The sequence below is a fragment of the Alligator mississippiensis genome, chromosome 2 (genome assembly GCF_030867095.1).
Source record: "Alligator mississippiensis isolate rAllMis1 chromosome 2, rAllMis1, whole genome shotgun sequence".
In the NCBI taxonomy this organism is placed as follows: domain Eukaryota; kingdom Metazoa; phylum Chordata; order Crocodylia; family Alligatoridae; genus Alligator; species Alligator mississippiensis.
Window position 1 is genome coordinate 247,859,520 of NC_081825.1, and position 144,179 is coordinate 248,003,698.

A 144,179-nucleotide genomic window follows, 5' to 3' on the forward strand; every position below is an offset into this window, starting at 1 on the left:
CCTTTATCGGAAGTGCTCCTACAGTCATCCTATTCTAACAGAAATGGTAGTTATTTCTCTGCCAGATATTATATAGTCTGAATAGCCTATATTATATACTCAGAGGGCATGTCTACACGTACATTAATGCACTGTGGTTACTGCACATTACGTTTAGTACCTATAATAGGTACTAACTAAATGTGTAGTAATTGGTGCTAATGCACAGTAAACTAATTCTACTGTGCATTAGCACAATAGCACAGCTTTCGCTATGATGCGCTAATCCTCAGTACATTTAGTATCTTGTGTAGACACATCCATAGAGAATTACAAATATTAGAGTTAAATTAATTGATTGTACAAATATTAAATAAATGTGCTATAGCATCTCGTGTAGACATGCCCTGTGTGTTCTTTTCACTTTGGGCCTAATGCAAACTCCACATATGTTAATGGGACTTCAGACCTCAAGTTGGGACCCCTGTTCTAATGCTTAATTACTAGGGGTGCACCAATAAAGATTTTTTGGGCCGATACCAATGGCCAATTATTAATGAGTCATATTAGCCAATACCGATCTGATATGCAAGCCCGGCAGCTTGAAGAGCAGCATCTGGCCAGTAAGTCTGTTGGGGAGAAGGGACAGAGGGGAGGGAAGAGGTGTGGTGGAGGGGCCAATTGAGGCCTCCACGGTGAAGAAGGTAGTGGGGCTGGGGCAGGGACTTGGGAGGGAGCCACAGGTGGCTTGTGTGGGGGCTGCAGGTAGGGATGGCAACTCCTGCAGCTGTGTGTACCTCTGGTGGGGGGGGGGTGCCCAGGCTGTAGCACTGGGAGGAGGGGTTTTGTGGGGGCTACAGCAAATTCTGCGGTGGCTGTAGCCCACCCCATAGCCCCCTCTCCCAGCTCCACTGCCTGCCATGAGTACAGCCCTGCCAGGAAGAGCCCGCCCCGCGCAGAGATCCAGAGGGCACATGCCCCCATGCCTCGCCTGGGGATGTGTGCAGCAGTGGGAGTTGTCCCCCCTCCCTGCACCTCCCCAGATGAGCCGTGGCTCCGTCTCACTCCCACCCCACCCCAACTGGGCAGCGCCAGCCCCAGCCCCAGCCCCACTCCCTTCTGTTACGTCTCAGCTCTGTGTTCTCAGACAACCCTGGCACAGGATGCAGTCTGTCTGACTCACAAAGGACTCACCCCCCCTCCCTCCCCTCCTATACATAAACGAAACTGATTAAGATGCAGTGAGAGACACACCTAAGACCCTCCAGATAAGGGTGACAAGAGTGAAACAACTGCCCTAGGTCTCATTTGCATCTGAGATGGAACCAGATGACCATTCATTTACATGGGAGATGGAGAACAGAAAGCCTGAAGCAGAGACTGCAGTGAATTCTGGGACCAGAGAAGCAGGGGAGCACTGCATGATGGGGAATCTGTGCTCCAAATGTTAATCAACCCATGTTCACACACACCCAGCTCAGCATTTATCAGACCAGTTCTAATCTGGATTTACAAAGGACATTTCCCCACCCCCAGACACACACACACACACACACACACACACAGTTTAATAGGCATCTCGGGCCATACATTCCCTGGTCCCACTATGGAAGGTCTATTTAAACTTGATTGACTAAAACTCGGTTGCCGGGTTAGGGAATGCTGAGGCAAGAGACCGAGTCAGAGGGGGTACGAGCAACATTTGAACAATGGTTAAGGGTTCATCACAGCGTCCAGCCCGTTGGAGACTTAATCACAGGTGTTGCCATACTTTTCCCAAGACGACTGATGGAAGTCCTCTCCACAAAAGGTTATGAGCACCCCAATAATTGTCTTAAGTCTGTTAAAAGACTATAGTAAGATCTGGAAAAGTCATGCTAAGTTGAGGCTTATTCACAACAAGTGAAAATCCGAAATCCTGATGCTGCAGGCTATTGTTTCTGAAGAAACCATGGGATATCCCATCAATATATCTGCTATCCATAGGAATTTCAAGCTGGCTCCCAAGTGTCTGGGTACTCCCTAACCTTATGTGTTTCCTGATTATCAATCAATTTCTTGAGATGTTCCAAACCAGATAACCCCTTGTCAAGAGAAAAGACAATGATTTACACTATTGAGAATGCTTCGAAGCAGCTGAACTGAGGGTATAAAAATCTGTAAAAAGCAGCAGTGTGTGTGCTTCAAGAAGGAAAAATTGTGTGCTGACACCATCCCCTGTTGTTCTTGGGATGCTGGAAGAACAGATCTTCTCCCTTCAAGGACTGTGATAGGAATTTTACCTGTCAGCTTTGAGACTCGAGTACCTTGGACTGGTGAGATCCTAGCTCTGTCTCTCTCTTTTCTCTCTAGGCATAAATTTCTGAACCTGAACTGTATTAGTTAAGCTTGAGCTAAGTTTCCCCAAAGACTTAGTGAAACCAGGGTAGTATTGTAATTGCTTGTGTTTGTTTTTTCTTTGCATGTCTATTACTACTAGTACCATTATATATTTCATATGCTTAGCAATAAATAACTTTTATAGTCAAACTGGTAGTAACTGGGTATATTTTTCCTTCTCTGCTTCTCTTTCCTCCCGTGCTCTGCAGCAACGCTTCTTTTACCTAAGATAAAGATCCTTGTGAAGCCCAAAAATACTGTGGGGTCAGCTCATCAAGAGGCCAAAGATTGGGATGTGCTGAGTTTGAAACACATAAGGGGATCAGCTTGTACAGGCTGATTGACCCCGTTTGACTCAGACGTGCCCTAATGAACTGAATGCTGGCCCATGAGGGTGTCAGCTGGACACCCAGCCAGATTCAGAGGGATTCTGTTTACCCGTGTGCTTGTGTCTGACTGTAGTTTATTGTTGCTCTGATGAACTGATTCTTGGCATATGAGGGTGTCAGCCTGTCCATGCTGTTCAACCCGGCCGGGTCAGGCGTGTCACATTAATTTGTGTGTGTTTGTGTGTATGACTGATTTGGTGACTGGAGGAACCCAGCCCCATTGAAACTGAATCCTGCAAGATAGCTCCATTGGGGGTGAGGACTTGCAGAAGGGAAATATACAGCTCCGTATAGAAACACAAGTAACACGAGCAGCACATTGACAGAATTACCAAGACCCTAGAAACCTATCCCTAATAAATGAGCACACCCCAAAGTAATGGGCAAATCTGGTAACACTTCCTCACTGTGGGGGGTCTCGATCTGCCTCCCATGGCCTTCGCCACCTCTCCCCCCAGACTTACCAGCCGGATGCTGCTCTCCAAGCTGCTGGGCTGCTCTCTTGGATGCGTGCATACTGTGGCTGCTCACATGCATGCGGCATTTATTGGCAACATTATCGGTCACATCAGTCAAAAAAAACGCCAATTGCCAATAATATCAATTATCTTTTTATTGGTGCCAATATGATATGGATCAATGTATCGGTGACCCTCTCTTAATTACCTTTGTTTCTTTCTACTGTGCATGTAAACTTCTGTAAACCGTAATCCTGAAAGCCTTGATAACTTCGCTAATACTTAATAAAATACAATGGGATTACTCTTACTGGTACAAATTGCAAGATTGGTCCTTGTAATGGTTGCTTATAGAAATGTTTCCAGAGGCCCCTTCTACACATTACATGTATTACACAATTAATTGATTAATTGTGCAGTTAATTTAGAGCAGCCACACAAGCAAAGTACTTATGACACCATAAAAATGACTAAGGGTCAGTCAACCAGCTACAAAGTTTCTGCTTGAAAATGGGTAACAACTCTGCAGCTGGTTTCTACCGAGTTTTAATTTGAATGTATGGCGGGGCCCAGAATGTTCAAAATGCTTGGCCATCCTAAATACTGGTGTGATGGGCTAGCTGGCAGTGACTTAGACCAGGGGTTTTGAAAGGGCAAAAGATGATTGGAGGACTTGGGATTCCCTTTCCTCACCAATCTGGTAATGATTTGGTCCAGGGATTTTGAAGGGGTAAAAGATGATTGAAGGACTGGGGATTCCCTTTCCTCACCAATCAGGTCCCAGAGACTCACCCTCCATATCCCCTGATTGGCCCCTTGGGTCACCTGGAGGGGGATAAAAGGGGCAGCACAGCTGACTCAGGGAGGAGACCAGCAAGGGACCACAAAGAAGGAGCTGACGAGAGCTGAGCTAGCGGGGCGGGAGCAGTTGCCCCAGAAGAGCCTGAAGGAGTAGGACCTGCAGGCAGCACTGGGGTCCTCAGCATCGTAGGGTGCGGCTGGCAGGAGAGGCTCCCCACTGGGCTCCAGGATCCTCTATGCGAGGCTGTGGCCAGCAGGAGAGGCTCCCCAGCTCCAGCAAGATCTGAGCAGTGACCTGAGAGGTTCCCAGTTCTGCTTCCAGCTCCTCCAATCAGAAGCCAGGCAGCTTGACATGAGGTTGGGGCTGCAGGAAGATCAAAACCTCTAGTAGCTTAAAGCAGTATCAGCATTGGTAGCTGTGTGGCAAGTTTCTGCCTGCCACATAGGAGATCTGATTTCAAGTCCCAGCTTTGATGAGGTGGGGTGAGTGAGCTAACAAGGAGAAATTCCTCTTGCAATGGAAAGGGGCTATTGTGTTTTTCCCCTTTCTCCCCCTCCAGGTACCTAGGCCCTATATTCCTTGTAATTTGACAATTCCTATTTTGTGCCTTTTGTATTTCCAGTAATACCAACCAGTATTGTTTGTTCTGCTGTTTGTGTTTTACATTTTGGTTAACCCTGTCTTTTGTCAACTGGATGAATATGCTTATGATTGTAAGTGTCTAACCTTTGTTGAATCCTGCCCCTTTGGGGCATTGTAGTGTCCCCTATACCCCCCTGGTTTATACTGGTTATGTTCCCAGTATTGTTGCCTCATCAAAAGGTATATGGTTAAGTCCCCATTGGTGGTCTGGCTCTGCTCTATTGGGGGAAGAGAGTCCCTACACCTTCCACAGCGCATCTGCACCTGCTTTGATCCCTTCAGTTGGAGAGGGGGTACCTCTTGGAGTACTGCCTGGGTTACACTGGTAACTGAAAAGGTTGATATTTATATTAGTGGCAGACAGGTCTGGCATTAAAATTCAAAAGACTGGTTTTATGCTTTGGTGACCATTGGTAAAGTATGTCTGAGAGGCAGTGATTATAAGGAGAATTGAAATTACCAATTAACTTGTTTCTTACTACTAGATACATTATTTTCTCCAGTCTGAGCAAATGGATATATGATATCTATATAATAATTTTTTCTAGAAGCTTTTGAATAGCACATTTGCTTTTTCTGGTAATATTTAAACTGCTGGTGCTTATAAAAATGAAGAATTAATAGTGCTGTAGTGTCTTGAGTCAAGAAAATTGAATGCAGGCAGAGTGAACATTTTGTTCCTCATATAGTTCAGCCCTGACTTGATCTTGTCATTATGTCAGTACTAAATCTCTCTTGTGCTATTTAATTCTGACCTGGACACTCCATCATTGCATTTCTGTTCCCCAAGATTGTTCTTAATGTTTTTCTTTCCATTTTTACATCCTATAGTCTTTGCTCTGTCACAAGGCTAAAATGTTGGGGGACAGCATTTTTGTTTCCTGGTGATTTTACAGTGCAAATCAAGGAAATACTCCTTATGGTGGAATAGGCTTTGATAATTTTAGTTTTAGATAAGACACCAACATTTTGGGCAAAAATTTATTTTGTGTAGGTTTACAGACTGACATTACAACTGAATGTTTTGCTTGCTATTGTGACTCATTCCATTATAATCTAGTTTGCAGGATTGGGTTGTATGAGGGTCAAAATCTACTAAACCAGAGGTTCTCAAACTGTGGTCCATGGACCACCACTGGTCTGTGAGCTCCATTCAGGTGGTTTGCAGAAAGGTGACCTAAAGCTAAAGCTGACAAACATTACACCGAACTTCCCAGAACTTTGCTCCAAAAATAACCAGGCACATCCATCGCATTAGAAAGGTAAGATAGTAAAATATGAGTTATGTGCTTTGATTTGTAGAACAAAAAAAGTTTATTAAGTGGTCTGCTGAGACTCTCAGCAATTTTCAAGTGGTCCATGAAAAAAAAGTTTGAGAACCACTGTACTAAACCATCTAGCCCTCAAAAGCATGGATTAATTTTGGAGGGTGCTTTTAGCACAGGGGTGGGCAAAATACGGCCTGTGGGCCAGATCCAGCCCACCAAGCACTGCCCTCCAGCCCGTGGAGTCCCTTCAAAACCCAAATAATGGCGGCTGCCTCTCTAAAAGCCTCCAGCAACAGCCGGAGGCACCAGCTGCACCAGCACGCAACCTTGATTTGGCCCCTTTGGTTGCATCCAGACAAGCATGGCCATACAGTATGTGGTACCATAAACACATCTGTAGCACCATATACTGCACATTCAGCTGTTCTCTGCACTGCAAGGGAGCAGTGCAAGGTTTTTTTTATCCAGGGATAAAAAAAACTAGCACAAAAAAGTGGAGTGGTGCACGCGAAAGCAGTGTGCACCACTCAAAACTAGAGCCTAGCTTGCCGAATTCACAGTGTTGCTGCTGGCCAGGCTTCAAGCAGCAGGATCACTGCTGCTTCAGCCCCAGGAGGCCCCCAGGACCCTAGGTTAGGTTGCTGGGGCCAGCCCAGTGCTGGCCCCAGCCTCCCCTACCCCACCCGGGGTAACCTGCCATATGCCAAAGGGCATGTGGCACAGGCATAGGGACAACTAGCAGTGGCACAAGGTGTGCTACTGCTAGTTTTCCCTGAGGAATCAAATGCCCACACTTGTGTGGACATGACCTTTGTATGTATGCATTATTTTTCAGCAATTACAATAATGAATTTACGCAATACATTCCTTTAATTAACAATAATGCATTTAAAGAATTATTTAATGATCACATGCTGCCTCCAACTCCTCTCAGCTTCTGTTAACAAGAAAAGTCCCCAGGCATGAGGGAACAACAGTTGCCTCTGCTTTCTCTTTATCAGGTTTAACAATCACTACTCTGGCATATCTGAAGATGTTGCTTGCTGTAGTAGCCATATACTTCTCCATCACTGAAGAAAAAATAATTGCCATTTAAGTTTTTTTCTGCAAAAAAACCGAAGGGCAGAACATTGCCCAGAATGTGTGTTAAATAAATATTTATACAACAAACCAGAACATCACGGAAGGCTTCATTACACTTTAAAGTTCTAAATATTTTAAGAAGCATCTGTTACTAAACTGAGGAATCATGTTTGAAATTTCCCAAATTTCCTATTTAATTAGATGAATAAAAAGATAAACTATTGAAAATAGAAGAATATCCACATATACATTAGTAGAAGCAATATGACACGCAATTAAGTTCAAAGTCATTATTGTTTTTTTTGGACTAGCTACCAGCATATAGACATATTTTATCCTGCAGGGAGCTGGAAGTAAATCCTATATTTAGAATGTCTAACACTTTCCCTTGTAAAAGATTCTTTTGATCTAGTTTCAGAAGCCCCAACATTTTGCCTCCTTGTAAGCGGGGTGATTCAGCTTACTTACTCACCGTCTTTCTTATTAAGACTGCTAATAAGTCCCTTCCCTAGTGTAATTGTTGATTTTTGAATATAATTTAAATATGGCCCTCTTGCTGCAAGCCCACCACTTCCTCATCTGTTTCCATACTCTTTAATATTTGTCCAAATGCTAGTTTCTCTAGTTTCTCTTTAGACAATATAAATCTTCCAGAAAAAAAATTCATGTGCGTATTTTGCATGTGTGGTGATGGACCTGAACTTTATCACATTAGGGAGTTTTTTCTTATACTGCAGAGCTTCTCAGAGGGATGCCCCATGAATAATTCTGCTCATGTGTAAACATGAACAAGATAAGACCTAGAGGTCATCTGTCCTAGGGGTCAGCAAACTGACCTGAGGCCTGGATCCAACCCATGGAGCCATTTGATCTGGCTTATGGACATGGGAGTTCAGTGCCATTTGGAAGTAGGGTGCATTGTCAGGATTCACTCTCCTCTGCCTGTGGAAGGGAATGCATCAGCTGAGGGTACTTCCCCCATGCCACAATAGGGAAAAGCAATGGTGGTGACTGGGTCCTCATGCCCTCCTTCCTGCCTCTGACGCAAAATGAGTCATTCTTCACCCCCCATCCCCTCCTGCCCCCTTTCCTCTGCCTTTCCTTCTTCTGCAGGGACCTGCCAAGCAGTCACTGGGGGTGGGGGGGGAAGGGGGGGTGACAGTTTAGCAGGCAGGCATGGGACTCAGCAGGGACACATGAGCTGGAGGGAGCTGAGAAGCAGACAGGGAGGGGAAGCCCCCCTGCCCTTCTGCCACTATCACTGCTGCTCCCTGGCTGATCTTAGCCTCCTACTCCCCTGCAGGTGAGTGGGGAGCTAAGAGCTGAAGGACAGTGTAAAGGGTTGGGGGAGACAGGTGAGTATCCTGTGGGGGCCCCAATCTGAGCTGGAGAGGGGTGGCAGGGCTCTATCTAGATAGGTGTGGGTGGCTTGGCCCAGTCCAGAAGCCTATACAGCCATATAGACATGAACAATGTGTGCCCCTGGAGCCTGGGGGGCATGGTGACTGCCCGCAGGTGGCAGTGGTGGTGGGGGCATGGCGGCAGTGAGTAGGGAGCACTCACAGGTGGCCACAGCAGTGTTGGCAGCGGGGGTAGGGTGGGGGCAGTGAGTGCTGACTAGTAGCGGCAGCATTGGCGGTGCTTTCTGCAGGGGGTGCACCGCCTATCTCAGGGTGTGCACGTGCACTCGCGTGCACCCCCTACACATTGCCAATGACTATAGCTCTAGCCAGCTGGGCAGGCAAGGAACAGATTTGGCAAGTTGGGAGCTGTTAGCCACACCCCTGATCATCAGTCCTCTAGAGGCAAATCAGAGCAGTGCATGTTACAGAGGACATTAATCTTTGATGTGAAACTGCTCCTAGTACGTGCTAACTTAAACACCATTTATAACATTCCTCAGAGGTAGCACATGCTAATTTCAATGTCTAACTACACATTAGGTGATCTGGACTGATCTTGCATGAATGATACCTAATTTGATCCTAACTGTTGCCAGTTAGGGTGACTATTGGCATACTCCCCAAAGGAGCGGGATGTGCCTCCTCCAAGCTGCCCTCAACCCCTGATGCAGAATAGCCCAGGAAGGACTATTAATGAGTGAACATACCTGCAGGGTCCAGAGTGGAGACACAAGAGTGGCATGCTTTGTTCCCATGCTATTTTAAAAGTACATACTCCCTGCACCTTGGAGAAAGTGCAGGGAGTGACATCATCAGGAAGCACCTGGAGACAGAGAAAAGCGGGGTGCCTGAGGTGGCAAATGGCTGTTGGGAACCAGAGTGGGACAGAGGCAGCCAGGAGAGCTCCCATGCTCTGACCCAGACCCGAGCCCGGGGAGCTGATCAGGGACAGAAGGGTGGAGAGAACTCTGAGCTCCAGTAAGCTGAAGAATTAGAGGCTCTGGAGTTCAATTGCAGAAGAACCCATAGGAAGAAGACCTAGAGAAGCCTTCACTCCCCGAGAAGCAAGCCAGGAATGCTGTGTACCAATGGATGAATGACAGGATCAGGGGTAGTCACTAAGCTGGTGTGGCAGTGAGGCACCACCACAGGCTCCCGAAGGGGAAAGGGTAAACCCCGCGGGCCCCATACCCCGGGAACAGACCCCTGGCAGGGATAACTTACCTCCCGCAGGGCAGCCGGAGCAGGAGCTGTGACCGCGGCCGCAGCCGCACGAACCGGCATTACGCCAGCTGTTTAATCAGCTGTTTTCGGTGCAGGAGACAGCCAGACCAATCCCAGCAGCCGTACTGGCCACTGTGGGAAAGTTTAAAAGCCCCACCGGAACTAGGGTGGGTGGAGAGCCGGAGAGAGAGAGCGTGGGCCGGCAGCACTCTAGACAGGCTGTGGCTCCAGCTCGGGAAGGGAGCGACACAGCCTGCGCAGCTCCCGCAGGCAGCACCAGGGAAACCTTTAAGCTCCCTGCTGGAGGCAAAGCAGAGGAAGCCCTCCAGCTCCCCGCAGAAGTGGAGATTGAGGAGGCACGGGAGTTCCCTGCAGGCAGGAGGGGGAAGGAGGCATTTGAGCCCCCTAGAGGAGGCAGGGGTAAAGGGGCAGCTCTGCAGCCCTCTCCTCCTCCAGGGAATATTTCTTCTGAGCTAAGAAAACCCCGAGAAGGAGGAAAAGCAACAGAGACAAGGAAGGCAGGCCCCGGGCCATCCTACAGGGCTGAAGATCATCGTTAACAGATATCCACCCAGTTGGTGAGTGGACGGGGTGTAGGGGAGGTGGAGCCCCATGTAACATCGCGCCAAACAACTGTGAGTACTGCCATCTATCGGGAGGGCCTCCTGGGAAGATCTTCACTGAAAACCCCCTCTCATGGTAGTTTGACATCATGGCAGGTGAGTCAAGGGGAGGGGATACACCCTGACAGGCCGGGCAGCATGCAAGGCGCAAGATGTCACAGTCATTTACATGAGTCTGATCCTTGAACAGTGTTCGATATAGTGTGCTGTGAGGCGACAATTATATTTTCTTTCCTTCCTTCTTATTTAATAAATTTTTCTCCAAAATTAAGAAGCATTCAAGTCAGGATTGTTGCAGCATATGTTATTTATTATTTGGACATAATCTAAGTCATGAGTGATATAGGACTGTAGATTTTGCCTATAAATTGATCACTTTAGATGTATTGGCCTTAAAGTAACAGCTTAAGAAAGTTACGGACATTGCAAGAAATTAACTATTGTAATCCCACACTGGGATGATACCACTGGTTCACCATCACAGTTGGTGTGTAGAAGGGGTGTTGTGGAGGTGGAGCCCCAAGAAACAAGCCAAGAGGTAACCCTCTTCTTGAAAAGGGTGGGAAACCATATAATTCATAGGTTTCATAGGCATTAGGGCTGGAAGGGACCTCGGAAGATCATCGAGTCCAGCCCCCCGCCCAAAGGGCAGGACGTCAGCTGGGGTCATAGGATCCCAGCAAGATAAGCATCCAGTTTCATCTTGAAGGTGTTCAATGAAGGCGCTTGAACAACCTCCGGTGGCAAGCTGTTCCAGACCTTGGGGGCTCGGACAGTAAAGAAATTCTTCCTTATGTCCAGCCTGAAATGATCTTGTAGTAGTTTGTGACCATTCGTCCTCGTCATCCCTTGGGGCGCTCTGGTGAACAAACGTTCCCCTAGATACTGGTGGTCACCCCTGATAAACTTGTAGGTGGCCATCAGATCACCCCTGAGCCTGCGCTTTTCCAGGCTAAAGAGCCCCAGGGCTCTCAGCCTGTCCTCGTAGGGTCTGCTTCCCTGACCTCTGATCATGCGCATGGCTCTTCTCTGGACTCTCTCAAGCTTCTCCACATCCTTTTTGAATTGTGGAGCCCAAAACTGGACGCAGTACTCCAGCTGCGGCCTCACTAAGGCCGAGTACAGGGGGAGAATGACGTCCCGGGATTTGCTTGAGAAGCATCTATGGATGCAAGCCAGCGTTTTGGTCGCTTTACTAGCCGCAGCATTGCATTGCAGGCTCATGTTCATCTTGTGGTCAATGATGACCCCCAAGTCTCTTTCTTCCATAGTGCTAACCAACATAGCACTGCCGAGCCTATAAGGATGCTGCGGGTTTTTCTTCCCAAGGTGGAGAACCTTGCATTTATCGGCGTTGAACACCATCAGATTCTCATCCGCCCACTTGCTGAGCCTGTCCAGGTCAGCCTGGATCATCCACCTGTCTTCTGGTGTGGATGCTTTGCCCCAAAGTTTGGTGTCATCGGCGAACTTGGCCAGTCCGCTTCTGACTCCAGTGTCCACATCATTAATGAAGATGTTAAACAGTATGGGTCCAAGGACAGAGCCCTGGGGGACCCCACTGGTCACAGGACACCACGATGAGTGACTTCCATCAATTACTACCCTCTGGGTCCGACCCCGGAGCCAATTTTCCAGCCAGTGGATCGTGGGGGACCCAAGGCGACAATTGGCCAGTTTCTCCAAGAGACGATCATGAGACACCAGATCGAAGGCTTTTTTGAAGTCAAGATATATGACATCAATCTCATCTCCCTTGTCCAGGTGATAGGTCACCTGGTCGTAGAAGGAAATGAGATTGGTCAAGCAAGACCTACCCGCAACAAACCCGTGCTGGCTATCCCTTAAGATGTTGGCGTCGGCCAGTCCATTAAGGATGGCCTCCTTAATAAACTTTTCTAAGATCTTCCCTGGGATAGAAGTCAGGCTGATGGGCCTATAGTTAGCCGGATCCACTTTCCTCCCTTTCTTGAAGATAGGCACCACGTTGGCCTTCTTCCAGTCTTCGGGCACTACACCAGAGTGCCAAGAGTTTTCAAAGATCCGCGCTAGAGGCTGGGCTATGATGCTCGCCAGCTCCTTGAGTACCCTGGGGTGAAGATTGTCAGGGCCGGCTGACTTGAAGGTATCCAGCTTCTCAAGACGTTCCTTCACAAAGTCAGCATTAATGGAGGGCAGGGGATCACCCTCACCTGGACTTCCCGGCCCTGTAGCAGGCACGGGCGTCCTATGGGGCTGATGAAAGACCGACGCAAAGTACCTATTTAATAGGTTGGGTTTTTCCTGGGCGTCAGTTGTCAGTTGCCCCATCTGGTTCAGCAGGGGTCCAATGTTGCCCCTGCTTTTCCTCCGGCTCCCCACATATCTGAAAAAGGACTTTTTATTGTCCTTGATGCTCAAAGCTAGCTGGAGTTCAGTTGCAGCCTTGACTTTCCTGGTCTGCTCCCTACAGGACCGGACCAGTGCAGAATAATCCTCCTTGGAGGTGACTCCCATCCTCCATCCTTTGTAGGCCTTTCTTTTTAGCCTCAGGAGGTCTGCTAGGTCCCTGGGGAGCCAGGGGGGCTGCTGTGCCCTCTTGCTGCCTTTCCTCCGAGATGGAATAAACTTAGTTTGTGCATTGAGGATCGCTCCCTTGAGGAGCAACCACTCTTCTTGAACTCCCCTCTCCCTGTGGTCACAGTCCCTTAGGGCCTCACTGACAAGCCTCCTGAGCTTGTCAAAGTTGGCTTTCCTGAAGTCAAGGACTTGCGTGTTGCTGACTGACTTGCCAGCTTTTTGGCAGATGGTGAAGGTGATCAGCTCGTGGTCGCTGTCACCCAGCTTCCCATCGATCACTAGGTCGCCGACTAGGTCCTCCCCAGTAGCCAGCACCAGGTCGAGCAGCGCTTTGCCTCTCATTGGCCCATAGACTTCTTGAGTTAGGTAGAGGTCATCCACGCATAATGTAGGTGCTTCCTTTCTTTTGCAATATGTAATTGAGTAATCAAGTCATGGCAGATGAATACAGAAGGACTTTGTACTCCCCCACTTCCTTTTATTTGTGGGCAAGACCCCAGGGGGCAACACTAACAATAAAGAACATGCTGGCATCTGAATATTGGCAAACAACTCGGGTAAAAAGCTGTACAGAAGATATTTTGTCTGTTTCTGTTTCTTTCTTGGAAATACAATCCTTCTTTAATTACTCTTCTTGTATTTTATATTGAAGGGACTGAAACCACATCATTGTTAAAATGGCTTCAGAAGAAATGAATTATTTAAATGAATATGAGTTCTAATGCAAGACAGTATTTTTTGCCCACAAGATGGGAAAATATGTTCCAGGAAAAGGTAACTTTATAAAATTATGTTCCATGTAAAAGTAATGAGTTGCTGAAAAACATGTCAACACTGTGAATTGCAGGACTCTTAATTCACATGATTGTTGATACTACCCCTGGCACTTTTTACCCAAGGCTTCTGGCAGATATTACAATTTAAATGTGGTTAACCTGTTAATTGTGCTGTAGATAGTAAACCTGACACACGTTCAGAAGATTAATGGCATGACAAAATAGGAAACCAACCACAAAAATGTTCCACAATTGTTAGGATCAGAGATAAAATCCCATTATGCCATTAAATGAATGTGTGCCAGGGACCCAGGAGAAAGGTTTTACCAGTTTCTTTATACTTCTGATACAACTTTACTGCTATGTTACATCAAGTAATAGTGTGCCATGTGGAATAACATGGAGGCAATTCCATTTATCTGCTTCACCTTCCCCTTTCTTTTGATGAAGTTTGGGTGCCTGAAAGAGGTAGATACTTTGTAGGTATCTATGGTCGTAGTACTACTATGCCTTATATCTATATTTGTATCTCAATGCATCCAAGTTCTTTAACTCACATACCTAATTACTGCTATTATTTGCCTCTTAAATATCCTAATGTTTTTTATTTGGTTAGCATAACTTTTTATTGTATGCAATATATTTTGTGGTGATTGTGTGCTTGATATTTCCCTCTGATAATGTGTTACTCTGAAGTTAATTGAAAATACTCATGTTGTTTAACAATTTTAACAATACTATATTATATTTCCATTATATGTGTATTGTTCAGGACTTTTTTTCCTACTGGAAATGAATTAAGAATAATACTTAGCCGTTGCATAGTTTGCAGTGTGATTTGAATATCAAACTGGATATCTAATCCTTCCAACACCTCTGGGTTTTTGGTATTGTCTGTTTTATGGATCAGTATGCTAAGTAAAAGTTAAATTATGTCACCAAGGTCACTTATGTGTTAGTGTCAAAGCAAAGACTTACAAGCATAGGCTTGTGATCAAAACACTAAATCTCACTTCAATTATAATGCATTTTTCAGGATCCATAGTGTCAGCATTTCACCCTAGACCACGCCAATATATTGACTCATAATTTTTGTTTCTCAAGACAGGATCTGGAATGCTGATGATGGTCATTACCAGGTAAAATCATATTAGAGTGCTCCATCTCCTCTCCTGTGTTTAGGAGTACATTTAGAAATGCAACAGATATGACACTTTAGAAGCACAGACACTTCAGAAAACTATTATTGAGGCATTAAATATAATATTAAAAAAGGACTGTAGCATAAATTATATAACTGTTATGCATACTTGGATTCTTGGCTCACTGAGGGTAATTAATGCAACAGGTAAAAAAGTCTGGGAAAAGACTCATCTGAGGGAAATGACATACAATGGTTTGTTCTGGTTTCTAAGGCTAGAAGAGACAGAACTGAATTGGGGTGAGAGTCACACATACAGAGAAACACAGATGGGAACAATTGATATCTATATCCAATAAGGGTAGTAAGTAGGAAGCTTAACATGCATGTAAACTGTTGTTTTATTGTATCTTTTCTCTGTAAAACTTTTGCCCTGAGATAAATAATAGTGTGCTTGTGAAAACTGGCTGGTCACTGTTCTTGAAAGAGAAAAGGTTAATAGGTACTTTTCTAAAAGGTCAGTCCTGCTAGGGATAATTACAGTGTACTGCAAGGGGACAGCAGCCTCAAACTCTATGTTTTCAAAGAATGGAGTACGGGTCCCCAGAAAAGAAGAGTAATGACTTGAGGCACAGGGAGGAGGAGGACAAGAGGATGTCAAATACGTGGTTGCCCCAGAACAGTGACAGGTTTCTGAAAAAAAATACACGCAGCTTTGCATAATTTTTAAAAAAAGGACTATGGACTCAAAAATAGTGCATATTTAAATGTGGAACTCTTAATTATATATGTCTTCATGAATGAATGAACAGATTTTCAAAGAAATAGAATACAGTATTTAATCTACCTGAAGGATTAACTGAATGTCCACAGAATGCTATAGAGGTTCAGAGTACAGAGGGCTTTGGGAAGGATTCAGAAGTGAGTCTCATATATTTTTTCTTTAATAAAGCAGAGGTCCATTTCTCAGATCCCCTTCACTTCAAAGCTGCTGTGGGTGGAGAGTAACAGATATAAAGTCTTGCCATGAGCTTCCTGCAAATATGGCACGGGGATTGAGGGTTGAAGTTATGATGCAGTGCTGAGGTGTTGCTTAATGCTGTTATCATTGAAACAAATATTTACCAGTAGTTTCTCCAGGCTGCTCAGTCACTGAAAAACAACTTCTTATTGGGAAATATTCCATAAATAGCTTAAGTGGAAGAAACTTCTTATACCTTCTTTGGTATTGTTATATACTGGTACTAAACTATTAAGTAGCTGAAAAAGGTTTAGATGCGATGTGGAATAGGGCACTTTGTACCTGAAAGCTTTCCAACATCTTGCCCAATTACACAGATGGTCCAATAAAAAACCCTTGCCTCTTGATGCAGAATGGACATTTACATTGAAGTACAATCTCTCTTATGCTTCTGGTACAGGTTCATTTAAAAGTGCTATGACATCTGATCTCTGATCCCAATGGGCATTTTTACATGAGCTCCAGGGATGTGGGGAAGAGGCACTTTAATTAGAATAGCTCTGAGAGCCACTCTAATAAAGTGCCCAGAGGGTCTTATGCCTTAGCATCCCCATGCTTCAAAATGGTGGTGGGGGTGCTTTATCTAAAGCTTGTTAAATGAGCTTTAAAGCACCTCCACTGCCATTTTGAAGCACAAGGACACATACACAAGATGTGGAGGCTGGCCGGAGCATGGTAATTACCACGCTCCAGCAGACTTGATTTAACCACACTCTAGCAGGCCCTGATTTGCCACATGTTCAATGTAACGTGACATACAAATCATCCATAAAAGTCTCCTATGTTATATGTAGAACATTTTTATGGCTGGTTTCCCATTTATGGCAGCTTAAATTGGGTGCATGTTAACATGTTAATTGTGACATACACATAACATGTAGAGGTGGGCCTCGATGATACTCCTATGCCTGATTTACCACAATACATTAGAAACAGTAAGGTTCAGCTGCTCAAGAGCAGGAGGATAGGGTCATAGGCATGCCACAGGAATGGGTTAAGGTGTTCTTACAAAGCTGCCACAAAAATTTACCAGTTCTGCTTCTTTTTTGTCTTGACAACAGCTGATGATTAAGAATAAGGATATTGTAGTTGTCTGTCAAATTGGAGCAGACGGAATTTTGCAAGTCCCAAATCTAAATGTAACCACTAACCATAAACCTGTCCTGTTGTGTAGCCATAAATGTGTAGGGTCCTCCAAAATATTATACTTCCTGAACCACATTATAGGAATGTGGGGGACAGGTCAGGAAGGAACCTCTTGAATCATTCTTATGACAGGCAAATACATCATGCAAACCCTTTCATAACCTTATCACATTCTATATTTAAACCATTTATTTTTCTTGCCCCCCTCCATGCCTACTGAAAAGCTTTTCCAGAATTTTACTTTCTGATACTTGGAAGCCTTCTAACTTCCAGCCTAAATTTATCTGTGGTCAGGGGGGGTATCTACATGAGATGCTTACTATGGAGTTGCCTAATTAGCTTTGCAGTAAAGCATCACTATCTACACGTACGGAGATATTAGGCTGAAGTAAACTAATTAACTCTGCCCTGTAGTGTCCCTCCTGGTGGGAATGCCTCTCCCAGGCATGTGGGGATCAGGACCCTCTCAGTCCCCATGTGGCTGCCAGGCAGTGTCCCTACCAGGCAGGGACATTTCTCCCAGCCATGTGGGGATCAGACCCTCCCAAGCACCACATGGCTGCCAGACAACAGGGACACTTCTCCTAGGCTCATGGGGATTGGCACCTTCCTGGTTTCCATGTGGCTGCCAGGCAGCATCCTCAGGTGAGGCACCTCTCCCGGCCATGTGGGATCGGGACCCTCTCAGTCCCCACATGGCTGCCCAGTAGTGTCCCCACTGGGCAGGAACTCCTCTCCCAGTCACACGGGAGGTTTCCACTGCTGGTCTCCACTTGGCTGCAAGGCAGCATCCCCACCACGTTGGGACAGTTCTCCCAGTCATATGGGGATTGGGTCCCAATCCTCCCAGCCCCAGGCTGGGACCTGGGGGAGCCTGCAGCTCTCCCTGGCTGCTAGAGCAGGGCAGGGAGGCAGGAACATCCCCAGTCTCAAGTGCTCATTACTGCACATTACTGCGCATTAATTGCACATGTACACCTGCCCAATGTCACTTTTACTCTCAGTTTGGCACTTATTGATCACTAGAAGGATACAAAATGTATAAACATGTATATAGTTTAATAAGCATTTGCTCAGATGCTTAATTTTTTATGCTATCATTTTATGATAGCATAAAAATGGACTAGAAAATGGTCAGTGATGCATTTTGGTTTTCAAAATGCAGATTCATTTTTCTCACAATTTGTATCAATCTGTATTTTGCTGGAAATACCAATAATGTGCACAAAAATAACATTTAATATTTTTAAGTAGTTAACTAAAACTACCCAATATGTGCAGAATACATAACCTTGTCTCTTTCTTTGTTTTCAAAATGTGTTTTGCATTGAAAACTAATTTATTAAACTTAAGACCTTTCTATAATTAGCTAACTGAACTGATCGTGTCCTTCAACATTTTAGACTAGGGGTATTAAGCATATGGCCTGAGGGGCAGATATTGGTATGTTTCCACCAGCCTGTGGGGCTCTTTGTGGGCCCAGGAATTCAGGAGTGGGTCAAGGAGGAGGGCATGGAGTCTGCTGCAGAATTCAGGGTTATAGAGTCCCACTGGGGGGGAGGGTTCCTCTGCTGGCAGCAACAGCTGTGCTGCCACTATGCCACTTTTACCACCACTGTTTGCTCTGATGTTGTTAGCCTCACTGCCACTGGACCCAGAGATATAGTAGATCTCATCTTCTTACACCTTGCTTTTATTTGTAGATAACAGGGAAAGAATCTTTTTCTGCTTTGTCATCTCTTAGTATATTTCTAATTTTGAATGAGCTATGTGTTGAATGGAACTAGTTGACATGAAGTGAAATGAATACTATATTTTCTCTGCCCCTACAAAACGGGTTACTGTTTAATTTGGAACCATATTTTTATTTGCTCTTTGTATTTATGTTAAAGTTTTTAGTAAATTACAGAGATACCGAATTTGGTGTCTAGATTGTATCATTCTACAGATATTGCTTTAATAATTTTAATGTGAATGTCATAATTTCTCATTTAATTTTAAGTTTTATTTTAAAAACATTTTAAAATTGTTTGTTTTAAATTTTAAAATGAATTTATTTATAGTATACATTTTTAAAACCTTAAATTTGCATCTATTCAGAACTGAATTCTGTGTTTCTTATGTGAGTGACTGTTACCAAGAGGTAGGTGTCCCCTGGCTGGAACAGGTGGTCTCAGGGTTGCCCTTATTTATTTACCTGACTTCAGTTCAGGGGGCTCAGCTTCCCCATGCAACTTTTACTTGGGAGGAAAAAAAAGGAGTAGGGCTTTCCTTGCCCTACTCCACTGAAGTCACACTGACTTCAATGAGACTGCTCCCATGATGCCTGATTGTAGCCCTATATATGACAAGCATAGTTGGATAATAATAAATTGGTATAGCATTGCTGGACAGTTCTCCTTACGGGTTCCTCCCCTTTCCTTTAGCTACTACTGTTGCCAGCCCTAAAGCAAGTGAAAGGTAGTGGTGAGAGAACCAACTGTTGGATTTAATTTGTCTTTGTGTAGCTCCACTGGAATCCCTGGGGTTACTTAGGTAAACAAGTAGCAGAATCAAGCCCTTGTCCCCTGTATGCTCATGTGACATAATCACTAAACTTCAATGGTTTGAGAATTATTTTGATCTTCAGAACGATTATATATGCTTTCATTTTTCAGTTCAAAGAAAACTTGACAGTTTTGGTTGGAAGTCAGATCCCTCTTGGAGGGCTCTAATCACTAGAGAGCACTAGTGCCTGGTGTTTATTATCCATAGACTCTGGAACTTTTCAAATGTTACTACTTCCACATGACAAATTTTCCGTATCTGGTGGGGGAAAAAAGCAGTATTTGTTGCATGCAGCCATTGTTCGATCTTGTTCAAAGTGTAGTATCTTCCCACGCAACTCTACATCCTAATGTAACTTCAGAAAGAATATTTAGTTTAACCTTTGTTTGAAGAAATGAATTGGAGATCACCTTGATATCAAAACAAAGGAGGTCATATTCAAACAGAATTCAATTATATCTGATTGGAAGTTTAAAGTATTCAAGTGGCAAGAGCTGGATAATGAGCATAGGAACAAAATATTGTGAATTCTCAAGGGAGTTAAATCATTCCCCTCATAATGATTTTATTTACTAAAGAGAGTAAGTTAATTTCTAACAATTCTAAATTGTTACTAAATTATTGGCTTTGATATTTAAGTGCCTTTCCATCTTCTCATCTCTTGCCCTTTTCCATCCCACTGATTCTTTTTCTGCCTCAGATACAGTTGTCAAAAGAACATGTGGCTGTGTACCAAGGTCATGCATGGGGTATGTTTGGTAGTCAGAAGAGAAGGTCTTTCTGCTTCCATTTCCTTATATTGTATTTGCACTGAGATGTATAATACTCTGCCAGAAGTCACATTGGCTTCAATGAGACTGCTCCCATGATGCCAGATTGTAACCTTATATATATGTTCCACTGTACAGAAGGAGACATAAGAGCACAGCTATTTCCTTTGTAGGTTGTGTCATTAGTTGGGATCCTGGTTTTCTCTGTTTTAAAATTACAAATCCTCTGATTTAAAAAAAATAAAATCACCAAATTCTATAACTAAAACCCCGCAAATCTGCGTTTTTTAACCATTAAAATGAAACACCACTATATGTATGTATGTATTTGTTGAACATGTTTTATATATTTACAATTTTAAGGCAATTTGGAAGCCCACCAGTGCCTCAATCTTTAGGATAAAATACAGTCTAAATACCTATATATTTTGGTATTTGATTTTGGTTTTTTATCATAGAAAATCAGAGCTCCCCCTGCCCCCTTTGCTCACCAGGATGCAGGTCCCTCTGTGACTATCTGCCTTGCTGCTTTGTGACACTGAGCAGCCCAGATATGCTAGTGCCCTTCCCCTGCCCCTCACTCCCAAGCCACAGCTGCACCAGCCTTGCTAGTGCCCTTCATTCCTGACATGCAGCCCCTGTCTCTGCCATTGCCCCTAACTCCTGACTCACAGCTTTCTACCCACTCCAGCCAGAGGGGCCCCAAGCTGGCCCCATTTAGACTCACAGGACTACAGTGGGGGAAAGGGCCAGAGGTGGGTCCCTTTGGGGATAGCGGGGAGCTGCATAGTTGGGCTGCCGGGATCAGTTCTTGCGCTCCCAGGGGCAGCTGTGTGCTGCCTGGGTGGGAGGACCATGGCCAGACTGCCTGGTGCAGTGTGGAAGCCCCAGGTCAGGACAAAGTGTTGCTAGTGGTGTTGCCCTCCTCTTCCCACCAGCCTGCGCCTGGGTTGGACTTACTCCACTGCTGGCCACAGCATGACGCAGGCCAAAGCCACACTTCCGGTCCTCCCTGCTGCAGTCCTAGACCCAGCCCCAGTTCCAGCCGGCAGTGCAGGATGGTTTGTGATGCCCCAGCTGCTGCCTGTGCTTCCAGCCACGAAGCTCTGGACACACCTCCCCTCTTCCTCTGCTGGAGGGGCAGGCGCTTCTGGGTGGGCCCTGCTGGCAACAGCGTGAAGCTGGATTCATCAGCAGCACCAGGCACTGGCTTACACCACACTGCAGCCTCAGAAGCCAGACTCCTTCCCCCAGCGCCGGCAGACACCAGCAGACACAGACTCCTACGTGCACACACACCCTTCACACCCCCATCACAACAGGACCTAGAGAAACTGGAAAAGATCTGGAGATGAACAACAAAGATGGTAAGCAGGTTAGAATGAAAAATGTACAAGGAAAGGTTGAGAAAACTAAACAGCTAGTTATATTTAGTTTGGGAGGAAAAACAAGAGATTAAGGGGAAGACTTGAAAGACAGCCATAGCGAAGAGGGGAAACAACTGTTCTGCCTTGCTGTAGAGAACAGGACACAAAGCAACAGGTTCAAACTACAATAAAGTGGATTTAATCTCAGGGGAAAACATCTTTTATTACTAGGACAACTTCTACAGCAGGGGTGGGCAATTATTTGGACCTGTGGGCCACAAAGGGAGTTGCAGGCCAGGTCAGTTCCCCGCTCTCCCCCCTGCACAATGGCTCACCAGAACTGGTGATGATAGTGTGGGGGCAGGACCCAGGGCAAAGCAATGATCTGCTGCCCACACACTCCTGTGATGGGTGCTGGTTTTGCAGGCAGGGACATGCAGGGAACAGATTGTGGCCCTGTCCCAGGCCCCAACCCTGTGCTGTCACGACCCAGTGATCCTGGGGTCTCCACGGAGACCGGCCAGGACTTGCGTGGGCAGGGCGTGTGGCTAGGCAGACAGCATGGGGCCACAGGCAGGCAGGGAGCTGTATCCAGGGCCTGGTCTGGGATCTTCGGGTGGTGACAGCGCAGGGCTGCCCCCTGAGCTTGGGCTGGGTGGGACCAAGGGACCGGTTGCTGGTGGACAATATCTGTCAGCTGACCAGATCTGGCTGTGGGACATATTTTGCTCACTCCTGCCTGAGTTACTCCATGCTTTCTGTGAGGCAACTTTACCCTGGAGTGCCGTGTAGATCAGTCTGCAGCAAATAACTCTTGCATCTGCACCCTAACCTTATCTACACTGCAGCAACAGCAGTAGTGATGGCAGCATAGTGTAGGTGGTTGATCGAGCGTTAAATAAGGTATCTCAGGTGACAAACAGCCTCAGACTTGTCTCCGGATAAGCCATTTTCCCTTTGACATTAAGGGTCATGTCCAGACGAGTACAGTCATGCAGTATGTGGCACTGCTGGATTTAGGCTTAAACTACAGTTTAGGGACTCACAATATGAGGGGCCTCTGAGTAACAAAAAAACCCTGGACATTTTCATTCTAATATAACAAAGATATACATATATATGGCTCCACAGTTGATATTCATAGTGAGTCTATAACTTTGTGCAGAAATAACAATAATTCATCTTCAAATGTCATGAAAATCTATTTTCGTGGATTACTTTTATCGCTTGCAGCCTCTTAAACTGGACATAGTTTAGGGCCTCAGCATGTCATAATCCAGCACTGCTCTGCGGCACCACACGCTGCACCTCGAGGCCTTCCCCGCGCTGCCATCTCGTAGCACTGGGGGGAAGGGTTGACTCCGGGGGATCCCGGGGGCACCCCCCGAAACTGCCCCGGCCGGAGCCACGCTTCCGTTGCCAGCTGCTTTTTAGACTAGTAGGAAAATGCAGCAGGGGCCTCAGTGCATGGCCTTGATGAGGTTGCTGCTACGGCCTCCTTCCTCTCTCCTGCCGTGCCGTGCCGTGCCGCCCCGCCTCGCGGGACCAGCTCGGGGCCGAGCCGGCCGCGCCTACCCCCCACTGGCTGCAGTTCCGCAGCACGGGCAGCAAACGGCGCCACCCACTGGCCTGCTCACCGCCGCTCTGGCATCCCGACTATCAGCTCTATGACCCGGAAGCGTTGCAGAATGCAGCCCTAGAGACTCTATGGCCCAGTTGCTAATTCCACTTCCGCTTTTCAGTCCCGCCGACTTCCGGTGGCCTGTGCTTAGCCGGGCCGAGGTTGGGGAGCGGGCGAGCGTGCGGCGTCCGAGTGAGTGGGCGCGATCATCGGCCGGGAGCAACCAAGTGCGGCGGGGCGAGGGAACCCTGCCGGCAGTCCGGCGGCCGCAGCGGAGCGGGTGACGCACCATGGCGGCGGCGGCGGCGGCCGCATCCTCGGCCCCGCCCAAGAAGATCGTGGCTCCCACCGTGTCCCAGATCAACGCCGAGTTCGTCACGCAGGTTGGAGTTGGGTTAGGGGGGAGCGGCGGGGACCGGGGCTGGGGCTGGGCCATAGGGCACGGGGCCCGCGACGCTGTCTCAGCGGGATGTCCCTCTCCCTTGCAGCTGGCGCACCGGTACTGGGCCCCGCACGTGCAGAAGAGACTGTGCTTTGATGCCAAGGTGAGTACCGCGCATGGCGCCAGGGCAGCACTGCGTTGCCCAGCAGTATGGCTGTAACCTGCTGCGCTGGGAGCCGGCCTGGCACCTTGTCCCGTGCTTGGTTGTGTTCCTATCTCTTCCTTTTCTCCCCGCTCAAGGATAAAGGCGTGTGGCCGATTGTGTGAGCCCCATGTCACACAGTGTCAGCGTTGAGAGCTAACCGCAGCTTTTGGTGTTTGTAGAAACAAGCGTAAAGCACATGTGTCGGAGGGAGCCCACAGGCTGGACCCGCTCCATGGAGCTCCAGGATCTGATCCTGGCCCCGGCACCGCGTGTGGCACCTGCACCAGGCTGGCCCTGCTGTGGTCTCGCTCTAGGGCTACAGAACCCCCATGCAGCCCAGAGCCAGCATGGAGGGCTGGACCGGTGTGGGCCCCACATGTGTGCTGTGCCACTCCCGTGCGCCTTGTGCCCATGGGCCAAGACGTGCCATGGGGCGCGCCCTGATGCACACATTGCATGCTGCCCACGAGTGAGTGGGGTTCGGGGCAGGTGCAGGTGCTGCCCAGCTGGGGTGGGGTGCAGGATGGAGCTGGTGGCTTGTCTAGGGGGACGGGGGCAGCTCCCCCCAACTGTGTGCACCCCTGGGGAGGCATGGGGGGCATGTGCCCCCCTTTCCCCCCAGATCTGTGCATGGGGCAAGGGCGGGCTGTGTGCTAGGGGCTGGGGCTGTCAGGGTCTTCCCAGCAGCTGCACTTGGCTGGGGCAGGTGTTAGTGGTGCTGGGAAGGGGGGCCATTGCAAATTTTGGGGTGGTTTAGCCCCCCGTGCCACTATCACCTGCCCTGGCCTGAGCATATCTGCCAGGAAGAGGCTGGAGCCATCCCCAGCCCCGACAGTGCAGCAGCAGCTCGCCTTCACCCTGTGCATAGATCTGGTGGGCACATGCCTTCCTGACCTCCCCTGTGGGAGCATGCAGTGGCAGGAGCTGCCTGCCCCCTGGACAAGCTGCTGCCTCTGTCCTGTGCCCCACCCTGACTGAGCAGCGCCTGCCCCTTCCCCAGTCTCACTCGTTTCCTCACCTCAGGGGGCCTCAATCTGCCCCCCACTTCCCCCTAACAGACTTACAAGCTGGACGCTGCTCTCCAAGCTGCTAGGCTGTATATCAGCAATCAGATTGGTATCAACTGGTACGGCTAGTCGATAACCAGCCTTCTTTATCTGCCCAAAAATCTTTATCAGTGCATGCCTATTATGAGTGTTTAAATTCTTTGGGACTCTTGCTCTTCCTCTCAGGGCTGAGATATTCCCGACAAGAGCTCACCAAGTGATAGTAATAACCCTAGAGCATATAGTTAATAACATTTTTGATTTTGAAAACCATAGAGTTAAAAATGAATCAAACTACAAGTGTCAGTGTTTAATCGAGATCATTTTTTTAAATAGGTTATTGAAGATGTATATGTGAAAGAAATCGTTAAGTCAAAGTAAGTACAATATTTCTAATGTTTGTTTATGGATTCTGTTGTAGATACTTACGTATACTATAGACATTTATATTAACATGAAGGCCACTTAAAATTTTATTGAGCTAAATATGTAGGAAAGTCAAAAAGTTTGGTAAACCCTTATAGTCAGTGGTAGGTCATCTCTGTGATTTAAATATGAGTTTTCTTTGTGCTGTATTATTAGATGTATGACATAACAAAGGTCTGATACAGTGAATAAATCAAGTTTTGCATTCCTGTTCTTTGTCATGGTCTGAGCCAGTCTTTGTACTGATTGCTAATTTTGGTGGGGTAGGGATTCCTCTCTGCTTCCCAGTCCATGGGTGTGGAGTTCTTCTTCCCTTCACTTTCTACCTCCGTTCTATTTGAGCTGAGCAAAGGATCTACCACCTAGAGGGAATTCTTGGTATGCCTGCTGGTTCTCCTGTCTTTTCACTTGTTTGTTTTATTTTCTGTTTCACTTTATGTTTTTTTTTTCCTCCTTAGATTTGCCATTAGAAAGATAATGCTGCTTGAGTTTAGGTAAGTTTTTGAAGAAATATAACATTTATTTTTTGTAATAATTAATTTTCTCTACTCAGTGTTTTGATTTATGTAGGTGTTAGTTGTTTGAGTACTTAATTTGAGATCAGCCTATTTGAGAAAAGCCTATGGAAATAAAGGTGAGAAACAAATGCAGGACAGTAAATCACTTTTAGAGGTGTAGTATAACTCATTACTTCTACCCTAGTTAAGTCCATGATGAGGCACATAAGAAAATATATTATATTACACTCTGTGGAATACAAGATTAATTCCATAAACACAAATAGTGCTTTCCAAGAGGTCTCTTTTCATGCTGCTAAATTTCTAATGCAGATACATTTACAGTACAAATGGAGTACCAAATATGCATGGAACAGTGATAAATTTGGTTCTAAAAGTTAGGATGCCTCCTTAGACCTGGTTTCAAAATCCACTGAAGTCAGTGGAAGTCTTTGCATCAAAGTGTGAGGAAATTTGTAGCAATGCTGTAATTTTAAGAACAGCAACATGACTTTCCAATTTTCATTGCCTGACAGGAATTGGAACTCTTGTGTTTAAAAATGATTTTAAAAAATGTCAGATTATAGTGGCATGCATATAAAAATGTGTGTTAAGTACCAATATTAATTGGACTTAAAAATAATAACCAAAGATTAAATACCACCTTTTTGGGGAGGTAGATTGAGATTGAAAGGTCTCTTGGTGAAATGCACTTCTGCATCAACTATAAACTCCTGCTGGAGAGAGACTGTGGGAAGAATTATGATATGCTAGGGGGACTGCTGATTAGAGAAATAGGATAATTTGAGGGGGAAAATATTCATTTCTAAAATTTTGGATTTTTCTTCTTTTTTGTTTGTTTAAGAAGATAAGTTGAATGAGACTTGTTCAAGTCAAAATTGCAATTTAAGTTCCTGTTAATTTTATTTTCCCTTGGCATTCATTCACATCACTGTAAAGCAAGGTTATCAAAACTCACCACAGCCCCCTGTGCTGGGTCTGGATCCTGACATTCTAGCGGCAGGGCAAATGGCATCAGAGAGCTGTGGGGGTTAGTGCCACCGTTGCTTGCCTCTTGTGTCAATACATGTCCTCAACAAGGACTTGTATTCTGGATTTTGCTGGTTGGTCCTGTCCCTGCTTGACCTTTCCCAGAATTCCCAGCCCCTCTAGGAACCATGCGGGCTGTATGTTTGACACCCTTGCTGTAAAGAAATGCTGCCTAGTTGCACCATTTTAATTTTTCTAGTGAACCCCTTTAACTTAGCATGAATAATTTATAGAATTTCTCAGGATATGCTGTTTACTTTCATAAGACCCATATCCTTCATCTTGCCCCCCTACCAGAGCCTCAGGTTACCCTATCTTGACTCAGTTTACTGCTTCCCTATCTTTGAGGTCTCATCACAGCTACCACTTTCGTAGTTGAGGATAATTGGACCTCCAATTATTTGGATGCAGAGGGTAATTGGACCCCCAAATATTATGTGGATGCAGAGGTATATTAAAGTGTACAGTAGAGTCCCTGATGTCTGTTAGGCTTTTTTTTCTCTCCCTGTGGGCAGATCAGTCTCCATAATCTGGGTCCAGTTCTGCAAGCTTGTATGTACAACTTGCAAGGTATTATCTGTAAGGCAAAAGCTGTGCAGAGATCCTCTGAACTATCTCTTTTAATTGTTTTGTAACTTTATTTTTCAAAAGAAGCAAGATTTACTCAGAAGATTTTCTGTCTTATGTTTCTCTACTTCATAGTGTTTTGAGTTATGTAGGTGTTAGTTGTTTAAGTAGTTAATTTGAGATCAGCCTATTTGAGAAAAGCCTATGTAAAAGGGCAGAATAGCATGGAGGCCTGTAAAATTTCCTTGCATGCGACCTTTAGTGTGGAAGGGTTTACAGAGTTTAGTAAAAGCGCTAAAATAACTTCTCTGCACTGCTCCAGGAGGGTAGAGTAAGGGCACGACTTACTCTTTGTCTGAATTGGAACCACTTGGTTTCCAAGGAAAGGAAAAGCCTGCTGGTCACAAAAAGAAAAGTATCTCCCTGTTTAGGATGTTACAGGAAAATTAAGCTTTACCTTCCCTGCATAATTACCTTAAGTCTAGGCCTGTAAAGCAGTAGCTTGAATGGAGTCTTAAAAGTGGGGAGGATATGACTAGGTGTGTCTTTATTTTGCACAGTCAACAGGGAAGCAAATGGTCATATTAAAGAGATGCGTTGTTGGAAAATATTGATGTAATAGAATATATATAATAATTGATGAAGTATTTGTGTTATGCCATCGTACTTTACATAAGAAAGTTGGCATTTGCATCTGAGAAATACAGGAAGTGTTTGAAGTTTATGGCACGTGCAGTAAATTTGTTTATTCCCTTCCCCCTGGAAAATCGGCATTAATTAGTGTCCGGGCTTGTTACAGTGTGGCTGGTGCATGAGTAATTTATTTTTTCCCTCTATATGTAATGCCTCCCTAAGCTTGATATTAATAAGTTTAGTGAGAGTGACCTTGACTAGAGGTAACTTCGAGAACTACTTGCAAATCAGCGATGATTTTTAACCCTCCCCCAAGTCTATGGATAACTCTGCTGTTTTTTGAGATGAGTGGCAGATTATGTGGGTAGTAGGAACTAATGACATATTCTTTGTCTCTTCACAGCCAGTATCTTGAAAATTACCTGTGGATTAATTATTCCTCAGAGGTGTCCAGTAAAGCATATTTAATGTCAATCTGCTGCATGGTAAACGAGAAGTTCAGAGAAAATGTCCCTGCATGGGAGGTAACCATTTGCAGTTATGTCTACAGTTGACTTTGATCCACAAGTTGCAGCCCACTTGTATTGATAGAAAACAGCTGAACTTTCTATGTTAAAAGTAAATGCTGCCTTGTCTTAGGTTGTCTGCTACTTTAAACAATAGGATGTTTCTTTTTTAGAGAAGCAATGGACAGATGAAGTCTATCTGTACACCCTGACTTTTTTTGTGTGTGAACTCATTTGTCCTATTGTGTAATGATTTCACACTTCAAAAATAAGATTTTCTTGAGCAAGTTTGGCACTGGTTTGAAGAGGGGCTTTTTTGGTATTAAAATAAAATTTGTTGTGAGGAATTTATATTTGTGTATGAAGGAAGGTGTCATGGGCAGTAAGAAAACTATTTTGTCTGTCAGTTTCTTGTTTGAAGTCTTTGAGTTCATTTTTATAGTTTTAATTTGTATGAAGTTTTATTGACAAACATACTTGTTAGTATGTGGTTTAGAATAGCTTAGCTTTTCTGTAGAAAACCTCTTATTTTAAAAAATTTGAGAGCCAGTATTAACAGTGTTAGCTGGCTGAAATTATGTATACTTTCCGTTATTTGATTTGCCAATTAAAAAAAAATTAAATTCAAAAGACAAGCCTGTCTTTACTGTTGTTGAAATATAGTGGTCTCCATTAGATGTGTCAGCTGTTGATCCTCCTGGATCATGGTGTATGTACGAGGGCCACCCAGACCTTCAACGTATATGCCCGGGCAGGAATTTTTTGGAGAAGTGGAGGCTGCCCGGACCTTTCATCCTCCATTTAGGATACTGAGACAGAATCCAAAGACCACTCTGAGTCCAGATGTTTGGTGCCTCCATGGCTGTAGTTGTATAAGTGTCTGGGAATCAAACTCAGGTCTATTCTGTGGTAGACAAGGATTCTACCACTGAACCACAGGTGACTCCCCATTTGATGTGATTTAATAAAAAAAAATAAATAAATAAAACAGACCTGCCATAATTAGTTAGTTGTACATCAGTGCACCACACTTGATCAGAAGTACTGACCTTTAGTCAGTATTGTAAGATTTTATTTTTAATAGTGCTTCTTCTATTAGTTTTATAAGAAAAGAGGAAAGAATTATGTCACTACTAGTGAAATGTATCAAAATTAATAGCTTGGAGGAGTGACTCTACCAAGATCTGTGCAGCTTTGTACCAGAATAGGTACAAATAGGCATTGAAAATGACAGGTGCAAAGTTCTCTACACCTTCCCTCCAGTGTGTTTTAGTCTTGTTCTGAAGGGGCAACCTCTGACCAAGAGTAGGTTTTGTTTTGTCTGCTGAGTTTGCTGATAAGTGATGGCTTGTTCACCTGCTTCTAGGAACCTCTACTCAACTTCTTGCAGGCCACTAAACAGCTGTCACTTCCTTCACAAAAATCAGCCAGGCTTTTTTGCCTCTGAGGGAATGTTCTAATCTGTTCCAAAAAGCAGCAGAATCAGGAAATCCCCTTTTAACTTACAGCTAAGACATCATGAACTACACAGTGGCCTACAGCATGGCAATCTTTAGCCAGAAGGATGTGGCTAGTTTTGCTTTGTTTTGGCTGCTTTAACAGCATGGAAGGAACATAAGAGTAGAGAATCAGCTCTATCATCTTCTGTGTGTGGATTTTACTAAAAACTTTAAGAATGTGTGAATCCTTAAACAGTATCAGACAGCAAGTAATTTAGACCCAGCCTAACAAACTAACTTTCCCTTCCACATCTAGACATTCAAGAAGAAGCCAGAGCACTTTCCCTACTTTTTCAAATGTATATTGAAAGCATCATTGGCTGAAAAGGAGAGTGAATTCTCTCTTCATGAACAGACAGTCCTCCTACTCTTCCTTGATCATTGCTTTAACAGCTTGGTAAGTCAAAATTTAGCAGGTTTGAATGTTTCCATTATGGCTAGGTTGTTTCAGATGAGAGGAGGGTTTTATTTTTAATCCATGAGCTAAATGAGGCATTCATTGAAATTCACATCGATAAAGTTGAGAGGCATATGGTGGAGAGCTATACTTTGGTACACTTCTCTCCTCTGTAATTGTTTCTTTCTGCTATGGAGAAGGAAATGCAGGGGATGGAGAAAGTGTTCACAAAGCTGAGGAAGGGGAATGTATTACTGAAATAAGGATTATAAAAGATTTAAACGTGCATAAGATGATTGTTTAGATTCAAAATTAAAATTACACAAAGTATAATTGCTATTCAGTTTCAGATTACACTGTACAATAAAATTATTTTTTTTTAAATTTTGTAACATTTCCGTCTAAATAAAACTTTCATTGCATATGGTATTTTAAAAAAAGATTTTATTTTTTTTAATTTTTTTTTGCTAATCTGTTCTAGTTAATGCTGCAGCACTAATTGTTTAAATAAAACAAATACAAGAGTTATGTTTTAGCCTGCAGTGGAAGTTATATAAGGATATTGATTATAGATGGGTTCAGTGAGCATGATGTGTATCTTGAATCTGCGATGCTACCAGAATAGCATAGTGTACCTATAAATATATTTAATATATTATTCCTTTGCTTTTTGTGACATTTGTTGTTTTTCTTTATTTATATTATGTGGCATGTAGAATACTTTAGCGTGTTGTGCATTAGATTATTATACACAACAGATGTGAGTAATTACCAATCAGAAGGAAGAAGAAAAGAGTATTGAGGGAAATGGTAAAAAAAAAAAAAAAAGGCTTATTTACATACAATTATGATCAGATAGTTTGATGTATTTTTTTAAATATAAAATCTTTTCACTGGTCTTTATTTAGTCCCATTATTTATTGATATTTTTCCATAATTAAGTGGATTTGAAAGAGGAAATAGTAGTGGCTTTTGGTCTAATGTAGCCTGGTATTGCAGGAAATGTGAAGGTCCTTTTGAAAGTAAGCAAGTTACTGAGACCTGAAGTCTTTGGAAAAGGGATCAAATTATGATAGCTATTAAGTAGGTTGAAGATGGAGCTGAGCCTCTCAGACCTGTGCAGGAGAGCACAGGGAGAGTTGTTTCAGTGGAGTGAAAAGGGTAGACACTGGTTTTCTGGAGATTTAGCACCTGAAGCAGTATTAGTAGACAGTTCAGTTAGAGAAGGAGTTACTGCCACATGTTTCTTTCATGTGTTATGGGAAACCAGCTTGCTTGAAAGAAACAAAATGAACAAGAGGGAGAAAAACAATGAGGCATATGAGGAAGAATAGAGATAAAGAAAAATCAGTGTCAGCCAGATGAATAATTGGCAGGGATGTCTAGTCAAATGTTTTCAGTGTTTACTTTGGAACAATTAGATGGAGGAGGTCTTATGGATTAAAAGAGAAACTACAATTTTGGATACTGACGGAAGTTTAATTAAAGGAAACCAAAGAAAACTAAAGCCACTAGTTTGTTTAGTGGTGTTTGGGTAGTGCCACTGTGTAGAGACTAGTGTTTTCTTGCCTTCTTTGTAGCCTGCTACATCTCAAAATAGCATTTGCGTATTTTATGTTAAAGGTAGTATACCTAAAGCAATTGTATAAGAATATATATTTGCAAGATAATATCTAACTAGTTCATAAATGATATACGGTGCCTTTTCTCTTAATGCTTTATAACAGGAAGTGGATTTGATCAGGGGACAGGTGCAGCAACTCATCTCCTTGCCAATGTGGATGGGATTACAGCCTGTAAGTACATCATTGTAAAAATGATAAAATTCCCTTTCCATCAGCATACCAGGCCAGGTGGGGAGCTGCTCAAGCATGCAAGCCCCTGTGATGAGTACAGGTTCTTCAGGCAGGGCATACAGGTAGTGAATCGTGGCTTTGTCCCAGCTTCACCCCATGCTGTCACCGCCGCAAGATCTCGGCACCGAAGCAGCTCCCCACCTGGTGATGGGTTCAGCCTGCACTGCTCCTGGCCGGTCTCCATGGGGACCCCAGGATCATGGGGGTTGGGCCGGCCTGGCGCACAGCCCCAGATCTGTAGCCACACACTGTCATGGCCCTGTGCTGTCACACATCTGCATTCCTGGCGTCTCCATGGAGACGGGCTGGGAGCCGGGGCTGCTCTCAAATGGAGTCGGGCTGCTGGCCATATGCACCATTTTGCCCACTTCTGTTGTAGGAGGTCTCATATATTTAAGGTTGCTCAGAACTTTCCATTTTTTAGACCCAATTTTCAGTTGTTTATAACCTTTATATTCTAACCATTTGGGATAAATTGTTCTTTGCTGGTTGTCTGCAGATGCCTCATACTGATTTTTGTTTGTTTGTTTGTTTGATTCGGCAAAACATTTAATGGTTTGTCAGAACAGGTTTGGTTTCTAATTACATTTCACTGAAAAGCTATAGTATTTCCATACTTCGAAACAGAAACTTGAAATTTAGCAATGTTGGGGCCATTACATGGGTGATATGCTTTTTTCTATTTCTGTGACAAGTCTACCAAATCTGACAAAGTTCAAAATGGAAAATCCCAGTTGACATATACTCAATGTGGCTTCTAAGGAGGCAGCTAAATTCTGTGAAGACTATCTATAATACATGTTCCAGACTTGCATTATAGGTGTTGAACAGGACTTCCCTGCAGTTGAGGGGATTTCTGTGGCATAGGAACAGGGAGCAAATTGCTTCTCTCCTGGTGCTAATTTGAATGTAGAGGGTGTCTTGAATGTCTTGGGCCTCTAGCATACACTTTAGGATGCAATTAACATGTGAATTGCATCATAAATAGTACCTGTGGTATGTGTTGATTTATGGCGCCATGCAATGGCAAACCACTACAAAGATGTTCTGTAAAAGATGAGGAACATCTGTGTAGCTCATTTGTATGGCACTCCAGTTTGAATGTGTGGCATGCTCCTATTCATACTGACAGTAAGTCCTAAGATCCACTGGTGAAGTGTGTTCTCTGTTTCCCTAGCGTGGTCTTCACAAAGAAGACAACCATCTGCTGTTAACACATGGTAAATCAATTGGTACCTCAAGTGCCAGAGGTCTTTTTGTAGACCATATTACCCAGATGTTGACTCTTTTCAAAGCCATTATGTTTTCATGTGACGGAATTTGGATTTTTAAAAGTTAGCTTTTTAAAACCTAGGAAATTACATGAAAAAATGTGAGTTTGCCAAATTGAGTTTTCTGAAGTCAGGCAACGCCAAGACTAAGGGTACCCATGCAATTTAATTCAGCCTCTGGGGGGCGGTGCGTGCATGCATAGTATGCTTAGGGGATCACTTTTTTTTAAATAGGGTTTTTTATTGGTTTTAGTTATTCATATGTAATATTTTGTAACTTTTACATGCATATTGAGCTTATATGTGTATTGCAAGCTGGTGTTTTATACAAAATGTGGCATTACATATCTAGTTTACCTGGTGTATGTGTTATTTCTAATTATTATTGTTAAGGTTAATGTTATCAATAATTTGTTTTTATAAATTCTCTATATGCTGCTTTTCCCAGAATCTGTGCATTGATTAATTTACCTTAATGATGTTTTACTATTATAATTTTGCTTGTAATGAGTGATCTATCCTGGCTTCCATTTGATTGTTTTTTCATGGTTTCCAGGAAAAACTGGTTTGCTTCAATTGCCTATTTTGAATATTTTTTTAACATAAGCCATTTTTGTTGGAGAGTAAGAAAATATAATGGGAAGGATTTTTTTCTTAATGAAATTAAAGATCACTGTAAAAAAAGGAAAATCACTTAAATGCAGCTCTTTGATATTTAATTCAGAAACTAAGGAATTTGTGGATTTCACTGCTGTCAATGGAGGGAATGAATGAAGGGTGTTTTTTCCTTTCATTTTCCAGTTTTTTTTTTAACAAATGAGGTTTTTTTTTACTTTTTTATCAATACTGCTACGTCCTACGTGCTACACAAAGATGTTAATATGGTTGTCTTAAAGGGACCTAGAGGTCGTTAATTGGTGTTGCATGTCTAGGCAAGAACTATTACAACTTCTCTTGCAAGTGATATTTGTGAGTAGTCTTAGAGTCCAGTCATGTTGGCCGCTGCTCTAGGGGTTTTTGCTTTTCTTTACTTTTATTGTGTATTTTTACATACTTTTTTCTTTACAGAAAGATTTAATTAGATTTTTATTCCATGCAGTAGAAGTGAGTTCAGTATTGTTCTTTGTGGCTGAATACTATTTTACCTTTTCAGGCACGCCTGGAACAGGAATTGAAAAAGACACCAAAACTTAGAAAATTTTGGAATCTTATCAAGAAGAATGATGAGAAAATGGATGAACAGACACGAATACAGTATGTTATGGAAATGTTTCATATTAACTTGAAAGCATACAGTCTATTGGTTTTTGTCTAGCTTTGAAGGTGAACCTGTTTGAATAGGATAGAAATAAAAGTAACAAATCAACATTTGATAGTGTGCTGTTTCTGGGCATAGCAGTCCAGCAGATACTAGTATTTGGCTTAATTATCATGTTGCAACAAGAAGTTAAACCATTTGGTTTAAAAAGTCCTCAAGATAAAAGACAAAAAAGTCCCTTTTTATTGTTCCATATGATTTACCTGAAAGTTGTTGGTTGTAGCCATTTTGGTCTAAGGACATAGGCAGACAAGGTTCTTTGTATAGGTGCGATGGTCCAATAAAAGACATCCCATCTACCCAAAGAACCTTGTCTGCCTATGTGATTTACCTGTAATTTTTGTTCACGTGCTTTAAAATATAAAATATAGTGGTTACAAATAATAATTTATTTAGACAAACATGTACATCTTGTCAGTATTGTTTATTCTTCTAAATACTTTTATATTGCTATGTGATGACTTGTAAGAAGCAGTATACAAGTGAGCAGTTATCTCCTGTCAGTCTTGTGATTACTTACTGTAGACTACCAAGGATGTCAGAGGTTGAGAGAGAGACCCGTTCTAATAATCAGCCATCAGCATTGCCCAGTGCTGCTGAATCCTGTCACTACTGGGACATGGCAACATTGAATTTGGTAGCACCTACCCCCACAATTGTCAAGAGGCCAAACCCTTGAGCCAGCACTAACTGCTTCTCCAATCCCTGCCACCCTGACTTATGTCATTGGTACCCATTTAATTGAGCATCCAGGGCTCCTGGTTTGCTTGTGGCACATATACTGTCTGTTAGCCACCACTACTGTAGAGCTTCTAAAAGTTTAAATTCTCTATCAGTTTCTGCAGTGTCTAGGCCTTTTAGTAGGCCCTAGGTTGCTTTCTAAGAGCAAGTTAGCATGAGTCAGGCTAACAAGCAGGGTGGATTTGATTTAAATCAAAACAATTTAAATCACTGGCCAGGAAGTTTCAATTTAATCATTGTTTTCTTTAAAAAGTGCCTTCTTGTTGTTTATCTTTTTTTTTTTCATTTAAATTCTTGAAACTGTACTTTTAGAGGAAGGTAAGGGTTTGACTCTGCATACACAAAATTGCAGAGAGACAATTGAGCTAATGGGTAGGTAGTCAGCAGGGATTTTGGTTTTCCCTGATTTAAAAAAAAAAATCACAAATCCGTTAATTTAAAAACCCAGAGTCTGTGATTAAAATTAAAAGCCCCCCCAGCCCTACTGGTGCCTCTCACTCCCCCCAGTCCCCTTGGCCCTGCTTGTGCCTCTCCCTCCCCCTCTCTGCCCCCCCCCCCCCCCCCCCCCCCGGGCTGCCTTGTTGGTGCCTCTTGCCTCCCCCCCAACATTCCCTGCTCCCCCAGTCCTGCCGGAGGGGGACCCCCATTTGCCATGACTGTGAACCTGGGTCCTCAGCCCCCAGTCCCCCCTGCTGCCTGCTCGAGCTAGGTAGCTTCCTGCCACTGTGCACACACCTGGGGGTAGGGGGGCCTGTGCCATGCAGATCTGTGTGCAGGGTGGGTGCAGCCTGTGGGCTTAGGCTCCTGCCCTGCTTCCCTCCCCTGGAGCCTCTGCAGCCCAACGGTCATGACCTGGCGTGACAGGGAACAGCAGGGCTGTGTGGGGGTCTCCTCACCTATGCAAGCTCTGCACTGCCCTGGCAACGTGCCTCCTGTGCGTGCCACTGCTTTGAGGGGAGCAAACCCATGCTGCTGCTCTCACTACAGCCCAGCGCCAGGGCAGCGTAGAGCTTGCAGCAGTGAGCAGCTTCTCCATGTGGCTCTGCTGCTCCCTGCTACACTGGGTCGTGGCTGCCAGGTTGTAGAGGCCCTGGGGGAGGGAAGCAGTGCAGAGTTTGCAGCAGCGAGCAGCTTCTGTGTCCAGGCCCGTTGTTCCCTGACTCCCTGCATCCCTCCCCCAGGGCCTCCGCAGCCCATTGGGCACAACTCAACATGGCAGGGAGCAGCAGAGCTGCACAGAGAAGCTGCTGGTTGCTGTGAGTTCCACGCTGCCCTGGCGATGCACCTCCTGAGTGCAGGGCTGCGGTGAGAGCAGCAGTGCGGGGTTGCACCCCTCAAAGCAGTGGCATGCGCAGGTGGCTCGTCGCCAGGGCAGTGTGGAGCTCTCAGCGGTGAGGAGATCCCTGGTAGCCCCGCTGTGTCCTGCAGCACCGTGTTGTGCCCACTGCACTGTGGAGGTCCCAGGGAAGCAGGGCCAGGGGCCCAATCTTGCAGCCTTCTCCTGCCCCGTGTACAGAGCTGTGGGGCACAGATACCCCCACCCCTGGGAGTGCGCATGGCAGCAGGGAGCCGGCCCTCCCCCTTCCCTGGATGAGGCACCCATGACCCCATTCTGCTCCCTGCTGAGGCTTTGCAGCCGTGCATTGTGGTCCTGCGCCCCAAGCACCGCCCGGCTGGGCAGCATCCCCAGCCCTGCCCAGCTCCCTCCCTCCCTCCCTATAGGGGCCTCAGTCCCCCTCTCCCTCCCCCACTTACCTGCTTGAGCTTCTCTGCAGGCTGCCAGGGGCCATGTGCATGTTTATGCACATGGTGCCCCCTGTCTCACCACCTTCCTCCTCTCTGCCAGCCTGCAGGGGAGCTCATTGCAAAACTGCAAAATCTGAGGGCCGGGCTGTTGGGGGGGGGGGGGGGGGTGGCGGTGCAGCAGTTGGGGCAAATGTCCCGGGCCCCGCTCTTTGTGGGGCCGGGTGTAGTGGCCATGGCAAATCTACGCCGCCAGTGGACAAGCTGATTTACCCTGGGCCCTGCACCTTGCTCAGTTCAACTCTGTCCATGGGTTTCTCTGATAAATCAAGAAATCCACGTTTGCCTCTGGTAAAAGGCAAAATCTGTGGTTTACTCTGTTTTTCCAGGAAACAGAAAACCTGGATCCCTGATAATCAGGTGTCTCATCTCTATATACTGCTGTTAACAAGAATGTTATCTCTGGAGACAACAAACTCTCCGTATGCCTGAAGAGAAGGGTGTTTGTGCCCGAAAGCTGCAAAGAACAATTTTTCCGACTATTTAGTTGCTCTAATAAAAGATACCACATCTACCTTTGTCTGCCTGTGATCCTTGTCTGCCTATGATCTCTGGAGACACAAATCCACAGTTTGAGAACTGAAACTAGACATCACAGAGATGCTTAGTAGCATCTTCTAGAATCTAGATGAGCACTGAGTCTCATTGGGTAGAGTGGGTTTCATTAATCTTTACTAATCTATAGAGGAGCCTCTGGGAAGCCCATAAGATTGAGTCCCTAATATAGTCCATGGCCTGTTGTGACCTATTTATAAAACTTTTCTGAAAAGGTTACATGAATATATTGTCTCAAATAGTATATAATTAGAAGTCATAATCCCTATTCCATGATGGGGCTGGCAAGGTTCTTTGAGTAGATGAGATATCGTTTATTAGACCAGCTGAATATTCCATGATGATGTCTTTGAGGTTTAACATATTTTGAATTAAAACTATCTTTATACATTTATTTTTTTTTAAAAAGCATCTTAACAAAAAATCAAAACATACAATTAAATAAAAAAAAACTGATTTAAATAAATCAGTTTTTTTTATTTAAAAAATCATTGATTTTTTTTTTTTTTATTCACTCTACTAACAAGCAAGATTAATGGAAGCAGCATTAAATGAAGTTATAAGTGAAAGGGAAAGGTCAAGTCTAAGTTAGTTAGGTCAGCTCTTTGCCACCTATATCAGCGTTAGGTCAGTGGGCTTCATCTTGACTGCAGGGTGACTTAGGTGCATCCTTTTTACCATATTTGTGTTGTAATTCTTTATTTTGGAGCTTCATATGGTTTATGTTGTGTGGAGGGGATAAAATTGGGTACTGCTTTAAGACAAGCTTCCTCCTGAAGTGAACTCATGTTTAGGCTGAGGTTCCCTTCAGCTGATGTAAAAAGCTCCTTATTTCTTTGGAACTTAGTCTCAAACTTGGGTACAGCTGTCCCTAACACTGGCCATCCATTAGTGGCTTTTAATATTTTAGAACTTAAAAATTTAGGTTTTAAAATTCTTTTTATTTAGGCTAAGTATTTTATTGGACTGTATAGATAGATACATGCATACAGATACATTCCTGCTGTAAATTATTTGCGTTGTCAGTATTCAGTTTTTTAAAACTTCTAAAGTTTTTCTTGCATTTGTTCCTTTTGGGGGACCTTGTTTCATTGGGGCAGGCTTTTTAAACTTCCTTCGATACCTGGGTCACCACCTGGCTAGAGGTGGGGTGGGGCAGGGAGGTACAGGCGATATATCAACACATTCTATAACTCCTCATTACTAGTCTGGTAATTGGTGAGTCATTTATATGCAGTGAGCATACAAATGTTGCTTTTGCTACCATGTTAGTCAGTGGCAATAAAGAAAAATGATTTTTTGCTGTGTGTTTTAAAAGATATATTATTGCTAACATAAATCACAAAGCTTTGGGAAACTTTTACAAAAATGTTGACCATAATAAATTGCTCAGCACTGGTCCCAGCACAAATTGGTCACACTGGTGGCTGTGTGGTAGAGTTTCTGCCTACTATGTGGGAGATCAGAGTTCAAGTCCCAGCTGGGTCAGGTAAGAGTGAGTGAAGTGATAGGTGGATAAATTATGGATAGGCATCTGACTGGGGACATCTGACCCCAGCACTCTCCTGCCTAGGCAGGGTGTTGGACTTGATGATATGTTGAGAGGTCCCTTCCAACCCTAGCATCTATGAATCTCTGAAATTAAACTTATGAATTGAGTTAATATCCTGTTATACTGATAGTAGATGTAATATTCTTTGGTTTGAATTTTTGTAATACTAATTTTAGGGTATACCAAGAAAGAAGATTCCTTTCACAGCTCATCCAGAAATTTCTCTCTGTGCTAAAATCAATACGTGTCTCAGGTATGTAAGTGTGTATGTGATTGTATGTTTTTGTGTGTGTATCATTTAGAGACTCTAAGGATGTTGAGCCAACTCTTCCTTTGGGATATGATCCAGTAGGTGAGGCAGACTGTTGTCACTGTAGAGCCCCATTTATGTCAGTAAGATTGTATGTGTACCTTGGTGTCCACCTTTATGAATCCATATAATTTAATTTTAAAAAACATGTTACTTTGCAAAAGTTTCTTTCCTCCTTTAATTACCCAATTAAGCAAAACATTTGAGTTCATTGTCTTGGAACTTAATGATGCACTTCAGCATGTGCTTAGGTCTCATCCCTGACTAAACCATTCAGCCAAGTGTCTGTCCAATCTACTCTTAAGAATTTCCAGGGATGGAGATCCCACAGCTTTTCTAGGTAGCCTGTTCTAATGCTTGACCACCATCATAGTCAGCAAGTTCCTCCTAATTTCCAACCTAAATTTCATCTGCTCCAGGTTGAGTCTCTTGCACCTAGTCCTGCCAAAGAGAAAATCTTCAGTAATAATCAGTAGATCATTAATAGCCCTACATTGTATATCCTTCAGGGCGCATCTTTTTTTCTTTGCTTTAAAACAAAATAAAAGCATGCAAATGCCTCAAGGCTAGTTTTTTTTTGTGGGGGGGGGGGAAGAGGGAGGACTTTTTTTGTTTTATTTTAGTTTTTTTTTAACTATTCTGGGCCACTATTTATTTTAATTTGTCCTCTTGTCCCTTTTTACTTTGATAGGTTTTATTTGTTTAGATTTATAGTAAGTTATACTTTCAATCTGTTTGAATGATGTTTTTCTTGTCCACCCGTTGGCACTTCATCAAGGGATATTTATTTAAGTAAACCATGATTCCTTCCTGTATTAGCTTTGTGACGTAACTTTGGACATGTCATTTAAGGCAGCCTCTGGTGCTAATCTGGAGTCACCAAGGTAGATGCAGGGAGATTTCATAGGGGCTAGGCAAAGGAATCTCACTGCACCTTTTAGGCATCTACACTGTATCTGTATAGTAGTGGGTGCATTTGGTTTGTTCTTTCTGGTGACCTGGTTGTTGTGAATAGTCTTGCTGTTGATTCTCTGTCAGCCCAGGAGACTTGCAGCTTGGGAAAATTTGAAATTTCTGAACTGACTGTTTCTACAGCTGCAAAGACTATGTTTTTAAAAAGCCATACAAATTGACATGTCACTTTTGGGATATTCAGATTTTATACTGTTTGAACGCCAAACCCTTTAAAGTCTGAAGGCAGACCATGAACATTTTTGAGTAGTCAGATCCCTTTATAGCATCTCAAATTGCCCACCCTTAAATTAAGGTACTTAAAATTACTAGTGACTTCTGAAAATCCTATTCATGGGTGTTTCACCCAAAATCTACTCTTGTCATGGGCAAATGCTTCAGATCCCTGGAAGTTTCAGCCTGTAATCTACTGTGTTAATCTAATACACAATAGTAGCTAACAAGCCTGTCAGCTCCAGGTGTTTAGTTCTTGTTGAAATATTAGAAATATGATGACAGTTTTTAAAACTTAAGGTGAAAATGTATAATATTGAAGAATAGAGGAGTTTCAGACTTCCTTTTTTTTTCTTGTGCTTAGGTCCTGTTTCCATGGACCAAGTTCATTACTGTGAAAGATTCATTGAACTTACGATAGATTTAGAGGTAAGAAACCCATAAAACAAAATATTTGACCACAAGCGGTCATTATTTTTGGAATGAGCAAATACTCAGTGTTTACCTTCAACTCTTTGCTTCCAGACTGTTTCAGACAGATACGGGTTAAACTTCTGTGTCTAGTGAACATAATTTTCTTATGTCATATTACCAAAACTAGCCCACGGTAACTTAGCCGAGTGTTGCCATATCCACTGAATAGTGAACTGCAGAACTTGATCTTACCTACATTATAAGTCCTGGTTTGCACTTATGTAGTTTACCTCCTTTTAGAAACTGGATTGGCTGAACCTGTGCAAGTGTTTGCTTGCCTGTTTGTAATTGGGAGTTCGTGCATGTGAGAGTTGGAGGTGACTAATTCTCAGTAGCTGTAATATAGCTAAATTCCCAGTGTGCAGAAGAGACAGAACTTCAGCTGACCAGTTAAAGCTTGACTGTTTTAGAACTGAGGCAGTAATTTTGTCAAACAATTAAAATGTTCAAAGCTTTGAATCCATAACAAAAGCTGTCACATTAAGCCATTTCAAACAGTTCACTAGCAGCTTTAAAATGCACAGGTACCTCTTAAAGCCAACCGATTTTGTAGTTGCCCATCATTTCTTAAATTAAATGTGGTTAGTGAAAACTTGTAGACTTGACAACGCTGTCCAAGAGACTTAAAAATTAGTCTGAAGATTTCACTCTTAATTAAAAGTTTCAACTTTCCCATTATACACAGTGAATAAGCCTTTGGGATAGGTAATGGCTTCATGTATTAAATACTGTGATGAATTCATTAAATGTTAGTGGATGTAGTGCTGAAAGAAACTGCTTCTCTTGCCAAAACTTTGTGAGAACAAAAGATAGACATACCCTACGGTGAAATGTTTGCATTGTCTAACTAAATAGAATTTTTATAATTGACAAATTTCAGTTGATTTTCACTACTGAATATTATTTCATTTATATTGTTTTAAATCATTTCAATGTTAGTAAACACACTGATGTTTACAGGAACAGAAAATATGGGTACTTCAGTTCATACTGAGTGATAAAGGGCATACAGATGTTAAATGTTTCTTTAATAAACTTTGCTAGGATCTTAGTAACTAGAAACACCTGCCTAAGTATGAAAGCCAAACTTTTGCAAATACAGGGTGAAATTCAAAGGAGGAGAACATGCTAAAATGGTAGCATGCTGACTCTTAAACCAAAGGCTTACAAACAGTAAATTTTATGTTCGTCTTGTCTGTGCTTTGGGCATTACAGAAGAGTTAGTGTCTGGATTGGAATTGGCCCATTAGAGTCATTAGGACAACCTGCTGCATAAGTAACATAAATAATATCACCTGCTAGTTACTCAGCATTTAATCTTTGCCTTTTATTTTCAAAATAAGCAGGTAGGGAGCCAAAGGTTTCTAAAACACTGCATGATAAGACTGCTAATACAGACTTATGTGTTCTAGGCCTTGCTGCCCACCCGGCGCTGGTTTAATACAGTATTAGATGACTCCCATCTTGTTGTTCACTGTTACCTGTCCAATCTTGCTAAAAGGGAAAAAGAGGGCCATCTCTTCTGCCAGGTAATTTTTAATGTTTATATTAATGAAGAGTTTCTCGATTCTCAGGTGAATGAAAATGTTTCTGTCTTTGTATTATGCAGTTGTGCCCATTGAAAAGAGAGAAACTCTCTCTTCTGGTGTGTGTTCATTTTCAGTTGCATTGAACTGTCTAAAGTATTACAGTCCATTTCTTAGTTGGTTACATTCAGATAAACTTGTGTCTTGACATCCAGAGGTGCTGCATGGGATTTTGATTCTTTATGATGGAAAGGTACCTTTTGGGACCAAAATCCTGCTACTTTAGCTACTTTATAATGCATTTTTTTAGTTTATCAGCCCTCTGCATTTGTGCAGACATAAGCCACTGACAGGTGTTCATTTCTGCTGGTAAGAATTTATTCCAGGATATTTTTCAGAGCTGGAGTGTTGAATATGCATTCCAGTCTCCTGGCTGGAGAGCTACACAGGGAAATTTTCTGGGTTGTTAGAGCTGCTTACTGAACCAGCTGTGACTTTAGGGGAAGCCCATTAATTGACAGCCTGCCCTCTCCTGCCTGGGAAGGGAGCAGGCTGTAAAGAGGCAGCCCCATGGTTTTAAATTACCGTTTTTCTAACCCAGGCAGGCTGGACATATGGTGATTTAAAGCCAGAGGCACAGGAAAGTAAGGCTGGGGATAGCTTCACCAACCCTGGGTCCTGGCTCTCTGGCTTCTAAATTGCCCCAACTGGCAGCATACACAGAATTTAAAGCCCTTGGGGAAGTGGGCAGGGTAGCATTTACAGTCTGAGGACAGGGTTAGCTTTCTCAGATCCTGTGGCTTTGTATTCCACACCTCTTAGTGGTGGCAACACCTTCCCTGTCATGGTTCCAGGTCCTGTGGGATTTGCAATACCTGCCTCACAGCCCAGCTGGATGATGGGAATGGCATTTAAAATCCAGGGACTGGGAACTGGGGAATTGCTGGAGCACATTCTTCCAAGGTCTGGAACCCAGACACATCTGCCTCCTGAGTGAACGTCACTAAATCATGCATCACTAAGTTTTGCGTGTCGTGTTTCAGCTTTTAGACTCTTCTCCTGCTGCAGGAGAATGTCTTCCCCCCCCCCCCCTTGTCCCACCAGTCACTGGTAGCCAGTCAGGCTGCCAGTGATCTCCCTCCTCTCCTCTCCCTTGGAGGGAGAGGAGGAACTGTTGGATGCTTTCTGAATCAGAAAGAAGTGTTGGGAGAGGTAGAACTTCCTTGAGGAAGAACCATTTTTCTTTCACATAAAGCCCTTGAATGGATGTACACTCCTTGTGCTAGGAGACATGCTTTTCTCCCATACAGATGTAGCACCTATATGTGGCCATAGTGTTCCATATATTCCAAGAAGTTGTTGCTTATTTTCATTTCATTTTTATTAGAGGGGTTCTTGAAATCCTACTTCAGTAATATAAAATTTGAGTAGTGGCACTGTTAAAACTGCCCTCACCAGCTTACAACCAGCAGGTAAATTCATTGTCATTTCGTTGCATTTCTTACGCAACTATTTATAGAGAGTACAGCTTAGTTATATAAATGAAGTTACTTTAAGATATTTTTGCAGCTTCATCACACTGCAAATAAGCAGGAAGAGCACACACCAACTGCTGAAGCTTCCTTAGCCTGATGAAGGGTTTTTGAACCCGAAAGCTTGCTTAATAACTATTCTCCAACCATTTGGGTTGGTCTAATAAAAGATATCAAATTCACCCAAGGAAGCTTGTCTGCAACTAAGCCAAGTTTCCTAAAGGTTTGTTTATGGTGCTTTGTTTATTATTCTCAAATATGGTGCCTGGAAGTGGTATATTGATACCCTGCCCAGTCAGCACACATTATTTCTCAAACCCCAAGTAATGTAACTAGCTGCCTTAGTTTGTCTGTGTGTACTAACTAATAAGCTCTATTGAGAGGAAGAGCTTACTGGTGTGCACTCAGTATCATCCTAATGTGACTACATTTTCTGGTTCATGAAATACTATGCATGGAGCAGGTGTGGTTTGCTAGTACAGCATTGTCTTTATTGTAATTGAACAGCATAGATGTAATCTGTGCAGAAGGTCTCTGCTTTAGCTTCTATATGAACTTCTTTGATAACCATTGCTTTTTAATTGTTATTATTTCAGTCTGTTTGAAAGAGATGACTACCTTAAGGCATGTGATTTTATCTGGCTTGTTAACATATTTGAATGTTTCTGAGATATATTTTTCCAGGGTGGGCTTGGTTTAAATCAGATCAATTTAAATCACTGGTCAGGAAGCCTTGATTTAATCCTTGGTTTCTACAAAAAAATGCATTATTGTTATTCGATGTCCTTTATTCATTTAACTTCTTGAAACTTTGCACTTTTAGACAGAGGTAAGAGCTTGACTCTGTACACAGACTTGCAAAGAGACAAGAGGGCTTGATGGGTGGGTAATCAGGTCTGTTCTCTCTTATCTCCATATACTGCTGTTAACAAGGATGTTATCTCTGGAGACAAATCCATAGTTTGAGAACTGAAACTAAGCATCACAGAGATGTTTAGTGGGATCTTCTAGACCAGGGGTGGGCAATTATTTTGGGCAGAGGGCCGCTTACTGAGTTTTGGCAAGCTATTGAGGGCCACGTGACAGGCAGCCCAGGGCAGATAAATATTAATTTACATTTTTTAGGGGCCCCGCAGGCTGGATAGAATGGCTTGGTGGGCCACATCCAGCCCCTGGGCCGCATTTTGCCCACCCCGATCTAGTCCCATTGGGTAGAGTGGTTTTCTTTCATCTTTACTAATCTGTAGAGGAGCCTCAGGGAAGCCCATAAGATTGAGCCCCTAACATAGTCCATGGCCTGTTGTCACCTATTTATAAAACATTTCTGAAAAGGTTACATGAATATATTGTCTCAAATAGTATATAATTAGAAGTCATAATCCCTATTCCATGATGATATCTTTGAGCTTTTAACATATCTTAAATTTAAAGCTATATTTATATAGGGTTTGTTTTTTTTAAAGCATCTTGACAAAAGAATCAAAACATGATTAAATTAAAAAAATCTGATTTTAAATTTAAAAATCAATTTTTTTGTTTGGTTTTTTTTTTTTAAATCATTGATTTTTATCCACCCTGTATTGTCCTTCTTAAAATGGTACTGTATAATCAAGTAGTACTTGAATAATTCATTCTTTATACAAGTATATCCTTTGTCTAAGGATTAATCTGAATAGCATTCAGTATAATATGCCTATGGACAGAAAGATAACATCGCCATATGGAGATCTGTAATTAAATTGTACAACTCTCTGCATATGTTTGAACAGGTAGATAGATGTTCTGGGTTATACTGTGATTGTCTTAAAATGTAGTAAAGCTGTTAGATTAAATAATTTTCAAGTTATTTTTAACATAGCTAATCAGTCCATTCAAGTTTTTTATTGTTTTGCTTTAATGTCCACCTATATCTTGCTAAAAATGCATCTTCCAAGGTGTTTAAATTTGTGAAGTTAGATTTAATCCCTTTTACTAAGGGTCTTTTATTGCAGTTATATACCCCATTGTCATACACATCTCTAAACTTCATGTACTTTTATTTCAGCTTTTAGATATGCTTAAATTCTATACTGGCTTTGAAATCAATGACCAGACTGGAAATGCTTTGACTGCAAACGAAATGACTACAATTCACTATGATAGAATTACTTCTCTACAGGTAGGTAAAAGCCTGAGTTTCAATTTTATTTTTTAAACCTGAATTTGCAACGAAGGTTGTGATTCTGGTGTTCTTAGAAAGAAACTTCTTGGGTTTTTTTCCTGCTGTACTCAAGAAATAGTGTTTAAACTAACATTTAATTTGAATACCTTTACTGAAAGTTCCTGAAGGCTTTCATGGAACACATTTCAAATTTTATGCGTGTAGATAGCCAGTCAGTGTGTAGAGATTAGTGGGTCTGTTTTTTGCTGTAAAACAGTACTCTTTCCAGTTTGGATCTTGCCAACTCATTAACTAACAAGGGTCAATCAAGACTATTTGGACTGAAAAGCTAGGTGCACTAGGAAGTGATTATTCAGTAGGTGGCATTTTCCTCAGAATAAGTGTGTGCTGTTAAAAGTGCTATCTTTCAGATGGGATGTAAAACCAAGGTCCTCATTACCTGTGTTCATTTAAAGATGCCTTGATACGTTTTTCATACGATTATAAATACAAATACTTTGAATGGTGTTAATTAGACCATGACATTATTTCCCTTTAGGTGTTCACAGCAAGTCAGAACTGCAACCTCTAAGGGTCTTTGATTTTTTTCATATCCATTTTTACTTCAAAAATCAAGAAACCTTGGTGGATGAAATCCCTAAGTTTTTTATGGTCTTGTCAAATCTTGCTTGGATTTAAATTGCTATCCTTTGTGAGGGTGTTTTCTTAGCAAGTATTGTCTAGCTTTGAAATGTGTTTGGAAAAGATGCACCTTAGAGAAGCAGGAAGTAAAAAAATGAACATCTTCATTGTGAACAGTTGGCTTTTTTTTATTCCTCCTCTGGTAGTGCTTTCATATATGCAGGAAGATGCAGTTCAAGAATATTCATGTTTTGTGCCATTCTCTTTTTTTACTGCTTAACTTGTCAATGTATTTTTCGCTGTTATATTTGATTTGGACTTAATATGTAGACAATGTTGGTTGAATATCTCACTGAATTTTGTGGGCATTTTTAGAGAGCGGCTTTTGCACATTTCCCAGAACTCTATGACTTTGCTCTCTCAAATGTGGCAGCGGTTGACACACGTGATTCGTTGTTGACGTTCTTTGGACCACTGAGGTAAAGCAACAAATTAGAATTTAACTTTTCTTTTTCAAGTTTTGTCCTTCCTATCTTTGTTTTCCAGCCTCTGTCCCGTCCCATCCCACCCTGCCCCGCCGAAGCTGGTCAGCGCCTACCCTAGTCCCTCTCTCACTGCAGGGACCTCGATCTACCTCCCTGCCTGCCCCCATGCCCCTTCCCTTCCATTACAACAGGCTTACAAGCTGCCAGGCTATGTATCGGAAATCTGATCGCTTTCGGCCGATGTGCCTCCTTAAATCGACTATCGGTATCAGCCCCAAGAATCTTTATCAGTGCACCTCTAATTGGCTGGGTGACTTTAGGCAAATTGTTTGTATTGCTTTTACTATCTGGGGAGTCTGAGACCTTGTATACACTTACTTGGGTTATGCTGAAAGAAGTTCTGACTGCAGATAGCAGCTGTCCCTGCAGAGCCTCTAAAAACTTTACATATCCATGTGTTTCTGACTGCTCTGCAGTCCCACTGTAGCAGCTGCTTTAACTGATCACAAAGGGCGCTTTGGGAAGGTACCATTTGCTGAATTGGCTGCTAAAGCCAGGAGAAGGATCAGGAGTGTCTACATGCACTTTCTCATGGGCAGTGGCAGTAACTCCTTTAGTGTGGAAGAGATGGTGTAAGCAGAAAGTGAGGGTGTGGGGGGAGTTTGGTTATAGAGGACATGGACTCAAAAGTCTTGTATCAAAATGTGGTAGTGTAAATCAAGGATTCTCAGACCTAGTTTATCTGTCATTTATCTGGAGGCCTTTAATCTCTTGACTTCATTGGAGCTATGTGCAGTATAAATACTTATTAGTATGTAATTGTTTGAGGAAAGGTACCTGCGTGTGTGTTTGCAGCATAAGGCCCCAAAGCAAAACTAGGCATACGTCAAGACATTTCTTGGGGATGAATGGTTAATAATTAGCCTGAACATGAAGAATGATCTTGGCCCTAAGTTGTTGTTATATGCAGTATTAAGATCAGCAATGGAATTACTGATACCATGACAAAATTTATTGATTGGGAGTTGGGGGGGAAGGGAGGGGAGATATAAAAAACAAACCATGTACTTGTTCTGACAGTTAAGGTGCCTAACCACTGCTATTGAATCAATGAAATAATGATGAAAATTAAGATGTTAACTAGAAAATTTGACTGTGTTTTTCTGTTCTTGTAATCAAAGTCTTTCTGAAGGTGTTCCCCGGCTGTCATTTTTTTGATCACTTTTATAATTGTGTAAATGCTACATTGATCTTTCCTGGAAATTACTGGGCTTATTGACTAAAAAATTTTTATAAGCCATGCTAAGGCTTTTTTTCTTGGTACGTGGTTTTTATGGTTAGAGAACACAAGCCGTTTAGTATGTTTTAACGGCTTCTCTAAAAGTAAAAAAAAAATTACATAGCAACTTTTGTCTGTTTTTATTCTGTGCAGTTCAAACACGCTCCACCAGGTGGCATCATACCTCTGCTTGTTACCAACTTTACAGGAAGGGGAAGATACAAGCTACGAAAAAGAGTTGCTGCTAGAATTGCTGGTAAACCACACCAGTGCTACTTGAATTTCTTACTTGTTTTGATTTTTTTTTTTTTTCCTTGACTGGAATAAGATCACAAATACTGGCCATGTCTACACAAGATGCTGACTGTGCAGTCGTTGCTGTGCAGTCATTTGGTACCTATTTATATAAACAAGTACAAAATGATTGCACAGTAACTGGAGTTACTGTGCAGTTAGTAGCACCAAGGAACAGCTTTCTGTGATGCTGACTGCGCAGTGGCGTCACATCATGCTTTCTGCCATGTGATGTTGCTGTGCAGTCAGGATCTCGTGTAGACATGGTCACTGAAATTATAATATAGGCTATGTAGGAGCTTCTAAATGAGAACATTACTTACAAATGACAGTAATATAGTGATTTGGCAAATTGGAAATTATTCTATAGTTTTAAATCAAATTAACTACTCATCTTTCTTTAAATGGGAAAATAGGAAGTAGTCTCATTTCTTAGCCACAATAATGTTGGAGACTGTCAGGAGAGTCCTGGGGGCAGGTGTTTGAGAGCTGATAAACGTGTACATGCTTTCATATCAGGCTGCTTAGACTTGCATAAAAATATAGATGGGCTGTAATTTTGAAAGCTGCCTAGACCAGTGGTTTTCAGCCTTTTTCATTTGTGGACCCCTAAAAAATTTTGAATGGCAGGCCAGACTCCTTTGAATTGTAAGTGTGGAGATTCACATATTTTTGATTGGTGACGGGCATAGCCCCAGGGGTTCACAGACCACAGGTTGAAAACCACTGCCCTAGATGGATTTAGACACCAGTTGATAACTGAACATTCAGATACCTTAGGTGGTTTTTAAAAGAGCTTGACGTCAATACACCGATGAGAGAATCTTCTTTTAACGTTAGTAGATAGAAGGGGGGGCCAAGGAATTCTGAAATGGTCAGTTAAGATGTGTGGTATGTTAATGTATCTACTGCTCTGGTTGCTTTTCAGAGTTTCATTTTTATGTATCTGACTTTATTTTAAATTGTCAAGGTATTTTTTAATGTGTAAAATATCAAACATAACTGTTGTAAACAAAGATTGACATTGGGGGAAAAAGACAGCAGAAAGTCCTTTACCTTCATTTTAACTTTAAGCTCTGGGAAATTTTAGCTAAATGCTTTCAACTTCATTTTTCTTTTGATTAATTAGCTGGGATAGTACATCTGTAGGTTGATTTAAACTTCTACCATTGTCTTTTGTGGAGTAAAAATATATTTCTTAACACCCCATTACACCCACCCTGGGTAATTCTTAAACCAAGACACCCAAATTGCAGTGAGACATTCTCATGTTCTGTGCTCAAGCCGTATGTGACCTGATACTACTGGACTACATGTTAACTAATCTGTGATGGTATCTTTGTGTGGTTTCATTTGTGTTCAATTGGAGTTGAAATGTTTCAGAATGTTGATAATATATCACTGGGCCCTTGCCATATTCTCTATGGACCTGGTCTTTTAACTTCAGTGAGCTTTTAAGAGTCATTTGCTATAAATAGGGCTTTTCTCTTTCTTAGGTGTCCCGTCATGAGCGTCGAATATCGCAGATTCAGCAGCTCAACCAGATGCCTCTGTATCCCACAGAGAAGATTATTTGGGATGAAAATATTGTCCCAACTGAGTACTATTCTGGAGAAGGTATGTTTGCTGAAAGATATTTAGATCTTTCTTAAAGCTATATAGTTCAGTGAACTTACACGTCATTTTATTGGTCATTAAATATAGCTTGGTACCTTTAAAGTACTGCTCTGTGGGTTCTCTTTGGGTATTTGTTTTCATTTATATTTCAGTATTTGCTTTTTGCCTATTTTAGTGTCATTTAACTTTTCTAGAAGAAAAAGTTTTATTTTTATTGACAATAAATTTCAGATGAAATTGGCATGTTCACTGGGAAGCAAGAAAACTATTTTTTTAAAAGAAAGTTTTGTGTTGTATGTCTTTGTGTTGACCATAGCATTCTGGCTTGCCATGCTGCTACTATCTCAGTATCCCTAAACTCTAGTGTGTATCCTCAGAACTAACAATTATAAAATTGCATATGCTCAGAAAAGATTATCAAAAACATTTGAAAAGTTTGTTAAATAGTTCAGTTTCCATATGCTATTAATGGAGATACTAAATATTTAAACTTATTTCCATAACTTTCAATCATTGATTCTTAGCCAGTATGCCATGGTACCCTCAGGTGCTGCTTAATACTAGGCATGCAAATCGCTTAATACTAGCCATGCAATCACCTACACGTGATTCACAAGATAAATCCAGAGATTTCCAATAAAAATCCATAATGTCAAAAACATCCTGGACTGTTGCGGCCTTGCTGACTTTGCAACAAAAGAATTTCTGTTACTTTTTCTGTAATGAAGAAATGAATTGAAGTTAAGAGTTGGCATTATCTGAGGTGTACCTTGAGACAGACAAAAGGTTAAGAACCACTGCTGTAAGTATAATATGACTGTCTTAATTTATTGTAGAATGTCTCTATTAGGTGCTTCCATATTGGGCATTTATCTCTATCATAACAAAAAACTAAGTGAGAGCATGCATGTGAGAGCCTTCCTGCAGTGAGTTCATGTGGCTGGACCCAGGACACCCTATGACAGCCCAGAGTCATAACTGTAGTCTCAGGCATAGAGCATGTCTGATATTTGGGGAGTCTTAGTTGCCTCTGCTGAATCCACATGAAATCTGGGCACTTTTTTCCAAATTTGGCATATTTTCATGAGGACTACAACAGCATATCCCTGACAGAATGGCACCTCTTACCAAATTTCAAATTCTTGCTTCAGAGATTACCAGAACTTCTTTGTTTAAACATGGGCAAAGCAAACTTATTTTTTTCTAGCGGCAGATGAGTCACTTTTGTTGACTTCGCTTTTTTTCTGAGGTAAATGTATGTTTGGAATGGCTTCATAAGGAGCGGGAGGCTGCTGCCGGGGAGTGGACAGCAGCTGTTTCACTGTAACTTATATGTGTATGAGCCGGTAGCAATACAAGTTTACCAGAATTGCTCCAGCTTTAACTTCGCTTCATCCAGGGTCACATGTGTAGTGATTTAGCTTACTTGTAGCCCTACAGGATCTTGTGGTGTGGCCAAGCATCAGCAGACCTATACCTCCCCTTTTGAAGCTTTTCCTTGTGTATGCTTGTTCATGTCCTGTGGCAGATGCTCAGCATAAAAAAACAAAAGTTCAGATGACCATAAATTTGTTCTAATTTTCCATATATAGAATCTAATCTAATTCACCCCTCCCACCACTTCCGGGGGGAGGCAGTGGGGAGGAAGGTGGTAGGGGGAGGTCATTGCCCTGTGCTTGTGTCTGCCTCCCGGCCACCACTGTCCTCTGTCTGCCCCAATTCTCCCAGCCTATGCTGTCCTTGCTTCCCCCCCAGCTTCTGCTCTGTGCCTGTAGGCTCCGTCCCTGTTCTAGCCTGGGACACTGAGCATGGCCCTAGCCCAGCCCCCGTGACAGCTGTGAGCCACTGGCTTGGGGCTGTGCTCAGTGTCCTAGGTGCATGGAGCCTGCTGGCGCAGAGCAAAGATAGGGGCTTTCCTTCACCAAAAGAAGTTAAGCCACAGTGGTTTACCTTACGGTATTTATGGGGATAAAAGCATTCACACACAGGCAGTTGCCTCAGTGCTTTTGACATATAGAAAAGTCTCACGCTCTTTTGTTTCACGGTAAATGGTAGTTTGGGTGTAGTAATTCAAGGTTTCAGTGATTTCATTATCATTGTATCATTTATCATTGGTATTATGATTGCTTCTGGTGAAAAAATTCTACTGTGGATAACTTGCTACAACAGTGCAAAGCTAAGTGCCGTTTATTTTAAGCGCTATAGTTGTGTGCTGATATTCAATCAACTGGAGTAAAATTGTATAGCTAGGTCAGTTAAGAAACTAGAAAAAAGGGCTTATGCCTGTTTTGTACAATGTAGCTGTTATTTAAAAAAAAAAATTCTGTGCTGTGACGTTAGCTCAGTGGTGGAATTGCATATGGTATTTCTGACTAAATAAAACCAGTACATTTTTTGGGTTAAAAGAAGGAAAATTCTAATCCTTCTAATGCCTCTTTCTTTTGTAGGTTGTCTCGCTCTTCCTAAACTGAATTTACAGTTTTTGACTCTTCATGACTACCTGCTACGGGACTTCAATCTTTTCCGCTTAGAGTCTACTTATGAGATCAGACAGGACATTGAGGATAGTGTCAGCAGGATGAAACCTTGGTAATTTTGGTTAAAACAAATGAAACACCCCCAGTTTTTTGAAAATAAGTAATTGGTGTCATGTGTTAAAATAAAAAAAAAAAGTCACCCCAGTTGTAACCAGCTGAACTGGCTATATGATATACAAGGAATATTATATATTACAGTGTATGTGATATAAAATATTTTGTTGCAGCATAGTTTTGTGTGTAAGATTCTCTTAATTATGTTATGAAAATATGGTTTGGTCCTGTGGATATATTTGTAAGAGTTTTTGACCACTGTATTTTGAAAATTATTTCTAGACGCATCGTGATAATATTTTTGTTAGCTACTAATAACAAAATTTCACTACATTGGAATTGTTCTTAATATTATGCAAATTATCAACAGTTATATGTTGGATTTTGAAAAACACTTGGTATTGATAGAACTGTATTCCCATAATGTCTATAAAAACATCATCACTGACTTCGTTAGGGCAGTGTTCAGTGTGTGTGAAAATATTACTTGGATGTCATCATTCTCTTGTTTCCTTCACGAATCAGTTACAGCTGTATATGGAATGGTATCTGTTTCATACCCTATAATTTTTCCATTTGTAGTAGTTTCTTTCTGCTTGGGTGATTTTGTTTTTTAAGACATCAGTCTTAAAGCAGTTTAAAAAAAATCAAAATGCTTGACTGAAAAATGGCTCTAATGTAATGTTATTTTTTAGGCTATCAGAATATGGAGGTGTCGTGTTTGGTGGATGGGCAAGGATGGCACAACCCATTGTCTCGTTTACTGTCGTAGAAGTGGCAAAGCCCAACATTGGTGAAAACTGGCCTATGCGAGTGAGAGCAGATGTTACAATCAATTTGAATGTTAGAGATAACATCAAAGATGAATGGGAAGGTACTTGTTTTTTGTTCAGCAATAAAGCACTTCTCAATTTGATCTTAAGTATCAGTACTTGGAATGAATGTAGTGCTCTCATAATATCTTTACAGTGTTGAATATCCTTGTCCTGTTTTTTTGTTTTTTTTTAAAGGCATAGCAGTAGCTATACCAGGGTTAGGCCTGGGTTATAGAGTTTAGTTTTAACAGGAGCTTCAGAACTGCTAGTATACTCTTTCCCAGCTCAGAGAGCTTTCTCTTGTGTTTTAAGTCCTGTTTTACATTCTCATGCAGTCTAAAACCGTGAACACTAGCCTTGAAGTTAGTTATGACATAACTGCTGCAAACTTTCCTCCTAATACTCAGAAGAAAGGTTCTGGTTGGTGACTAATGTTTAAATGACTACATCAGGTCAGTGATGTTCTGGATAATGGAGTTGGGCAGTTTGTATCTATTCTTTTATACTGTGATCCATTCCACATGTTGGAAATATCCCATTTTTTTATGGCAGGGTGACAGCCATCTAAATCTTTATGAAGTTTTCAGTAATGTAAACTATCATTAATTAGCAGGCATCCATAACATAAAACATGAAAATGTCAATAAAACTGCCCTGGGATGCGTCAACAGTTGAGATTTGTATCAAGAATTTTTGGATCTGTAAAACTGCCCTGTGTGAGTGGTCAGCAGTTGAGATTTGAATCTAGGATTTAAGTGTAAAACTATAGTATCTGAACTAAAAGACCAGTTCTGTTTAGTCAGTCAGTAGCATACTCAAAACTATACATTTTGCCTTGTCTAAGATTTAAAGGTGCAATGTGTTGGATAATGCACTAATTTAAGTAAGGTCTAAGTAGTTGAACTTCTAAAGAGAGCCATACTGAATTAAGTATGGGTTATATTAAACAAAATGGAAAATATGAAATGAAAGCTTCTCTCTACCTAGGCAGGGCAAAAGAATCTGTTCCTTATCAGCCTTTTAATCTTTTATATTCTGGACCATTAATATGTCTTAACCAATTCAGCATCTTAAACTCTACAAAAATGTGCCACCTACAGCTTCATACTTTCATTCACTACAATAGTCTCTTACTTTAAAGGGTTGCTTTTGAAAGAACCCAGTTAATGCATTTCCTCCTATGCAGAAACTACCCATTCCCCTTAGCATGTTAGTGTGTTGTTCACCCAACTAGCAGAACTACCATATGAACCACTATTAAGACCGTGCATGTTTTCTAGCTGAGTAGGAGGTTGATCAGGCTGTAATAATTGTTCCAGTGGTGCAATACTTTTCTGGGCCTGAACATTGGGTGACTGCAAATTTGCAACAAGAAAATGACTGCTTTTACAGAGGTGTACTGTATTTACTCGGTTCTAGAACAAGGGTTTTTTTTGACCGTTTACCAGGCTGCAGGGGCCAGGCACAAAGGGAGGTAGGTTGCAAGAGGCAGGGGACAAGCTGCCTGTCCCTCATTGCTTCTTCCATTGCCTGTCCCCTGTTGTTTTTCCCTGCTTCAGTGGTTGTGGGGATGAATTTAAGACAATCCTTCAATAATTAGATTTGATACATAGAAAACTATAGCAAATTTATAAATTTTCCATGTGTAGAATCTTTTGGGGGTCATCTTAAATTCCGGGTCATCTTGGATTTGGGTAAATACAGTTGAAATTGTAACTTTGTTATTTTTGAGGTCTCAGACCTACTGATTTAGATAGGCTCTTTTGGCATTAGTTCCAAAACAAGTTTGCCCGTATTAGGGGTTGGCAACTGTTCTGGTGTGGCAGGGCTAAAATAACATAGCTCAGTCTGGGTTGGGCTGGTGCTTCCCTCTTAGCCGTTACCTGTGTATGTGACCCAAACACCATAGGAATCCCTTACTACCAAAATGCAGCTGAATGGATCCAGTGCTGAAATGCTACTCATTGTCTGCCTGGTGAAGCCCGGATAAATCATTTAGCAAGCCAGATCTGGTCTGCATGCCATAACTTTCTGACCTCTCACCTATATCAGTAGTGTTATTTATATAATTACCATAATGTGTCTGCCACTCCTGGGAATTTTAAATATCTGCCTTTTGTTTTTATTTTCAAGAATGCCTTTGTATTTGAGATACTTTGACAAGTTTTTTACCACTAAGGAGGTGATACTTCCCCTCTATCGGGCGCTGGTCAGACTGCAGTTGGAATACTGCGTGCAGTTTTGGGCGCCGCACTTCAAGAGGGATGTGGATAACCTGGAGAGGGTCCAGAGAAGGGCCACTCGTATGGTTAAGGGCTTGCAGGCCAAGCCCTATGAGGAGAGACTAGGGCACCTGGACCTCTTCAGCCTCCGCAAGAGAAGTTTGAGAGGCGACCTTGTGGCTGCCTATAAGTTCATCATGGGGGCACAGAAGGGAATTGGTGAGGCTTTACTCACCAAGGCGCCCCTGGGGGTTACAAGAAATAATGGCCATAAGCTAGCAGAGAGCAGATTTAGACTAGACATTAGGAAGAATTTCTTCATAGTTCGAGTGGCCAAGGTCTGGAATGGGCTCCCAAGGGAGGTGGTGCTCTCCCCTACCCTGGGGGTCTTCAGGAGGAGGTTAGATAGGCATCTGGCTGGGGTCATCTAAACCCAGCACTCTTTCCTGCCTATGCAGGGGGTCGGACTCGATGATCTATTGAGGTCCCTTCCGACCCTAACATCTATGAATCTATGAAAGTTAAGATTGGTGAGTCCATAACTTATTAATAAATCCTACCAATAGAGATGACCAAAGCGCTCCATAACTAAGACTTGTGGGACTGTTGACATGACAGCTGCTCAATTGGATACGTCACTGAAGCAAAGTCAAGGTGCTGAATATTTCAGTTACACATACCATTTAAATTATGATAGAACTCAATTCGTGTTATAAGGGTAATGCTCTGCCTTTTAACAAGAAGAGACCAGACAAAAAGTGTGGAAGGATGTTGCACATACTATTGGTGCCCCATTATCAACTGTAGAACATCTGCTTTATTTTATAATAGATTTGAAAGCTAAGTTTTGACTTAAAATCTGTTTTTCTCAGACCGGGCCTTTTGAATATTGGCAATTCCTGAATGCAGCGTCATATATCCTACATTTCCCAGTAGAGTGTTTATAGGCAACAATTTGTTGCTTGGGGAAATAAACCTGAGTTGACCTTGTTGGCAAGTTGTACAGGTACAAGTATTCCTATTCTGGAGACACCTGTTGGATGTGCCGGAGTTGGATAATGTGTTTATCTGTAAAGGCTGTCATGAAGCACGTATGTTGAAATTGGACCATGCAATAGAGTTGTTTGTTTATAGCAATAAAAATAACTTTTAGATTGTGATTGATAGGATTTTAAGTCTCAACACAAGTTTGGTTATGTAACAGTTTTTTGCTAGTAGTAATATTTCCATATTAGGTCAATTGATGTCAAATGGAGAAAAAAGGGTAGGAATTTTTGTATGGAATAGAAAGGCAACAGCAAGTATGTACACAATAATCAGAATATGAGCCAAGGTATTGTCGAAAAAGCTGGATGTTGGACATATATGTAGACTGTTTGTTTGATACTGCTTATATGCAGAAAGTTGTGCAAAAAATAAATAACGTTTTCAGGGAGGTACCATGAGACCTTATTGAATGTTGAGAGAATGTTATTATAGTTCAAACCTTTCTCTTTCTTTTCCCCCATTTCCATAGGCTTAATTTTTTCATAGTCTTTATGAAGCTCTCTAATGCTAACTCTAATCTAAAAGTGCCCTGATCCTATAGTTGCTTCCTCTTTTTTTCCTGTCCTCTTTGTTAAGTGGTATCTTGCCAGAATGTCAGATTTACATTTTTTATTTTAACTTTTAAATACAGTTATTTGCTGATTACCTGACATCCTGGTCTGGTCTGGAGTAATTTTGTAGCAGTTAGATTTCCATCATTCTTGATCTTTTCCCACTTGTCCCATGGTTTGTGATCAAGTAAAAATAACAACTGAATATGAATATAATGTGTCCATAGAAACTTTAAAGTACATTTCTAGGAAGTTTATAATCCTAGCAGTGTTTGTAGCTGTAGTGTTTTGTTTATCTAATTATTAATTCTGTTAATTAAATTCTTGGATGATTAACAAGTAATTGTAAATGTTAGTGTATTTAAATGTAAATATACATCTGTCTTACAGGGGGCTTTATTAAACTTTCACATTAGTTATTATTTTTAATGTCTGTAGCCCCATGGCTGCACTGCTGTTTAAATCGCAAAATAAGAAAATAGTTCATCTATGGGATTAACATACATATTTGTTAACGTTTATATTGGGACGGTCATAAGATCACAGAGATCAGCAGCTGCCAATAAGAATGAAGGACAGGGATTCTTATTTTACTCCTGATTTAGCAAGGCACACATGTGCCTAAATTTTAAGTATGTGAGTAGTCTCAGTAGCCTAAGTATACTAATGGGCTTTAAATTAAATAAATCCCTTAAGCAATCTGCTGAATCAGGGTCTAGCAGGAGAATTTCCTGTATCACATCACCCCATTTTTTCCTTATTTTTATAGTATTTTGAGTGTCTTTTTATATAATTCGCATAAGCTAAGGATTATTCCAGTAAGTAGAAAAGACAACTGATTCTGGACCCTCTGTAAGTAAGACACATGCCTTAAAACAGAATGCTGTAAATACTAAACAGATGTCACTCCTGATCTTACTTGAAAGTCAAAAGGGGGGGGAGGGTTTCCTGTTTTATAATTTTCCAGGTGCTTGTAAATGAACCAACAGAGCAAATATTAGTGAATAAACCAAGTACCGTATTTTCAATCAGGTCTCCGTAAACATGATGTTTGTTTTTTGATTACGGTTCGTCCCACACAACCTTATGGCACAAAATTTGATCGAAGGCGACCCTTCGTGGAGCAAATTGGCCTAGTGTATGTCAGGGGATGTGAAATCCAAGGCATGTTGGATGATAAAGGCCGCGTCATTGAAGAAGGTAGGATGATGCTTTATTGTTTTTTTTTTTTTGATAGACTAAGTATTTATTTTGAGAGGTAGCTAATGACTTCTCTCATGTTTTAACTGCAAAATGCTATAGTATTAACCGTATTAATAATTTTAAAAAAATATTACCACACTCCTCAAAAAATCCTTTGTGTATGTCTTAGGAAAAGATGATGAGCCATTTTTTTTTTCAGATGGTACAAATCATTATAGTTCCATAGTCCATAGTGTTTTCTTTCTGTTAAAATAAAATGGACGTGTTTGTAAAACATTTTTCGACATAATGTGAAAGCATGCCAATAAACTAATTGTGGTGTCTTCTAAGGATTCACAGAAATTATCTGCACACTGAATTTACCCAATTCAGTGCTGATTTACTCTTAATTTGCTTTCAGCATGATTTCTTTCTTTTATCTGATTCCCATTTCTTTTTCAGGGCCTGAACCCAAACCAAGACTTAAAGGAGACTCTAGAACTTACAGAGTGTTTCTAGATCCTAATCAGTATCAGCAGGACATGACAAACACAATTCAAAATAGAACAGAAGATGTCTACGAGACGTTTAATATAATCATGAGGAGAAAGCCAAAAGAGAACAACTTTAAGGTATGTCACCATACAGTTATTTTTTAGGATAATAGTTATCCAAATGCGTTAACAGTTCTTGAAAGCTACAGGCTTGATTTTTACTGAGGTGACCTTTTTCAGTGGACAAAAAATGGTTGGATTTAATTTCCCTGATAAACTAGTATCATTAAATAAAACAAAATCTTTGAAGACCTTTATTTTGAAATAATGTCCTTAAATATACAGTTTGGACAGTTAGGGATTGTTTTCAGCTGTCACTTGAGACATCTTGGCAGGTTTAAGCTTGAACAAAACTTCACTGTTACGTTTTTAAGGATTTTTTAAAAATCTAAAGCTACAATTCACAAAACCTTCAGTAACATAGTAATGCATATTGCCTCTACTAAGAGTAATACAGGAGCAAACGTTGGCATTCAACAGATTCAGTAGACATGGGATATTTTTAAGTTATGTGTTTGCTTTTTTAAGTAGTGTCATGTTTTAGTGTTTCTCTTAATTGGTATGTTGCTTGTTGCTTCTCATTTAATTAGTTTGATAAGCAATCTAATAAGTAATCTTTCTCAGACTTCGGAGTTTTTTTCTGTGCACATATTTACATTTACCTAAAGTCTAGTTGCAAACGGATTTCTGATGATAAATATTGTGGTCACAGAGAGAGTGCATTTAGAAAAAAATAATCTGAAAACAGTACACATTTTTATGGGCTCCTCTCCTTTCTCTTCTTTGCATCTGTTCTGCATCCTCATTTTAAATTCTTTTGCAGTCTCAGAAAGGTGGACATGCATTATCTCCATTTCTTGAATGGGTATAGCAATGTAGCTTTATCTCTCTTCCTGGAACAAATTGCACTTCTTGTAGAATAATTTCTTACTTGTTTGATGGGGCCCACATGGGGAGATGCAGTAACTAAATCAAGTAATTTTGTGATGTGATTGGGGGAAGGTGGGGATGAGGACAATACTCCTTTCTATCCACATCAGCATAGGAACAGTTATTGTCATGCATAGCTTAATTATTAATTCAATGTTGTTTGTATTCTTTGTAGAATTACTAAAGGAGCCCCCACTCACTTGATATTATTTAGAGTCTTCAGTAGCTAACAAGAGTTTGTATTTTGAGAGTCATTAGGATCAGGGACTGCTAAATTTTGGGTTATCCAGATGTTCTCAAATTTAAAGCGCAGCATTGATTTTTCATCTTGCATTAGAATTAGTATTTTACCCTGTTATGTCTCTAAATGCTTTTGTTCAGTGTTCTTTTAAGTTCTACAGTCTTGGCAAAAGAACAAACGATGCAATTTTTTTTCTCTTTAGATGATTTTATAACAAGTGCTATGAATTGTTTAGTTATGTATTGCTGCTTATCCTGAATAGCTATACCTGCATTTTTATCAGCATTTCATTTGAGATAACAGTTTTAGTATAGACTTTTTCAGGGAGCTTGATCATTTCATGTTACTCCTGTTATACTGTTCCAAGTTTTTAGATGGGCCATAAAATAAATCTTCTGTCTAAAAAACATTCAGATTAGCAGCCTTTAACTTCCGGATATACTTCATGATAATTTTATGCTAATGGAAAACTGTTTTAAATCTAACTTTCAGCAATTGAGCCACTAGTACAAAGTGATGGAAGCTCCATAATATCTATTTGGTCATAACTCATTTTTTTCTGTCTTCTTTTAAGGTTACTTTTGTGTAGAGCAAAAGGGAGAGCGAATTCTTAAGGATCTGTAGTTTGTAAGATCACTTATTAGGCCTCCGCTGCATGTTACATGTGTTATGCAATTACCTAGTTAATTGTGCAATTAATTTAGACCAGCTACATGTGCATATTAACTAACACACCTTAAAATAGTCCAACCAACTATCAAGTTAGAGCTGGAAAAGATGTAATAACTTCTGTGGCTGGTTTCTATCCAGCTTTAATTTGCATGTATAGCAAGATAGGCCCCCACAGCTAGCACCATATATTGCTGCAGCTGGGAGTTTCGCTGCTGACAGGACTCCCAGGCAGAGCACCATCCCATGGGCTGTTGTGGCTGGGAGTCCAGTCAGCTGCAGCACTCGCAGGTGTCGGAGCTTGCTACTAGTATGTCAATGCAGGGGGAGCCCAGGATCACAGTCCTGCACTGGCAAGGAGGTTTGGTGCTGGATCCATCTGATTCTGGATCCCACAGTCATGCCTTCTGCTGTGGGTGCAGGGGGTACAATTGTGTGGATTGTGCATCAGATTATATCGCGCCTTTACCTGAACATCTAGAAGGGGGGACCTTAATGTTGTATAAGCTCAATAACAGCTGATTGGCTACTGCTGCTCCTTGGTACAGTTTGAAGATTAGTTCTTAGTATAAACTGGATATTCAGAAGTCCGACTAAGCAAAAATAAAACCACAAATTTGTTGTTTAGAGACCATCCTGTTGAAAAGTAGGTCATTGCTGACTGACTTTTGATTCTGTTAGTTGGGAATTTCCAAAGAAATCTATTAGATGTATTTATATTCATGCATTACAAAGCTGAGTAAAATGTTAATTTTAATAGGGGGTCTTTGTAATATGTTCTGTGAGGTTACATAAGGAGTGAGGCACAGGACCCTTTTTGCCTTTCCCCATAGGACACAGGTGTGCATTTGATATGAAGTAATGACTTTGCACATTGGTCAGTTCAGGGCAATCTAGTGCTATCTAGGAATAACTGAATATAGCAGCAGTCTTTTATTTTACCATTTTTCTTTTTAAAATCCTAGAAAATTCATTAATTGCATTTAAGGAATGTTAAGTGTAAAAGTGCATAAAAGTAAAAAAATCATAAGGTATAGCTGAAAGGAACCCCTAGAGGTCATCTAGTCCAACCCCCTATCTGAGGCAGGATCACCCCTCTCCAAACCATCCTATACAAATCCTTGTGTAATCTATTACTAACTACGCAGGCAATGCTGTAACACAACTACAATACATAGCACCCTACCCTAACACAGGTAGAGCAAAGGAACAGTGGTGGTCAATGTCCTGCTGCTGCAAGGTTTGTTAAAGTACCCTGGAAAGATTCAAGTAAGGCCATGTGCCTCACTACAGAGGAAGGCAAAATCCCTCATAGTCAATATCAATATGACCGTGGGGTAAAATTTCTTCGTTACCAATCACCAAATTTGGCCCTGAGAAGAGGAGCAATGACCTCCTCAGCAGGAATCTCTATGTTTTAGTCCCAGCCAGAGCACTGGCATACTCCAGTCCAAATCCCTAGCCTTGATTGCAGCCAACACCTAGTGCTTCTTGGGAAGTAGAGAAAATCCCATGACACATGTAGCAATGAGAGGGGGAAACAATTTCTTTCTGGCCCCATGTGCAGAAGCGTGAGAAATATCCATAATAAAGTATAGGCATAGATACTGGTAAATCATCCCTGACTAGTGCATATCCAGCCTCTTCTTGAACACCTCCTAATGATGGAGATTCTACAACCTCCCTAGGCATTCTGTTCCACTGCCTCTCTGTTAGAACAGTGACACAGTTTTTGCTGATATCCAATCCAAATTTATTTTGCTGCAACTTCAAGCCATTGAAGTTGCAGCTGGAGATAAAAGGCATTTTCCCTCATCTTTATAGTAACCCTTCAGATATCTGAAGCTATCATGTCCCCTCTGAAATGCTTTTTCGGTAAGCTGAATATGCCTGTTTCCTTCAGTCTCACCTCTTTGTGCTTGCCTTCCCAAGTCATAGATTTCATAGACATTAGGACTGGAAGGGACCTCGGAAGATCATCGAGTCCAGCCCCCTGTCCAAAGGGCAGGAAATCAGCTGGGGTCATAGGATCCCAGCAAGATAAGCATCCAGTTTGTTCTTGATAGGATCCCAGCAAGATAAGCATCCAGTTTGCTCTTGAAAAGTCCTTTATCACTTTTGTCTCCAGCCTCTGACTTCTCCATGTCCTTTTTAAAATGTGGAGCCCAAAACTGTACACACTACTCCAAGTGAGTGAGGCCTAACCAGTGTTGAGTAAAGAGGTGCTATCACCTCTTGTGTTTTGTATCTACTTCTTTTGTTGCAGCCCAAAACTACATTCACTTCTTGTAGAGCTGCATCACACTACAGATTTATACTTAATATGTGATCCACCAAGACTTCTAACTACCTTTCCATAGTGCTGCCATCCAGCCAGGTATTGCCTATTTTGTATTTATGTTAATTGTTGCTTCCAAGGTGTAACACCTTGCATTTTTCAGCATTGAACTTCATCCTGTTAGCTCCAGCCCAACTTTCCAGTCTGAATCCTTCTGAATTGTGCTCCTGTCCTCCAGTGTCCTTAGTCCTTCCTGATTTCTTGTCATGTGCAAATTTGCTTAAGAAGCTTTCTGTGCCAGCATCCAGATTGTCTTTAAAGGTTCTGAACAGCACTGGGCCAAGGACAGATCCTTGTTGGACTCTACTCAGAACCTTCTGCTCTCCTGACATGGATCCATTTATAATTACCCTTTGCTTGTGGTACTGAGCCAGTTTTTTTATCCACCTTACAGTAGTTTTGGCTAGCACATATTTTTCCCGTTTATGTGAAGGTCATGTGGAACTTTGTCAAAAACGCTGCTGATGTCTAGATACCCTATATCCATAGCATTCCCTTCAGTCATCCAGTTGGTTACCTGGTCAAATTTGTTTGGCACAGTTAGTTTTTTGTAATATGTTAACTGCTCATGATCAGCCTTTCCTTCAGATGCTTGCAAATAGACTTCCTTATGATATGCGCCAGTAACTTTCCAGGTATTGATGTGAGGCTAACTTGTCTGTAGTTCCCCAAGTCATCCTTTTGTACCCTTTTATTTTAGAGGGCACTATGTTGGCCATTTTCCAGTCCTCTGGTACTTGGCCTGTCTCTTGTGACTTCATAAACATTATTGCTGAGGGCTCTGCGTTCTCCTCTTCCAGTTTCTTCAGTACCCTGGGATGAAGTTCATCAGGCCCTGCTGACTTGAGTTCATTCAGATCCATCAGAACCTCTCTGACAGTATCTTGTTATCTCATCCCTCAGTATGTTCACTTCCTTATCCAAATAATGTTTACCTGTCTGGTTGCAGCCTAATTTTTTTTGTGAATATTGAGGCAAAAGTAATTATTGAACAGCTCTGCTTTTGCATCTGTTAAGAGTTCTCCCTAGTTACTTAGTAGTGGACCCACAGCTTCCTTGGTCTTACTTTTCTGGATAAAAACATTTTAGAATCTCTTTTTGTTGTCCTTAATTTGCCTCTCCAAGCGATGTTCTTCTTCTTCTTTTTTTAGCCTTTGCCTTCCTAATTTTGTCCTTTCAGGTTCTTGCTGTTTCCTGGTATGTTTCCTTGGTGACCTGCCCATCTTTCCATTGCCTTTATGCTTTCTATTTGCATTTGAGGCATGCACCTTGTACAGCCCCAGTGGTCTTTTGCTATTCTTGTGCTTCCATCGTGATGAAATAGCTTCTTGTTAGGCTTCCAATACTGTGCCCTTCAGAAGTTCCCAGCCCTCCTGGGTGCTTTTAGTCTCTCCTCCTGTGGAACCATATCTACTATCTCCTTAAATTTGTTGAAATGTGCCTTTCTGAGATCCAGTGTATTCATTCTGCTGATCTTATGCTTTCCCAGGATGAGGATCGTAAATTCTGTTGTGATCACTTCCTCCCAAGCTTCCTATTACCTTCACATCCTCCACCAGTTCTTTCCTACTGTTCAAAACATGATCCAAGATAGATGATCCCCTAGTATCCTGTACCTTCTGGAACCAAAAGTTGTCCTCCATACAAGTTAGGAACTTACGCAATTTTTTGTTTGGCTATGTAATTCTCCCAAGAGATAGCTGGAAAACTGAAGTCTCCCATCAGCACTATTTTATAACTTTTGGATTATTTTGTCACCTCCTTGAAGAGTGCTGTACTTCTTTTCCATGATTTTGTAGTCTATAATAAATCCCCACCATTATATCATTGCTGTATCTGTCACCCTTTCTTTTCACCCAAATACAGTCTTATCTGCTACTTTCTTCTTCCTGAATCAGTGATCACGTATGTATATTCTTGGACATACCTTGTTCTTCTGAAATAGTGTATAGCTCTCAGTGTTGACATTCCAGTCATAATCGTTGTTCCACCAGGTTTTTGTGATACCGGTCAGATCATAGTTCCTTTCATAGGCTGCGACTTCCAGCTCATCTCATTCGTCTTGCATTTGTATACATACCAAATATATTTTGCATTCTGATCTACTCATTTCCCTTTTGCATCACATGTTGCTGTCCTGTTGCTCTCTGGCTCTTTCCCACAGTTGAACTGCTTCTTCCAGTTCTTTCCCCTCCAGGTTGTTTGTTTTTTGTTCCTGGGTGATTTTGTTTGCCATCCCTTTTGGAACCTATTTGAAAGTCCTCCTTTCTAAGTTGGCCAGCCAACATCTGATTAGATTAATCTCATCTCTTGCGAGCAGTCCTCCTCTCCAGAACATCTGTACATTGTCAAAGAATACAAAGCCTTCAGGCTATGGTGAGGGGTGGGGGGAGAGCTGAAGCCACCCCCAAAATTGCCGTAGTCCCCCTCCAACCCCCTTCCAGCACTGCTGCTGCCTGCCCTGAGCGCAGCCCGACCCAGCCCCTGCCGAGAAGAGCCTGGCGCAGCTCTGGCCCCACCCTGCAGCAGCAGCCAGCCTGCCCCAGACACATCCAGGGGCATGTGCCCCCCGTACCCTCTTGAGATGCACACAGCGGCAGGAGCTATGCCCTCTGGACAAGCTGCAGCTCCATCCCGCAGCCCGTCCTGCCTTGGCTGGGCAGCGCTTCCCCCTTCCCCAGCCCCACTCTGTCCCTCACTGCAGGGGTCTCAATCTGCCCCCTGCCATGGCCCTTTCCTTCCCCCTTCCCTTCTACCACAACAGACTTACCAACTGGATGCAGCTCTCCAAGCTACTGGGCTGCACTTCTGGCCCCAAGCATGCTGCGGCTGCGTGAATGCACGAGGCATTTATTGGCCACATTATCAGCCACATCAGGCAAAAAAAAACAATTTCTAATATAGTCGATTTTCTTTATATCAGTAATGATCCAATATCGGATTGATGTATTGGTGCACCTCTAAATAGAATTTCTCCAGGAAAGGGGACAAGGGCAGGGTGAATAAAAATCAACGATTAAAAAAAAAAAAAGATATATTTTTTTAGTTAATCGTATTTTTTGATTTTTTTAAGATGCTTTAAAAAAAATATATAGATAGTATATGATTAGAAGTTATAATCCCTAGTCCATGATGACATCTTTGAGCTTTAACACATCTTAAATGAAAACTATTTGAGACAATATATTCATGTAACCTTTTTAGAAAAGTTCTATAAATAGGTCACAACATACCATGGACTATATTAGGGGCCCAATCATGGAATTCGCAGAGGTTCCTCTATAGATTAGTAAAGATTAAAGAAAGCCTCTCTACCCAGTGGGACTTAGTGCTCAGTCTAGAAGATTCCATTAAGCATCTCTGTGATGCTTAGTTTCAGTTCTCAAACTTTGGATTTGTGTCTCCAGAGGGTACTATCCTTGTTAACAGCAGTATATGAAGGTGAGAGATAACAGACATGATTACCTATCCATCAGCCCTCTTTTCTGCAAGTTTGTGTACACAGAGTGAAGCCCTTACTTCTCTCTGAAAGTGCAAAGTTTCAAGAAGGTTATTCGGGTGGAGTAGATCTGGGCAAGGAGGAGGAGTCTGGAGATAAATATAAGGGGGGAGGGGCAGTGGAAACAAAAGAGAAACATTTTGAGCAGAATATTCTAGAAGTCTTGAAGGATAAGGTTCTGAGTATAGCTTCTCCATTGATTTGAAATCTAGTGAGGGAATGGTTTGTTAGAAGGGAAGCAGACTTGCCAGGCCATAGAAGACAAGAAATCAAAGATGAGAAGTAATCTAAAAGAAAGTGAAGAAACACCCCAAACTAATAACTTATTGCTGCAGTGCTCATTTGATGTCCTCCCAATACAGCATGGCAAAAATATCCCCCAAGTATCCATAATTAATCTAGTGAATTGGAGATTAGTTCACCTACCAGTGACTTCAAAGTATCTGTTTCAATTAGCTTTGCTAAATAAAATAACCAAATCATAATTCAGTTTTCTGATGTAGCTGCAAAATTAATCTGAAAAATATAAAAATAAATCCCTGCTTTAAAATGTATAGTGTGTACCTTCTAAAAATTAAACCTACATTTATCTGAGAGTTGTAAATGCTGTGCATTAAAGCTATATCAGACAACAAGAATGCATTTTTTGTAGAAAACAATGATTAAATCAAGTCTTCCTGACCAGTGATTTTAAATCATGGTTTGAAGCATGATCAATCAATTTGATTTAAATCCCCCCTGAACAAGGGGATGAGGTGGTTGTACAGTTCTTGAGTCTGGGTCGGGTAGGGGAGAGCAAAAAAGGGGACAGGCCTTTGGAGAAAGACAGGAGTTCCTGAGTGTGAGATCAACTAAGACTGAAGGAAACTAGCTGCGAGAGAGAGAAACTCCATGGGATGCTGGGTACCCTTGACCTAGAGCAAGGATCAGCAACATTTTATGGTGGCAAGCCCCTGCCACTGTTGTGTCTTATACCTGGTTATGATGCAGCACAGGAAAGCTCCAGACTACAGTACAGTGTGGTGCAGGCTGGATCCAGATCACAGGCCATTGGTTGCTGACCCCTGGCCTAGAGGACTGTGAACCAATTTAAAAAAAGAAATGTGCATGCACGTGTACACATGTACACATTTGATTGGACAGGGAATTGAAGCAGGGAATGGCATGTAGATGGATGTTAACTAGGTCTGAGTACCATTGGTGGTATGTACAGTAAAGACTACTTGTTTTAGAAATACTTCTTTCAAAGCCTGTGTTTGGTTTACTGGTCATTTCAGCTATCAACCCTTGAAGTAAACAGTGTCTACAAAGCAGAAGCTCTGGGAAAGGTTTTGCTTAAGCAAGAGAGTCTGAGTCTCAGGGCCTGGGCCAGTGATTGGCAATGTTTTTGGGCAGAGTGCCAAAAGCACCTACAACCTTAATTTGTAAGAGGTTGCATATCAGAGGTGGATGGTAGGGGAGCCGCAAGGCGCTTGATTTTTGTTGTGGCAGCGTAGCCCTGGTCCCTTCCCCACTGAATGCCTTTGCATGCTATGCCCTGGCACTTGTGCTGAGGGTTGCCTACCCCTGGCCTAGGCAGTTAGATCGAAGGGCTTTGCTTTCAGAAGGATGTTTTATACAAGGAATTTGTACCCAAGGTTGTATCTAGGAAGTTAAAAGGTAATGTCTGAATGCGGTTCAGACACACAAATGCTTAAGAGCACATGAATCTAGTATGTGGAACCCAAACACAGCAGCCTTGTGAGCATCTAGCAAAGAGAGCTTGATTAGGGCTGTGACAACAGTTTCATTTAAAACTCAATTTTCATTGTAAAAGTAATCCACTCTGGCTTTCTGTAGCAGGTTGCCACCTCAGAGCCTTTTCAGCCAGGCTTTTGCCCCTTCCCAGAGCGTTTCTTAAGCCTCAGTACTATGCTATCTTTAAACCTGCTGACTCCTGTGGCTTAGAGCATCTCTCAGCATGCCTCAGTAGTACTGAATCTTTTGACAAAATTAAGCAAATAAATGAAAAACCTTACTGTCCTGACTACTAAGAGTGGTCTGTTGTGGCTTCAGCCTTCCTACCACAGGCTTGCTCTCCTTGTAGCCGTGAGGTCTCTGTTCTCTCTCTGGTTCTGCCTGCTGGGGTTTTTGATTCCCAGCAAGCCACGTCTACATTAGCCTTCCCACTGCAAACCATCTGCCAAGCTAGCTGCCTTCTCTTCAGGGGGGCAGGCCACTCTTACACATTCCCCATTTGTTGCTGGCTTACAGCATGTACCTCAAAATAACTTGTGTGCATTTTTGCTCCCAACATCATCACCCACTGCACGTATTCTGAACTAAGACTTAACTGCCAGTTCTGCTGATGATGCCTGAGGCAGAACAAGGCATCACTTGCCTGTCTGTTGATACAGTATAATTGCTCTGTGTTGTTAAGTAAAAAAAGTGGTTTTATCAGTAAATTTACTAAGCAATGCTTAGATATTTTTCTGGTAGCTTAATTGATAATGTTGTTTAGTGTTTGGGAAATGCAGCCTGTTGTTTCATTTGGGTTAAATTGACTCTTACTAATTGGATAGTGCAGTAGTTAGACTGTTTAACAAACCATCGCTATTTAAGCAGAACAGTGTAATGAGTGAATATAGCAACTGTTTCTGTCTGCCCAAACACCTGTCAGTAGAGGATCGTGTCTTTGAAATGCACAGTAATTCATTCCATTAATAAATGTCACTTTTACTGATTGATTTTTCTGTTTTTTAACTTGCAGGCTGTTCTGGAGACTATTAGGAATTTGATGAACACAGATTGTGTGGTTCCTCATTGGCTGCATGATATTATCCTAGGATATGGAGACCCAAGCAGTGCTCATTATTCAAAAATGCCAAATCAGATTGCATCTCTGGATTTTAATGACACATTTCTCTCCATTGATCATTTAAAGGCTAGTTTTCCTGACTATAATATTAAAGTAACAGTTGACAATCCAGCTCTGCAGATACCGCCTTTCAGGTGACACATTTGGTTTCAGAGACGGTCTTTAACAGCTTGTTCTTTAGTGCATTTGTCAAAACTCATCAATGAAATTGGTCCTATAAAACTAAAGTATAATCAGCTTAGTTCGATGAATGAAGTATACTCTTTTGTTCAAGAAGTTTCTACCAGTATTGTAATGTATGTGTTACAGTGGAAAATATAGGCCATAATGAAGGTTAGGAGAATCCATTTAAATGTATATGAAAATGTTGTCCCTGACAGAAGTAGATGCTAGTCCACAAATGATAAGAGCCTGAATAGTTGGGGCTATAATCAAGTATATACGCAGTTTGTGTGTGTGCAAATGCAGGTGTGCGCACGTGGGGGTGTTGTATGGATATATATATAATATATGCTTTTTGGTGTGCATATACTATATACATATCAATGTTTGTTATATATAAAGTAGCATCTACTTCTAGCTGGCTTGCAGCTTTGTTACCAGGAATTAGTTAATTTTCTTATATGGTATGGCTAAAGTAATTTAATGAAACTTGGGTTTGAAGAAACTTTTCATAGTGAATGAGACAAGAAGCCAAAAACCAAAAAGGCAGGGGTAGCTGAAATCCTAGAAGGTATTGTAAAAATAAAATAAATAAATAAAATAAGTAAAAGGATATACCTGACCGAAGCTGATAATGGTTCTTCACTTTTTCATCCTTCACCACTGGATAGCAGTGATGAACTTATGAGACTTGAGAGTTCCAAAGGTCTCCTCTGGAGTCTCAGGCACTGGACCTCAGGCTCCCTAGACCTTGCCAGGTAGACTAGTGAGGAGGCAAGTGGGTGAACTGTGGTAATCCTGCCTGTTTTCCCTCAAAAGTTCATGAAAATAGAACCATTTCTGTGAGGGACAAAATTATGATGAAAAGATACTGAAAATTTTTCAATCCATTCTGGTCATGGTACAAGTGAGAGAAATGATCTGTTCAAGGACATTTCATAGTGAGTGTGTAACTTGGAAGAAGGCACCAATGCTACATCATAATCACTACCCTGATAGTGCCTATGGACACCATTGTGCAAGACATTGGACACACACAACAAATAAATAGTCCATGGCTCAAAGAACTGAAGTATAAAATAAGAAGCAAAGTTGTGGAAAGGGGATCAGGTGCCCTGGTATAACACAGGGATGATCTCTTTGGGAGAAGCTAGTATATACATTTACGGAGTGATGTGCAGGGATGAATATGTAGGTTCCTCCCAGTAAATTTCAGGATGTTTTGAAACTTTTGTTTTAATAGGAAACAACTGTTAAATCTTTCTGGTCCTTAACAGATTAAATTCATGGCTAGTTACAGATATATTCTTCATACAGAGAGAGGCTAAAGGCATATTATTTTATCACAGATGTCACATTTGATTTGGATAGCCCTTGCCACAAAAAAGAAATCCTTCATTTTAATTTTATTTTCCCCTATTAAATTTACTAAAGGGTACTTAGTGATGTGATAAAACCTTCTCTGTGTGATCTTATAATGCGATATGAAATAGATTTGGAAATAAAGGAGTCTTCGGATCCTGAGGTCATTAAAAATGATAGAGATTATCTGAAAAGGGAATATGTAAAATTGGTGATTCATTCGCACTTTTAGCGCAAACAGGATAGCCACTGCTACTTCTGTCTGTATAGTGGTAGTTGCTTTCTGTCATAACTTGATTCCGTCTGCCTCCCTCCTAATTTCCCTTTTTCCTTTCTGTTGCCCTTGTCATTCCAAACTCACCTTCCTGTTTTGTAGTCTTCCTTCTTGAACTCTGTCAGCGGTGTCACCCCCTACCCCATGGGCCGGATCCAAGGCTTTAACTTTCCCACAGCAGCTGATAAACATCCCCAGCGGGACTCTGTGTCCTGGATTTTGGTGGTGTGCCCCCTCCCTGTGTTTCCTGCTCTCATATTCTTGGCACCTTTGGGTGCCTTGTGGGACAGACTACACTGCTTTGCAGGCTCCCCACAGGCCATAAGTTTGACACCCATGCTCTACCTTATCCCATCCACGATGTCCAGAACACTCATTTGCCAAATATACTGCTTTGTCTTTAATCTTGTCTATGTTGTGCCTTAAAGCCAACATCTTCAGGCAGTCCTTTATATTCTTTTCTTCATCATTAATTTGCACCTTATCTCTCCTGAATTGTTTTCCTATCTTCAGGGTTAGAGTGACATACCAATTTATGTCATTCTAGAGACATTTAATACAATTTTTCAAAGACAAATTATATTTCCTTGTGAAGGAATTGAAGCATATATCACAAACATATGTTTCAGGATAACTTTCCCAGTAAGAGGCAGCAGAGGAAAGAAGAGGAAAGAGGAGGATGGAAATGAAGAGAAAACTGAAGAAGCTAAAACCTTAATTATTGAACCTCATATTATTCCTAACAGGGGACCATATCCATATAATCAGCCAAAACGGTAATAGTCTTTTAATTTTGCCTGCACTAACATGGGGAACAATCCATAACTGAGTTATAATTTTCATTTGGTTATGCAGTTATAGTCTTTCTTTTACATACAGAAGAAATGTTTCTATTTCACATATAAACTAAATGTTTAGAGTGAAGATTTAGTGTAACGGTATTTACTGAATAAAACTACAACTAGGCAGTATCAAAGTATGATGAAAATATGGGTCCTGATATTTGGCCATTGAATATACAGTATTGAAAAGTCATGTTAGCATTATGTGCTCTTGCGCAATATTGATTTTTTAACTAAAATGTTTATTGTAAATGGTAAACTAGTAAGCTATGAACAAAAGGATAATCAACATTTTTAACATTATATAGAATGTTTATTTCTTTTACATAAACAAATAAGACTGAAGGATAAGAAAATTCACCTGAAAAGGCCTAGAGACCATTAAAAGTTGGATATGTAGTTGGCAGTATTGTACCTGTCCCTAGTCACAACTCCTACAGGGACATGCATACAAGGTTTCTTGCATCTAGGTAGAAGAGAAAACAGATCTAGGCTCAGGTGAAGGCTTAGGAAGAAAGATCACTTCTAAGGCTCTACTGACAGATCTTTAATTTAAAGGTGTGGTGGGATTGAGTCCACAATTGCAACAATTATGCCTGCTGCCATGCCACAAATAAATGGCAGGATGTGTGATTTTGAGATTGGGGATCAGATCCCAATCACGTTGTGCTTGCTGGTGCAGGGAAATCATGTCTCACTGGGTTTCAGACAGTCACCTAATTTTCAGCTATCTCTGGGACCACACCTTGACTCAAACAGGCCCCCTGTGTGGTCTCTGGAGCTGGATAACAGTCAGGTAATCCTGAGCAGGATCAGGATCATACCAGGGCTCTGATGATCAGTTGATTGTTGGCTTGGACCACACCAGGGATAATTGAAGACCCTGGTGTGTTCCTAACCCTGCTGCACATTCAATTTAAGGCCCAATGAAAACCAAATGGTCTGACCTGGTAATGGAAAAATTACATTTTTTGTGTAATATTTTTGTGGCTGGTTTCCCTTTTGATGGTGCCATCAATTCCCTGAACAGGTGGCTTGGTTACTTCTAAAGATGGATTAACAGACTAATTATGTCTTAAGTGTAATGCCCGCCAGGGACCTAACACAGCAAGCCTGAGGAAGGAGATATCATAAGGAGACAGAAGCCACCTGGGAGAAAACACTAATTTGGAGAGAGTTGGGTCGCTTTGAAGATAAGAGTTGCGGCATTTTTTCTTTGTTAATAAAGCCAGCCCCAGGAAAAGGCACTGGAACCGAGCAGTTCTAGAACGTGATTTTACCTGCAGCTTGGTATATTATTCCTCCAGTTTACAAGCACAAACAATTGTCGCTAACAAATTGGATGTTTCCCACTTCTAAAAATTGTATTCTGGGGTGGGGATTTGTAATAATTCATTTATGTTGTTTCTTGCCTTCAAACATTAATTTGCTGAAATAAACAACTATCGTACTCTAGTACAGCAATGTACCATACCTTTATGATTTATCAATTGTACTTCCTGATACGCTTAGAGCACTTAATGATTAAAGACTGACTTAGTAAAGTGCTTGGTATACACTTAATTTTAAGTGTGGGAGTAGTCTCATTGACTTCAAAAGGACTTACTCATGTTTAATTTTAAACTACAACTACATCTGTTTTGACTGGGCTAATACAATTGGGAGAGTATGGTAAAAACATTTTAAGTCATAAGTTTGAACATGTCTTCTTTGCATAGTTGGAAGACTGAGCCAATTGGCATAAATAATCAGAGGATAGATGTTTTTGGAGGAATATATAGCATTTTCATTTAAACGTAACTTGTTATCTTTTGTAATATGAATTATTTTGCAGTATTATTCTGCGTCTTTATGATATGTATTTTGTTTCGCTACAGAAATACTATTCCATTTACCCACACTCAGATTGAGGCTATACGTGCAGGAATGCAACCTGGGCTGACTATGGTAGGGATTATAATAATGATTTAAGAAGTTTTACTGTATATTTAATGCTCTGCTTAATTTTAGGGCAGATTCTGTGAAGTATCGATAACAGCTTTTTTTCTGACTTTAGTGTTTGCCCTTGTTTCAGCCCCGAGGTGATTTCAGTTTTGTATGTTTGTGGATTTGTTTTTTTGTTTTTGTTTGAAACTCCTTAAAGCTAAAGAAGATGCAAATCAAAGCCATCACCATTTATTTGCTTCAGTGTAAACTGATGAACAGTATTTTACAAGGCTCACAAATACATTTCTGTCTCTTCAAATATGTGTCCTCATTAAGTATAGTCTATCCTATAAAATAATTACTCAGTAGAATATTTTTTGATACTCATGATGGTGTTACAAGGAGGAGGGACTCTAGGTATCAGTACTTGTGCCCTGGCTTTTGAAATTAGGCCTTTTAGCACAGTGTTTTCTTTGTAGTCCTTCCACTTTTCCTTTTTATGTATCATTTTCCACTCAGACTCTAGCAGATGAATGACTTTTGGCATTTCCCCTCCTTTATATAAGTTTTGTTAGGACTGTCTGCAGTAGTTCTTCAGCCAGATAGATGGATTGGAATCAAAGAAGCTGATCATGAATAAAGGCTGTAGGATTTGTTGACCAGCTTTTGGGAGTGAGTTTGTTTTGCAGTACAGTTCATCAGGACCTTATGAATGATGGGTATCTGCAATACCCAAGCATTTCTCTTGAAATGAAAGGGCACATTTTCTATGTCAAACAGGTTTTGGGCCTCAGTAAAAATGTACCAGTGATAAAAGTGATTAAAAATTACTTAGTTAATAATGTCTTTTTTGGAACAAGCCCACTGATGTGAACTGCTGCTGGGTTTTAAATAATTACAGTGTTTGGCTAAGCATACCAACACTTATGTATAGGAGTCTTCTTTCATACCAGTATTCCTAACTTGTCAACAGGAAAGACTATTGGGAATTAAAATCTTTATTCCTATTTTGTAATATATAATCAACACATGAAATACTAGGGAGGGGAACTCTAGGTAATGTAGGTCTTTGTTTTAATCTTGTTTTTTCAATAAAGTACTAGTGTTGTTAATTAATATCATTTGATCTTTGAATCAGTAAGAATAACTTCCCAATATAAATACAATGCATTTTGAAGCACCATCTGCATTTTTCTTGGAGGGCTTTTAGGGATAAATTACTAGTGCTTAAACTTAGTTCCAAGAGTCTATTAGTGGAGAAATAGTAAGTATATGAAAAGTCAGGCTTTGGTATTATTTTTCTAATAATTTATTTTCAATAGAAAATACTTTTTCTTTCATTTTGAAGAGCAGTCTGTTTTAATTAAGAAGAATATGACATTTAAAAATTACTTTTTTTTTTTTAAGGCAGTCCTCTTTCAGTTCTATTTTGATTCAGTCCATGAGGCTTTTTAAATAATTGTTTGGGTCTATCTGTTCCTAGCTCAGACCTATGTTTTCATTCCAAATATTATAAGATAAGATGCTGAAGTGAGGAAGGATAGTTCACACCTAAAAGCTTTTCTACATTCCTCCCAGTTACACAGTCGTTCCAGTAAAGTATATCACCCACCTTGCCTTGCGTTTTTCCCGGATCATCGTGGCTATAACATCACCCCAGTTTTGCCATAAATTAATGAGCTTCAGGGTAGTGCGTTATGTATATGCCAGGGAGAAGATCCCACTGTCTTTGCATGAGAGGTCCAACCTATCAGTAGGACTGCTTGCCTCATTCACAACAAGCATGACTTGGCTACTAATTTTATATTTCTGTCGTAAGTTGGTCTGCTCAATTTTGGGCTTCTTCTGTTCAAAAGATGTAACTGTGCATTTGGCTACAATACTTAAAATTTGAATATGAGGTCACATTTCATACATTAAATTGAGAGGGCATTAGTATTAATATATATAGGAAAATGTTATTCCATTGGCTCCTGAATACAAATAAGTGTTCATTCTCTACGCTAGATGGAATTTAGTCAGAAACTTGATCTAGAATATCCCTGAAATCATGTATCTCCAGTTGAAAGATAGTATTTCTCAACTCCATTGAGTTCAGATAAATAGAGTAAATTAAGGTATTGAGGATGGATATAAGCATAAGAATCTGAGTAGATGGATCACCTGAATTACTTTTAAATATATGTCCCTCAAGAATGGTGATGTTTGTGTATACTGCAGCTGTATTACATACGTGGATAATTGAAGGACATTATTATAGATTCATAAAATGTGCATGAATAAAAAGCACAAATTCAAAGTACTGCATTTATAATAATCAGTATGCAGTTTGGAGTGACATGCTTCTATGATTCAGAGCTCTTAATTTGAGGAATAAAAACTTTTGGTTAGTCAGTGCAATCTCATCAATCTCAGCTATACTATCACTAGAACTAGTGATAGAGTTCCCAGGGTGCTAGTGCAAGTTTAAAAGGGCACAGCCTCATTGAACTAGTTCTTAATGTATGGGTGTGCCCTCTTCATCCTTTTTCAACTTTTGTGGAAGCCTGTTGCCTTTGAATTTCAAAACAGAATTGGGGAATGATGAGGTGTGATCCTATTGCAAAGGACAGTATGAGGCTAAGTCCTTCCTTACTATGGACATGTATATAACAACTGATCCGTTTCACAATTGGCAGTTAAGAAATACCTTTTCCATTGTTAACTGACAGTGCTTGTAATTTAGCTTCCAAAGTTGATGTGTTGCCTTCAAAAGAAAGATGCTTCTTGGCAAACTTTTTTTTTCTGCCCAGTCCAAAACACTTTAATTTTCCCAACTGGTTATTAGTGGCCAGTGGAGTGAATTGTGACATGTTCTTTACACATTCTGTTTTCATTTTATAGGTAGTGGGTCCACCTGGTACAGGCAAAACTGATGTGGCTGTGCAGATCATATCCAACCTCTATCATAATTTCCCGGAACAGAGGACCCTTATAGTTACACATTCCAACCAGGTAACTAAACAGATTTTCTATTTTACCTTCTGTACTGATCTATTTTTGTCTCAGAGTTTAATGTAAATAACTTCAGTGTTACAGTCAGATACATTAGATGGGTCTGAGTAGGTTTGTGTCGGGTTTGAGTCCAGCTTTGGAATTGAGAAGAAATGAATTTGAGATGAAAACTAAAATTGGAAATTAATTCCAAAGTATCTTTATCAGTTAGGTTTTCTTTACAGGGCATTTAATGGTAAGATGTAGAAATGTACCATTTTTGGTTATATCCAAGCATGAATCCCACTGCAAGTGCATATGCACACCATGGAAACATTTTTTTCTTTACTGACAACATCTCTTTGGCCCTATGAATGTGATTGCTGCCTCCTTGGGTATGTCCAGATGAGTGTGCACATGTGTTTCCCCAGGGACAAATAGTAGTGGCACATAGTTGGGCATGCGTACTCTGTCGTGCAACAAGCATCTGGGCTGGCCCCAGCAGCCTTACCTGGGGTCCTCCTGGGGCACCAGTAGCAGTGGTCTGGCATGTGGAGCCTGGCCAGCAGCTGGAGTGTGGCTCTAGCTGACCAGGCTTCAGTTTCCGGCAGTGCATGCTGCTTCCACGTGTGCAGCCCTGGTTTTTTCTGTCCTGGGTGTTTTTGACACAGGGATCTCTCTGGTGTTAAAAAAACCTTCTGCACTGCTAATTAACAGCACAGCAAATGCCTGCATGTGTGGTTTCTGGTGCTGCAAATGGATTTGCAGTGCTGTAAACCACATGTGTGCACGTGTCTGGACACACCCCTTATGTTTACTTTTCTCTTTTGTTAGTGAGAATCTGGCAGGTAGTTCCTAGATCTGCCAAAGCCCTTCAAAATCTTATGTAAAAAAAACAAACAATCATACAAAAATTTGGAACCTGTTTCTGTGGTGTTTGAACTACTGTAACCATTCAAGTAACTTTTGGGTTGAACTACCTCGGTCAGACCTTCCTGTATAATGTTTCTATGGTGGAATATTCAGGATGTGCTGGTTTCAAACAATGAGCTAATAAGGACAGTTAAGTTGGGATCTGTTCTTTCTTGAAGAATTTCATATTCTGAGTATGTGTTTGGAATGTTGTTTTTTTTCTGTAAGGATTTGGCAAATGATAACGTGTGAAGCTTCACCTCCTGAAATGTTGCATGACGTTTTGTTATTTCCAGAGGAAGTTAAAAAGGCTGTGCAAAGTTTCAGTCGCTGATTTGATTTGACGGAGATTTGGCCTGATTTGGCGGCTGAAGCTCTGAATCCGAATCGAATCAGGAGACCCATTAAAAAGGCTGAATCAAATCCAAAGCCTCAGAATCAATTCAGAGAAGTTTTGGAGAGATTCGGATTGGCCGGGGAAGGCAGGCACAGCCAGGTAGCTGCAGGTTCTCCTGTGGCTCCTCCACCTGTGCCTGCCTCTCTCCAGAAGGGGGTAACTGCGGGAGAAGCCCCCATAGCTGCCGTGCCCAGCCCCATCCCCTGCCTGGCCCAGCCACCTGGCACTTGTAGAAAGCTCCGCACTCACCAGCTGTAGCAGCAGCAATCAGGGCCTCTGAGGACTCATAGCAGAGCCTCCCATGCAGCAGGCGGCAGTGGGGATCATCCTCCTTCCCCCCCCCCCCCCCCGCTTGGCACCTGTGCAGCTGTTGCCCTATGGTGGGGGATGGGGCCAGGCAGGGCAGCCATGGGGGCTTCTCCCATGGCTACCACTGCCCAGGGAGAGGCAGGCACAGGTGGAGGAGCCATGGGAGAACCTGCAGCCACCTGGCTGTGCCTGCCTGTCCCCAGCCGATCCAAATCAGCACCGAATCTCTGTTTCTGATTCGGCCGAATCGAATGGGGACAGTGATTTGAATCACCAGATTGAATCGCTGTCCTCCAAATTGACCGAATCCGAATTGAAGACTTCCCTATTTGCACAGGCCTAGAAGTTAACTTGTCCATTTGGAATATTTTATAGAATAGTTTTGCACTGTTAGTGTTCTGTCAACCTAGCAGACTGTTTAATATCATAAAAGGCAGAGTTGATACTGAAGAAATACCTTTTGCTGATATTGGTGTTTAATGTCATCACTAGGATCACAGTTTTAGTATCAAAACAAACACAGTCAAATATCAAAGCACAAAGACCCCTAAGGAACCCCACTTGATACCTCGTCCTCCCCCGCCCCCCCAACTAGACATTGAGCTAGTGATGACTATGCGTTGAGTGTGATGTTCCAGTCAGTTAGGTATCCATTTTTCAGTACTTTAATCTAGTTGGTATATCCTTAGTGTATTAATGAGACTATCCAGTGTCAAAAGCCTTGCTGAAGTAAAAGTATCTATCATACCTACTTATCTCCCCCATCCAAATAACCTGTTACTTTGTCATAGAAGAAAATCAGGTTGGCCAGGCATGATTTGTTTTTGGTGAATCCATGCCAGCTGTTCTTAAAATCATCCTTTTGTCCTGTAGGTGCTTCAGAATGTGTTTTGTGATCTTCCCAGGTATCTAGGTCAAGTTGACTAGTCCATAATTCCTAAGATCCTCCTTCTCTGTCTTAAAGATGGGGACTCTATTTGTCATTTTCCAGTCATTTGTGACTTCCATGAGTTCTCAAAGAATATAGCTAATGGCTCCCAAATTACCTCATCCAATTCCTGGGGTGCAGCCTATCTAGCCCTGCTGACTTTAAAGTATCTAGCATCTTTTTAAAATAAACCCTAACCCATTCTACTGCTCTGGGCTGTTTGTCTCCTTTCCTATCTTTGCTGCCCACTGACTCATCACCTGGTAGTTGCCCTTATAAAGGGAAAAATAATAATTTAAAAAAAAAAAAAAGCATCCAGTAGTTCAGCCTTCTCTACATCATTAATAACCAGATTGCTTTTTGCATTCGGTAAGGGACCTATGGTTTCTTTGGTCTTCCTCTTACCTTTGATATACTTGTAGAATCCCTTATTATTACCTTCTATATCCTTTGCCTTGCCAGCTGCATCACAAACTGTGCCTTGGCCTTTCTTATTTTCCCCCTGTACACCTGTGCAATACTCTTATTCTCTTCCATAGTACTATGGCCAGGTTTCCAATTTTTATAGGATTCTTTTTTTGAGTTTCAACTCAATTGACGAGATTGCTGTCTAGGCACGTTGCACTTCCCATTCTTTTGTTACATTGGGATACCTTTCTCCTGCACCTATTAAAGGGCCTCCTTAAAATACAACCAACTCTCCTGATCTCCTTTTTCCCACAGTCTTGCCTCCTAGGGTATCCTGTCCACCAGTTTGCTGAGTTTTGTTAAAGTAAGATTTCCTGAAGTTCAGTGTTTTTATTCTGCTGTCCCCCTTCCTTCCTCCCCTTAGGATCTTGAGCACTCTCACTTTATGGTTGCTGTCACCCAAGTTACCTTTCTTGTTCACATTCTCAACCAATTCCTCCCTGTTTGTGAGCTTCGCCTCTAGTTGCTGTTTCTACCATCTGGATCAAAAAGTTATCCTCAACACTCTCCAAGAATTTGCTGAACTTCTGTACTGCTGTGTTTCCCTCCTAGCAGATGCAGATGTCCCAGTAATTAAAGGTTTCCAAGGTCTGCATGGCATAGAGATAGGGAGATGGAACAGACTGGTTCCCTTGACTTCGCTGGGACTGGCCACAGTAGTGAATATAAAGCATCTTTTCTTTTGTATTGATTAGGAATTTCCAATGCCAGGATATTCAGTAGGATAGATATGGACCACAATATGATACTGTAGTCTTTATCATAGTAATGAGAGAGGCTTATTCATCAGTTCCACTCCTAGGGGAGGTGTATTCATCCTTGCAATGTGGTCTTGCATCTTTTAGCAGAGAACAGGTCCCTTTTTGAGGTATGTGAATGATTTCTTCAAAAGACTTGATGTCCCAACCACTGGTGGACTTTCAAGACCAATTGGACCAGTCAGTAGCCTGCAAGTCGTCTGTACACATATGGGATGTTACCATAGTTGTTCTGAGAGTACTTTGAGTTTTTTCCACAGACATTGACAAGCTAGTCCTTACCCACAAGGAGAAAGTCCCATCCCATCCCTACTTCTGCTTCTCTGGTGGTTTCCCTGACTAGAACATTGACATCATCAGATTATCAAGAAGAGCAGGAGTGCAACATGGTTCATTAGGTCTTACAGTATTACCTGTCATATAGTCTGGTCTATGCTAGAAAAGTTTTGCTGTTACAGTATCATCATTTAGAGTTATGAATTGATTTTTGCTAACAGAAATTCTCTAGTAGCATGCATTGATGCAGTCATATAGTCATAAACATGCTGTTTACATTTATATTCTTTTTTAGGGCCCTGGTATATTTGCCAGTAGAAACTCCTTCTTTGTCTACCCTAGGTGGATTTCCTAGCATAAGTACAAGAGCAGGCCTTTTCTAGTAGACTAGGTCTTGTTGTGTGCAGCCAAACCTTTAGTAACTTCTTTTGTGTGCCACTTCACCTCTCTAAACTTTTCTGGTAAGGTTCCTACTGACCACAACAGAACAGAAGTCACTTCCTCCTTTTCCTCTAAAACAAATGTGAACAGTAATACTGTGGACCTGTGGAGCCAGGCTACAGTGGTACAACGGCTGTAGAGAAAGAGACAGTGGACTAATGGTTGCAAGTGTGTGGGTGTTTCCATTTTATTTCTCATTCAAATGAAGGTGAGGTAAATGGTAAAAACCCATTAAACAGCACTATTCGACCAGTGTTTACAACACAGTTTAAGAGACACTACTATGCAGTTGTTACTATGCATTAATTTAGTACTTGTATTAGCAAGTACTAAATAAATGCACAGGAACCAGAGCTACTGCACACTAACATTGGCGAATGTCGTTTAGATGACACTACTGCTGCACAGTAGCCTAATAATGCTGCACAGTACCCTATTAGCACTGCCCATGCTGTGATGCACTACTGCACAGTATTTTCAGGGTCTTATGTAAATGCCCCAAAAGTGAAGTATATCCTATGCAGTTGAAACTAAGGCAGTCATTTAAAATCTTTTCGAAGTCATGGCACCTCTCCAGCATTTCTTTAAATGTGGTGGCATCCCCAGTTGAGAAGCACAGTTGGTTCTCAACTTATATCATTGCTTCTCAACTGAGTGTTACTGCCTCCAGATAAAACTGCCCTGCACATGCTGCCCACAGCAGTCTGGGTAGGACTGCAGCATGTGATTTTGCTACTTCTGCATTAATGTTACTGGATCAGCCTCAAGCAGGCAGAAGTTGCTTTGTGCTGTACAGCCAGTCCTGGCCCAGATCTTCCCTGTGCCCCTCCCAGAAACAGAGGCCCATGGGTGAAATTTCCTTGTGCTTCCTTGTCTCTGGGAGCTGATCAGTGCCCTAAAGCAGGGTTTGTCAACCAGGGTTAAATGTACCCCTGGGGGTACTTTGAAAGGTCCCAGGGGCACACGGGGTCAGGCAGAGATGGCGTGCTGCCACCGTTCACCGCTTTCTCACAGAGCAGGGCCACACAGATCCTGCACTGCTACTGCTTGCTGCGCTCTTGCTCCACATCTGGCTGCTCACCACCCCGTCCCTCCCCTCTCTGCATCTGGCCACTTGCCACCCCCCACCCCCACAGGTACACTTATTAAAGAGGGGATTGCTGGGGGTACACTTATTTAAAAAGCTTGAAAACCCCTGCCCTAATGCATTCAGGGTAGTTTTCCCTGGCTGCTATTGTGGCAACAGCAGCACATGTTGCGGTGCCCCGGGGCGGGGGGTGTCATGATACCCCAGGGTGCCATAGGCGGACAAAATGTAATTACCCAGTTGGAACCTTTAGCTAAAACATCTGCCAGGAAATAGACAAAGCTCTTGTAGATTATTGGATATTACACATATACGGTAAATACTGAGTAGACAAAATCTTTATGGAAATCAGTGCTGTCATATCAAATAAGTGCTAAGAAGTGCATTCCTTGAAATAATTCGGTAAACAAATAGTGTCTTCTTAAATCACAAGCTAGAAATGTGAGTGAATTGCTTTACAGACTGTAGATATGTGTTAGTGAAAAGACAGCAGTATCAATGAACTACCTCTCCCCCATCCCTGAGGTTAAGAGCTCTAATTTAAGTATTGTCTTCACGTTGCTTTAGTTTCAGCTCTTACCAAAATAGGTATTAATTTCCAGCTTGCTTACCAGTAAATCTTCAGTTTTCCCTGCAAGAGCCTCTGAACTTCTAAAAATGATTCTTTCCCCTGTTCTTGTCAATCTTTAGGCCTTGAACCAGCTGTTTGAGAAAATCATGGCTCTAGACATTGATGAGCGCCACCTCCTGCGTCTGGGTCATGGAGAGGAGGAATTGGAGACAGAGAAAGATTTCAGCAGGTGAGTTAATGGCCAAGAGGGATGTGCTAACAATAAGCTAATTTGTGTAAATATTAGAGTTGCAATGTTTGTTTAAATCCCTCCTACTTTCATTGTAAATAAATAAGTAGAAGTCTGTCTGGACTTGTTAGTTTTATGGGAAGGGAAGCTTAAGTCCTAACAGTATCAGTCCAGCTATAATAGAGTCCTAAGTTCAGGGCATTTGTTTTCAGTACCAAGCAGGTTTATACTGAGTTATATAGTTGGGCAGAAAACTCCTATTTTCCAAAAATATCAAAACAGTTACATATTCACCTGTTTTCCTTTGAATGTTTGAAATTAAATATATTCTAGATACCAGCATGTGAACACACAAAGGTATTATCAAGTCTGTTTACTGAAATGCAAATTTAATAGAAAAATACTCTCAATTTTCAATCTTTACTCAATTTAATTTTAACTTGCAGCATGCTGAATATTGCATATTATAGAACAGCTGACATTGCAAGATACAAATCCCTCCACTTGTAATTTCTTCATGAAATTACTTATAAAAGTTTGTGTCATTGCTTTGTATTATTTAAAATATTTTTGAAGCTCATTTAAATGAAAGTGTTCATCCTGTTATGGTAAATGTTGTATTTTGAAGAATATGTCCATAATTAATGATACGTATATAAAAGTGTTGGATATTCCAGTTGATTTTTTTACAGCTGTGATGCTTAGGTTTAATTTAGGAGAAAAGCTTACTTTTCCTGTAGCCATTACCAAGTAGCTTGGTTTCTACAGTGAAAGAAAGCTATTTTTTTGTTTTACTTCATTTAATATGTTTTTTCTGGAGATAAAAATTTGCATAGTGATTTCCTAGGATAATTCTATTCTTTTTGTTATAAGGAAAGCATATTTTATAAAAGCAAGGTTCATTAAGAATTAAGAACCTGGCCTTTTCTCAGATTCAGAGTTGGTCTTTTATAGGTGCATTGAAAATAGCATTAAGTCCAGTAATAATAAACATATAATATCTGCATAAAATCTAGTTGGGAAAGAGTTGGAATAGTTTTATATACAGTTCCTTTCCCTGGTTTCCTGTGTCATTTTATGCTTTTGCATCTCCCACAGATTGAGGAAAGTAAAGTTAATTAAAGAAGACATAAGCTTAGGCATGAACATGCCAGTAGGGCTGCAGATGTTACTGGTTACAAATAGAAGGCACTCAGCCAGTAGTCACAATACCCTATTCAGTGGCCACCGGTGAATGAGAATAGAGGTGACTGTAAACATGCTTGGTCTGTATCATGAAGAGGGAGCCAAAGAATATTTTGCATATTGCAAAAGGAAGCACAGTTAATAACTCAAAACTTGGAAACTGCACCTTCAGTTGCTGGCTTTGTGACCCTGAGCACATCTTTCTCTTTTTTTTTTTTTCCCTCAGTATAAAAGTGGGATAATATTTCCATATATCACAGGAAGACTGATGATAAGATTATTAGCCTGTGAAGCACTTGTGTACTGTAGTGATGGGAACCATGGGCCAGATTGGGGTGGCCAGTGTGTGGCGCATATACTGCAAGTGGCACAGGCAGCATGTTTGTGTGGTATGCAGCAGACTGGTGAGGAGATAGGAGAAAGAGCAGAAAACAGGACAGCAGATGGGGCAGGGAGCAAAAAAGCAAAGCAGCAGATGGGGCAAGGAGCACAGTTTAGGGAGCAGAACAGCAGATTGGGCAGGGCACACAGTGGCACACAGAGAAAGCATGATGCTAATTTGTGGCATGCCTGCCAAAAGGGTTGTCCCCCACTGATCTAGATGGCAGTACTTGGCAGATAATGGACTATTCTTTTTCAATGGTCATTAATAAAGTTCAATACTTGTTTTACAGAGTAATTTTATGACATCCACATGTTGGTGTTGAACAGTTCCTTAATGTCTGTCTTGGCTGAAAAAATAATAATACATGTCCTTATCACCAATACTTTCATTCCACAGGTATGGAAGAGTTAATTATGTCCTGGCTCGAAGATTAGAGCTTCTACGTGAGGTTGGACGTTTACAAGAGAGTCTGGGGGTCCCAGGAGATGTTTCTTATACCTGTGAAACAGCTGGGCACTTCTTCTTATACCAAGTAAGAGATTAAATATTTATGGAAAGATTAAGCTCTGACCTCAGTATGGAGATTGGGGTTAATTTCTCAGAACTGAGTCTTTAAAAGAAAAGAAAAAAAAAATTGTTTTGTGGCTCACAATGCAAATAGCAACTGACGCTATAATTATAAACATTACTTGTTTATGTTGCTGTTGTATTCAACTCTGCCCGATGACTCACATATTGAAAGGCGAACATTCTTGCTTTTTATGACTATTTGGCAAAGTTTTTAAAGTAGTTTTTTGTCTTCAGATATGAAAATCCCAGCAAGTCCTTTCTACTGAGATTTTTGGGCAGCTGTAGTTTAGGATGCATAAAATAACTGGAAAGTCACTGTTTCACATGATTTATTTATGTCTGATTTCATTGTAGAATCCAACATCGTAAAACAGTTACCTAGTTCTCTAATAGTATGCCTCTTTTCTGAGTGTTTGAAAAGTAGCAAACAATAACATTGTTTTTGTGCAAAAAGTATACTAAAAGCAATATATTGAAAGGGCTTTTTGTTTTGTTTTTTAAAAAGAACCTTTACAATGCCTGACAATACATATGTAACGTCATAATGATACTTTTTTTTTTTTGCTGTAGGTAATGTCTCGTTGGGAGGAGTATATTAGCAAAGTTAAAGTTAAGGGTGGTAAGCTTCCTGATGTTGCAGAAGTCTCCAGTTTTTTCCCTTTTCATCAGTATTTTGCAAATGCCCCTCAACCAATTTTTAAAGGGAAATCATATGATGAAGACACGGAAATTGCTGAAGGGTGTTTTCGGCATATTAAGAAAATATTCACTCAGCTTGAGGTAAGACTTAAAAGACCGCTGGAATTTATTGGAATTTATTGGAATTTCCTGAGCTATTTGGATTACCATATTTACTTGAATAGTAGATGATCCTGATTGTAAGATGGCCACCCAATAATTAGATTCTTTATATAGCAAATGTATATGATTTTCCATGTATAGAATCTAATTATTGGAAATTTGTCTTGAATTTGTCCCCCTTCTACTGCTATAGCATGGACAATAAATCTGAGGGTTCAGGTAGCCTTTTCACTTTCCCACCTTCCCCCCACCTACCCCATGGTTTCCCCTGGCAGCCCCTTCATGAGCTGATTAGCCTCCCACTCATGACTGGAACTGGGTGTTCCTGTCGTGAGTACTGGGATGCTCCAAAAATTCTTGATGTTTGCCCAGTGTTGGCCATGTGTTTTATAGCCATGCTCAGTGTTGGCTGCATTTAATCAACTTCATAGTTGGTTTCCATTGCTGAGCTTTTGGCAGGAGTTTAATGATGGACAGTGCATTTAGTGAGGTTTTCTTGTATGCAGTTATAAAGACAAGGAACTCTTTTCCTCATGCCAACTGGGGGTAAAAAAGCTTGTCTTGTATTTGAGTAAATATGGTACCTAAAAGTGCCATACACTAAAAATGTTAAAAGCATGTATTTGATGACATTAAACTACATGTATTTGGCTTGATTTTCTGTTTTCAAAATTTGATGCTATGAAGCTGTAAAACAAAACAAAAATCATGGGGAAAAACTTGCTTTCCTCATTTTTTCAATGAATGTCCTTAGAACTGTTAAGACAGCTGTATGTATAAGTTTATTTGCAGACATGAAAAGGTGTATAAATTAAATTATGTGGATGAATTTTAATGATCCTTTTTGAACTTGTGTTTATATGTACTACTGAAATTTGAAATTCTTATTGGCTGATATTCTTCATCTGTATATTTTTAGTTAATAATCTGAGGAGCATAGTCAGATGGCTTCTGAATGCACAGTTCTGTTGTAAGCAATATCAGTTTTGATTCCCATTCTTACAAAGTCTTTTTTTTTTCTGTAGGAATTCAGGGCATTTGAACTTCTCCGCAGTGGCCTGGACAGATCCAAATACCTTTTGGTGAAAGAAGCAAAGATCATTGCAATGACTTGTACACATGCTGCTTTGAAACGACATGACCTGGTTGAATTAGGTTTCAAGGTAATGATTGCAGTAATGGGCAAAATGTTTTAGAGCAACAGATTTCTACCTTATCTTTTCCTGTTTTGTATATAGGGCTTACTAACTTACTTTAAATCACTGGAGTTTTAAGACCATTATATTGTCAGCTTGTCCTCTTAATGAAAAATGATTTCACTGTTATCTACAGAAATACAGATAGAGAGATTTTCTGGAGTTATTTTGAGCATTGAAATGGCCTAATTTTGAACTCTAAAAATGTACGTGTGATTATGTGCAAGTAATATTCAAAACCAGTGTATATAAGGTCATGACTTGTTTCATATTTGCTTTATAAATGCACATAAAGTCTGTTGGAAAAGGTGATTACATTGCTTGACAGATCGACTTGGAAGGCTTGCAGTGATGCTGACTGGCTAACAAAAACAAAAGTAAAAGGAGAACTGGGAGAAGTTAGGACCCTTTTAGCGTGCTGTTTAACTAAATAATCAACAGTTTTGCTACAACATTGATTTATTCTATTCTAGTGTGTGAATTTTGCACACAGTTTTCACATAACAAACACCCACACACCAAAATGTGTGTGTGTGTGTGTGTATAATATACATGTTTGCTATAAAAAGTTTTATAATATGAAACTGAAGTAATTGTCCTAGAACAGTGGTGCAGTTGTCCTAGATACTGGTGCAGTATCGCTAAGGTGGGAGTGTCAAATGAACATGAGTTAGTTGGTAGGCCATGTCCAGAAGGTGGGACTTCTTTTGGGCCAGATGGCCCACCTCTGATTCTGGCCTATGGGACCTCTCACCACAGCTGCCAGCCCTGCTGTGCACCAGATGGCTGCAGTGCACAGCCTGGCCAGCACCTGGGAGAAGGAATGCTGCAGCTTTTGGTCTCCATATCCATTAAATTCAGTGGTGGTATTCACTGCTGGGGTGTTGGCTGACACTGGCTTTGGCAGATACAGTGATGGAGCTTCAGTGGCAGTGGTGTTAACTCCTTGGTTGTTAGCAGCTATAGCAAAATGTCTCATGAGCTGGATGTTCCACCTCCATGGGCCAGATCTGGCTCGTGGGCTATATGTTTGACACTTCTTTGAAGTCTATGGAAGTTCTGTCATTAACTTCATTGGAACCAGGATTTGCTTGTAAGAGGGCAGTTCTGGAATCGCAGAATTTTTTAAAGATTCTGTTTTTACGTGTCACATTCTTTATTTGAATTATACATTTTTTACTGTTCAATAAATCTGTGAAAGTAAAATTCTAATGAACTATTTCCAAATCAGATGTAAGAATCGGTGGGAATGGGGATATTCATGTAATAGATGCATAAATCTGGCTTCCTGTCCCAAGTCTCTGAAGTCTCTTCAGCAGATCCCTGGGGATACATGGCACTCAAGTGGGTCATTTGGACTCTCTCTCCTACTCTGTGGTTAAGTTGGGTTATGCTCTGAATATATATGGAAAAAATTTAGACCATTTGGAACCTGATCCTTGGTGCTGGTCCTCCCCCACAACTGCTGGACCGTTGTATACAAGAACAGTGGAAGGAATTCTTAGCTAGAACTAGAAAGAAAATAAGATAGATGCTAAAAGAAAAATACTAATGGAAAAAAATGGCCTTCAGCTTACTCTATCATTGACACCAGTCACAGTTTGCCTCTAAAAAGCAAGAAAAAAAATGTGGCCTTCAGAAACATAGATTAATATAACTGTCTTGTTGACTGAGTTCTTAATAGCACTGTTGGGTAATACTAATGATGAGAGATTTCGATGGCAGAAGACCACATGTATATTTATTTATGTTTTAATGGAGATTTACCTTTGTGTCCATGGATGCCTATCAGACAAAAGGTTACTACTCTTGCTACAAGTCTCTTTGAGTTAATTTAGTTTGTCTGTACATGTCGTTTTGAAATGACTATCCCTCAGTTCCACATATGTATATATTCCTGCTGTTGTTTCATATTTTTACAAGCATTTTTTTTATTCTTTTTCAGTATGATAACATTTTAATGGAAGAGGCTGCCCAGATTCTGGAGATAGAAACATTTATACCGCTCCTTTTACAGGTAAGAATTGCATTAAGTAAATAAGTATTTAGTAAGAGTAATTCAACAGTAAATGTTTGGTAATAGATGGTAGTGCCATGTATTCTTAATAGTGTTAGTGTATAGTATTTAAATCTCAGAATATGGCCTCATAATGTAAATGTCTAGACTGTCTTCATTTTCCATTGCAGTCAGTGTGACATTCATTGTGAATGTAATAAATACTTCTATCAGACTCAAGGAAATATACCATATTTACTTGAATGCAAGAGGTTTTGTCCCCCAGTCAGCATGGGGGGGGGGAAAAAGCTCCTCATCTTAGATTCACGTACAAGAAAACCTCATTAAATACATGGTCTGTTATTAAACTGCTGCCAAAAGCAGCATGTGCTTAGTCATGGAAACCAACTATGAAGCTGATTTAAATACAGCCGGCACTGACAATCACTATAAAACATGTGGCCCATGTTGGGCAAACATACTAATGGGAACCTACCACAAGGATGAGTTAGTGCAGCCAGTCTGAATAAGATGTATGGTAGTGCCCATTACGCTCAGTCCCCATGACTGCCAACTCTTTTCCAAGTCATGGTAAGCTACTATACCAAGTACATTTTAACTTTCAGTTCACTCCCAGAACTGAGCTGTGCCTTTTTCCCTTTTCCCTTTTTTCACTAGCCTTAAATGTGTGACAAACATCACCAAACGGAGCCCCACACAGTTCACCCAGTATCCTTCCATCCTTATCCTGCCCCCCGCAGCCTGTGACATATGATGGTGGCAACCCCCTCCAAGAGGTGGAACCAGACCAGGTTGCCCTGTGCCTCATCTGCATATAAATTTTTAGAGGATCCCAGGACTTGTGGGAAGAACATCCAGTTCCAGTCATGAGTGGGGAGCTAATTAGCACATGGATCCTTTGTAGGAGGGAAGGGAATATATGGCTTAAAGCGCTGTTGACTCTGCTGGAGCCCAGCCCAGTTAACTATACAGTAAATTATGAGCTTTTTATCTTTGGATTAATATTATGCATAGTTTGTAATCTTCATAATTACATATAAAAGTGCTGCTTAAAAGTATGTTTGTGGACTACCTGTGCTAAAATTTGGAACAGTTTCAAAAAAGTTCAAATGTATCAATTCATCCATCAGTGTTTTCAAATTTTCCCCCAACTTCCATGTGCTCTGAGAGCAGGGTGTAGGCGGAAGAACTTGTGGGAACAGAGGGCAAGAGGGCCACCTGATATCCCCCCTCCTCCCCTCCCATTTATTTTCCTTATTAGATTTTAAATGTGCAAAAGAATAACTAATTTACACATTTTTCATATATGGAATCTAATTATGGGGGATTGTCTTATAATCAAGATCATCTTCTATTCAAGTAAATACAGTAATAGAGTTTTAGTATTAAAATCTGTTATGCTCTATTATACTTTATTATTCAAACTCCATTAAAATGGAGTTTACAAGAACTCCATTAATAGACTAAATCATGACTTAACCCTGATGTGTACTTATTAGAACATAGAAATAGTTTGATGTAGTTCTGCAACAATTAATTTCTGGTCCTTGTCTGAACTTCGCAAATCTGAATGCATCTTTCGTGTACTTCATAAGTTTTCATGTGAACAAAGGAAAAGTAAGGAATTGTGGTATTCTACAGACATAGGCAGGCCTCAGACTTACAATGCAATTGGTTCTGACTGCATCTTAAGTCAAAATGTAACTTGGAACCAATTTTCTGGTAGGAACAATGTTATAAATGGGGGGTTGATGCCTTTCCTGAGCTCGACACAGCTGCCTCCAGCTGGTAAGTCTGTTGTGATGTGGTGTGGCGGGCAGATCAGTGCCCCCACAGCGAGGGAGGGATTGGAGCTGGGGCTGGGACAGGGGCTGTCCAGTGGGTGGGGAGGGAGGAGCTGTGTCCAGGCAGCTGTGTTCAGCGTGGTAAAGTCGAAACCTTGTCAGAACCTTGAAACAGTATCGTAATTTTAAAGCCATAAGTGCTGTTTGTAGTAACTCACAGTCGTAAATTGAGAACTGCCTGTAAATGTAGATGCTTCCTATGCTTTCTCCTTCCTCCTTTCTCACTCTTGCAACCTATGAGACTATTAATGAAGCTCAGTTTTGTCATAGTTAAGTTTCAGCATCTGGGCCTAAAAGGATGACAGTCGGCAGTGTATGAACATGAGTCGGCAGTGTGACAAAGCCATCAGAAAAGCCAATGGCACTTTATCGTGCATCAGCAGATGCATGACGAATAAATCCAAGGAGGTGATACTTCCCCTCTATCCGGCGCTGGTCAGACCGCAGTTGGAATACTGCGTGCAATTCTGGGCGCCTCACTTCCGGAGGGATGCGGATAACCTGGAGAGGTTCCAGAGAAGGGCCACTCGTATGGTTAAGGGCTTGCAGGCCAAGCCCTATGAGGAGAGACTAGGGCACCTGGACCTCTTCAGCCTGCGCAAGAGAAGTTTGAGAGGCGACCTTGTGGCTGCCTATAAGTTCATCATGGGGGCACAGAAGGGAATTGGTGAGGCTTTACTCACCAAGGCGCCCCTGGGGGTTACAAGAAATAATGGCCACAAGCTAGCAGAGAGCAGATTTAGACTGGACATTAGGAAGAAGTTCTTCACAGTTCGAGTGGCCAAGGTCTGGAACGGGCTCCCAAGGGAGGTGGTGCTCTCCCCTACCCTGGGGGTCTTCAAGAGGAGGTTAGATAAGCATCTAGCTGGGGTCATCTAGACCCAGCACTCTTTCCTGCCTATGCAGGGGGTCAGACTCGATGATCTATTGAGGTCCCTTCCGACCCTAACATCTATGAATCCATGAGTCACACAAGTGTAATTTATATTAGTTTTGCACGCTGGCAGGGTTAGAGAACAATGGAGGGTTTTCAGTGGGGGTGCACTGATAAAGATTTTTTTGGCTGATACTGATAGCTGATGATTAACCAGCTGTATTGGCTGATGCTGATCTGATAACTGATACTTAGTAATAGTGCAAGGCATTTTAAATTACTAACCTAAACCCTTTTTTGTTTGTTTTGCATTCGACATGCGCGTGTGCGCACCCCCTGCCTGTCCTGGCCCTTGATGGGGGGAAGGCAGTGACTGCCTTATTCCCACTCACATCAACCCCTCGCCCACAGCTCCTACCCACAGCCACCACCACAGCCTGTTTCCCTGCACTGTACATGCTGCTGTCCCGGGTTGGCGAGGCAGATCCTCGTGTGGACAGCGGCATTGGGCATGTTTGTAGCCCCAGAGCACACCACCCCCTCAGCACTGGCAGGCCCCATACAGCTGAGCTCCTGTGGCCACCAGGGATGAGCCACTTTTGCAGCCCAGTGCCTGGTGGAGTGGAATGTCCCCTGCTAGGCGGTGCCTTACCTGCCTGTGCGCAGGCTCAGTGCTCAGGCCCCTGCTGCACATGCAGCGCTGCCATGGCGGTGGCAGCAGTAGCTGATAATGATCTGTTTGTTGCTTAGCACAGTGCTGTGATCACTTCCTGGCGTCCCCTCCCCCTCCCACTGCTCTCTGGGACCTGTAGTCTGCTGTGGGCTCAGGCCAGCAACAGGGCACAAGGACCAGACAGACCGTGCTCTCCTGGGTGCTCTGGGCACGTGGCTGTAATTTTCAGCTACAACATCCAAAAAAAGCCAGTAGCTGATAACATAATTTCTCCTTTTATCAGTGCTGATCTGGTAGCTAGCCAATATATCTGTTCACCTCTACTTTTTAAGAATATAATGGCCTATGTAGTGCCAATTACATGTCATTTATGTCAGGTGTAGGCAACTTATGGCCCTCATGCCACGCCCAGCATGCATGGGAGAGGGGCCCCTTCTCTACTTCATGCTGCTGATCTGCTCCACAGCATCCAAGCTGTCTTCTGTTACCCCAGCCCTCCCTGCTTTGTGTCAAGGGATGCTCTCTCGTCTTGCTGCTACAGCCATTGCTTACTGCCGTTGCCAAATTCAGTGCTCCCTGTTGCTGTTGGTGACCGGAAACAGTGACACATTTTGGTGTCAGTTGCCCTTCCTGTGTCACCATGAGCAGAAACAGTGGTTACAGGAGCTGCCTGTGCCTTCATGGGGAGTAGTGATGGTGGCTGAGTCCTACCACTCATCAGCCTGTTCTCTTCTGAGCTGAGCTATGTCATTCCAGCCCACAACCTGAAAAGTTTACCAACCTCTGTTCTAGGGAATGAAAAGAAAAGGTAGAGAAGTACAGAAGAGGACTAGGAGGAAAGAAATGGGTCAGACTGGTGCAGTCATGGATCTTGGGAGGCTTCAGCTTTGCTCCCCAGATTATCCAACTACCATACCCCCTGTTTCTGTCCTTTTTCTAAAATAAGTCTCATCTGTGTTGAGACCACTGTGACATCTGGGAATGAGCATGCATTATATGTCATAGGAACACAGTGCTGGGATGTGGTGTGAAGCTGAGAACAGGCATGGTCAGCACATAGGTGTGTACAATATAGAAGTTGGGGTAACTTGTAGGAATGGGAACAATTGGTTGTGGCATAGTACACAACACTTAAATTGTCTTTGTTAAAAAAAAATTCTTCAGTGGTACATCTGTTAATATGAAAAGAACATACATGTTTTCTGCAACGACAGATGTTTTCAGTTGCGTCCCTTCCTCCTCTTCCTCACCTTCCATATATTTTTGTCTTCCTCTACCCATATGTTTTTTCTTGCTCACTTGTAAAGGGTGGTTTTCCTTGAAATGATTGCACTCTAGGTAGCTTTTTCCTCTGGGGCTTGGGTAGAGCTTCTTGAATCTTCTAATGACCTTCAAGGGAAAGGGATAATAAGCCTAGCCCTGGTTCTTTATGACCCAGTTCTCTCATCACCCTCAAATCTCCAGTAAATAATTAGGATCATACTCGGGTAACTTTAAAAGTAAATAATTAAATGTAAAGTATTAAACTCTCATTTTGGGGCAGTGAAGACATAAGAAAGGCAGGAGCTGTCTCCAGGCTAACACCCTATATAAAGATTGCAAATCCACACAATTACATGTAAATATAAATATAAAGCTAGGGCTTAAAATAATCAAGTTGACCCTTACTTTACTATAATTTAGAAGCCCTGGATCAAATTGTAACAAATCTAATTCTGTAATCTTTTAATTGTTTGTTAGAACCCCCAAGATGGATTCAGCCGGTTGAAGCGTTGGATTATGATTGGTGACCATCACCAGTTGCCACCTGTCATTAAGAACATGGCTTTTCAAAAATACTCCAATATGGAACAGTCTCTTTTTACAAGATTTGTTCGGGTGGGAGTCCCAACTGTTGACTTGGATGCTCAAGGAAGAGCAAGAGCAAGGTAAGATGGAGAAAAGGGAGTAGGCATATCATGGAAAATATATCAGATTAAAAACTAAGTTTTGAAAACCTTGATCTTCAAAATGACACTGTATATGATTACACTTGTAAGTTTGCAAAAAAATCTAATGCATCTGTCTGCTTTCTTCTTGCATGCCTTTTAATTCAGACAATGATTGCAGATAATTTAACCTTTATCCTTTTCTGTTCAATTTCACTTTTGAGTTTCTTGTGCAGTAACATGGTGTAGGTTCCAGTGTTCTGGGTGCTAATACTTGGGAGAAATTTTTTGTTTGTTTAAAAATGTTTTGAATGACATTTTTTAAAAATCTTTTTATAAAAAGATTTTATGTAATGCAACAGCTTTTCTTTCTGGAAATATCACAGATTGTCTGTGCTTGCTTTAAAGATAACAACAGCTACTGGAGGTATACTCTTGCAGGATGGGTGTACATTTATTTCCTTTGTTAAATTCTATTTCTTACTTTAGATATCAGGAAATTACATTTTTTATATGTATAAGCAGCATTCAGGGTTGTTCAGAAATGTTGTTATCATGCAACAAATACTCTTACTTCCAATAGCTGCTATGATCCATGTTATTTCAGCTCCAGACTACTGTAATTCTTTGACTGATTTGTGTTAAGGTCAGCTCTAAACTCATAACTCAGTTCGAGTGCAGCTAGCAACAGACAATAATATCACAAATGGTGCTCCATACTCTGCAATTTGTTGCTGTTCTGTTTAGGTCCAATTCAAAGTGCTGGTTCTAGGTTTTAATGGAATAGGACATGAGTAGCTTTGGATCTGCTTCTGCAGCCACAACTGTCCAAGTGCACTGTGTTCATCAAAGAGTGAATCTAGGTTTCCATGTGTGAAGCACTTGGTCAGAAGAAATTAAACAGGGAAAAACCCTGCTTTATGTAGCTCTCTCTCCAAAGTGACAGAAGCTAAACTAATAAACAAAGGAAAAGCAAGCAACTAATACGTAGGACAAAAGGAGTGGAAAGTACTCTGAGCATCTAGATATATAACTGAATTTGATACATAGTATAAATCTGCTGGAATCAGTTATGTTACACTAGAAATATACTTGGTTCATTTATTTATATTTTTTGTATTTTTATACACATGGACATGGATATATGTATGTGTGCACAAGATGCACACAAATTTGGACACCTAGCTCTGATTTTCCCCTCTTCTGTCTCAACTGGGGTTTGGACTAAATGGCCTCCTGAGGTCCCTTCCAACCCTGATTTTCTATGATAATCCCTAGATATCTCTTACTGCACAGTAAACCCTGAGGGTAGTAAGCATTTTGGGTGAGATCATGAACTGGTGTAAATTTACACTTTACACCAGCTGAGGATCTAGTCCTGTATCTTTCTCTAAAGATTTTCACAGTGATTATAGCTGAAGTGCATACATTTTTTGGGTTGGCTCCCATATTCAAGTGTTCTGTTTTGCTTATAGTTGCTGTTGTGTAAAGTTCATACACTTTTGTTGATTGTTCTTCAGTGTATTTTGTAAGGGAAAAATAGGACAAGTAAAATGTCCTTTTGACAACTCCTGTGAAGTGAGTTATTGATTTCATTTTCACATTATAAAATACTGCTATTTTTAAATGGTACAAGCTTTTAAAATTACAATGATTTTTTTCCAAAAAAATAAGAATGAACAACATAAAAGAGAAATTTAATTTTTACATTTCAGAAGCATGTTGAGAAATTGAAACGTTTGCAGACTATTTATCTTCTGAACATATGGCCAACAAATACTGTCAGGGTGATTTAAAAATGCCAGTTATAATGTTTGAGTATATAATACAACTAAATAATAAATGAAGTTAAATGTTGCCATCTGCTCCTAAGCATCTCCTAAGAGAATTTGAGAGATGAGAGGAAAAAGAATTCTAGCATTTTTTTGTGAATTAAGGCACCATTTTTTTTACTGCTTACCATAGGGGTTCCCTCTAGGGTCTTGCACAAATTTAGGTACCTCCCAACATCAGTTGAAGTGGTAACAGAGGTTAGGTGTGGTGCACCAAGGTCTTCTCTCTCAGTTATTTCTGAGGATGTTCAAAGTCCCTCCTGTAGATGCCTATGGGCATTTTGAAGACCAGATGACTTCTGTGGTTGCTGGCACTGGATCGTTTTGACTTGTTCTGTGAACCTTGGCATCTAAACTCTTCAGTTCTACTTAGTCATCTAAGGAACTTCTCTGACTCCTTTTCCAAGGCAATAGATTCTGATAGCTTTGTCCTGGCGTTCCTCGGTGTTGGTCTATGCAAAAGTGTTAAGGGAAAAAAAATTAATGAGGTTAAGGAAAACTATGGCTACTGAAAGATACAGAATGCTGGGCTAAATAGACCTGTGGTCTGACCCAGTATGGCAGTTCTGTTCATTCAGACAAATGACATCTAACTTTTGTTTGCGTTTGATTAATTCATAAATGTGCTTAGACAGGGAGATTACTCTAAATTCTCTGCTAGAAGACACAAGGGCCTATTCTTCATTCCTCAATCTCTCATGACCCACAATTCATTTTTCCATGCCTGACAGGAAATTATTCTGCCATATTATTAAAAATACCTTGCTCTGTTCACCTGTTGATCAGAATCATTATCCCCATTTATAGATAAGAAACTGGCGTGTGGTGGTAAAAGTGACTCATCTCTGTTCTTCCAACAGGTAGAGATGGAAAAATAACTCGAGTCACTTGAGCGTCAGTCCTGTGCCTTGCCTGTAAGACTTCTACTCAGAGCTTCAGTGCCTATTGGGAAAAACATTTTAGTAGTTTAAAATAGGCATTAGTGGAGCCTATCAATTTTAAGACATGTTTATTTTTCATACGTTTTAATGCCTGGGCCTGAAGCAGCTAAATACTGCTTAGTCAGGTGGACCAAATTTTGTAGCAGAATATTCAATTTCCGATATGGCAAAGGAGACAAGAGCCCATTCATTGCATCCCTGGCAACATGTTGAGTAGAAAGGGCATCAGCCACCCCAGAGTAAATCTGTAAAAGTAAATACTCCCTCTTGTTTGGCACTCTTTGGCTTGCTGACTCTTGCTTTCTTGGCTGCATATTGCCCCAGCTTCAACAGCACGGATGTTTAGTGCAGGATAGAGACAGCCCAGTCTCTACCTTAATGAGTAGGGCACACTGGGAAATCGAATTGCTATCAGAATGAGTTGAGGACTGAACTCTGGTCCCTCCATTTCTTGTTTAGCCACTTTCGTTCATAAAAGGCAGGCACCATCTCTTGCTCCTCTGCTGGAAGCAGTGATTTTAAATGGTGTTCATGGTTTCTGTGTTTTTGTGGAACTCAGTATTCCCAGTGAGTTTTTGGCACACTTCACCACATCATCTTGATCAGTTCCCTCAGGGGACTTAAGTACAGGGGTGCCCAGTTTGAGAATCCCAGCTCAGCTCAGAGAGGTGATGAAATGCTCCACTTCTGGGCCTGCAGAATAGTAGAACTTGAGAAACCCAAGTAACTATACTAGTGAAAAATTAGGTGCCCATGGACTCTGCTGTCTTGAGCAGGTGGGTGCTGTATTTTTGGGCATAGGCCCTTAAATTCTACCTAAGATCCACTTTAGCTACATATATCCGTTTTTGGAACTGATCCTAAATAGCTCTTGAAATTAGGACTTCATTGTTTACCAACATTGTTGGGAACATTGGGTCTTTGTCCTCTGCTAGAGGGTATTGGCAAGGTATGTCCATAATCTGTACTCTTCTTGAGAGAAGAGAGAATTGGAACTTGGATTACAGCTGTGTGTGATGATATTCATAACCTCCAAATGTCTTGCCAAATTCCTCCTGTTTTCCTACTGTGGAAAATCTAGCAAAGACCTTGAACTGTGTTGGAGAGCATTAGCAAAATTATGGATAAAAAGTCACGCCTTTATATGCTTTATAGATCCATAGATGTTAGGGTCGGAAGGGACCTCAATAGATCATCGAGTCCAACCCCCAGTCATCGAGTCCGACCCGCATATATGTCACTTATAAGAAATATTCTTTCATCTGACTTGTCAGGGAGATGTTCAGGCGTCTGTTTAACTGTGTTTTTGTTTTTCTGGGAAGTTTGTGTAACCTCTACAACTGGCGCTACAAGAATCTGGGTAATCTGCCTCATGTGCAGCTTCTTCCAGAGTTCAGAACAGCAAATGCAGGATTTCTGTACGATTTCCAGCTGATAAATGTAGAAGATTTCAATGGAGTGGGAGAGTCTGAACCCAATCCTTATTTCTATCAGGTAAGAGAAGAGATTTGGTGCAGTAATAGATACTTCACATTGTCATCTGAAGCATGGAAAAAAATAAAGAATATTAAATGTTTGTGACTGAAGATAAATAATTTAAATATTTGGAGCATTACAATATAATTCTGTATTCATAGAGAAATTCAGTTTTAATAAATGCTCCTTATGATTGGTCAGTAGCAAAAATTACATGCTTACAATTATATTATTTTATATATAATACTAATGTTTTGGTGCATCTCTCCCCCGATCCATTATTTTCCTTGATTTTTTTGCTTGCATCCCCAAAGGTAGAGAAAATGTATACCTTTTTTGAATGCGTACTTGATTGCAGATGAAGAGCAAACATATAACTGATAGTCATTATCATCTTGTCTCTGTCTATTCATGGTAGCTTTTGAAAGCTGCAGTGTTAAAACAGACAGTCTTATTATGATCTTTACCTTCTTCACGTAATTTCTGTATGTTCTCTTTTTTTTTTAATGTGAGGATTGTTTACTTACTCTTGGTATATGTACTGATGGCCTGTGGACTGTGGGGTGACTCACTGCAAAGGCAGAAACACATTAACATGCCCCTTTTTTTAACTGCAGAATCTTGGTGAGGCAGAGTATGTTGTTGCACTCTTTATGTACATGTGCCTGCTTGGTTACCCCGCAGACAAGATAAGTATCCTGACAACTTACAATGGACAAAAGCATCTGATCCGTGATGTTATTAATCAGCGTTGTGGGAATAACCCAATGATTGGCCGGCCAAACAAGGTAATTTTCAAAATCATTCTCTGCTGTGTTAGAAACGTATCAAATTACAAAACAATATTGCTGCATTAATTCACCAATATCTGCACAAAAACTTTTCTGTTTAAAGATAGTGTATGGCATATCCACTTGGATTCTGCAGAGAGAACACTATTCACAAGACATTCATACTTCTGCTTTTTTTTATTTATCCTGTGTGCTTGTATTAGATCCTTAAGTAGATGAAGTATATCGTAGTTCCATGGTGTATGAGAAAGATGAACTAAATGATGTGGATACGTACCAACAATACTTACAAGTAAAAGATCATTTGAGAGTGAAGATGACCATTGGGTGTAATATCTGGTTACAAATTCTAGCTAAGAATCATATAAAATAATTGTAGCAATATATTGTGGGATGATGAGTAATGGCCATGAGTTTACTTCATAAACTAGACAATTGCCCATCAGGAATGAGGGGAGGGGGAAACTGGCAGGGTCAGAGCACTGTCACCCACCACCCCGTGCTCCCGCCTCCCAGGAGCTGGGGTGAGGAGGAAGCTTGCCCCTCCGTCCCCCTTGGCAGCAGCGGCACAGGGTGCTGGCCTCGAGGGAGCAGGGCAGGGGCAGGTGTTGCTGCTGACCTTGCGCCCCCCCGCCCCCTCTCCATCCCTGCTGTCATGGTGGTGCTCCACTGTGCTGCCACCGCCGCCTCCTGTCCAGAACACTCTTGGAGCACTCTTATTTGATTGTTTCAGTCAGCATTGTGATTGGCTGCCAAGGTGACCAATCAGAGTGTGAATAAAGCGTTACGGACAGACAGACGAAGGCTTGTGTTATATTTGAATTGAACTGATGGGCTTTGAATCTCCTGGTTATATTATTAACTGGTTGAGTGGAGGTTACAGATTCAGATCAGAGATGATTTTTGATACTATAAACAAAAGATTGGGCTGTTCTCTGCCTAGAAGGGATGCGGTGACCCTTAGCTTAATCTTAAGCAGTAAGCTAGATGTGGATGTTGGAGAGTCATTGTTTAACAATTATTTGTGCACAGTTAGATTTGATCTGCTATAAGACACTTTACCTGGGAGGAGTAACTAAGAGACAAGGTTTCAGAACTACAAGGAAAATGGTTAATGCAGTCTAAAAGGCAGAGTATGAAATGTGAATGAACAGTTTTAACCTGAAATATTAAAGAGGTTGGCTTTTGCTGACATGGTAAACACCAGAATAGTTGAACCTCATTACCCTGATTTCTTTTATCCTTCCCTTAGAATGAGATTTCCATCATATTAAAATGACATCCATGAAAAATGCTTATCTTTCAGTTCATCTCTGGATCAAAGGCACCTGTCAGCCAGCCATTAGAACAAAATCATAAAAAAGTAGTGAGGAATTTTATGGTCTGTTTTAAAACCACTGTATTCATTGAAGTGAGGAGTTGTATACCTATCATAGGCCAAGGCCAAAAGGATTGATAATTTTTAGGCACTGGTTAGAAATAGACCATAACAGATAACATACTTTTATCTTCTCTACCAGTTAATCAAGCTTTAGCATAAACTGCTATATAAACTGGCTTCTCTCAGCAGAAGGTTTTCATTTACTAAATTCTAAATTATTCTTAAAATATTTTATTTAGACGGTTTTTTGGAAGGTTCACAAGGTAAATTAGATTTACTACTTTATACCTTTTAGGTGACAACTGTAGACAGATTTCAAGGTCAACAAAATGATTATATCCTTCTTTCGCTGGTGCGAACAAAAGCTGTTGGCCATCTGAGGTATGTAGAAAGATATTCTTGCAAATAAATTAAAACACGTATTTTACTTTGATTGTTTTTAAAGGAAGAGAGTGTACAGCTGTAAACATTACAAGTACATATACATTTTAATAATATTTAGTGTCACTCACTGAAAGAATCTCAAAGTTGATTCCGTGTATGGCCATCAGGTACCCACTTCACAACCACTTTGCCCTTCAAATTTGGGTCTTATCTAAACACTATAATTAGCTTGTATTGCCTTAGTTGGGATGAACTTAGTTTTACCCTATTAAAATAGCTAGGAATGTAATACAAGTTCAAACAAAGGCTTGAAATAGTCTTGTGAGAAAAGGTTCATGCAAGTGAATTTTGGGAGCAGGAATTTGGCCTATTCGTAGTTAACTTTCTGATATGTTAAAATTTAGAATTTCTGCCCTCCCTCTTTTGAGGGTAAGAGAGCTGTTTGTCATCAGTTGTCAAACGTTAATCTATTGATTAAGCTTTGTCCATCAAACTCAGGGATATAGAAATACTGTCTATAGCATGTGAGTTTTTAATGTGGAGTGTTAGTTCAAAAGTCTAGGAAAAAAATATAACAAAGCTTCAGTTATAATTGAGTAGTTGGAAGAAACTTCCAGGGAGAGTCCCTTTCATCTGCAGATTTCCTCATGCCATATATGCTGTTTAATTATGTGTTGTTGCACAATAAATGTTTTATGGATATGTTTTTGGGTGAAGTAAAGCACCATAGGTAGTGAGAAGACCATGACTATTTGATATCATTGTTTCTTAAAGGGATGTCCGACGTCTAGTTGTTGCCATGTCAAGAGCCAGGCTTGGGCTTTATATCTTTGCAAGAGTATCTCTGTTCCAGAACTGCTTTGAGCTAACACCAGCTTTCAGTCAACTCACAGCTCGACCACTTCATCTACATATAGTTCCTACAGAATATTTCCCAACAGCCAGACAGGTAGGAACATCTATCCTAAACTTTACTATACTGTCCAGTTTACTCATTGAGTACATGGTAAGCAGTGAAACTGCAACGCTTTCTTAGTATTACAGTTAAATGTTGCTTGGATAATTGTATCTACTGCCCCAGCACGTTACATTTGTAGTACAATTAATGTGTACAATTAAGGTGCCCTAAATAGTAATAGTGCTACACATGCAGCTGATTTTATGGCACTGTAAAGCAGCAAACTGGCTACAAAGAAATTCCATAAACTATATGGAACATCTTTGTGGCTCATTTGCATAGTACCATAAATTGAACACGCCATCCCCCCATGCCAGTGCTAACAATCAGCCGATGACAGCATCAGCATGGGCATGGAGGTTAGCATCAGGACTGGAACAACCCCAGTCCCAATGCAAAAAATGAGATGTGAGGGGAGCAGGTTGCAAGGTTCCCTAGCAGGGGGAGCCAAGAGGCAAACCCTAGCACCCAGCTTTCTTCCCTGCTTTGCCTTGCAGCCCCTCTGGGCAAGGCTCGTCAAAATTTCACGTTACGGGGAGTCCTGGAGACACCCTGTGAACCCGCAGGTTGATCACCTTGCCCTGCAGATGTGGGTGCATGGGGACCCCAGGATCAGGAACCCTGGGGTCCTCATGTGTTGGGATGTGGGTTAACGCATGTGTGCAGCCCAGCTTCACACATGGTTTTTAAAGGTCCCAGCATGCTGGGATTCTGAGATCAGGAAGAGGCTCCCTGATCCCAGGGTCCCTGTGTGCTGAGATATCTAAAAATGCACGTGTAGCCCAGGTGGTTGCCAGGTGGGTTTGCAGCAGCCAGGCAGGGGGAATCAAGCAACTCCTTCCCTCACATCCCCCATCTAGCACTTATAAATCTGTGCTCTGGACTCCCTACTGGCAATGATGCAGTTTGTACCTAATCTCTGATCTCAACAGTTGCACCTCCTACCATGCACGTATGGCATGGCAGGAGGCATGATTGTTGGGATTGGGGATTGGATTTGATCATGCTAGTAAGTGAACACCTGCCAGCCTCCTAAGGCACCAGCATTTACCATGTTACCCCATCATCATCAACTGAATCTCTTTGCTGACTTACATGTATTAGCAAAGCTGAGTTCAGTTGTACCTTAAGTTCTGTTATTTTACATTAAACATAGCAAGCATAGCATAGGCACATTTTTCCTGCTGTAAACAGGAAAAAAATATCTATACATTTTCTAAAATAAATGGCCCTTCATAAAAGAAATGTAACTTAATATTAGACAGTATAACTGATGGTTTGGTGTATTCTAATCTTTTCTTAAGTGTTTCTCACATGTTCAATTATTTGTGTGATTGTATCAATATGTATTGCATTGATATGCATTTAATGGAAATGTTTTCTTGGAATTATAGGTAAAGAATTAGTTCATACATAACATCAGAATTCTAACCGTCCTCCAGATTATGATAATATTGCTCTTTTTAAAAATGACAGTTTCTTTGGTGTATTTTCATCAAGAGCACAAGCAGATGATTCTTCCAGATCATTAGATGAATAATGCTACCCTAATTTAGTTGAAGCAGTTGATGCTGCTTAGCAAGAGGACTGTTCATATTTATAGCAGTATGACCACTTCAAAGTGTTTAATAAAGCAAACCTTTTAATAGGCCTTTTTGCCTATTTACTTGTGGTACTTTCGTCTTGAGATGTAAACATAACCTTCTGTTATGTATCTTAAGAACTGCTGCTCTGCAGACGAACTTAGGACTAGATCCAAAAGAGACTTTAAGCACTGAGACATTGAATTTTGCAAAACCTAGCTTTTAGGAGCCTTAAAATAAGTCTGTATACAGTTGATGAGGAGTGTTCGTCACCTCAGAACAGAACTCCTAACAGGTAGCATGCTAAATGGGAAGCTGCCTCAATGATAGCTCTTCACTGTGGCCAGGGAAAGCCAACTAGCCTATGCTGACCTACTGCTTGAGCAAGTAGTCCTCCTGAAGAGTTTGAGCGATGGTGGAGCTGCACGTGAGAAGCATGGTTCATATTCCTCCTCAACAGGACTGAAAATTATATTTCCCACCTTGCACCATTGAATATAAACACTGTTATAGGCTATAATGCACTGTGGTCTCTCAGGCCTTCCTGTTGAAATTGTCCAGCCAGGATACTGAAGTCATTTTGTTGATACAGCTTTCAGTCCCCTTCCTTGTCCACTATTGTGTTTTTAAATACTTAACTTCTCTTTTAGGCTTTTTGACATCTTCCCTAATATTGAAAAATACTTTTTGAAGATCTCTTGTATTACTTACATTCTGAATGTTAACTGTTGCAATTTTTTCCTCTAGAATGGAGAAAGGCCTCCTCACCAAATCCATGTAATAAAGAACATGCCTCAGATGGCTAACTTTGTGTACAATATGTATATGCACATGATACAGAGTACACGCCACTACCGGCAGGTAAGGCACTTGTAACCTTTGGAAAGCATGCATTTAAAATGTAATTCATTTAAAAAAATGACTCATCCAAGGGCTGCTATTGGGATGGGTAGACCTAAAATTTGACTGTTCTCCTCTAAGCTTGGAGTTGTTTCCAAAGTCTGTGTAGCTTTTTAGGTGACAGGAAAAATGTGTGTTCTTTTTAATTAGGAAAACCACCTTTCACTGAAGCCCTCAGCATTCCATTGTTAACAAATGTCTGTCATTAATAGAAAGAACATAAATATTTCACATTTGTTTGCTGAAAGAGTTACTTGGAAGGGAGAGAGGACTTGCAAAAAAAAATGATTACATTATTCTGATATCTTAAAGTACAAGAATGAATTGCTAATGCAGCAATCGCTAGGGTAGCCCAGCTGGAAATTTGTTACTGTAGATGAGTGGTTCTTAATGTTTTTATACTCAAAACACCTTGTTAGGCTCAAAGAACCTTTTAGAAAATGCCAGCTTTTGGCTTTTGCTCAATTTTTTTTCCTTTTTTCCTATGGAAAAATAGGGCAATCCTTCTGTCAACAAGAACTTAAACCACATCAAGTCAGAAAGTTTTTGACACTGGATTTATATTTGAAATCTGTAGGTTTATCTTCTGAATCATGTATATGTGTTGGCGCTCCTAACAGTGCTAATATTATGTGGCACCCTTAAAAGGATGCCTTGTTGTGCCACAGCACCTGGTTGAGAATTGCTGCTGTAGATGGACTAAAGAAATGGATCAATTTCTGATTGGTGGTGCCTTTTAGTGCAAGAGTTATTTTTAAAAGTTTTGCATACAGTATATGGGGGAAGAATATAATTATATTAAGAATCTCACTATACAGACTAAGAACTAAAGTTCTTAAAAAGAATGCAGCTGTGTTCTAGGAACTAGAATATATGCATTATGTGCTATAAGGATCATCCTGTTTCTTTGACATTAGCATAACTCACTTCAGGACAGATCACTTATCTGGCTGGCTGTTTCTTACCACCCAACAAATTGTGTGGTTGTTTACATAGCCTCTTCTTTACTCTATAGGAAGTGTTAGCAAAGCAGTTAAGGTATTTCACTATAGCTCCAGACTTGAGTTCACACCCTGTTCCAAAGCCTGCTTTTAGATGGCCCAGCTGTAAATAGGTACCAGGTAATTCAGGCTGAGGAGTCAAAGGTAGTTGTCAGATGTGATGCTAACCATATCCTTCTTTAGTGTGTTGTTAGCTAAGACAGGTGTGCCTTAACTACATTAACCCTGTAGGCCATTAGTCTTGCTGATGACATAGTTCAGCAGTTCCACATTTTGGCTAGTTCAGCATTTACAGAAAATAGTTTAAGGGTAAATATACTTAGGTCAAAGGATGCAATTGATTTGCACCTACCACAGCAGTGATAGCTATTAATATTTGCAAACATACTTGTTTTCCGCAAGAGAGCAACATAGAGTCAGTAATAATAATCTCCTGAGGGAAGGTGCCTACAATCATTCTTTCAAAGAATTGTCCAAGGTTCACCCCTTATTTTAAAAATGAGGCCAGTGGACATGTTGGTGTTGCCCTTCCTTCCTGTGTAGTAGGCTAGCACTTTTCTGGCAGTTTGGAAAACTCAGGTTCAATTAGTACCATTCTCTGAATGAGGTAAAACTCAGATTTCCTGTCACCAAACTCAAATCCCTGTAACCACCAAGCCATACCTATTCTTGATTATAAAACAAGGCTATAAACCAATTCTGGGAACAAGGACCAGAAATTCAGGACTGCACGCATTGAGCTGAGTGCTGTAACTCAATGGTTCTCAGCTTCTGTAGGTTCAGACTTGCAAAGGTCTAACCATTTTTAATTTGGTGGAACCCCGGTTTAGAACCACTGTTGTGCTGACTCAAATAGAGTGGTTCTCAAATAGTGCTCTTGCCACGCATGTGGCCAAGTGGAACTGCCCTGTGTGCCTCATAAGGAGCCAGACAGGGAAGGGCTAGGGCAGGAGCCCTAATAATTTTCTTGTCCTGGGCAAAACTCCTCTCTGCCTGAAGGGAGAATGGGGGAAGAGGATTGTCTTATCTGTTGCAGGTGTCTCTGCATCCAGCTCCTTTGGTAGGGTGGTGCTGGGCTGTTTCTACCATGGCAAAGATGGAGGGCCATTCTGGTACCCTCTTTAAATTGTCACCTAGGACCTGTGCCCCCCATTCCACCCCTGGTTATGCTATTGGGCACAAGTGAATGCTCCTATGTGTGTTAGGGTTATCTGATAAACATCAAAAAGGCAGGGAGCACTCACTCTTGCCACAGTCTTTCATGGTCCAACCCTCCACACTTCTCCCAGACACAGGAGCACATGAGGCAGTTCCATCTCTGCTGCATGCTGCTTTCTGAGAGAAGTCTTCAAGGTTTGATTAGGAAGGACTGCAGAAAAAGGCACCCCAATAGAGAACCATTGACCCAACTTCTGAGTCATCGTCACAACTTCTTGATATCACTCAGAATAAGTGAATCTTGAATTATTCAAAAGAAAGAATGGACAGTGCTCCCATCTAGTATAGTCTGTAGCCTGGTGGTTAAGTTCATGCAGGGGAGTGAAGTGATCATAGGTCGCAAGTGCTCTAATCACTAGACCCATATTATAAGGGTGAAGAACATCTCTGCATCTTCTATCTGTGCATTAAAATGACCACTGCTGCATTGTGTGAGGAACACGGTTCTGTTGGTACCTCTTAGATGTGTGCTCCAACAAAGTTACCAGATTGAACTCCTAAGGAGACTTGGGTGAAGGAATGGATGGTTTCTGGTTCACATTTAAATTTAGGTATGAACTAGATACTGTAGTTCAGGAATATCAAACTCAGCTCATGCCTTGGACCAGATTTGGACCTCGAGGCTCCTTGTGGGCTGGATCCAACCTGGGGCATGGCGTGGTTCCAGCCTGAGGCATGCAGTCAGATCTCCAGCTCTTGCACAGAGGCTCCAGCATGGGCGGCAGCAGAGCCAGCAGCCAAGGAGTTTAGGAGTTTGGCAGTGGTGACAGTTGAAACAGCTGGAACGTTACTTGGCATGTGTCAGCCCTCACTCATCCTCTTGCCACTAATGGGCATGTCCAGCAGGGCCCAAAGATCCCAGATTCTGCACCAGGCTGCTTTCTCTAGCCATTAGGGCTGTGCAAAGCTTCAGTAGCTGATTCAATACAGAGGTGATTCGGACCGATTTGGAGCATTCGAATCAATTCGGAAAAGATTTGGAAAAAGATTTGGCCAATTCAGAGATTCGGCCATAGATTAAACAGGCAGCTGACAGCTGCCTCCACCTGGTAAGCCTGTTGAGGTTGAGGGAGGAGGGATTGGGGCTGCCACTTGCCCAGCCAGGCGCTGTCTGGGAGCTGGGGCTGCTCCACCTGTCAGCCAGAGCTCTCTGATCATTCCCCCAACTCTTCGGGGGTGGGGCCGGTCAGAACAGCCACGGGGGCTTCTGCTGCGGCTGCCCTCACCCGGGGAGAGAGAAGCACAGTTGGAGGAGCTGCAGGAGAACCTGTAGCCACCCAGCTGTGCCTGGCTCTCCCCAGCTGATCTGAATCACCAAATCGGCACCAAATCTTCCAAAGCTGATTTGGCCGAATCAATTCAGGACAGCAGTCTGAATCTCCGAATCAAATCAGTGTCCTCCAAATTGGCCGAATCCGAATCAAATACTTTCCTATTTGCACAGGCCTACTAGCCATGTCCCTCTACTTCTGGTTGCTTGCCAGTAGCCCAGTTGGGCTAGATAAAGCAGCTCTAGCTGGATCCAGCCTGTGGGCTGTATGCACGTGCTCAAAAGTATATGCAGTATATTTTACAGTGCCTTCAGTTTTAAAAACTGCATTGCAGTTTATCAGGGGGGTTTCAGGGCTCCCACTTCCCTTACACATCTAATCTCATTGAAGTGTCCCTTCAGGCACCTAAGTTTTCATTTGCATCTGGCTCCAAAAGTTTTGCTGGTACTCAAGTATTCTTTCTAGCTTCTAAAATTCAGTCACTGTTAGCTAAAATTAGTAGTGCAACTGCTGAACTAATTAGCTAAAATTAGTAGTGCAACTGCAACTAGTTCCCTGCTGAAACAGTGAGTCATGTTCTCCCTGCAGCAGACAATAAAGTAAAGTGAAAAATTCAAATGTACAGGCTTCATAAAACATTTTCCAGAATCCTATTCAGTATAATTTTTCATTTTTAATAATTCTTACCAAAATGACGGAAACCATACAGTGCAAAATGGGACCAGCTGTATTACAGAAGAAATGGATCACATATCGAGATGTGTGTCCTTAGCAAAGGCAAAAGCATCTTTAGTTTTGAATAATGCAGCTTTTTCAGGTTTCCACAATTTGTATTCAGAAGAGTACTGTTGATCATATAGCAGAGACTCATACAATAATTTTAGAGCTTTTAAAAGCATTTTTACCTCTACAGTTAATCTAATAACTAGGTAGTAGTGTCTGTGATTGTCAGAAACATGTAAAAAGCAATGTTGGCTAATTGAAGACAGGATTTTGCTGTAATTAACTATTTAATTTACATTGTGAAAGGAGACTCCCTTTTGGCAAATAATCTGAACAATTACCTCTTTTGGAGCTTTAGCTGAATTTTTTATTCATTAAAACAGTTTACAGAATTTTTTTTAAAGTATCAAACAAATCATACCAAACCACAAGAAACGTAAGCATTGCTGCTCAGTTTTGAATTGTCCAGCACTTGGAATTCCTTTTCAGTTCCCTGTAGTGTTATATTCTGTCTGTCTAGTGTCTGTAGAGCAATTACTACTGCTCCTCTTGATGCTGGATAAGAATCACTGTAGGAGACCTACAGTGTGTCTGGTGATTGGAGATATCTGCACAAGAGGTTGTAAATGGACTGTATATTTTATATTCTCAGCACAGTAATATGCCAGCAGGAATGTATGTTAATTTTATTACCCTTAATTTACTTATTTTTGAAGTGTTAAATTGTAGCCGTTCTTTCATAGGATGTAGTTTGTGGAGAAAACATGACGGGTATATGAGGGGAAACTCATTTTCTTTATTCACATTTCTATGAATTGCATTAATTGCTTGCAGTTTTTGTTTTAAAAAAACAGTAAGTACTTGTGTATGTATGTTGATTCATTGATATTTGTTGCTAAGGTGAGCAATTAGAGTTAAAATAGAAATTGATATTCGAGTGTTAGGTTTTTGTACACACTGAGGAATCTTTTCTCTCTTTTTGCAGCATTTATTGCCCCCACCAGCCATGGTTGAAGAAAATGAAACAGTTCAAAGTCAGGATACTGAAATGGCAATTGAAACGCAAAGCACACAAATGGAGACTGAAAAGGAAGCTAAGGAAGAGGGAGAGATGACAAAGGACGAGGGACTGAAAGTGGCAGATGAAGAGCATCGGAAAATGCCAGAACATCCAGGAAGAGATAGTGACAGTGAAGACAGTGAAGCTGAGTCTGAGACTGAAAAGTGAGCTGTACCCTTAGTTCATCTTGGGTGTACAAACTGGAAGAGACTGAAAATAAAATCACTTTTTAACATGGACTTCTGTTAATGGTAGGCTGTGTAATATGACCTGTTCTGCATATTACTCACTGAGTACTTCCGTGAAAAAAAAAGATTGGTATATAGTTTTAAATAGTAATGGGTACTGATTTTGGGTCAGTATCAGTGTTTTGTAGCGTATTTAATCATGTTAAATGGCAAGTGTTTCCTCACAATTTGTTTGCAGGAGATGTTTTTATTCTGGTTTTGAATATTTCTATCATAATATTTTTCATTTGTCATTGGTCTCTTATTCACTGAGTCATTAATCAAACTTTTGTGCTTCAGTACTGATGGCGCACTTGCATTGAGGAGTTTCTGTTATTAAATGTTGCTGTGCTGCTACCTAGAATTGGTATTTCAAGCTTTTCAAGTACTATTCAGCAAGGTAACTACATATACCAAATTTAAGTCCAAATTTAGTGATTTCAGGGGGACTTTTGCATTCTTTGAGTGCATTACTGAATTAGGTCTTTAAAGAGCAGTATAACGCACTCACATGTAGGCTGTGCTTTTTCATTTTTGCCGTCTGCTGTTTTTAATATTTCAGCAAAAAAATATGCAGCTTTGCAATAGTGAACTTTGCAAACTGATAGTATTTTGCAATTAAAAAAGCTTTCATTTTTATAAGAGGTTAATTGCCCATGGCAAATAAGATCAAGTGTGAAGGTGAGAGTAGTTTCCATGAAAATGGTCTTTAGCACCATCATGTTCAAGTAGGTTTTCTGAGGTATGTTCCAAATGCACATCCTTCAAAAACTCCCAGTGAGTAAAAAGTTTTCCTCTGATTCATCGTCAGCATCTGCTAACTTGGCAAAAAAATCAGTGATATCTACATTCTTTCCAGAAGATCTTCAAACAAAACAACAGCAACAAAACCATCCTTCTTTTTCTTTGTTGGCAAAAGACAAATAAAACGCTAAACTTGTGAAGCTGCCAGCAAGATTTCCTCAAAAAATAGAGAGAAGAGAATCATTCATATTAATGAAGCTTAAAATATATGCATTTTCTGTGATCTATTTCTTCATTTCTCCATGTGTGTACTAACTCAACAACCAAAATATAGAGAAACAGTTGAAATAATACTTGAACTCACCCCCACCTTCAATACACAAATGCCACTTAATTGGAGGTTGGGTGAGACCCTGTCTTTTCTTCATAAAAATCAACCCCCTTCCCCAATTTGGGAAAGCTCTCTCATGTATTGCAATATTTAATTCTGATATTGCAGTCTTTTTCTAAGCTGTTTATCACTTGACTGCTGAGCTGTGAATTGTACCAAAGATTACTTACTCAAGGGGGCTCTGTCCATTCACTGTCTATGCAAGAAAGAAAATGTAAAGGTTATTTTCAACCTTGGCTGCCACCGGAGGTACAAGCAGTACAGAACTGAATATATACATACACACTAGCTTGTGAAACATCATATGTTTAATCGGCCATCAGGCAATATGTGACTAGATAAGTTGAGGGATGCCATCTTCCAAGATGTTTTCTATAAATATTTGAGTGCCTAACAATCATTTATACTGATTCCCTTAATTAAAAAAAAAATGTTCTGAAGCAGGAGCATATAAAAGTATTTGTTTGCAATTAAGAAAGCCAGGAAAGAAATCTTGAGGGGTTTTTTAAACTGAGTGGTTGAATATGGAATCAGGAATTCCTCTCATGCAATACTGTGCATACCTGATTCTCAAGCAGGGGGTTAGGGCACCCTAGGGCACCACCAGATCTTTTGACGGGTATCCTGAGGTGTGAAGAGATAAGTGAGATGTTAGGAGATAAACAGATGAAAAACTAAGTAGGTAAGTACAGGCTCAGGCTTGCCCCTACCTGAATTATCCCCACTGCCAGGCCCCTCTGCAAGAAAGTAAGCACCGTAATCTAAAAATTCATTTTTGAAACTGGGTATTACTACATTCACAAGTTATAGAAGAGGGCCTTGTGTCCAGTGAGGGATGCCTGAAGTCCAAAAGGAGTGAGAACCATTGGCATAAAGGAACTAGAGAAGTATTAAAACAACAAAAAGAATTGGAAGATAATGCTGAGTGGTTGATGAAACTATCTAGCTTCAAATCTACTGATAGTATTATCTCTTCTATAATGCATGCTTTTACATACTGAGACTGAGTTGAGCTTTGCTTTGTGAACAGACTTTTTTTCCATAGTTTCCAGGAATCCTGCCTCAAACCCTTGGAGAGGAATTTCCACTGATTCAGATATGTCTAAAGCCCTCTTAGACCCATAGAGTATGGGCAAAGATTTGTTCCTAAAAGGAGAGAAGTTATGATAAAAATTGCCATTTGGAAGGAAGACACAGTTTACTTGGCTAAGTACAGACAGGGAAAAACCCTGCTACCCCCAAGGTCTCTGGGATTTACAGTCCAAAATCATAGTAACAGGACAGCAGGGTTTCTTATCGCTTCCTCTTGCTGCACCCAGGTACTTCTGGGATTTGTAGTCCACAGTTGCAGCCAGCATTGAGCCAGACCCGAGCCAGGCAGTCACGCCTTTCGCCTCCCCCCCCCCGCACTCTGGGCTGCAACCCTAGCTGGGCTTGCCCACCCTCGCCTCCCCGCTTCCCTTGTCAGCCAGCCCTCACTGCTCCAGCTAGGGAGTAGAGGGGTGGGGCCAGCCCTGCTCTCTGGAGCAGATAGCCCAGCCCAGGACTACAAAGCATGCTGAGATGCTGGAGGACTATGATTTAATTTGAACCAAGAAGGGATCTGGGACAGAAGTTTCATAAACCTGTTTGACCCAAATCATTTAAGTCTGATACTACATTCAACCAGGTTTATCTTAAACCAGTTCCAGCCATTTTGGAACTGGTTTATGTGTACTGAGCTTCTGAGTTCTGTTACAGGTTTAACCAGTTTCTGGTCATTTAAATCAGTTTATATGCAACTTTTGGCCCTAGGCCTTATTATTAGTAGCAAAAGCTTCAAGCAAAACTTTACTGCAGTATTTCAGTAAGGGTGGCGCACCGTGGGTGACTGTCCCGCAAGCACTCCTTTCCACGTTAAACATTAGTGACCCACTTAGCTTAACTTATACAACATATGGTTGGAGGAATGCATCTGATTTCATATTCCAGAAAGGTAAGGAGGAATCTGAGTTTTCAGATATTTAGGGAGAACTGGTTTGTTGCATGTACCAGTGTTTGGAAATGTGTGCTTTTTTTTTTTTATCATTGAGACATTATAACCTGCCTAACATCGGACTCCCCAGGTACCTCTTCACTATTTACCGGCTACATTCATCCCTCTTCTCCTTCCCTCTGCCCCCCAACCTGTCTCTCACCCACTGACTCTTCAGTTTAAATCTTCACTGACTGCCTTTCTTGCATGCAGACCAGCCCCTGGCTTCTTTACTATTCATTCCATCCAGGAAGAGCACACACCAGCTGCAGCTGCTTCCTCAGCCTGACAAAGGGTTTTTAAACCTGAAAGCTTGCTAAGAAATTTTGTTCCAACTATTTAAGTTGTTCTAATAAAAGATATCAGATTCACCCGAAGAACCTTGTCTTGCTAAAGTCAAAGTATATTATGTCTACTGCTTTTCCCGCATCCACAGAGAACCAGTTATCTTATCATAGAAGGCAACCGGGTTCTTCTTCATTCTGCCTTTCAAACATAAGGTGTGTCTCTTATTAGAGAGTGTGCTGTAGGAAAGAAAATACGATATGTAAAATTATTTATTTTTACTACTCCAAAATGCTTGTAAGATTGCTTTGAATATTTTGTATATGCTGTGTTAGCATGAATATAAGATTACCTTGAATATAAAACGACTCAGTAATTAGGTACTCTGTATGAAAAATGTATAATTGTGTTATATTTTTCCAGGTCTACAATCTACGAAGAGTTGTCTTGAATCCTAACACCTCCCCTCCCACCCCCGCACTGCTGCAGCAGGGAAAGCAGCGGCCGGGGAGGAGGAGGGGGGGGGGTCAGATGTTCTCCCCGCCACCATCCACTTCCAGCTCTCCACAGCCTCTGCCCCTTCTCCCTCCCCCTGTTCCTCAGTCTCTGTCTCTCTCCTCCCTGCTCCCACCAGTCTCTGCCCCTTCCACTCCAACTCCACAGTTTCTGCCTGTCCTTCCTCCTGTCCCACCCCCATGCTGTCAGATGCTGCTCTGGCCGTTCTGTCCAGGAGCACAGCATGTGGAAGCTCAGTGTTGGCACTGCTGATTGGCTGGGCAGGAGAAGGAGCTTTCATTTGCTCTACCTGAGAGGTTGGAGCTGAGCTGCGCCTGAAAGTAAGGGGGTGGATGGGAAAAGTGGATGGGAGGCGGGCAGGAGGCTGCTATGGCTTTGTCTCAGGTCCCAGCGAAGGCATAGGACCAGAGTCAGCTGCAGCAGCTCCCTGTTCCCGCCTCTGCTTTGTATGTGAATAAAAGATGAGGGTTTTTTTTCCCCATGCTGGTTGGGGGCTGGGGGAACCTCATTTTATATTCAAATATATATGGTATGTTACACCAAGGTGATGATGATAAAAGACTTTTCTTTCCGTATGATTTTTTGTTTTAGCAGATAGTTCCTTTTGATTTTTGTCTTGTGATCAGATTCATTTAGTTGGGGGTTTCATCTTGATCACACAGGATTTTTTTGGTTAATTTTCAACACACAATAGATAGTCTCAGTTCTGTTATGTTCCCTTTTGTGCCAATTGTTTAACAACATGATTTCTGAAATACTGGAATTTTAGTGGTTTAAAAATATAAAGCATTTGCTAATCAAGTCTCCTGGAACATGGTAATTACTATGGTCCAGCCAGCCTCCGCATCTCATGTATTAGCATCCCTGAACTTCAAAATCGTGGTAGGGGCACTTTAACTAAAGCTTGTCGAATGAGCTTTACTTCAAGCACCCATGCTGCCATTTTGAAGCATGGGAAAGCTAATACACAAGATGCTGCATTGCTTTAATTAAAGTGGCTCTTGGAACAGCTCGAATTAAAGCGCCCTCCACGTATAAAAGTGCCTTTAGTGCCCAATTCTACTCTGTAACACGAATGTAAATCTGCAGTTAAGTATAACAATTACCCCTTAAATGTTACATTTCAGTCTTATTCAAATTTAGAGGCATTTTTTTTTTAGCCTTATCACTGCACTGTGCTGTTGCAAAATGGCACTGTGATCTAATGTGCAGTTCATTTATGTAATCAGTGAAAGCAAGGACAAAAGTAATTTACTGGGTCATTGACATTGTTCTCATCCCCTCATTATGCTTATTTGAAGCATTAATATGTAAAATATACTTTTCATGTCTGAAATAATTGAATAATCACAGAATTTGAGGAAAGAGATTCCTGAATCAGCATCCCTTCCTTGGCATGATTTGGCTGTACTTTGCTTTACATGGAACTTAACGGCAACTCAGTAAAGTGTTTAGAAAACTGTGGCAATTAACCAGTATAGTACCTAGCCATTGGTGATTTCTAACATACTTGGGTAGCATCATGCCTTTAGAAATTACTAGCTTACATTTCTTACTGGTCTGACTTAGAGCCCTGTCTTCTGGCAAAGCAAAGATCAGACTAGTAAGGAAGCATTGCAGTGTGGAATTCAGAGATGTCCAGACTTGAAAATCTACATGTGTCGATGAACCAGAATATGCAACCCAAAGTGGATAGTTAGCTAATGAACAAACACTATATAGTTCTAGTTTTACATAATAGCTTTAAAAACATTTCAGGTACGGAGCAATATAAGGGTCATTAATCATCGCTGACATTGCCTGCAAGAGATATAAGAAGCTGATCTATTGCATTTATCAAGCGTGAATTCCTAAATTGCCATAACCCAATGTAAGAGGAGTTCTGTGATGCATCGAGAGATGCTTCAGTAGCCTGCTGTGTAAATCTGACATCTCTTGTGTGTTAAGAGCACTTTTATTTTTAGATAGATAGTCAGTAAGGACATAGTGTATCTTAACTACTGTATAAGAAAGAGGAGGGGGTAAAATAGAGTTTTTGACCTTAATCCAACTGCATGGTGCATGTATCTTTAATGAGAGTGATTTTTAGGAGCAACAATTTTATAACCTGTTGAGCCTAAAATGAGGCCTGCTGCATGTTTTGGATGTTGAGTCAGGAATAGGGATGAGTCATGAAAAATCATCCCCTTTGGTTGAGGACATACCCAAGAATACTGAAGTGAGTGTTTGGGAGAATGCTTAGTTGCCAAGCAATTATTTTAGGTCTGAGCTGGCTATTGTTTGGAAATATAGATGGATATTATTGGTTTTATTTCACTGTGTTGAAGACTGGTTTTAGCATTCATGAAATGTATTTATAGATCCAAATTTTAATAAGCTCTAAACTGAGATCCTTGTACTAATTAGTCCCCCACTCATGACTGCTTGTCATGAGTCCTGGGATCCTCCAAAATTTATATGCAGACAAGATACAGGGCAGCCTGGTCCAAATTCATCTCATGGAGGGTGGGGCCACACTAATCATATATGCAGTGGGGGGATAAAGAGGGATTCTGGGTAAGCTGTTTGGGTCCCCATTTGCTGATGTTTGCCAGACATTTAAGGCTGGTGAAAAAACAGGAATCATTGCAAATTAAAAAGAAATGTGCATCTCAGCTATGGGAGTGAGGAGGAAATCAAAATGTATGCAATGTAGTGGCTCACCATGACTTGAAAAAGAGTAGGTGCTGAGGGGGGCTGTGCTCAATGGGCACAGTCTATGGGCCTATGTTGGTGGATGCAGCCAAAGGCACCTAGGAACCTGGGGGATATTTCACCTGAGTGGACACTCGGGGCAGCACCAAGTCCAGAATTAACTTTGTCTTCCTCCCCACTGAGTTGAAGGCAGAGAATGCCCACTGTACGCCCATGTGTTTCTCAGACCCCTGCCTCACCCTCCAGGCTGACCTGGGGGGGCAGCTGGAAAGAGGCAGAGGAGTATGGAAGCTGAACACAGCCTCCTGGAAGATGAGCAGACCAGGCACAGCTACAGAGAGCACTACGCAGGCTGGAAGACCCTCTGGAACCTGTACCAGAACCAAACCGAGTGGCGGGCCAGCGTGAAAGAGAGGACCAGGGGCTTTTTCCAGCAACCAGGCAAGTGGCAGGCCCTCTTCCACTGGAAGTGGCATGAGCACCTGATTCGTAAGTTACAGAACCTGCACAGGTAGGTGGTGACAGGCTGGGATGTGAGGAAGTCCATGGCGGAGGTGAAGGCCCAACTTGGTGCCTGGTACTGGGAGGAGGCCAGTAAAAAGATCTGCCAGGCCAGGGCCCCCTAGGTGGAGGAGGGGGAGGAATGGTCTGCTTACTTCTCCAGGCTGAAGAAGAGCAAGGAGGAGTTCATGATGTGCCTGAGATACAGAGGGGGAGTGGAGCACTGGTCGAAGGACAGCATGCTGGCCACAGCAGCCACCTTCTACCTGGAGCTCTGTGCCGAGAAGCCGATAGACCTGGAGTCCATGAAGTTGTGCCTGCGAAGCCTCACCCGAACTTTCAGGGAGGACAAGCAGTGGCAGCTGGATGAGGACTGGATGCCAGAGGAGCTCAAAAGGACCCTCCAGAGTTTCAAAAACAGTAAGACTCCTGTGTTGGATGGCCTGCCCAAGGAGTTTTACCTGACCTTCTGGGATCTGATGGGTCCGGACCTGTTGGAACTCTTTTGAGAGTGCCTGCAGGAAGACTGGCTGGGAGTGGGGATGGAGTGGGGCCTCGTGACCCTCCTGTACAAGAAGGGTCTGAGGGAAGAGTTGAAAAACTGGAAGCCGATCACCCTCCTGAACTTCAACTATAAGCTGCTGACCAAAGTCTTGTACAAGCGATTTAAATCCATCCTAGGTGCAGTCATCCACGAGGACCAGTGGTGTGGGGTGCTGGGATGCCAGATCCACAGAGCCCTGATGCAACTGAGAGACGGCTCTAGCTGGAGAGGGACAGAGTGTTGACGTCCTAAACCTGGATCTGGAGAAGGCTCATAACAGTGTCCTACCGGTTCCTGTTCCAGATGCTGGAGAGGATGGGAGGCCCCCTGACCTTCGTTGGCTGGATCAGGACCCTCTACAGAGAAGTGAGCAGCAAAGTGCAGATCAATGGCTTCCTGAGCGTCTGGATTGCAGTGGATTTGGAGGTCCGGCAGGGCTGCCTGCTCTCCCCAATCCTGTTCGTCTACACCATTGAGTTCCTGGCCCAGCACCTGAGGCATGACCCAGGGATCTGCAGAGTCTACATCCCAGGCAGCAGCAACCGAGAGCCAGGTCTGCAAGTTAGTGATGTCACAGAATCTAAAACTGCTTGCCTTGTGAGATATATTTTGCAGGGCACATCCTGAGACACTGGGGGGTATTCACCCTGACCAACCACAGACCGTGGATCATGGGCTCACCATGATTCTACAAGATCCTAAACCAGTACCGCAGCTTGTATGGCCTGCAGCACATAGGCCTTACGACCAGGAGCAACCAAAAGAACATCCAGGAGATGATGGTGAGGCTGAGGGACACTGTCACCTGTGGACCTGATCTGGGGTGACGTGTACCAGGCCATGTGGGAGCACATCAATTACAAGGACCTGTGCAAGGATCACAAGGACCTGAACTGGCTAATAGTCCACTGAGCCCTGCCAGTGAAGGCCCGGAGGCATAGAGAGGGTCAGCTGGGGAGACCCAACTGCTTGTGGCCCAACTGCCACAGTCACTGAAACAATCGACCTCCTCTGACTCTGCACCTGCACCAAGGAGGTATGGAAAAGGATGAAACAACTCTACAAAGTGGTGACCTGCCTCAACCAGCTAACCAGAGAAGCAGCGCTGTACAGGCACCTCGCCAAACACCAGGGGAACCTGTTGCCCTGTTTCAACCAGTTTGCGTCCTGCGTTAGGAGCACCCTGTGGAAGGCCAGGAACCTCCTGTTCTACAACCACATGGATGTAGGCTGTGTGAAAATGACTGAGCAAACTCCACACCTACTACCAGAAATTGGTAGTGGAGGATGGAGAGGATGCAGCCAAAGCCATCTGAGGCACGTGGCACAGGATCTTCCAGTTTCCCCCTAACGGAGAAAGGGGCAGTGGTAGTGAGGAAAAGGAAGAGACAAATGGAACTGAGGACAGTGACAGCAGCAGCGGGTTCTCCAGAGGGAGCTGGAACCAACAGTGACATTGACAAAGGGTAAACTGAGGCTGTGACCCCGCAAATGGAGTGGGGATGGAAGGAAGGGGTGCCTGGTCTGAGAGACCAGAGTTTGTTTGCATGTATATAGCACGCAGCGTGGACATTGTAACGGGTCCGGGTGGGCTTTGTACAGGTGCGCAGGCTGCACCGGTACAGTTTTTTTGTAATGGGTTATGGTTTTATGTCTGGAGTGATACTCAGAGCGTTGAGATATATACATATAGAAAGAGACATATTTTTACCAAAAAACCAGAATGTACGAACACACACACACACACACACACACACACACACACACACACACACACACTCTCTCTCTCACAGAAATATATTTTTCCAAAAAAACCTACGGTGCCCCATGGAAATCTGCCAAGGTGCAACAGAGACCATCGACCATCTCCTATAGGTAGGTCCATATGCCAAGCGGGTGTGGAAAAAAGTAAGCCAGCTCTTCAGAGAGGTGACAGAGATCAGGCTGATAACCAGGGATCTGGGTTTTCCACGGAAAAAACGAAGAAAACCACAGATCTCCCATTTCTAAAGGAGAAAACATGGAGTTTACCTTTTAGCAGAGAAAGCTGCAGATTCCTCACTTCTGCAAAGAGCTCTGCAGGCTGGCACAGTTCCAGCCTGCAAGAGCTAATTGCAAACAGGGCAAGAAATCCCCAGCCCTGTCCAGAGCAGGAGGGAGAGCGGGGGCTGAGGCTTTTTGTTAATCTCAAGGCTCAGCTCAGGTTCACTGTTCGCTCCTGAAGCCTGTAATGTCAGGTAAATGGGGCTTGCAGGGGGCTAGGGGTTGCAGGGCAGGGCTGGGGGGATGCTGTAAATACTGTAAATTTGTCAGAACATACTGATCTTTGTTATAATTATTACACAGTCCAGCGGGTAGAAAACTGGCTTATGGGACATACCCAGAGAGTGGTGGTGGATGGGTCGGTTTCTACCTGGAGGAATGTGGGCAGCGGAGTCCCCCAAGGCTCTGTCCTGGGACCAGTACTATTCAATATCTTGATTCTTGACTTAGACAAGGGAGTAGAAAGCACCCTGTTCAAGTTTGCTGATGACACCAAACAATGGAAGGAGGTACACAAACTAGATGGCAGGGAGTGAATCCAGGCTGATTTGGACAGGCTGGGGAAATGGGGCAAACAGAATAGGATGCAGTTTAACAAGGATAAGTGTCATGTGTTGCACCTGGGGAGGAAGAATCATCAACACTCCTATAGCCTGGGAGGGACCATTTTAAATAGCACAACTATGGAAAGGGATCTTGGAGTCGTAGTCGACTCCAAAATTAACACGAGTCACCATTGCGATGAGGTAATAAGTAAAGCTAACAGCACCCTTTCTTGTATAAGTAGGTGCATCACAAACAGGTCTAGGGAGGTGGTACTTCCCCTCTGTGGCATTGGTTAGGCCCCAGCTGGAGTAGTGCATCCAGTTTTGGGTGCCGCACTTCGGGAGGGATGTAGATGGCTTGGAGAGGGTTCAGAGGAGGGCCACTTGTTTGGTTAAAGGCCTACAGAAGAAACCCTATGTGGACCGATTGGGAGACCTGAATCTTTTCGGCCTCCACAAGAGGAGGCCAAGAGGTGATCTCGTGGCTGCCTACAAACTCATGGGGGAGCGGAGCAGCAAGAAATAGGGGATACAGTGTTTACCAGGGTGCCTGTCAGGGTAACTAGAAATAATGGCCACAAACTGGAAGAGAGCAAATTCAGATTGGACACCAGGAAAAATTCTTTACAATGAGGGTTGCCAGAATATGGAATAAGCCTCTAAGGGAGGTGGTGCTGTCCCCTTCCTTGGAAGTGTTTAAAAGGAGATTGGACAGACACCTGGCTGGGCTCATCTGACCCCAGCACACATTCCTGCCCAGGGCAGGGGGTTGGACTTAATGACCTAATAGGTCCCTTCCGACCCTAACATCTATGAAGCTATAAACTATCAAACAATTATTTAAATGTTCTGTTTGGTAAGGTTGAAGCACATGTTTCAACCTTTTTAATGTATTGCCATATTATAATTAAAATGATTATGTAAATATGAGACCACCTTATTGAATTGATTATTTGACTTTAGAATTAATTAACTTTGTTTCCTAAGACATTTCATAATTTTGACTTGATTCTAATGAGATATGAAAAGAAACAGGAGGAGGATCCAGAATGACCTGTATAGACTGGTGGAAATGGTCCATATTCAATTGAATTAGATTAATGAGGACAAATGCAAAGTCCTGCACTTGGTATGGAATAACCACATACACAAATATAGGCTGAAGAATGACTGGTTAGGCTACAGAACTGCAGAGAAAGACCTGAGGGTTATGGTGGGCTATAAACTAAATGAGTCAACTGTGTGCTTTTGTTGCAACATCCTAAATTTTATTAATAGGAGTATCACTTGCAAATCAAGGGAAATGATTCTGCTTTTTTCAGCACTGGTGAGGCCACACCTGCAGTACTATGTCCAGTTTAGCACCCCACATTTCAAAAGTGATGTGAACAGTTTGGAAAGAGTCTAGTGCAGCGCAAAAAAAAATGATCAGGAACCTGGGAGGCATTATTTATGAGGAAAGGTTGAAAGAACTGGGGCTATTTAGCCTGGAGAAAAGGAGACTGAGGAGAGATTTGGTAACAGTCTTCAAATACCTGAAGGATGATTGATAGAGAGGGGTGGAAATGGACTTTTCTCTGTGGCAATAGAGAACAGGACTAGGAACAATGGCCTTAAATTACGGGAGGGGAATTTAGGTAGGAGATTAGGAGGAAGGAACTTCCTGATAGGGCTGTATGAAATGGCACTGTTGCATTTCGACTTGTGTTTCAAGGTTTTGACGGAACAGTGTTTTGTTTTGAATTTCATTTAGATTCGAAACTGTTGTTCCGTTTCCCTTCGTCGAAACAGTGATGCTGTTTCAACGCTATTTTGATGTTTTGCCCATTTGCTATAACGGGGAAGCTCAAAACAGCCTCTCTCATCCAGCAGGCAGATGGGGGGCCCACAACCTCAGGAGGGCTGTGGGGGCTGTGCCAGTCCTCCCCGGGGCTGTGGGCCCTCGATCTGCCTGCCAAATGAGGGAAGGAAGCTGGGTGCTGCCACCTGGGACTGGGGAGCTGGGGAAGGGAACTAAGCCTGATGGCTCAGTTCCCCTACCCAGCCCTACGATTGGGCTGGGGAAAGGAACTCAACCCAGCTGAGCTGAGTTCCTTTCCCCAGCCTGGTTGTAGCACTGGGGAGGGGAACTGAGCGATCGGGCTCAGTTCCCATTGCAGTGCTGGTGAGGGGAACTGAGCCCAGGTCTCAGTTCCCTTCCCCTGCGCTGTGATCAGCTTCTAGCACCCCGGCTGCGGGTGGCAGGGAGAGCCAGGGCTGTGCTCCTGGCTGAGCCACATGGGGCTGCAGAGCTGCTGGGAACACAGCCCTGGTTCTCCCCTGTTTCCCACCACCTGGCTGCTGGCTGCCTCGAAACACAAAATGTTTCAAAACTTTCAAAATGTTTTGACTAGCCTTGTTTTGTTTCGAGACTGTTTTGAAGCCATTTGTTTTGATTCAAGTTTGCTGTTTCAAGTTCAAAATGAGTTGAAACAGTGTCAAATCAAAACAGCCAGCAAAATTTTGCACAGCTCTACTTTATGACTATAAGGGTGGTCAGGTTTTGAAACAGGCCACCTAGATAAGTGGTGGAAATTCTATGCTTGGAAACTTTCAAGTGTAGGTTGGACAGACACTTGGCTGGAATGGTTTAGCCAGGGATGATCCTGGTTTGAGCAGGAGGCTGGACTAGATGACCTTATGAGGTCTGTTCCAGCCCTCTGCTTCCGTACAATCCTATGTAACTTTCAAATTTCAGAATTTTCCACTGAATGAACAGTTGCCACAAGGGAAGTTAAGGTTAGATATTAGGAAGAACTTTCTCACTAGGAGGGTAGCAAAACACTGGAACAGATTACAGTCTTTCCAGTCAGGTTGGACAGACACTTGACTGCGATGGTTTACTCGGGGATGATCCTGTACTGAGCAGGGGGATAGACTAGATGACTTCATGAGGTCCATTCCAACCCTACTTTCCTATGATCCTGAAGCCAATTAGATTAAATCAGGAAAAGCCTTTCATACTGTTTGAATATAAGGGCAATTGAATAAATTACTCAGGGACGTTGTAGTATATTATTCATTGAAGGTATTCAAGAGCGGATAAGTATACTATTTGTCTGGCATAGTTAGGAATACTGCATCCTAAATTTGTGCAGGTGTTAGATTAGATAACTCTTAAGGTTCCCACCATCACTAAGACTTTATGATTTTAGAATTTGGCCCTAATTGGCTAGTATTTAAAAAGTGGTTACATTAATTATTTAGTATTTGCAATTTTAGTACTGTATTTTTCCTGGTTATGTCTCTCTTCAAGAAAAAAAATAGCTCGTTTTTTAAAAGGCATTTTTTGTGTGTTTATAGAGAGAGAGCCAAAATATCCAAAATGTACTTTTAATAAAATGGTAAAATATTTTTGTTACATGGAATTATATCAAGAACTGGCTCTTTTCCTAGATCAGTGTCCTCAGAAATGAGGGCACAATCAGAATCTACAAGGTTCGACATGTCATCCACAAAAAATAGTCAACAATGCAAAAAAAAAAAAAAAGTATGGTTTGGATATTTTTGGTGTCTATTACTGTGTGTAGACAAAATGGGGGTCCTCATTTGAAGTGGTGGGTTTAAAAAAAACACCACTTCAGTTGAGGGCTGATTAAACCCCCGTGTTGTGCACACACCCCACAGACTTACCTGCCTCTCTGGCAGGGAGGGGTGGGTGAGCTGCCAGCAGATGGAGTGCTCACTGAGCTGTGGGGGAAGGGGGTGTGCTTCCCTCTGTGGCAGCAGTGCCCTCTTCACCCCCCCGCCCCCGCCCCGCAGGCACCCAGCTTAGGTGGTCCCGGGCAGCACCACGGCTGCTGAGGAAAGCACTACTCAGGCAGGCAGGTAGGCTCCAGGGTGGGGAAAAAAGATCAGGCTCACTGCTTTTCTTGGGTGGAGCCTGTTCTCCTCTGCTGCTGCCAGGCTGCCTGCAGGGCTTCCTGCAGAGCTGTGGAGCTGCATGGAGCCCGGTCCTTCGCTCCGCAGCTGTAGGGGCAGCAAACTAAAACTCCGAGGAGTTTTAGTTTGCTGTGCCCCAAGTCATTTAAGGCGCATTATGCTGCCGAATTTCCTATAGCAGCTGGAATTAACGTGCAATACGCCTCTGAGGTATGCAAACACCGACACCATTAAAGTGGTGCAAAACATTTAGCCGGCTTTGAAGTGTCATGCACACATGTGCCTCTTGTTTCCTCTACACACAGCCTATTTGTCTAAGTCTCAATTTCTGCCATGATACCAGAATACCCTTAAAAACATGGAACATAAATAATGTTACAGTGTAACTGAGACCAAATTTACTAATTCAAACTCTGAAAGGTGATTAAATGTCTAGTAAGCAGATTTAAAATGAATAAGAGAAAAGAGTCCCTTAAGATATTTTATATGCTAGTGGGAGGGGAATATTAAGCTGACATAAAACTTTGAGTTGATAAAAGTGTGCTAAATGTGGATTTGCTTCGGGTAAGGCACAAGTAATTGGTGTTGCTTTGCTTCTGTTGAGCTTGGCACTGACTAGTTTCTGATGCCTGAAGGTTCCTCTTCAGTTCATAGTTAGTGGCTTACATCCCTCTCTAGCTTCCTTGCCCCCCTTTTTTTCTTAATCTCCTTTCTGCCACGTTGCCTCCTCTTTTCCTATTCCTGTCTTCCTATCTGCTCTCTACTTTCCCATGAAACTTCCTGAGGCTCTGGCTTCTTAGTCCTCTCATCTCTGGCAGTTTTGCATTGGCACAGAATACATTTCTGCAAATGGCACAAACTTGTTCTTTAAATTGGTTCATGGGAAAGATTTCAATTAGTCAAATACTCTAATGTCTGACATCCATATTGAAAATTCAGTTCTCCTCTAATAGCCACTCTTGTCTGACATCCATATTGAAAATCTGCATCTTCTCTGTGATGTTAGGAAATAATTCATTAAATGAACCTAATCAGTATAATCAATACGAAAGAGCAGTTTACATGGAGACTGTAACTTCTTTCTTTACAAAGCTTGGCCAAACTCAGCATTTCAAAGACAGCAAAGAATAAGGATTATAAAAGGGACAACTGTAGGCAGGAGATCAATTCTTACTTCTCAAATTGACTTGCTATTTCACCTGAAACCTGTTCTTATTTCCTCCGTTTGTTAAAATAGAGGAAACATTACTTATGTACAAGAATCCTAGTTTTCTCTGTTAAAAAAAAATAAAAAATCCCAAATTATCCGATTAAAAACACCCAAATCTGCTTTTTCTGTGATTAAAATGAAACGCCACAATATATATATATCAGGTATCAGTTGAACACAATGTTTTAGTGATATATTTCCAATTTTAAAGCAATTTGAAAGTCTACCACTGCCTCAGTCATAATAAAATAAATTCTAAATGTCTATGTATTTTGGCATTTGATTTTGATTTATTTATCATGGAATAACAGAGCTCCCCCTTCCCACTCAGCATGCGAGACAAGCTGCAGTTGTCCCCCCCACTTCCCCCTCCAACTGGTTTGTGGTGCCCTGTCCCTGCTGTTGCCCCTCACTCCCAACCCACAACCACCTACCCCCCAGCCCTGCTGGTGCCCCTCACTCCTGACCCACTGTGCCCTGCCCCTAGGCCCCAACCCCCAGTGTATGAGGAAGGGGGTAGGTGTATAAGGGAGAGAGTATGTGGGCATAGGCAACGTCTCGGAAAGACATGGGGGACATGTGCCCCCAAAGATTTCTTTGCCTACAGTGGGGCATGGGGCTGGCACCAGGCAAGAGCTGCCTCTCCGGCCCAGCAGGTAGGACCTGGCGTAGGAGGGCGGAGTGAGACAGGGAGGCTTGGTACTGCTGCTGCTGCCAGGAACACCGCACTGCCATGGCCACCAAGGTGAGGCATCCCCTGCCCGCGGCACAACTCCACACAGCTGCAACGGCAGTGGTGACAGCAGGAGCACTGAGCCTCTGCCCTGCTCTGCCCTCCCATGCCAGGTCCCACCTGTTGGACCATGCAGGTGGTCCCTGCCCAGTGCTGATTCGGACAGGCTGTAGTCCCTTGCCCCACTGTGGGCACAGAAATCGGGGGTCTTGTGCACCCCCCCAGTACTCTCTGATGTGTTGCCTATAGGCCTGACCCCTCCCCGCAAGTGCATGTAGCAATGGGGAGCTCTCCCCCCCGCCCTGGAATGAGCTGCCCGTTGCTCTGTCCTGCTCCCCAGCCATTCCCTCCTGCTCCCGCCCAGGCCCTGGGCCCCAGTCACCTCCTGGGCTGGGCAGTGCCCCCAGCCCCAGCTGCCAACCCTGCCCCACTCCCTCCTTCACTGTGCAGGTTCAGCACAAGCTGCCACCACCACTTCTCAATCTCACCACGAGTTGTGGCCCCCACAGTGGCCCTCCACGTGCTGTCTGCTCCCTCCCCCCATGGACATACCTGCTGGGAGCTGTGGGAGCTGCTCTCTACCACGCTGCCTAGCTGTATTACCAGCCACATGCATGTGTGTGCAGGCACATGCACATGGAACCTCCTACTTCTCATCTTCCTCCTCCCACTGCCCCCAGCCACAAGCAGCCCCTTGCAGGCTGGAGCTCTGTCAGCCTGCAAGGGAAAAACCACGGTTTCCTGAGTTTTTCTCCTTGAAAGGAGAAAATCCGCATTTTTTCCACAGAAAACAGAAAACCCAGACCCCTGCTTGTGTCTTTCAGGAATAGTATAAAGCTTAATCTCTCTCTGTCTTTATAAGATATGGGGACATTTAAGTATAATATGCTATAAAAATGATAACTGTTAAAAGTATTATACAATTTAAATATGTAAATAAGATCTTTGTTTGCCATAAATAGCATGAATTAAAACACAGGCTTAAATTTAGGCTACTCAATATGGCTTTCTAGTCAAAGTACAGCTTGCATTCTTTAACACGATAAACTGCTTTGCTGGTTTGGGACTTGACTCAAACTCTTAGACATAATGTAATTGTTTTCAGTCCATTTCCCTTGAAGATTTTAAAGAGAACAACAGACCATAGACTCAGGAGCAAAATTCAGGATTAATGAATGGATACTCCTCAAAGAAAAGAAATTAACAGCGGGACACTTCAAAGTGTCCATATTAATATCAGAATTTTTAAATATGTTTACCATTTGTAGGAGTATGTAGATGTCAGTCTGGTGACCCTAGGTCATTGATTTTAGTATGGAAACTTCAAAGGAATACTATGGAGAAAGCTGTCAGGAGCCATAGATGGATTTAAATGCATCAGGGTTAGGACTATTGTAGTTGATACTGAACTTGAATAAAATAAAACAAATTGCCACAGATGGTGTCAGATATATTTACAGAATCTATTCAGGAAAGAAATTTGTGAGTCATAGGGACAGTTACATGAATAGAGACTAACTTTGACTGCACCAAACTTTCAGGTTTCTAGGTCTCAGCATGGAATCAAGAATCAAGTAGTAGGGTCTACACTACTTGTACAGCTCATGGGGAAAGTTTGGTGCCTCAGCATGAGATCCAAAACTGCTGATGCACTGTAGATAAAGTGAGACCTAGTCAATGGGAAAGTCAAGCACAACAATCCTTTCTGGGGCTTTGGAGCATCTCTTCTTGGGATCCTCAGTTCAGAAACCTCTTCTTCAAGGGAGGTATACCCTTTTCTGCATCAACCGGAAGAGGCCAGTTTTAAGAGAGAACATGGTTAAAACATGGTGGCAGCAGAAGGAAGCAGTAGTAGTGTACATTGTAGTAATGACTTGTCTCAAAATGACTATCTTAAAAACCCCATTCAGTTGTTGCCTAAATGTCATGGGTATCTATCACTTATTATATTAGAATTGTTACCAGATGTGCCCTGCTGGGACAGGGGGAGGGACAGAGAGAGAGTGAGTGTGTTGGGGGTCTCACCTCTCGGCGAAGCTTGAACCAGTCGAGGTTCCCACGTGTTTGTTGGAGCTTGCGGACAGGCAAAGTTGTGAGTACGATCAATGGAGGGATTCCAGGCAGAAACAAAGTGGAACTGGTGCAGCTTTTGGATCCAAGCACCATCTTTTGGATCCAAACGATGGCTCATACATTGGATAATAGGAACTGATCACTCCTGGCTATGGGTGGCATTACTCTGAGGGAGCTCACAATACAGACAGGCAGATTCAGTGTTTTGGGTACCAATAAAGGAGTCATTACTAGAATTGGTCTGATAAATGCTGAGCTGGGTGTGTACAGACCTGATTAGCAATTGGTATTTCTAGGGGCATGCACAAATCATTCAGGAGAGCAGCAAGGACTGTATTTCTATCATGTCCTTCCTTGAAACAAGATTGACGGTTGGCAACCAAGAGGTGTTTGAAGGCTATTTTTAGCTAACTTCTTAATTAACTTATGAAAAGGAGTACAGAAATGGAGCAGTAATTTGAAAGATTGTTTCAGTGAGTGCTTATCTATTCAGAGTAAAGGTTAACTGAAAGAACGCTTCTAATTAAAAAAAAAAATTGCATTGCAATTGGAAGTTATGGAGCTATTTATGAAAGGTAGGTGTCACAACCCAAAGTTGTGATTTTTTGTTTGTGTGCGCGCTTCGGCACCGCTAAATTATTTCCCGCCAAATTTGTCGCTTTCTTTGCATGGTAGAGTTCTCTGCTGCTAGAGAGAACTCTGGTGCAGCGGGGGATTTCCCGCCGGATTGCAGCTTCTTTGCAGTGTGCATCTCTTGCACCGTAGTAATACACGTTGTAAAGAAGTTCCTGCCATTTGTATTAGGATCTGCGCCATGTTATTGGCCAATTCCTAATCTAGGCACACGTGGTGGCTAGCAATTGGCTTGCTAGCCATACAAAAGGCTTGGGTAGTTTCCGCCCACGCCGGAGGAGGGAGGAAGAGAGAGACTCTGTGTGAAGATCTCCAAGCGCTGCGGACCCGGCGCGCCTCCCCTAAGCAGGCAATAGAGGCAATAGAACCGAGTCTACGGAGCTTTCGCTTCTCGCCTCTCCCCGTCGCTGAGCGCAATCCTAGACGTATCCCTTTCCTGTAACTTCGGACCCCGCGGAGCCTAGCAAACTCTGAGGAAAACTTATCAGACCCACGGAGCCTGAATAACTCCAGGGAAACTTTTCGAACCCGACTTAAACAGGCCCACGGAGCCTAGCAAACTCCGTGGGAGCAATCGATTTGTCAGAGTCCTCCAATGAGGGTTCAAGCGGGAGCTGTGCCTGGAAACCTGTCCAGCCTACACCAATACCATCTTTGGGTGTAAGTAAACAATCTTTTCAATCAACCATTACGCCTCCATAACTAATTCTAACTCGCGTGTGCTAAACCGCCCCGTGGTTCTCTCCCGCCCTGCATGCCCGGGCTGCTGACCACAGCCCACGTGCACCGAAGACGGGTCCGGTACGACCCCGGTTCGTCCCCGGCTCGCCCATGGCGGCCAGAATGGGATCGGAATCACCGCCGCACATGGCGGCGAGGGCGGGATCGGGGCCCGGCCCGCACAGTAGGATTGAAGGAGAGGTTATGTGAACGGTTTCATAATTTCCTGGGCAGTTTAATTCTTTATTTGGAATTAGTTTTATTCTTTGTATTGTCTGATATGTTCTTCAATCCATGTGCAATGTAGTCATAATTGCAACTATGAATTTAAATATTTACATGTTTATATTATAAATATAACCCTAAATTAACATAATTTTGCACTGAAAATTTTATGGATGTAAAACATTAAACTAAGATAATTTCTTCAAATAAATTATAATGATCTGATGTTAACTTGGGATTCAGATCATTGTGTGTGTATATCCTGAATGAGGGATCTAGGATTTAAAGAAATGTATTATGTTCCTGTATCAAGTGCAGGAACTATCATGCTGTTCAGATGCCAGCCTACCTTCTGAAATCATCTTGAGTGGTGGAGATAGGAGACACCTCTTTCACTGAGTTATCTAAGAACAAGAAAAGTCACCTGAAAACATTTTTGTGCCATGAAAAAATTTTCCTTTGTAAACCAAACTGAATTAACCAAACATTCTTTAAAAAAACACAAAACACCCAAAAAGAGAAAGAGATGCACACAACACGCTGCAAGAGAGACTTTCTTGTGTAGGGGAATCTCTGGCTGAGACTGTTAGCTTTACACAACTGCGCCCTGGCTCCCCAGGTGCCAGTGACCTGCAGCTGTGCAATATTTGCACACACGAATTAGTAGCTGGGTTTTGCTCCAGGATTGGCACGTGCAAAAAAACCAAAACAAAACAAAAAAACCCCCAGGTTTCCCATATATTTGCAGGTGGTGTGCTATATCTGGGACAAATCCTGTAAGATGTGCATTTCCAGGCTCAGGCCCTTATTCTGCATGATGCTTTCCCCCATTTTTTCCCTTTCCTCCTTGTTTTCCTCCACCCCACTTCTTTCTTTTCCAGTCTTTTTCTCGTCAGTTTTTCTGCCACTCTGTTTTTATTGTGAATATTTAATGATCTCTTTCCATGACCGTGTCTTCTCCAAGATCTGTTCAGCGTGTGATGTTCCCTCTTTGGGGCTTTTTTGGTTTCATTTCATTGTATTTCCCCTCATTTCTCCTTTCTTTGCTTCCATTGTAACAGCAGTTTGGTAGGGGGGGCTGTTTGCAGGGCTGGGGCTTTGCCTCCCTGATCAATTCAGCATGGCCCAGCTGGGCCCATCTGAACATCCCCAGGGAGGCAGCTGCAGAGGCCTGGGGGAGATGTTCCTGGGCCCTGCCAGTGCTGATGCCAGGGGGGTGGAAGAAGAGCAGACATATGAAAAGCCAGCAGAACGAGTCTGTACTTTGCTCCCAGTTGCATCTGGACTGGTCAGTGTGATTTGTAACCTCGTCTGTGCAGGGTGAAAAGAGCTGGCTGGGCTTTGGCCTGTGGGCTTCCTTCCTGGGCAGCCCCTAGAGGCAGCAGTGCACCCTGCTGCCACCCTCAGGCAAAGCAGGCCCCCGCTCTCCACTCAGAGGATCATGGTGGCCCTGGAGTGGGGCTGGAGGAGCTGATGGTCTGAGGTGGGCACAGGGGATCCTGTGCCAGGCTAGTGCAAGAGTCTCTGTTGCTGCCTAGGGGGGTCCCAACTCCCAGGGGAGCCTGCTGTGCCCTCCAAGCCTCCTCAACACAGTGTCCATCACGCTCAGGCCTGGGCTGTGCCCGCAAGGTGTGCGAGGAGTGAGGCAGGGCTCTCCGGGCACTTCTCTAGGCCGCTGGGGAGAGGCTGTGCAGGAACGTGTTGAAACGGCACCGATCCTGTCCCTGCAGAGGGTGGTGCTGTGTAAATGGGCTTGAAAGGGAGCACTATCTAGTGGGCAGACTCTTGTGCCCCTTCCCCCCCGCCCCACCTCTCCCCAGCTTCATCCCTTGTGGCTGTGCCCCCTTCAACTTATCCCTGTGCCATTCCTGCCTCTCCTCAGCTGGTTCCCTGCCCCGGATCTATTCCTCTCTCAGTCCCTAATGCACATGCCACTTCCCAGCCCTGGACTTGGCAACCCCATTTCTTCTCTATCACTGGCACAAGGCTTGGTCTCTGGTGGGCTATTGGCACATTAAAAATAAACACGGCACCACCTGGAGAGCTGTGTAAAGTCTGTGACAAAAAATGGCACGAGGGCCCTTCTCACATAACATTTAGGGTTTTTAAATAATAATATTGTTGTTTAATTAACATTTTTATTGTGATACGCTCTAGACTATTGCAATAGACTGGTCTCCAAATGTAGTAGACCCAGTAAAATACATAGCAGTGACAGATCCTCACTCAGAGGTTGTGAAAGACTGAAAGAGAATGGCTGGATGAGATGGAAAATGCAAGGAAAAGACAGGGTCATAATCATAGGTTGTTTTAGCATAGACTACTTATGTGCATACATCTTAGTCAACTAGTAGCAAGTCTTCCCTCACATTTATACTATAGAGAAATTCACTGTACCAAGTTATTTGTTTTAGTTCATCTACTCCTATTCCACGTTCCCCGGATGAGCCTGTTTTGTGATGTCTTATTAGTTACTGTGGGCATGGGAGTGTCTTGGTACATGATTATTAGACTGGGCTCTGAAGCACTATTGTTAGCTGGCATTCTGGTGACTTACGGGGAAACAAAGGCCTTTTGTAAGATCTTGGTGCTATTTAACTTGTTTGTTTTCTTATGCTTCAGTGAATGCCTAGAAGACTAAATCCTGTCTTTTAAACAGCTACAGAAATATATTTTCCAAAGGTAAGCCTTTTACTGATATCTTCATGTTTTTACTCGAAGTTAAACAAAGTATTTACTTTTCTGTGTCATGTCAAAGAACAGTGTACAATAAATTGGTGAAATGGTGCCATCTTTCCCTTGGCCCCAGCTGTTTAAAAAGAAAGTAACAGGAACCTAGAAAAAAGCAATGACGAAGACCTATTAGCAAGTCAGGATTTTACCTTAAAATGAAAAATCTATCTAGTCCTGTTTTAATTGCATCAAGAACAGAATTTCTCCTTAGAGGCTGTTTCTCAGTCAGGTTGATCTAACTTCAGGAAATGTTTCCTGATAGTCATCCCATGTTTTCTCAGTTAAATCTAGTAACTTGATTTTGCACTGCATATGGTTAGTTCTTTTCTCTTTGCTCTCTTAAATTAATGCCCCCTGGCATTCCAAACATTTTTGCTGCTCACATTCTTTGTCCCTTCGGTTCATGCACTATCTTCTGGAACTGAAAGGCACAGATATGAAAGCAGCATTCCATGGAAGATCAATTCATTTTTAAATGACCATATTGATCCTGATCCTGTTTGTATAGTTTCCTTATAGGTAGAGCTTTGTTCAGTCATCAGTGCTTGAGAAGAGGGACAGCTGGGAATTCTGGGAAGAGGTACAGAATTAAAAAAAAAAAATATTTCCCCTGGTATCATAAACATTTCTATTTTACACATATGCAGATTTTGTACATTAAAGTTGTTACATCTATATAGTGCAGGTCTGCATCACTATGTAATGATGAGTACAGCACATCACTTCCCTTAAGAATTTAGGACCAGAACCTCAAAGAGAGTTCGGTACATAATTCCCATTTATATCATCCTTATAATCCCTTTAGTGAGTAGTCCCACTGGCTCCAGTTGTACTATATGGGAATAAGGATTATTCATCTAGTTTTGTAAGGGTAGGAAGGGTAGTCTTACAGTAGCCTGGGAAACAGATGCGTTTTGGCATTCTTTAGTGTATTATATGAGCTTCTTGGCAAGGATTAATTAGCCCATACAAGAGGTCTGTTCTGTAATAGCTAAACTGCTTCTAGTACCCATGGTAGCTTGTTTCACTCTAGCTTGGGTATAACTGCTCCACACTGCAGTCTGCAATGTAGATGTATCCCTAATCTTTTCCTACCTCATTTTCCCCTGTTAACCTGTAAAACTGGAATAATTTTTTTCCGATACCTTTAGTCTGTCCAGGACAAAAACTGACTCTTATGCTTTTATACACTTGGGTAAAATGGACTCCTATTTTACTTCAGGCTTGTAGGTTTTATCATATTACAAATGTTAAACAAGAATATTAATTCCCAGATAAAAGCTACATTAAAAATAGTATTTTTAATTTAATGGAATGGAGTTCAGAAATTTAGGACAAATTACATTTCAGGGTTTTGTAGTTTTCTTCAAACGAAGCACCATAAATACAAGACATTCAAAATTAATTTTGAAATTTAAACTTCAAATGTGTTTCAGACTGGAAACAAACAGTGATGGCTTCCAAAAACCTTATCTGTGCCCTTAAGTGGCACTGTGCAAGAGACATGTTAGTGTTTGGTCCCAGGTTAAGTCATATTGGGCACCTATACATGAGTGCTGAGGCTGCAGACTCAATTAATCAAATCTGCTGGAGCGTGGCAATTGCCATGCTCCAGCAGCCTCCTGCATCTCATGTATCACCATCCCTGAGCTTAAAAACAGCAGTGGGGGTGCTTGAACTAAGACTTGTTGAATGAGCTTTAGTTCAAGTGCCCCTGCCACCGTTTTTAAGCATGGGGATGCTGGTACAGGAGACGTGGCAGCATTTTAATTAGAGCGGCTCTGTGTGGCTCTAATTAAAATGCTGGCCCCTTCCTCCCCCAGAGCATGTGTCAAACTGCCCATTTGTTTTTAAAGACACCAGAATCTTTGTTTTCCTTTTCCAAGTGTTACTACAGGGTATGGTTAAGATTATTCGGAAGCTCTAACTCATTGTATACACCCAATAAATCAACATAAAGGCAGAGAGAATAATTTTTTTTATCCTCTGAGGAAAAACTTAAAAGGAATCTTTTATATCTCTTCTACAAGAACATAACCATTTAGGGCTGGAGCCCTCACAAATCAAGCTGGACATGCCAAAATGCATTTTGGTCTGGATTGCATTTTTGCATGTAGCTCTTTGCATTTTCCCATCCTTCTGGAAGAAAGTAAAAAAAATAAAATGCACTTACACCTCACAATTGATCTAAAAAAGCAGTTGATTTCAATTTGGTTTTCATGGCCCTGTCTTGACTGGGGTGTTTAAAAAATTAGCTATTTGATGAGCTTAACTCAGGGAATAAGTGATGGTGAAAAAGGGTGAGTACATTGAGTGGATCTGGTTCTAGTTTTTTCCAAACTGCTTTCCTGAATGGGAGAACAAGTATCAGAAGGTGACCTCATGCATCATTTCATATTGGCAACCCGAGAAGTTGTGTCCAATTTTGTGAGGCTAGCCACAGTCTGAACTTCAATCACGACTCATAACTTGATATTGTAAATGAGGTTTGGGCTTCCTACCTTGCATCCTTTAATTGCATTCTTTATCTGGACTCATAATTAAGACAAGGCCAGAATATCGCATCTGGTGCTTATTTGTGAGCACCAGAGCTATGCTAGGTGTCTGAATCTAAGACATTTTGGACTGGAAGATGATGCTACTAACTTTTCTTTAGCCCAAGGGTAGATATGTGACTAGATAACTGTTTTGTTAGATTCATTTGTATAATAGGGGAGTTAGATTTTCCTTGCTAAAAACAAAGATTTTATTTGTTCTCAGTGTCTTTTTCCTAGCAAGTAAGATATGTTGTATGTATTTTAGCAGAAATTCTCTGAATTAACTCTGATTTTCTATGTCACTAGGTTCAAGATGGCAAACTGCAGCTGTATAATGTATGGATTCTTTTGGTTCATTTTGCTGGTGTTTATTGGTTGGCCCATAAGCATTTTCCTGAGTGGCCTTTATGGATTCCTTTCCCCAATCACTACTTTAGTAGGACTAGATGATGTCAGTGAAGCGCTGCTGCGTGGAGTAAATCTGGGACGGCAGTGCGCTAGGAATGTACTAAGTGGCAAGCCCCTCTGTTGAGAAGCGAAGACAATATCACAGCTGGCCTGCCTTCTACCATGTGTTTCATAGCATTTATTGTTAACCTTAAATGTTTTCACTTCTGTACAAAAGTTGTTTGGTTTTAATGATGAATTAATGACAGTTGGTAGTTTATGACGGGAAGAATAATAAGGAAGGTGTTTTGCTCTTTGGAGAATGCAATGGTAGCTTCCTGGTAATCCCAAAATGAGTAACAATGCTATCTTCACTTGTTTGAGTAAATGCATTGAAAGTACAGAGAAGCCCAAACATGAACTTCACATTCATATTCAAATTCTTAAAATCGAGGTTCCATTTTCTAGGCATACACATTATTGGCTCAGAGCTCAAGTGTTTCAAATTTGGGAAGGTGAAGATATCTTTGGATTCTGGATTGTACTTTATTTCATTATAAGAGATGTGAAATTCAGATTTGAGGTTCTGGTAAGATGCATGTAAGTATGTATTTATTTATGTATACACTTAAGAGCATTCTTAATTTAATTCTTTATAACAGATATTGACTTTCATTTTACTTTACCACTTTGTCTAATGATAAGGAAGTTTTTAAGGAAATTTTGTTTATGTGGATTCACTGCGTTGAAATATGACTTCAGGATCATTCATGAATAATCAATTGTCATAAACTTACATGTGATTTTTTTTTTCTTTTCCATTTAATTGGAATTTAATTTTTTTAATTTTAGAATACGTTAAACCCTAAGTTAAAATGTTATCCAACCAGGTGCTTAGAATCCTTAGACCTACTAAAATTCGTGGAAATTATGGTGTTTTCAAAGTTTTTTTAATTTGGTGGTCTTAACCTGTTTTTGCTAATCCCTCTTCTGATGTTTTTATTAGAGTGAGTGTTTTTATGGAAAATTATCTAGGTTTTTACAAACGTAGTGTTCTTTTGGAAGTGACCATCAATTCAACAACAGTGAATAGCTATTGTTGACAAGGTCATTTTATCTGCATACTTTGTGTATTTCCGGAAATTACTTAGAAATTATTAAAACTGGAAAAAAGCTTGAAGGAAATGATCCAGAGGTAGGGTTCAGGGCAAAATGGGCCAATACTCTAACGCATTATTGAAAAGAAAAGGACTCATCCACTTACAACAGTAAAAAAGCCTTCCAAGCTTTGTGGGGGGTGGGGAAATATCCCTGAAGCACAGCCTACCGGGATTTACTGATCTGGCTGTAGAAGTTTAAATTGCAGGAGAGCACATGTAAATGAAGCCTTCACCCTTCTTGTATAATTTTATACCTTATTTTGGATTGGTCTTCTCTTTAAAACTTTATCCTCTACAATTTGTTTGCTTAATAAATGTTCAAACATAGGCAAGTTATGGTTGTTATGAGAGCTATAAGTGTGAATTTTCTGGATATTTGAATTTTCATTCATGAAGTTGTACTGAAATTTTTTAACTGATTTCTTTAAAAAAAAAAAATTATTTGTATTTATTACACATACATGTGGCCTATAATTAAAATAGTATGATGCTTTATTTCATAAGCCCCAGTTTTTTTAGTTGCTTAAAACTACACATTAAATTAATGTGAAGCAATAAACTCTGGTGCATATTGCATCAGAGTTTATTGCTCCCAGGCACTGGGTTTACATGTGCTCCTGGGACAGCAGCATGTTTTGCTGAGTAGGAGCAGCTCTGGCTGTCAGGGGATGCGGGGGGTCAGCCTGCCAGCCCGGGGCTGCTCTGAGCCAGCTCAACGTGCTACAGAGGGGCTGGCTGGACACGAGGGTGCTTCAGTGCAGGTTTAGCCGGCAAGCAGCCCTGACACTGAAGCACCCTTGTGCCCCAGCCAGCCCAGTCAGCGTCTTTATGCACATTGCTGCACAGTAAAGAACTCCACCACAGGATAATACTTGTATTTATAAGTACTAACCTACAGTGGAGTTAATTAGTTTACTGCAGCCTAATAGGGCCACATATGTAGATGTGGAGACTTAACTGTGGAGCTAATTAGGCAATTCTGCTGAAAATATCTTGTGTTGATGCGCCCACTGAGTATTATCTGGCCATGAATAATTTTATGTTGGAAATTAAGTTTTCTAATTGACAAACCAATAAGCTTTCAAAAGGCAGGGCATCTACTTTTCAAGATGGAACTTGGTCAGCTTGTGGAAAGAATTAGATGATGTCAGGGCAGTTTTCCCTCCCTGCCTAGTCCCACCATGTGTTCCCGGTCAGTCTGGGAGCAGGTGCAGGGAGGGGGAACCCTTCCTTCTGCCATTGCTGTCCCAGTCTAAGCCCAGAGCCTCTACAGCCTGGCCAGAGTGGGCAGCAGCAGCTCTGGAGCCTCTCCCCACCCTTGGGACAGTGGGGACAGCAGCAGCGGCAGGCAAGGAAAGGGGAGCAGAGAGGATGTGCCTCTGAACATGAAAGGGAGGGAGGACTTTTACCTGCTTTGGGGACTTTAAAAGTCCATGTCTGCTGCTCCCATGATGTGGCCTGCCCACCCTGGTGCACGGGGAAAGAGGAGGAAGCAAGAACTAGTGGTGAGGGGCAGCAGCTACCCTTGCAGCACTGGCTGCTGCTCCCACACCTCCCTTTGTAAAATCCTGAATCCGTTTCTGTATGATGTGGTTATCTGTCATAGCAAGAGACTAGACTCAACAACACTGCAGGTCACTTCCAGTCCTTTGGTTCCAGTGCTCTGCCAAACTTTAACTGTTTGGTCTGAAATTTTCCATATCAGAGGTTACCTCAGATTTACTTCTTTTTTTTTTTTCAGCTATCCTTTCAGCCACCTGCCCGAATTTGGCCAAGTTAGAGGGTGTTGAAAAATGTGTTTGCAGATACTGTGCTAGACAGCTGTTAGAGCTTTTCGACTAATATCTTCTAGTGTCCTCACTAAACTAATATGCTCCAGATCCTTCCACCTTCTACAGTCACAGGAATGCATTGTCCATATCCAGAGATCAACTGAACAGACTCTTGTTTTAACCTGATTTTTCCTACAAATGCAGTCTGCCAGTGCCAGTCAACAGAAATGAAAGCCTGGGAGTGTCTATTATGTTCACAATTATTGTCCTAATGTTGAGGCCCAGGCAATATAGAAGAGAAAGATAAGATCCAGGAAAGGGAGGGAATGGATTAGGACAAGGAGACAGACTGGAGGCTGACAAAATGTGGTGATGAAGAAAGAAACTGAGATTGAGAGTCTTGGGAATAACCCTAGGGCATGGAGCTGTTAGCATCACTGTCCATCAGATATTGCTTAGGAATTGTTAAAGCACAATTAACCCTTAAATGGAATGTGAAATACAAACACAGACAACTCAGTGGCCTAAAATCAGAGTCTAACTTTATTAATGCAACAAATGTTATCTTAACAGTTTCTATATACAGAAAGAGAAAAACATTCAGTACAATAATCTCACCCAATCTCAGATGTTACTTTGCTCAACAGAAAAGATGGCCACTCAGTTCCTGAAGCAAAGGATGCATCATTGGCTGGGATGGGTCCAGACAGGTGTTGAAGGCTGGATTTATGATGATGACAGCTTTCTTGCTGCCCCCTTTTATGCTTTTCTTCAACTTCACTTCTTCGATGACTCTGCTTTGAGATTGGTCTTCCTGCAGTCAGGATATTGTCCTTATTTTATCTTGTCAGCATATTCCTTTGTTCAATATGCTTGTGCGTCATGAGCACAACTCTTAATTTGGCCTTTTTCTGGTGTCTTACTTTGGGCATTGTCCATTGGTCTCCCTTCATTAATTTAGACCTTTCATTAACATATCCAATCATTTCATCCCTCTGATTCAGCTGGTTAGTGCCAAGTTCAGTTAATCTGAGCTGGTAACAAAACTATTACTATGTTGTGTTAGAAAAACTTCTCACAATGTTAAAAAAAGAAAGAAACACCGTGTGAGCAAACTCAAGGCTATAAGCTTCTTGCAGGACTTAAGGCCAGCTGATATTATAGACACCAGCAAAATGAAAAGTTCAGATAATAATGAGGCTGTACAGAATTTAAGCAATGATTAAATAAGGCTGAATATAAAAGAAAACTTTAAACAACACTGTAATACACCACTCTGTAAATAGGCGCAACTTTTTAAAGCATAAAATATGACAAGCTACCCTAACAGAGCCAGCTGTGGGTTCAGGAGCTGAGGAACAAAGCTAGGGGGGTGAGAAAAGTTGTGGGGAAGAGGTAGATTGTACACAATGCTTGAAGGGGGAACTGGGACTGCTAGAGCAAGAAGTGGAGTTGTGATCTGAGGATGGAGGGCTTGGATTTGGATAGGCAAAAAGAATGTAGCCAGGGAGAGAAACCCTAGTTAGGTAAGAGAAGACTAGGACAAGGACAGGTGGAAGGAGATGAGGCAGATGACTCTAGGTTCACTAGAGCATATTTCCCTGCAGAGCGTGGAAAGAAACCTGAAACTCCTATGTCTCACTATTCCTCTGCTGTCATCAAGTAACTTGGAAACCTACTGAGAAAATGTCTCATCCCCCTCTAGTGCTGGTCCTTATGGAATATGACAGCTAACTACTGCTATCAGTTACTCCCTTAACTGAACTGGCAGACAGCTGTATGGTGAATGTAAAAATTCCAACCTTGCTGATGAATTGTGTGGCTGTTAATATGATAGAATACCTCTTTTTTGGTTTGCTTCTTTTAAAAGCACCGAAAATTATGCACAAAAAAATAAAAGTACATTAAGCTTACAAAGCTAAGCACTCAAAAATAGGAAATCCACAATTAAGGTTGTTTGGGAAATCTTATTTGAGCCCTGTTATATGTTTAAAAGATTGCATAATTTTTTTTAGCAGGACTTCAGCTTCATTCAGCGCACAGATTGGACCCTGCTTTGGGTCCTATTCAGGGTTGTGCAGTAAAGAAGGGTGTTATGAATGGAACTTCTGCTTCATTTATTGCAGAAGATGAGGGTAGATAAGATAGCATAGTACCAAGAGAAAGGATGGTTTCATAGTTTAGTCAGTTAAATGCTTCTCTAGAGAATTGGATTCTATCCCTTCCCTTGTCATAGGCAATGCCAGACAAATCACTTAAACCTAACTTTTCACAGGTGGCTACTATATGTGTATGTCTCACTTTCTGCATGTTTCATTTGAGATCCTGGGGTATAATTTGCAGAAATGCTGAGCACTCACAGCTGAAGTGAAGTCTATAGGTATTGGGCTTTGAACATATTACATGCTATATATCAATAAGCACTATGAAAAATTAAAGGCTGCTGACAGATGTAAGGGGAAAAAAAACAACCCAGTGCTTTACTGGAAGAAGTGCATTAGTTTGACCCGTCTCCCCAGTGCCTATATAGATTGGGCACTTTTAATGGGGGTTTTTTGGTGGTTTTAGCTAAAGGTGATTCAACAAGCTACAAGATAAAAGTGCCAAAAAGCCCTGCTGAAGTGCGTGATCTATATAGACATTGGGAAAGCCAGGTCACACTAATGCGATGCCTCTTTTGGGCATGTGCTCGTTGCACTGCACCAGGTATGTGGACATGTTGAGCTAAAAGTAAAGTGCTGGTGGTTTGTTTGTTTTTTTCACATCTGTAAGCAGCCAAGATGTCTAAAGCATCTCAAATGGGGCACTGCAAATTAGTGGATCTTAATCTTATTGTGCCTCAGGTTTCACATCTATAAAATGGGGGTATTGATATACTATTTTGAGTCATGGAAGTCCCATGAAAATATATCATTTTTTTATTAAATATAGTTATTTGTGGCATAGAAAAGTTTATGAAAACATTAATAATGCTGTTTTGTTTAGCTTAGTGGTTAGGGCACATTTCTGGGACAGCAGACCCTGTCTCCAGGGTCTGCTTCAAAGTCTCTTTACAATGTTTGCATTTTACCTGAGGCCTCAGATTCAGGCACACTTACAGACAGTGCTTACACCTGAAAAATAGTCTTTTGCCTGGTGATTAGGGCATATTCCTCAGAGGGTGGAGATATAGATATGAATCCTCTCACACAGAGAAAGACACTTAATATAGCTTTCCTGCATCCAGAGTAAGTATTCTACCCATTGATCTACTGTACGAGAGATCATCATCTTCATTATTTTAAAATGAAAACAGTGAGCTCTGTTCAGTTTTCAAAGAAGGGACTTAAGGGTCTTCTTTTAAGATAAGAATTGGGTTGGACAGGATTGTAGTACCCACTTAAGCAAAGGCATGGAGTTAAATTTAAGAACTTTGAAGAGCTTGACATTGCAACATTAAGGTTCTTTTAACTTGATTTTTTTGAGTAAAACTATTCATAAAACACAATTATATTAATCTAAGCGGTAATGATATAGGAGATGGCATGTGAGAATCACATATTTTCAAGCATGGAATTTCACTCTGGAAAATGTGGGCCAAATCCTGGAAATGTCAGTGGTTGGAGTAACTGCTTGGGTAGCTTGTCTGCTTGGGTTTCTTCATAAGGGAAGAGTGAAGGAATATTTTTTTCTTTGAGTTGATGCACTACTAGAATTATCTGAATATTTTCTTTTTATTCACTTTTGACAAATGAACTTAAACCCCCCCTTCCTCCCCCCCTCCAAACCACGATTAAAAACCCCACTTGTTTCGAAAGCTACCTTTGAAAAATCAGTTACTTGGTAATTATTTTTTAGAAAGCAATAAGCCTGTAAAAACCAGTGTGTAATGAAATTCCCTCCTAGTGAGAATCCCAGAAACACTATTGGCCACATGCACTTACTGTGCGATAGCCACATAAAAAGCACTCTACATGGTATTAAACTTCAGTGCTGTAGGTTAAAGTGATGCAATAAACACCTGTACAGATCCCATCATGACTCATGTTAGGTTGGATTCTTCTGGCAACCCATGGGACTTTGACACCCTGCTCACCCTTCCTCCCCCGCCCCCCTCCAGGGTGGTGCTCTAACTTTGGCCAGAGCTTGTGTGGTCTGCTTGAGCACCAAGCTGGTGCTGCTCCTGGGATGCTAGTGACCCAA

The 144,179-nt window shown here is 41.8% G+C and overlaps 1 protein-coding gene and 1 long non-coding RNA gene across 2 annotated transcripts; both read left to right on the forward strand.

The window, feature by feature from the left end:
• Positions 1–23,307: 23,307 nt before the first annotated feature.
• On the forward strand, positions 23,308–115,433 carry AQR (aquarius intron-binding spliceosomal factor). The gene is made up of 35 exons (XM_006273981.4): positions 23,308–23,581; positions 23,687–23,743; positions 25,168–25,208; positions 25,716–25,751; positions 28,408–28,528; positions 30,266–30,406; positions 32,134–32,202; positions 34,687–34,787; positions 39,679–39,755; positions 41,362–41,426; positions 42,884–43,000; positions 46,574–46,687; positions 47,687–47,790; positions 49,229–49,331; positions 50,866–50,986; positions 53,434–53,575; positions 54,273–54,451; positions 59,245–59,412; positions 59,857–60,026; positions 70,375–70,616; positions 72,910–73,056; positions 75,000–75,069; positions 77,932–78,042; positions 84,288–84,397; positions 86,364–86,499; positions 87,108–87,317; positions 88,364–88,501; positions 90,480–90,551; positions 95,683–95,870; positions 99,966–100,137; positions 100,737–100,907; positions 102,587–102,672; positions 103,450–103,624; positions 105,964–106,077; positions 111,315–115,433. Exons 1-35 carry the CDS (start codon positions 23,489–23,491, stop codon positions 111,555–111,557), a joined length of 4,404 nt encoding a protein of 1,467 aa, XP_006274043.1. The 5' UTR covers positions 23,308–23,488; the 3' UTR covers positions 111,558–115,433.
• A 17,475-nt stretch (positions 115,434–132,908) lies between these two features.
• Positions 132,909–138,720, forward strand: LOC106738295 (uncharacterized). The gene is made up of 2 exons (XR_002093104.2): positions 132,909–134,090; positions 136,985–138,720. It is a non-coding gene; the product is annotated as an uncharacterized LOC106738295 (long non-coding RNA).
• The last annotated feature ends 5,459 nt before the right edge of the window (positions 138,721–144,179 follow it).

Excerpts from the sequence above, each read along its gene's own strand:
- AQR (XM_006273981.4), top strand. The coding sequence starts at position 23,489 with ATGGCGGCGGCGGCGGCGGCCGCATCCTCGGCCCCGCCCAAGAAGATC. Across the intron at positions 43,001-46,573 it reads AGGGCCATCTCTTCTGCCAG|CTTTTAGATATGCTTAAATT; the intron begins GTAATTTTTAAT and ends CTTTTATTTCAG. Across the intron at positions 78,043-84,287 it reads TAGTTACACATTCCAACCAG|GCCTTGAACCAGCTGTTTGA; the intron begins GTAACTAAACAG and ends GTCAATCTTTAG.